Genomic DNA, 142,043 nt, shown 5'->3' on the forward strand with positions numbered 1-142,043 from the left:
TTCTTTGCAATTCCATATAAATTTTAGAATTAGCTTGTCAATTTTTACCAAAAAAAAAAAAAAAACTTGCTGGAATTTTGTTTGGGATCGCTTTGAATCAATAGATTAATATGAGGAGAATTGACATTTTAATAACATTGAATTTTCTCTTCAATGAATATGGTATATCTCTCCATTTCTTTTAGGTCTTTCAAATTTTTTCTTAGCAATGTTTGTAGTTTTTATCAGACAGGTGGTATTGAATTTATCCCTAAGTATTTCATGTTTTTGGTGCTATTGTAAAGGGTGTTTTGCCTTTCAGTTTCCATCTTTCAGTTTGTTGTTCAGTTTGTGTATTAACCTTACTTCTTGCATCCTTGCTAAACTCACTTATTGATTCTAATAGTTTCTTTTTAAAATTTTTAGGATTTTCTACATACGCAATAAATAAAAGCAGTTTTACTTCATCTTTCCCAATCTGTATGCCTCCTATTTACTTTTCTGTGCCTGTTGTAACTATTATACTGGCAAAGATCTCCTAATGTTGAATAGAAGTGATGGAAGTGTGTATCTTTGCCTTTTTTTTTTTAAATTAATTTATTTATTTTTGGCTGCGTTGGGTCCTCGTTGCTGCACGCTGGCTTTCTTTTAGTTGAGGTGCGCGGGCTTCTCATTGCGGTGGCTTCTCTCGTTGCTGAGCACAGGCTTTAGACACGCAGGCTTCAGTAGTTGTGGTGCATGGGCTCAGTAGTTGTGGCTCCACAGCATGTGGGATCTTCCCAGACCAGGGCTCGAACCCGTGTCGCCTGCATTGGCAGGCGGATTCTTAACCACTGCGCCACCAGGGAAGCCTTTGCCTTGTTCTTGATTTTAGGGGAAAACATCTTTCATCTCTACTTATTTTTCTTAATAGCATCTTGTTCTAGTTTCATGCATGGTAGAATCTTTCTCTTTATCTGAGGATATCAATTATAGGGTTGGTTGGTTAGTTGTTTGGTTGGTTGGTTTAGATTTTCCATGCTCTTTGCCTTGTCTCTGATTCTGCCAAGTTTTTTGTTTGTGTTGCTTTTGTTTTGTTTTTGTTTTGCTTAGTTGTTTTTGTTCATTTTGTTGTTCTTTTTCATGTTATGGCTTTTCTCAAATGGACTTACGTCACTTGTCTGTTCATACTTGAAAGTGAGGTACTGCAGACTGCTGGTTAGTCCCCAAATACTTTCTTCCTTGATACTTGGCTGCCCAGCTTAAAAACACATTTTCTAGCCTCTTCTGTGACTAGACGAGGTCATGCAACCAAGTTCCCACCAGTACAATGAAGTGGAATTTACATGTGCTGCTTCTGCCTCATTTGCTTACAACAAAATTGCTGCCCAGATTTTCCTGTTTTCCCTTCCTGCAAGCTGGAACACAGATGGCCCATGATTAAATGAAGACAATCTTTTGGGGGATGACAAACCAACAAAAGGAAATTAGGTCTGTGAATGACCTGTGGAACAAAGACAAACTAAGTTCTATCTTCTTTAGTCTACTGTATTCTGGGGTCTCCTTGGTACAGAAAATCAAACTTTGCTCTAACTTAAATCCCAACTAATACAAGCGCTGAAAAGCTGGCTGGAAGCTTCACTGGTGTGAGTGTCCAGTGGTGGGTTTCACTCCAAGGTAGTGGCTTTAATTTAAAAATAAATTAATTAATTAATTAAATAAATTTATGAAAGAAAAAGCAATGCCACTCTTCTCATTAAATCCTTTTATTTGGGAAATTATATTTAGTTTTTATAAAAATGTGTTAAAGCGATGAGTTTACTGTTGTTATTTCTAAATGAGTAAGTAAATATTTAAAATTTTTTTTCATTTTAACTTGACTGTATATAATCCATCTTTTTTTTTTTAATTAATTAATTTATTTTTGGCTGCATTGGGTCTTCATTGCTGCATGCAGGCTTTCTCTAGCTGTGGCAAGCAGGGGCTACTCTTTGTTGTGGTGCGCGGGCTTCTCATTGCAGTGGCTTCTCTTTGTTGCCGAGCACGGGCTCTAGGCGTGCAGGCTTCAGTAGCTGTGGCACGCGGGCTCAGTAGTTGTGGCTCATGGGTTTAGTTGCTCTGCTGCATGTGGGATCTTCCCGGACCAGGGCTTGAACCCATGTCCCCTGCATTGGCAGGCGGATTCTTAACCACTGCGCCACCAGGGAAGTTCCCATTTTTTTTAAATTGAAGTATAGTTGATTTACAATGTTGTGTTAGTTTCAGGTGTACAGGACAGTGATTAACATATACATACTACTATATTTAAAACAGATAATCAACAAGGACCTACTGTATAGCGCAGGGAACTATACTCAATATTTTGTAATAACCTATAAGGAAAAAGAATCTGAAAAAGAATATGTATATATTATACTTATATATGCTTATTTCACCATTGTAATGTTGGGTAACACTCCCAGTCCCATTCACTAGTTATGCTTCAGCCACATTTGGTTCCTTCAGTGGACCAAGGTCCAGCCTGCCTGAAGGTCTTCGCACTGTAGGGAAAAAGCTCCGCCGTGGCGCCCTGGCAACCTTACGGGTCTCAACAGAGTCCGTATCGGCAGCGCTGAAACTTCAGTGGAATTTGTCTTACAGAGCACTGTGTGATCCTCCTGGGACAGAAGGGAGGGTTGTGAGGAGCTGCTACAAGGCCATTTCTCACTCACTTCCCTGTGACGGGAAAGCTGGCAGGAGACAGTTCCTCATAGCCTCTGGGTTCTGGTGAGGTCTGAGGCTTTCTGTCTCGCCCCCCCGCCCCCCCGCCCCGTGCACCAAGGCTACAGCAGCAAACACTAATCCTGCTTAGCTGCAGCAGGGCACTGGCTCCTCAGAAACAGAGTGTCCTAACATTAGTCCCCATTTGTGTCTGTGTCGCCCTACACAAGGGCCACCAGGAGCCGGCTCCTTTGGCTACTCTTCCTTCTGGTGTCTGTGTAAGTAATAAACTGTATGAATCTAAAAAGGGCTCCTCATCTCTTTACCAGCCAAATCTATTGCACATGCTATTCCCTCTGCCTGAAGGCAACCTCCCATCCCACACAACCTTTTTTTTTTTAAATAAATTTATTTATTTTTGGCTGCATTAGGTCTTTGTTGCGGCACGCGGGCTTTCTTTAATTGCATTGAGCGGGGGCTACTCTTCGTTGCAGTGCACGGGCTCTAGGCACACGGGTTTCAGTAGTTGTGTCACACGGGCTCAGTAGTTGTGGCTCGCGGCCTCTAGAGAGCGGGCTCAGTAGTTGTGGCGCACGGGCCTAGTTGCTCCGCGGCATGTGGGATCCTCCTGGACCAGAGCGCGAACCCGTGTCCCCTGCATTGGCAGGCGGACTCCCAACCACTGCACCACCAGGGAAGCCCCCACGCAACCTTTCATGTCTAACTCCTTTACATCTTTCCCTAAATGTCATCTCCTCATGGAGGCCTCCTTGACCAGCTCACTCAAAAGAGACCCTTTGTGCCAGACACAGTTGGTTGCAATTCCAACATCCATTCTCCCTTGCATCCTGTTCCTTGCTAACAAGAACCCCCATTTTGATTCGTTAGCATATTAAGCAGTCATGTGGTTTAGGAGAAGCCAGCCCTCCCCAGTCCCAGAGGTAAACTCTTGGCTTATCAAATTCCAACATTGCAATGCCATTCCTTTGCCAATGACTGGGCTAGAAATAGGCAGATGATACAATTCTGCCTAATAACGCATAGGTGGATGTCTGGTTCGGTGCTTCTGGGAAACTTTACCTCGCTCTTATAAAGGGACCCAAAAACGTGACATGTCCTTTTCCTGCCTTCTGGCCTTTGCTTATTGTTGTGTGAGAACATTAAGCTTGGACCTTCTACAGTCATCTTGTGACCTTGTGGGGACAAGCATGAGAAAGAAAGTCAACATCTGGAGATGGCAAAGCTGAAAGATGGAAAGATTCTGCAGCATTGATGGCCTTGGTGAGCCACTAAATTAACCAACCCCAGACCTGCTCTCCCCTGGGACTTGTTATTTGATATATCTCTTTATTGTTTGTCAGTTGAGTCCACTTTTCTATTACTTGCAATCAAAGCCTTCTTTACTGGTTCACCATCTTCCTGTTGTCTGTTTGTTTCCTTCACGAAGGTAGTCAAAATTCCATATCATTTATTTCTTTGTGTACTTGTCTTTCTCTGTATACACCAGCCTCCCCTTAACCCAGAATGTAAACTCCATGAGGACAGGGGCCCTCTCCATCTTCTTCATCACTTATCCCCAGTGTCTAGCATGACACAAGAGGCCCCCAAAATATGTGTTAAATGAAGAAAAAGAGATGCTCTTCTATAATTATTTGCTTTAATTACCACCCTTCCCATGTTAGCACTGAGCCTGGAAGTAGAATCAACCTTTGTTTACATATTACTTACAGATCACACATTCCCACAGCTTGGAAAAGTACTGGCTATGATATCATACATATCTGCCATTTCCCAGCTGTGTGACTGTAAGCAAGTTACTTGACGTCTCTGAATCTCCATTTCTTCATTTCCAAAACGGTAATGTGAAAATAGGGTTAAATAAGATTATGTCTTTATGAAGCAATTGGTCCACAGGCGGTGTTCAAGATGTATTTGTTCTTATCTTCAACCTGTACACCAGTCTGGGAAGAAGAGCTGAAGGGGAAAATGCTCTGTGTAGCAACAAATTGGATCCACTCCTAAAGCTGGTGCACCAGTGCTGCTCTGTCCCTAATTTTTGCCTCAGCACAATTAAATTCTTCCCAGATATCCTCCTCATTATCCTTATACTTCATCCTCCCCATCTCTCCACCTACAACTAGCCCAGGTCCACACGATGCCCTCATGTCACGTGAGCTTTCCTGTTGCCTTTGCTTCCCAGGACACAATGTGGGGAAGTGGAAAGAATATAGGGCTTAGGACTTCCCTGGTGGTGCAGTGGTTAGGAATCCACCTGCCAATGCAGGGGACACCGGTTTGATCCCGGGTCCGGGAAGATCCCACATGTCGCAGAGCAACTAAGCCTGTGCGCCACAACTACTGAGCCTGCGCGTCTGGAGCCTGTGCTCCGCAACAAGAGAGGCCACGATAGTGAGAGGCCCGCGCACCGTGATGAAGAGTGGCCCCCGCTTGCCGCAACTGGAGAAAGCCCTCGCACAGAAACGAAGACCCAACACGGCCAAAAATAAATTAATTAATTAATTTAAAAAATAAATAAATAAAAGAGACTAAAGAGACATGAAAAATAAATATAGTACCTAATCTTAGACTGCTTCCCGTATTGGGTGGTGGGAGGGGGTGAGAAGACTGCTATAAAGTTCATTATTAGGTCAACAGAAAAAAATGGAATGCAGAGGGTAGATTAAACTTTTTCAAGTTATATAAAAGGATATGCTTATTCTTAGAAAATACAAAGAGAGAGAAGAAGGGAGGGAGGGAGAGAAGAAGGGAACAAATGGTAAGATGTGAAAAGGAATAAACAGAAACCTCATTTTAAATTGAGTCAGGAGGCCAGAAGGGGGAACTCTCACACCCTACCAACAGGTAGAAACCCGACAGGAAGATATAGCTTTGCATCTCCAACAGGAAGAAGGTTACTACTTTACTATCCAGCAGGAAGAAGGAAAATTTTCTCTTTGCCTGAATTTCTCCTTGCCCAGCAACAGCCCAGCCAATAAGAGACTGTCACAACTCAGCCAATGAAAAGCCACTACATTTTCAAATTCCCAGTTTCCTCCAACTCTTTGTTTATGACAGCCCCTCCCAACTCCCCCTTCTCCACTATAAAAGAAAGGTCCTCTCCTTTGTTCTGCAGACTTGCCTGTGGGTTGCCATAGATTACATGTCCAGAATTGCAATTCTTTGCTGTTCCCAAATAAACCCAATTTGCTGATAAAATAACCTGCTGTTTTATTGTTTTAGATCAAAAAACCAAATGGAGCAAATTGTTAGCAATAGATGAATTTGAGTAAACATGTGTTCCCTGTACTATCCTTGCAACTTCTCCAAATAAGACTTAAAAAAAAAAAAAAAGGAAATGTCACCTTGCACCAGTCAGAATGCCATCATCAAAAAATCTACAAACAATAAATGCTGGAGAGGGTGTGGAGAAAAGGGAACCCTCATACACTGTTGGTGGGACTGTAAATTGATTCAGCCACTACGAAAAACAGTATGGAGGTTCCTTAAAAACTAAAAATAGAACTACCATATGACCCAACAATCCCACTACTGGGCATATACCCAGAGAAAACCATAATTCAAAAAAACACATGCACCCCAATGTTCATAGCAGCACTATTTACAATAGCCAGAACATGGAAGCAACCTAAATGTCCATCAACAGAGGAATGGATAAAGAAGATGTGGTACATATATACAATGGGATATTACTCAGCCATAAAAAGGAATGAAATTGTAGAGACGTGGATGGACCTAGAGAGTGCCATACAGAGTGAAGTCAGAAAGAGAAAAGCAAATATTGTATAACAATGCGTATATGTGGAATCTAGAAAAACGGTAGAGATGATCTTATTTGCAAAGCAGAGACACAGAGTAGATAACAAATGTATGGATACCAAGGGGGAAAGGGGTGGGGTGGGAGGAATACGGAGACTGGGATTGACACATATACATTATTGATACTATGTATAAAATAGACAACTGATGGGAACATACTGTATAGCACAGTGAACTCTACCTAATGCGCTGTGGTAACCTAAATGGGAAGGAAGTCCAAAAGGGAGGGGATATCTGTATGTGTATGGCTGATTCATTTTGTTGTGCAGTGGAAGCTAACACACCATTGTAAAGCAACCATACTCCAATAAAAATTAATTAAAAATAAATGAATAAAATTCAATAGAAAATTAACCACCATTTTTAGACCAAAAAAAAAAAAGGGGGTCCACAGGACCCAGACTCAGCCCAACCCCTTTTTTAATTGGTGCATGACCCTGAATGACTCCCTTCCTCTCTCTGGGTCTCATTTTCTAGTCCAGGTGGTCTCTAAGGTTCTCTCTGGTCTGGCAGTCAATGTCCCACAACTCAGGTCGCTTCTAGATAGGTCTTTGGAAAGAAGCCAGCCCTTCAATCTCTCAGCCCACCAGTTACTTCACCACGACTTTCTGCAGCGTGCTCACCCGCCCTCTTTCATCAGCTCTAAACTTGCCCTTGCCCTTCTCTGCCACCAGCCAGCAGGCCCAGCCTCTCTTTCCGAGGGCCTTAGCGCCCACCTTCTGGCAGGGTCCAGATCTGTTCAGGACAGGCACGTGCATTTATCCCTCAAGAAACTACAGCACCCAAAAGGCTTTGCGGCAACCTCTGGGCCTTTAGTACCACCAAAGAGAAAGGTTTTTCAGCGCGGGCCAGCCGCTGCATGGCTTTTTGGAAATTGTAGTTCATCTGCGAAGAGCCCGGGAACTAGGGTAAGGCTGCGAGCCACCCTTCCCAGAATGCATAGCGCTCATCCCCACCAATCGAAGGCACGGATCTTGGAAGGAAGGCGGGGAAGAGGAGGAGCTGCCCGGCGCACGCGCAGTATGTTTGTCTGGGGAATTCATGTGGAGGTCAGAGTGGGAGCAGGTGAGAATGGAGGGGATCGGGTGCGGCCCGCGTCCGGGCGTCTCCGCAGTTCCCCTCTGCACTCCCATTAGCCCCAGGTTTGGGCGGGCGGGGTCCATGCGTGGGTCCGCCTCGTGTCGGAGGGGAAAGAGGGTGAGCACGGGAGGAGCCAGGGGTTGCGTAGAGTGAGGTAGGTGTGTATGGGGGCAGAGTGAGGAATAATCTAGAAGCTCTTAGGAATGGAAAAGCTGAGGGGTCGGGACTGGGCATCCTGGTCTCAGGCACGGGGAGAGATGAAGGTAGAGACGTTGAGGTCTGGGGAGGAGGGAGGGAGGCTGAAGTGGACGACGGCGATGGGGCGGAGCAAGACAAAGTTAAGTGCTGGAGTAGATTCTAGTGAGGTCAGCCGTGCTCCCGCCCACCCCGCCTCAGCCCCCCTACCCCATCCCGTTCCAGGGCTCTCCCTCGGGGTGCAGCTGTTTAGGGCCTTTCTGGCCCGATTGGTTCTCGTGATATGTTGGCCCCAGAACGTCGTGTAGCACCTGCTTCTGTAATAACAGGTCATTCTTAATACCTGATGTTGAGAAGCCGCGTGGTGAGGAGTTAAGATGAGCCTTCTAGAATTAGACCTCTAGGTTCTAATCCTGGTTGCCCCCCTCATAGCTGCGTGATCTTAGGCTCCTGGTGTAACTTAACCCCTCTGTGTGCCTCAGTTTCCTCATCTGTAGTTATCTACTTCATACGGGTTGGTGTGAGGATTAAATATGGAAATGGCTGTTAGAAGACTGCCTAGTATAAAGGTCAGCTATTATTGTTATTTTGTTGTTGGAATCACATTCTTTTCTGAACCAGAATTGCACAGAACCAGCCACGCAGCCTCTCTTCTGGGGCCTGACTGTCCAGGAAATGGGAGGGTGTTTGGTGTGGTGCTAAGTTCTCTATGGGTATCAAGCCCATGCCTCCTTCCCATTTTGAACCAAGTACCCCAGACCCCTTTTCTTAAGTAGTAGAGAAAGAAGAAAGAAGCGCAGAGGAATTGAGTACACACTTACACAAGCTGCAGAGTGTTATTTATGAAATGTCCTTCAGTCGATAATTTAGAGCTCTCAAGAGTGAGGAAAGAAATAGCCAACTTGACAGGTACATGTGATGCCTCAGAGAGGGCTTTACTCTGAGGATTTGGGGATTGAATTGTTTTGTTTGTTTTGTTTTTACCCCCTTAGGTGTGAGCAGGCCCAGCAGAAGGAGACATGGCTGCCAAAGTGTTTGAGTCCATTGGCAAGTTTGGCCTGGCCTTAGCCATTGCAGGAGGCGTGGTGAACTCTGCCTTGTATAATGGTGAGGCACTGAGGGGTGGTGGGTCACTGCCCTTTGCCAGAGGATGTCTATTGGTCTTCATAGCCTGTGTGACACTCCTGTTGGCAGCCGCTGTCCGTGAATGTGTTTGTGACCAAGAGGGCTCACCTACTGCCATCCTGCACCATAGGGTTTCATTGTTCTCAGGGCCTCTGTCCTTGTAGCCGTAGGTTCTCTCAGAGCCTTTATTCACCAAGAGCCTCCCAGACCAGTTGGACGTTTCCACCTGCTCTTGTGAATTTAAAGTGATGCTGCAGCAGAGTGCCAGGATTTCGCTGGCCAGCTGAAATGGAGAGCTTGGTTGTTCTTTTCTGCCTGTGTGTGGAATAACTCAGCAAGGGCTTTAGCCCTTTGGTGACCTTGTCCTGAGCAGGAGCTTTTGCTCTGCTGTGGTTGAGTCTTTCCAGAGAAAATATCTTTGAGATGCACTGCCCAGCTTTTAACAGTGTGCTGGGTGTTTAAGCTGGCTTTTCCACTTTTCTGTGTGACCTTAGGCAAGTCACTTTCCCCTCCCCAGGCCTCAGCTTTCTCATTGGTCAAGCCACAGGATTGAACTGGTTTATGTCTGAGACCCCCTCCACCTCTGATATTCTCCAACTTTCACTGTTGGAAAGTAGCAGTAGATTGACCCACCTCATGTGTGACCCTGACAAGAGGAGGATTACTTTCAGAGTGAAGGTGTTTGGACCAACTGTAATGTGCAAAAAGGCAGAGACAGAAAGCGGCTGGTCAGAAAAGTCTGCTCTTGGGCTTCCCTGGTGGCACAGTGGTTAAGAATCCACCTGCCAATGCAGGAGACACGGGTTCGATCCCTGGCCCAGGAAGATCCCACATGCCGCGGAGCAACTAAGCCCATGTGCCACAACTACTGAGCCTGTGCTCTAGAGCCCGTGAGCCACAGTTACTGAGCCCATGTGCCACAACTACTGAAGCCCGCGCACCTAGAGCCTGTGCTCCACAACAAGAGAAGCCACTGCAGTGAGAAGCCCATGCACCACAACGAAGAGTAGCCCCCGCTCACTGCAACTAGAGAAAGCCCGCGCGCAGCGAAGACGCAACACAGCCAAAAATAAAATGAATAAAAATAAAATAAATAAATTTATTTTAAAAAAAAGAAAGAAAGAAAAGCCTGTTCTCCTTCTATGGCACAGCTTTATACTCTGATCTTTTTGGCCACCCCTGCATAGCTAAACAGTAGTCACCATTACTAATTTCTTTCTGAATCAGCAAGACAGCTCTATAACCCCTTCAAACCTTAGAGAAACCAAGCTATCGGAAAGAAAAAGTGGGGCCTTCCAAATTTTAGGATTGCCATAGGGAGGATGCTGCTTCCGGAAACACTGGGTTAAATTGGAACCAGGATGGACTGTGGTATCAGTGAAGACCTTGGTGAGTTTTAGAAGTTTTGGGAGGTGGTTAATCAGAAAATCAGCAGCCAGTTGTTTCAAGGAGAAAGGATGCTGAGGAATAGAGCCTATTACCGAAGTCCTTGGCAGGACATGTGGGATGGGAAATGACTGCTTAGTTTTGTAGCTGTTTAGAGGCCTCTAGAGACCAGAAGTGTAGGAAGAAAGAGCAGGAGAGGGGAGACTTAATAAATGAATGGAAAGCACCAGGGATCTTTCAAAACCATGATCCTTTTGGTTAAAGGGTGAGGGGATTTTTCTGACCCATCATTATCCTTCATTCCTAGTGGATGCTGGGCACAGAGCTGTCATCTTTGACCGGTTCCGTGGAGTGCAGGACATTGTTGTAGGAGAAGGGACTCACTTCCTCATCCCTTGGGTACAGAAACCAATTATCTTTGACTGCCGCTCTCGACCGCGTAACGTGCCAGTAATCACTGGTAGCAAAGGTGAGTCTTGTCTGTGGGTCAGGTAAAGTAGAGAGTGGAAGGGCTGCTGTGGGATCCCAAACGGGTTGAACTTCTCGTAATACGAATTCCTGGCATATTTTCCATGAAGAGTTTTATGTGGTTACGGAGAAAGAAGTATACAGGCATACCTCAGAGATGTTGTGAGTTCAGTTCCAGACCACCACAACAAAGCACATATTGTGATAAAGCGAGTCACAAGAATATTTTGGTTTCCCAGTGCATATAGAAGTTTACCCCATACTGTAGCCCGTTATGGGTGCAGTAGCTTTATCTCTAAAGAAACAATATATATACAATACCTTAATTTAAAAATGCTTTATGGCTAAAAAATGATAACCATCATCAGATCACCATAACAAATATAATAATATTGGGAAAGTTTGAAATATTGCAAGAATTACCAAAATATGACAGAGACATGAAGTGAGCAGGTGCTGTTAGAAAAATGGTGCCGATAGACTTGTTTGACACAGGGCTGCCCCAAACCTTCAATTTGTAAAAAATGCAGTGTCTGTGAAGCTCAGGAAAATGAGGTATGCCTATATACTTAAAATACACACACGGTTGTACAAATTTAGAGAAATGAACAAAGATATATTTCAAGAGTTACATAACAATCCAATTTTAAAGAAATCTAAATGTGCCTTTGCTCCCTCGGTTGACCCTTCCCATCAGTTCTTGTTCCCCAGGGTGACTGTAAACCGATCTCCAGCCGTTCTGTTTGCCTTCACAGCTGACTTACCCTTTGCCTTGCTTTCCAAGGCCTCTGCTTCCAGCAGTGCGGCCCTCACATTGTTATCTCACAGGCCAAGGCCCACATCCCTGAGAGCAATCTGGTCTGACACGCCACTGGCTTCCCAGTTGGAGCCTAAAATGAATTGCTCTCATGGTTCTCCCCTCATCGTACACATAGAGGTGCACAGGCAGTAAATGGAGTGGCAGATGCTGCCTTGGCCGTGACGTTTCTGTGCAGCAGGAGGAGCGGGTTGGTGGATGTTGCTGTCCCAGCAGATGTTTGCTTTCTGTGATAGTGCCAGGCTTTGTGCTGGGTCAGAGGGTGGGGTAGCTCAAAGCTGACTAAAGCGGGAGCCTTTAGGAGCTCGATCTAGCTAAGGAGATAGCCATGTGGACAGGCATTAGAGTGGGGCGTGGTGACTACAGCGTGGAGGGGAAGCAGAGAAGAGAGCTCCTGTGAGGGATGTGCGTCTGCACTGGCACTTTAGAATGAGAAGTGCGTCGGGCAGAGGAGGGGAAAGGGTACATTGGTGTTGACTAATCTGTCCTGTCGCTCCTGGCCAAGGAGAGGAGGAGCCTCCTGTAAAGGGTCTGGCCTGCCTACTACATCAGAGGAAATCAGCGGTGGGGTGGGGTTAATCAAGAAACATCATATTTTAACTTAAAGGCCTAGTTCTGAACTTTCCACCTTTTTGGGATTTCTTTCTCTACTGTTTTGCAGTTGTTCTAAGGATACATTATACACCTATCTTCAAAACTTGATAGGAACTTGCAGAGATCAGGGACGGACGTATAACCATTTCCCACTCTGGTGCCTGGTTCAGAACTCATCTCGTGGGCGTTTGGTCCATATTGTTGATGACTGCACGCAGGCTGTGACAGTGCCTTAGCTCCAAGCAGGACTGCATTGTCAGGGGAAGTTGTACTTCCCTCCCTGGGTCCTTTGACGGCCAAGTAATGAGAAGCGGCCTCTAGATGAGTCTGATAACCCCTTACATCTGTTGCGCATTTGACAGAGTGCTTTTATATCTGTTTCCTCCTTCGGTTTCTCCCAACATGCCTGGGAGGCAGATGAAATCATCCCCGTTCTTTTTTTTTTAAATAAATTTATTTTTTATTTACTTTTGGCTATGTTGGGTCCCCACCGCTGTGTGCGGGCTCTCTCCAGCTGCGGCGAGCAGGGACCACCCCCCATCGCGGCACACGGGCCCCTCCCCGCGGCGGCCCCTCCCGTCGCGGAGCACGGGGTAGGCGCACGGGCTTCAGCAGTCATGGCACGCAGGCCCAGCAGCTGTGGCCCGTGAGCTCCAGAGCACAGGCCCAGCAGCCGTGGCACACGGGCCCAGCCGCTCCACGGCATGTGGGATCCTCCCGGACCAAGGACGGAACCCATGCCCCCTGCACTGGCAGGCGGACCCCCAACCACTGTGCCACCAGGGGAGTCCCCATCCCCATTCTTATATGTGAGGAAATAAGCTGAGATAGGCTAAGGCTTAGTGAGCCCGCGTAATTAGTAAACAGCAGAGTTGAGGCTGCAGCCAGGACTTAGACTGCTAGTCTGCTGGACCCACGGTCACCTCTCTGAGGCACACTCCTACCTTGGGCCACATCACTGGGCCTTGCAGAGGCCTTACGCTAGAATTCTTAGCATTGGCCTATCTGTTTTCTTAAAATATTCAGTGTTCCAGGCATTTCCATGGCACCTATTAGACATACAATCTGAATTTGCTTATATCAGAGGGCATTCAGGACACACTGAAAAGCTGTCATCCCCAGAATCCTTTGAGAAGTTTTTAACGCTGATGCTGTGCTGGGTTCTCTACCAAGGAGACCACGCACAGGTGCTCCTCACCCTCTGGGATCTGATAAGCAGCAACTTTACTTATAAATTATAGCAAATTTGGGGTAGGAGAGGTCATAGAAGGCCACCTTGGTTTTCATTTTTAACTCCAGCACTTCTCCCCTACCCTAAGATTTACAGAATGTCAACATCACCTTGCGCATCCTCTTCCGGCCGGTTGCTAGCCAGCTTCCCCGCATCTTCACCAGCATCGGAGAGGACTACGACGAGCGCGTGCTGCCGTCCATCACCACAGAGATCCTCAAGTCCGTGGTGGTGAGTGAACAGGGCCTCAGCCTCGAGCCTCGAGCCCAGCCCCCGAGGGGTCGCTAGGTGGCAGGAAGAGCTTGGCGGTGACTGGTTGGGACTCTGCTTCCTCATTATCCTGACCGGCTCCTCTGCCCTCCCTTGGAACCAGGCTCGCTTTGATGCTGGAGAACTGATCACCCAGAGAGAGCTGGTCTCCAGACAGGTGAGCGATGACCTCACGGAGCGAGCAGCAACCTTTGGGCTCATCCTGGACGACGTATCCTTGGTAAGGGTCTTGGGGTGCCTGCAGGGGAGGGTATCTGGGTAGACACTGTGAGGTCCTACCTTCCACCTTCCTCAGTGAAGGCTTGAAAACATGGAACCTTCTTGGTGGCATGTGGCAGTCTCCTTGGGTTTGTTTTCAGAAGAAGGTTCTTTTACCTCCCCTGTGCCACAGACATTCTTCTTTTAATTTTTGGCCCTAACCACTAGATTTTTCACCTTCCCCAAACTGAATGTTCCCCCGAGCTCCCCAGGAAGTGATGTTGTGTTAACCCTGTTTGACACAGGCAGAAATTGCCCGGTAGAGACTAGAGAACAGCTTGGATAGTCTTCCTCCCTAGCACAGACCTCCCAGCCTGACCCCCGGGGAATTTCCTAACACCTAGGGTCTAAAGCGCAGTGAAGTGAGCTCTGGGGCCTCCCCATGAAAGGTGATAGAGTGTCAGTGAATGGTTCTGTTTCCCAAAGCCTGGTATGGGAGGCAGGGGGCATCTCTGAGGCATAAGCTGTCCTCTTGAGACCGTGTGGTCTGTGTATTTATATGATACTGAATGCCGCAATGCAGACAGAAAGCAATACAGGCAGGATAGCATTTCAGATCGAGGAGGGTGAGGGGAAGGGGTCGTGTTTCTGATTCTCTGGGAAAAATCATTTGGAGTGATTTGTTCGGGTAGTGAGGTAGAGTGTTTCCCATTCCGTTCTCCTGTGCGTCGCTGGGGAAAGGCACAGCTTCCCCCTCAGCATCTGTGCAGCTGTTTAAACAGTAACACTCTACATACCCTGCGCTCATCCCAGGGCAGTGCTCCACTTGCAGCAACTGCCTTCCAGCTGTGGAAGGGCTCGTGGGCTCCCTCTACTGGCAAGACGCCAGGCTGCAGCCATTTGGCTCCTTGGACCAGAGTGGTTCCTCAGGCTCTGCCACTTAGTGTTAAACTAAACACTGTGGCCGTGAGAACACACTAAGTAAAAACCTAAGGAGAAGCTTGGCATTTTGCTAGACTTTAACCACATACTCCATTCTGGGGAAATGCAGGTTGACCACAAGAAACCATATCAAGAGGTGTGAGAAGAAAATTAGGTTTCATGGGGAATTTACTGCCCTCGGCTGCCCCTCTTAGAAAGAAATTTTATTCCTTAATTACGCATTTCATTTCCATTGCTCAGGATTGTATTTTCTTTCCCAAACTTTGAACAAGAGTCCAGAAATGGAGCAGGCGAGGTAGAACAGCTGCAGTTTAAGAGTTAGGAGTGTTAAAAATTCTGGAAGACATTGGACTGGGATTTACTCTTCAGGAGAAGTTTTGAGCTGCTTATTTTCTTTTCTTAAAGCAGAGGTTGGGAGGGTAGTGGAGGAAATGAAACAAGTAGAATTTGATAGCAAAACCAATGCTATTATCCCCTTTATTCTTCCCTTTTAATAAAAAGTATAGATAGATAAATAAACTAGACTAGGCATTAGTAGTGCTGAGATCTGTTCCCATTGTTTGCACTGTCATTACGGATAGTCACTTCAGTGAAGTCTCGGTCACTCATGTTGTCAGGGAAGACCTATGCATAATCAGAATTTTAAATCTTCACCCGAAACAATATCTTTACCTGCCTTCTCTTTCTTTTAAACCCTTTATCAGAAGCACTCACACATAGGGAATACCATGATTTGCAAAATCATGATTTGGAAATCGTCTCTCTCGTCCTCTTCCTGTTTTGTGGTGGAGATGCTGTGAGAAAGCAGTGGACTGGTTAAGTCATAAGCAGAGAGCATCACACTCTTGAATCCCTGAGAACCAGCTGCATCCCTCACTCTCAGGGGCTCAGTTTTCCATCTGGCTTCTCTGGAGGCTTCAAGCAGGCCATCAAAGGACCTTGGAAGAGCACTAGTCAGTGGTGGGGGTCCTGGAACCCACAGGTCTCCTCCCCTAGGGAGGTGGTCAATCGAGTAGATACCTTCTGGTGCCCGTGGGCTGTTTTCTACCTGAGGGTGCCAGAATGAGGTACAGGAGCACTTTGGGCAGCCGAGGATTCTGGGGTGTGAACTCAGTTTGGGCACGGATGTGGAGGTGGAAGGGCGTTCTGGCCTCACATTGTCTCCAGCTGCTAGAGCCATTCGTGGCCTCTTCCTCCAGTGGCCGTGGGGGCCCTGCAGCAGCGCTGTCTAAGCCATTACTCTGCCTCATCTCGTGCTCACCCTCTCCCCTTAGACGCATCTGACCTTTGGGAAGGAGTTCACAGAAGCGGTGGAAGCCAAACAGGTGGCTCAGCAGGAAGCAGAGAGGGCCAGATTTGTGGTGGAAAAGGTGAGCACTCAAGCAGATGGCAGGAGCCTCTCTCCCCTTTCCCCTGTGCTCAGCCTCCTTGTTTGCCGGGTGGTCTGGAAATTCATCATCTGTCATCTCTTCCGGGATCATCGGAAGGGGATTGAAGGGACTGTACTCCTGCAATTGGTTCCAGAGTCTTCGGGGTCTAGTCAGGGATATGTGAAGTTATGTTCTTAAATCACTGAAGGGTAATTTTTTTCCCACGTCCCTAAGATCATAAACAATCTCCCACAAATAAAAGTTTCTTCTGGAATATTTTCAGCTTCACTGAGAAGTCATTTTTAACCGTGGTTACACAGTGAAGGCTGACAGCAAAAGGGATCAAACGTGGCACCAGGTGCACTATCATCACTGGATTTTTTTCAAGCACTAAATCCATCCAGATGTGTCAGAGTGTGCTGGGACGCAGTATAGTTGCATAGGGCCTGGTCTTTGGGTCTTTGCAAAGGTGTATTTATTTCATGTATTCCCTTCTCCCCACCACTAATTCTCTTGGATTTTTATTCCTAATCCAAGACACCTTAGTCCTTAGAATCAGGCAAAAGAGAGGTATATGGGTAGACATTTCACTTTAGAGAATATAAACTCCATGTGGATGGAGACTTATTTTTGTTTTTCCACTTTTTTCTGCCTCTCTTCAGCACCTAGAACATGTCCAAAACCATGCCTGGGATAGATACTAGGTACCAATAAAACATTCGTTGAGTGGACAGTCCCAGAACCTCGGTTGAACAGCTGTGTGTTAATCTCAGAGAGGCTCCACACTGTGTTCTCCTCCCATACTTCTGAAGGTCACGCATTGCAGATAGACGTCATCTTTTTGATGAGGGTAGGGAAAGCCAGGAGGTCTCGTTCTGGGTGCCTCAGTTCCTGGTCGGGAACCAGTTTAGCCCAAGAGCAACTTCAGAGAGCGTCCCGTGCCTGCGGCTCCTACCTAGCTGCACTGGTTTTGATGAAAGTCACTTTGACTTGGGGCTGGAGGGAAAGATGAGGATTAATTCCATCTTTCTTTCTCTCCTGCTTTCCTTGGCCTGGGGTCCTCCTGCCTCGGAGTATGTGGCTGGACTGGGTTGCTATTAATATTATTGAGGACTTTTAAATAAGACAGCTATTTATATAGCCAGCAGAAATGTGTCCCTACAGTGGCATGACGGGAGAGAGGAGGATTGGGTGGACAGTGCTTGTTGGCCCTGGCTGGAGGGGGAGGTAAAGTCCCAGAGTTCCTTCGGGACCCGGTGAGGGTGCCTAACGTGGTCCTTTTGAGGCTGTAGCCGCCATGCAGCACCCCAAGGTGTGCTCTTGGTCTCTCTGCTTCCACTCCCGTAGGCTGAGCAGCAGAAGAAGGCAGCCATCATCTCTGCGGAGGGCGACTCCAAGGCAGCGGAGCTGATCGCCAACTCGCTCGCCACTGCAGGCGACGGCCTGATCGAGCTGCGCAAGCTGGAGGCAGCGGAGGACATCGCGTACCAGCTGTCGCGCTCCCGGAACATCACCTACCTGCCCACTGGGCAGTCGGTGCTCCTCCAGCTGCCCCAGTGAGACCCGCACCTCCTGGGGCCATCTGGACCACAGCCCCCATGATGCTCACCACCACCTTCCTTCTCCCGCCCCAGAAATCACTGTGAAACTTCGTGATTGGCTTAAAGTGAAGGAAATAAAAGTAAAATCACTTCAGATCTCTAATTACTCGATCAGGTGAAGCTCTTTCACTCTTCTCATTTCCATCCCCTTTTTTTATCCACCTCCCTACCCAGAGTTGCCAAGTGCCTACACAGACCAGCTTGGCTCCCGTCTTTGGGGCCTGCTGGCACTCCAGCCTAGGCACTGGCAGTTGGCAGAAGACAGGCAGGGCCATGTGTGTGATGAGCTCAGAGTCAGTGGGCGGCCTGAGTAAACTGGTAGCCTCCAACCTATCTTTTATTCATGATCTGAGGAAGGCGGCGTGCGCAGCTGAACAACAACGACACAGGCCTCGGTTTTTTCCAGTGCTTCCTTCACCTACCCAGCCGAAGAGAGGTGCTGGGGAGGGTCAGAGAGGAAGCGATCTGTCTCTTACCATAGGCCAGTTCTCTTTAACTGCGGGGCCAGCGGAAGCACGGATTGAAGAATCTGCCCCTGTGAAGGTGGGTGGGCTGATTTGCTGCCCTACCCCCACCCCAGGGTCCTAAAACTGGAATGGACTTGGGTAATGAGAGAGCAGGCCTGGACCAAGATGTGAGTCCTCTGGCCTTCCTCTCCACCTCCCACCTTGGTGTCTCAAATACCCGGCGGATTTCCAGCTTGAAGGATTGCATCCGGCCGAGGCTACATGGGCCTGCCAAAGACGTGTGCATCCTGCGTTCCTGGCTTCCCTTGTTCGGAGACTGCCCTTTCTAGAGGGCTCTGTGCCTGTTCCTTGAAGGAAACAACCACGGGAAGAAAACAAATGTGTGTAAACTGCTATCAATAAATGACACCCAGACCTTCCAGCTCAGTCTTACGGGGTTTGTGTGTGTGTGTGTGTGTGGGAACCGTGGGATCAGAACAGAGCATTCTAGCAGTTTTTGTGTGCACGTTTGTATCACCAGCTAGGACAGAATCTCCAGCAGGGCAGAAAATGCTTTGGTTTCAGAAAACACTTTGTGCCGTGTTCCAGATCCATCCCAGCCTGAAATGAATCAGTGGTGTCCAGTGAGGTTTGTTGTTACGTGGGTTCTTAGGAAGTGAGGGGTGGTGGAGGTTCGTTAACTTCCCCCATGGCTTTTGGGGCCAACTGGGAAGTTGTAGGCCCACCCCCTAAATGAGGGGTTGACAAAATACACGTGTGCCAAGCCCTCGGTGCACTCTGGTTAGACTTTTACATGCATGAGATGGCTTCGGGTGTCCTGCCTGTTGTGGGCTTGTATTGCTTATTCTGCTTTGCTTCGATGAAGAAAGGCCTTGGCCTTTGAAGGGGGGGCAGGTTTATGCACTTTGAATGGTGGGGAAGGAAAGCGGACCTACAATTGAGAAATGGGCCGTGCCAGTCACCCATCTCAATCCTTTTAGGAATAAAATGGAAATAACGTGCAGTGAGCACTCACACTGACTGCTTTAACCTCTGCTCTCAGTTTAATCCCCAGCTCACCACCTGGCCAAGGAGCGTGGTCTCTTAAGACGACTCTGCAGGCTGGTCTCTGACCTGGATTCTGCATTTCCTCTCCCAGAGTGATAGGGCCGGCTGTCAGCTGGGAAACGGGACGGATGCACAGATTTAGAGTGGGCTGGGGACTGAGTTCTCCCAGCGCCGCACCGTGCTCCCCTCCCAGGCCCTCTCCCCAGGGATCTCGTCCTTCCCCACCCCCTGTGAGCACACAGACAGGTGTGCGACGGGCTCCTGACCCTCGGCTGAACCTCCCACCAAAGCTTCGTTCTGTTTGATGCTGGGCGAGCCTCATCTAGCCCATCTCCTCACCACCTCCCCGGCATCAGTTATCTCAGGTTAGCTCTTCCCACTCGTGTTTTGTGCTGTAAGAGTAGTGAGACCTGCGAGCGGTGAGGTGCCTGGACTCGAAACGCATGAACGACTGGAGCAGGAAGAACATGACTGCTAAACAGGTTCCAGACCGGCTTCCTCTCAGCGGTCTTCCTCCCTTCCTGCTGTTTATTGCTCGGGACACCCTTGGGGGGCGGGGCAGGAGGCCCCTCTCTTCCCCAGGCCCTTTTTACAAGAGCAATGTTTGTTTCTTGCATATGGCAGGAGATCGGGTTTCCCACCCAGGTGTGTGAGGGGAGCCGTCCCCAGCTTCTGGGTTCCTTCTGCCTCCAGGTCAGCCCCCCAGCGTCAGGCCGGCCAGTTCCTGCTGGTTTTGCCTGTAGCCTCCCTGCCACAGACAGTGCCAGTGGCAGACCAGGGGCCTCATTCTGCCTTGACTTCCGCCAAGTAATTCTTCTCACAAATGTTCAAGGGCTGTTAACTGGCTGCTTAGCCCCAGAGTTCCCCGATGGCCTCTGGGTTTCTCCAGAAACTGCCACAATGGGCTTTTATCGGCTCGGGATTCTCTGGGCCCTGGATCAAAAGCCGTGTCCTGTCCTGGCCAGGGAGGGGGCCAAGCAGGGAGTGTCTCTCCTTTGGTCAGGCTGAATAGTTCCCTTGTTCAGGCTCCGAGGGTCGCTGACTAGGAAGGCAATGGGCCCTGGATGGAGGGCAGGGGCGGGGTGGGACCCTCGAAGGCTTGCCATGTTTCCTTACTGTTGCATTTTACACAAGTTCTGCCGGTGTGGACTGAAGGGGGAGGAGCTGTGTCATCCCCAGGTGGGTCGATTTGAAAGACGGGGAGAGACAATGGAATATTGTCAAAGTCTGACGTGTAGCAGATGCTATTCTAATCACCTGGTGGTCCAGCAATCAGCAGGGGAAGAGCAGTTAGGCCCTCCCCTCAACCTTTGCCGTCTGCCAATACTGTGGACAAAGTAGCCCACCTTGACTGAAAATAACCTGGGTGAGACGGTCGCAGGAGACTGTAATTGATGTCCCCACCTTTCCTAGGCCTCCTGTCCATCCTGCACACTGCTCCAAACTTAATTTTTCTAAAGCAGATCTCATCCCCTTCCTCCTGAAAAATCTTCAGCAGCCACTCCTCCCTTGGTTAATAAAGTGCAAATGCCTTGTCCTGGCATTCGAGACCCTCTGCTCGCTGCCTTTCTAGTTCAACTTTATACTTTACTGCTTGCCTTCACATACCTACCTGGTGGCTCCCATGGGATGGGGAGCGTTGTCTAAAAATGCAGGTGGAAAGGGGCAGCGGCTACTGGCATTAGGTGATGGGAAGCAGAGGTGGCAGGCATGTTATGAGACCTGCTTTGTGTGGGACAGGCTCATGCAACAAAAACTTGTCCCAAACGTAATGCCAGTAACACTCCTCATTGAAAACAAGCACCGAACTGAGTTCCTTGCTCTTGTCTGCATATCCCCCAGCCCCACTTTCACTGAATCCCCTCTGCTCGCACGGTCACTTCATCCCAGACAGCCCTTCCCCCACATTTCACAGGTCCAGATGCCCCCCATCCTTTGAGTGCTAGCTCCAATTCTTTCTTTAACACAAAACTTCCACTAAGCCAGGGTCCCATGAGGCATTTAGTACTCATTTGGGTTGCAGGTGTGTGTGTGTGTGTGTGTGTGTGTGTGTGTGTGTGTGTGTACATGTGTTCTCCCTCCAGCCCTACATTTATGGAGGGCAGGACCCTTATTTGATTAAACGTTTCCTCTTCCTCTTCTTCCCCCCAACCACCCCCCCTTGATCTTTTCCCCCAAGTCAAACATGCCTGGCTCTTGGTGGGAGTTACTGAATGTTTGTCAGATGAAGAGATGAAGGAATAGACATACAGGACTGAAGTTAGAAGTGAGGTGAGTGCTGGGGGTCGAGGCCCCTGATTCTCCTCCCCTGCCATTATGTTAAGTAGCCTCAAGCTGCTCCGAAGCAGGGTGCTCAGGGTTTAGCAGACGGACCCATCCATAAAGGTCCCACCCAGATCGATTTCCCAGCCTCGCCACCCTCTCGCTTCCTGTGGCCTCCACGTGCGGGCTCTCCTCTTGCTGTCCCCTGCCCACAGCTCACCCTCTCCTGCTTCTGCCTGGAACACCTCTCCTCTCTCACCTCCCTCTTTCAATCCCGGTCCCTCTCTGTCTCAAGCCCAGCTCAAAATCCTTCTTCTCCAGGAATTTGCCTGTGGCTGACCTCTTCCCACCTTTCCTTACATTTAAGGCCTCCCTTTTTTCTAAAGACATTAGCTCTGGAACTCTGGCAGCACTGGGGTTGAGAATTGAACAAAGAAAGGAGTGAAGAGGCCTGTCCCAGCCAGTAGAGGCTGGGATGTTTGACAAGGCCCAGACGCACATGGCTGGAAGAGGGAATGGAAATGTACTGGCCTGGGGAAACCAGTTTATAGTTGAAAGAAAATGACTTTGCTCAGGACGCTGGGTGGAGAGGGAGGAGGATGTATTTCCAGCTCCCTCCAATCAAGCTACTTTGGAAGAGAGAGTAAAGCTGAAAGGGCAAGGTTACTTTGAAGGAACTTAAAGCTGCTGTCATCCAGGGAAGATAGGACAAAACATCAGGATTAGCCAGAAAAGCCTTTCATCAATGACAGGCTTGGACCATCTAAATTTGGCTGAACGAGCTGCAAACACTCAGGTCAGAGGCTGGCAAACTACGGCCTGCAGGCCACGTGCAGCCCCACTGCTTGTTTTTGTATAGCTCATGAGCTAACAGTGGTTTTCACACTTTTAAATGGTTGGAAAACAATCAAAAGAATACTATTTTGTGACATGACAATGATATGAAATTCAACCTTCAGTGTTCATAAATAGAGTTTTGTTGGAACACGTCTATGCACGTTTGCACTACAGCAGCAGATTTGAATACTTGCAACGGAGATTATATGGCCTGCGAAGCCTAAAGTATTTACTATCTGTCCCTTTATAGGAAACGTTTGCTGACCTCTGACTTAAGGGCATTAGATAGCCTTGGAGAAGGGATGAACCCTGGAATATGGAAGTCTCAGGCACCAAGGAGGGGCTGAGGGCTTTAAGTCAGATACAGTGTAATTGTCGCTAAGTCCTTGACTGTGTCCGAGGCTACAGTAAACTGGGAAGCAAAGTCACATTGAGGCCCTGGCACACAGGCTTATGACACCGTCTGTCTCCGTGGCTGCAGATGGTTCTGAACTAGGCAGAGGGTGGGAATGGGAGCAGCAAACAGATGGGAATTAGGAAGGAAGGACCCAATGGTCCCCCAGAGGTCTGAGGATCCCTAGGCCTGGGGTAAAACCACTTCTTTTCCACTCCTCTGCTCTCCAGGTAGGATTTGCTGCTGGATTGTCCTTCCCAAGCCACAGCCAAGGAAGGGAGGCCACAGCCAAGGAAGGGAGCCCAGTGCAGCAATGACTCCCAGAGATGGGGACCCTGGGACCTTTAGCCTCTGGGTGGAGGAGCCTCTTGGTTAATGCCGTGTCTATCCTGAACAGTCAGAGACCCCAAAAGAACCCACAGATGCTCCTCATTGTAGATTGTGCCAACCCTAATCTCCACCAAGCATTCAAGAACAGAGGAGCTTGACGTCTCTGGCTAGCAACGACTTCTTTTCCTTGCTTGCCTTCACTACCCTCCCAATGTGAAATGCTATTTCCCTCATCCGCGTCCATAACCCTCCCGTCTCACTCACTTCCTTTGGGGATCCTTTCCTATCTAACTCCACCCCCACTGGAGTCACAACAGCACAGAACTGAGTAGCAGGCTTTCAGATCCTCAGGAACAACCCCTTCATTTGGGAGAGGAGGGGGAGGACACTTGCCCAACGTCCCACAGGATGCGGGTTGCAAGGCCAAGGGTGGAATCCAGGTGTCCACACTCTGTCTAGTACTGTTTCCATCCCATCTCCCAGCTTCCAGGATTCTATATCCGGGCCCCCTTGTCCTGTAAATCCTTTGCACTCACAGGTGGGCTTGTGCATGAGGGGTCTTCTTTCTCTTCGTAGGCACACTTCCATCCCCAGCTAGACCACAGCAGGCAGAGACAACACCTTCTCCTTCGTAAGGCCCTTCCCTCCAGGGCACTGCAGCCATCCTTGCTGACACTGTGAACCTCCGAGCTGGCCTGGACATCCCAGATTTATCACCCCAGAAGGCAACTAGGTTTGTAGAAAGAACTTGGGTTCTAGAACTAGAAAGCTTTGTGTTTGGATTCTGACTCTGCCAATTACTAGCTTGGGAGACCTTGGGTAAATTACTTAGCTACTTCAATCATCCTTTTTTTTCTTATCAAAACTAAAGATACAAATATCCACATTGCAGTGTTGCTGAGGAATAAATGAGTTGACAGATGTGAAAATGCTCAGCACAGGGCTCAGCCCACAGGAGATGCTCAAAATATTCTCGTTCCTGTCCCTATTTGTGTTCTAAAGGGCTGCCTGCCTCTCCCTAATGTCAGAGATCAGGAAACTCCTTTGGAATTCTGAGGTAGCAATAGACATCTACGTGCCCCTGATTCCATGCCTATAGCTATTGAGAAGGGGGCATAGGGACCATCATGGGTCTAACCCTGGTTTGATTCAAACAAGAGGATGTAGAAGTTGAGTTCCAGGCTTCCCCTCCCAGGAGCCCGGATGTCTTGGGGTAGGTGGCTTGATCTAGCACTCAGGAAGCTGTGTTCAGGCCTTCCTTATTTGAGGTTGAGGGTACAGGTTGGCTGCACAGATTCCGAAGTGTGCCTTGTACAAAGAATTTCCGCAAGTCCCTTTATATCTCCAGGTCTCCGTTTCCCCATCCTTACAATGAAGGGGTAAACACCCTATCAGCTGTTTGCCAACTGAGCTTGGGGGAGTGTGGAACGGGTCCAGTCTTTCCCCTGCTACAGCCAGAGCAGCGTTGAGTTCAGCAGTCTTACAGGAAGGCCTTAGTCACTGCTGTCATTTAAAGGAAGGGCTCCACAGCTACAAAAGTTTGAAATCCACTGTCATGGAAGCTGTTCTCAAAGGTTCCTTCCATCTCTCAAGTCTGTCTTCAGGCCCAGCCCGGCAAAGCTGTGGCCTCTCTTCTCCACCAGATGGCAGCAACCTGCGTGCTGCTGCAGGTGCCAGGCTGTGTTGACAAGCACAAGATGTTCAGAAAAATATCCTAGGGAAGGGACCAGGAGGACATTAGCACCAGCTCTGAGGGTAAGTAAATAGATCAAGGTGACCGTCTGCAGATGACTTCCTGATACAAAACCCCCTGGGCGTCTGTGGCTGTAAACATACCAAGTGTCCTGCCCCAACCACCAGCCAAACTGGTGCTACCCCTCTCTTTGCCAGGTGGGAGATCACCACCAGCTCAGCTTAACTCTTTCTAAAACCAGGGAGGCTCCAAGTGTGCTGGATAGTGAGGCTTTGGCAGCCTGAGGTCAGTTTGGGGAGCTCAACAGTTGTTAATGAATTAGTGAGACACAGAGGGGACATCACATTCTCCTTCGGAGGCCCCAAGAGTTTCCTTGCAGCTTCCCCAAACACTCGTGAGGAAGAGCAAAATCAAATCTGATAGGCTTAGGGGTGGTTTGACCTTCCACCTTGTGGATGCTCTATGAATGAACAGACCTGAAAAGGACAAGTGTCATGTACACAAGTTGGTCCATTTATTCATCCAACAACTATTGAGCACCTACTGTGTGCAGTCCTGGGCTAGATGCTTCAGGGAATTAGAAGATGAATCAGATACAGGTCCTTTATAAAGAAGCGAACACAAGTTAGTCCAAATGACAGGTGATCAGGTCGTGTGTATTGAAGTCATATTGTATATCTTCTTCTCCCTTCAGATTTCTGTTCCTTATTGTTTGGTTCAGGTCAAAAGTTAAATGATGAGGCCATGAAATGGAGGAAGACACAGGGAAAGGGAGTGGTTAAAAGGAAACCAGAGACAGCTCAAACATTTACCACAAGGAATCCACAAAGTGGAATGTCGAATGGCTCTGCTGTTACTGATGTGTACAGATCTTAGAGCAAAGCACTTTCCCCATCTCCTCCCATCAGTTGTCCTGGAGAATGTATGATCCTAGCTCTACCCTGTTTCATCTTGCAAATGCACACTGCCCGATTCTTTAAATTGGCTTAAAAATAATACTTATTGCTTTGATATTTTTTATTTTAAATGATATAGAGAAGTACAAAGGATTAAACAGAATGGACCATAATCCCATTGCCCACAGGTAATATTTTTAAAATATGTATATCTATCTCAATATCATATATACATCACTTTAAAATGCAAATGGTACAGGAAGATACATAATGAACACCGAATGCCTTCCCACCACTTTTCTTCCACAGTTCCTCTCCCCAAAATAACCGCTGTTAGGTTACTTAAATTTCCTTTCAGTAAAAAAAAAAAAAAAAAAAAGTCATGCATTCTGGAGCACATACATCTCTAAACCTATATGAACATGTCCTCTGCTGTTCTGATTATTTGCAGAAAAGGGATCACGCTGTGTATCTTGCTGCTTTCATTTACTGAAATATCTTGGACATCTCACCACAGTAGCACAAACAAATCCACCCCATTGTTTTTAATGGCTACAGCGTTTCCCCCGGTGTGGATCTATCATGTTTTGTTGTCACGAATCGGCTTTTGGATGACTTGCTGGTGGTTTTTCGTGTGTTTTGCTGTTGCAAACAAAACCACAATGCGTGCAGCCCCATTTTTCAAAGGGTCCAATCTCTGCACAAGGTTTTCTTACAAGGCAGGAGGGTTGTGTCCAGGGTCCTAGGAAATAATCTTTGGGCTGGGGAGTTGGCATTGTTTGAGCCCCTGGAGCTGCCCAGAGGCTTCATATTATGAATGTGTGACTCTGACTTCTCTGGGGAAGTCATTACTCCACCTCTTTACCCTGCCGACCTGGCATGGCTGCTACCAGGCTAGCCATCCAAGCGTGGCTGCCCTGGGATGGGTCTCTGCTCTGGAGTCCCAGATGGTTGAGGGCTTGCTGGGTTGGTTGGTGGGCTCCCTGGAACTCTTGGCTCAGGCTGGGGTTGTTCTGCTTAGCTGGGGTTCATGGCTGCACTGTGCTGCTCTGAGATTCACAAACAAACAGGAAGCCAGGCCACTTCCTCCTTGCTGTGGCTGGTCCCCCGTCCTTATCGCCCAGTTGGCCCAGAGGGGAAGGGGCAGCCCAGGATTCACAAGGCAGCTTCCTGGCAGAGGTGGCGGGGGAATTCTGGGTCCCACTGCCAGGATGAGCTTCCCAGCCCTGTGCACCTATTTGTTCAGCTGGGACAGCCCTACTGAGAATCAAAGTTAGGCTCCAATCTCCCCCTTTCAAGAAGACTTTTCTGATAAAGTCCACCCTGTTTGGCTCCCCCTTACCCCTTTGGTTCTGAGATGGAGCTCTTTCGAACTTGTAGTAAGCAGCTCTCTGGGTGTTTGTGGTGGGAGAGTGTTTTCTCCCGAAGGCAGCACCAACATTTTCTTGACTTTTCCCAGTACCCACGCAGCACGGCACTCTGCTCATGCGGGATGCCCAATGAATGTTGGTAGACTGAATGACTGACCAACTCCAAAAGGGGTTCCAGGGAACAAGCGAGACGGAACAGGACTGTAGTCCCGGCTCATGGTGGGGTCAGAAGGCATCGCTGCTCAGGACCGGACCATGGGGCGTCTGACCGGCGGGAGCGGTGGGGACTGTCACGAGAGTGTGAAGCACAGGTGTGGCTGGGGCTGAGGCCGGGGATGAGGGCTGCAGATACTATAGTCCACAGGTCCCGAAGGCCCACTAGACTGCCCGGAACATCAGTTCCCTGGTTTCCAATCAATAATCAGTTAGTTGCTATATATGTTACACCGGGGGGCGGGGTGGGGGGGAGGGTGCCCTTTTTTAACACATTCAAATTTATAAAGCACAGTCAACATAAAAACAATGCTGAATATACTTTTAATCCTTCATGGTGACTCAGAGGGCGCAGTAGGACACCTCGGCGCTTGGGGCTGTCCTTACGCCTATCAATTACTTTAGAGGTCCTTACGTCTATCAGTTACTTTAGAGAACATTAGCCGTGGGCCCAGCAGCCTGCAGTGACTCACTATCAGTTGCTTAAAGACAAAAATCTCGGCTATCAACTCGTTTAGTTGCCACTGTTCTCTTTTTTTTTAAGAAAGCCGAGGACAGAAACCAAACTTAAAAACAAACAATAACTAGGAAACCCTAAAAGCTCAGTTATCTTCCCTTTGCAGTTGTTTGGGCTTCAAACAAAAGTTTCTCTGTTAAGCACCCGCGGGGCAGAGAAGCCTGTGGAGGTTGGTGGCCATCCGTGAGGACTGAGCGATGGGGGGCCAGGCTGGGGCTGAAGCCGAAGGCGAAGCAGGAAGGGCTGCCTGGAGGTGGAGACCTTGGACATTACAGGAGGGCAGAGAGGGAGTCGGAGCTCCCTGAGCTGCATCTCCAAAGCTGCAAAGATGGTGCAGACCACGGACCAGCAGCCCCCCTGACGCCACCTAATGTGGGTCACACAGGTGGACGGAGAGGTGACCCTGGAGGCCTGGTGAGGTTCCAGCACTCGTGATCCTCACCTGCCTCCATATACAATCTCATAGCATCGCGGGAGGGGGGTCAGCTCCCTACGTGTCCTGCACAGTTTCCAAAGCTTTGACCAACAGCCAGTTTAGGGTGTTTCCCCCGTAAGCAGAGAAGGGAGAGCTTTATAGAGACGGCTAAGGGTGAGGGCTAAGGGTGAGGGCCAAGGCTGGGCCCAGCATGAGGCCACAAACTGTAGCCTCCAAGGCTGGCAAACCACCGGACAGTAAGAGATGAGTGGAAACCTCAGCTTAAAAATACCCAATCTTGTTGTAAAGAGAAAGAAGAACAGGAAGGAAGTGTGGGCAGGCAAGGCAGAATAGACAAAAAGCCCCAGAGAAGAATGAGATGTTATTAATGGCCAGAAGCTGATCAGGTAGAACAGGTGGGGAAAGGCCTCCAGGTGCCCGAGGGGCTGGTGGGCAGGGGAGGGGATCATGTTCGCGGTGCAGGCACACCCTTCCAGAGAAACGATTTGGACCTACTGAGACCAGGATTCAGATCTCCCCCAAAGAGCCCTTGGCCCAGGAATGGAGTGGCTGGGCACGGGGCCGCCCCAGAGGAGAGTGGGGCAGGGGTGACCAGAGGGAGACTGTCATGTCTGTCCTTCCCTCTCGGGGGAGAGAGCCACCTGAGCCACCGGACCCTCAGCTCATGCCTGGGCAGGGTGGAAGGGTGTTCAGCTGGCCTTGGAACAGCAGCCACTCTTGTGGAGGGAAGGGAGAACAGGGAGAGGGCTGAGTGAAGTGGCATGGCGCCAACTCCACGCCACCGAGGTTACAATCAGGGCTCTGGATCCAGGATGCTGAATTTCACTCCTGACTCAGCCACTTACTAGCTGCATGACCTGGAACTGATGCATAACTTCTCTGTGCTTCAGTTTCCTCATCTGTAAAATGGAGATGCCAGGAGTGGCAACGTCGTGGTGTTGTGGTGAGGATTAAGCGAGCAAATATGCCCAAGCCTTCTAGAACAGTACCTGGTACCTAGTATTGTTTTTTAAGTGTTAGCCTTTGGGGGGTGGAGTAGGGGGCAGTGCAGGTGATGGGTGGGAAGAAGTTCCCAACACCTCATGTCCATGGGACAGCGCTTCACAGAGAGCCTGCACCGCACCACGCTAGGAAGGAGGGGATAGAAATAAGATAGATGTGGTCTAAGCTCTCAGGAACCAGTGGCTTATGGAGGACACAGACAGCTAACCAATCACATTTCAGCATAATACAAGAGCGTTTCATACCAAGTGCTGGAGCGCTTGGATGATGGAGTAACTTTCCCTGCCTTCAGTGTTTGGGAGGCGCGGGGCATGCTAGTCTTAGAGGTTTAGTAACATAAGTCATCAGGCCGAGAAGGGAACATGGTATTCAAGGTGGGGCTCCTGGGCGATTGCCCGGGGGTCGAGAGCAGGGAGGGTGGCTGGGAGTGAGCAGTTTGGAAGGGTCAGCAGGGCCCGGGCTGGCAATTCTCTGCCAAGAGTTCGAACTTTAGCCTCTAGGCATGAGGCAAGTGGAGAGGCTAGGAAGGGGGGACCCAAATCAGACTCTTGTATTTGAAAGAATTCTCTGGCAGAAATGTGGAGGGGAAATGAGAGGAGACGAGAACAGTGGCAGGGAGGCCAGTTGGTTAAGCAACCCAGCAATGGTCAGGGCCAGAGACACCAAAAGGAGGGCCCTTAGAAAGTGGACTAATGGGGGGTAGGGATAAATTAGGAGCTTGGCATCAACATATACACACTACTATATCCAAAACAGATAATCAACAAGGACCTACTGTATAGCACTCAATATTCTGTAATAACGTATATGGGAAAAGAATCTGAAAAAGAATGGACATATGTATATGTATAACTGAATCACTTTGCTGTACACCTGAAACTAACACAACATTGTAAATCAACTATACTCCAATATAAAATAAAAATTAAATTAAAAAAATAAGCTACAAGCATATATAGTACAACACGGGGAATACAGCCAATATTTTATAATAACTATAAATGGAGTATAACCTTTAAAATTTGTGAATCGCTATATTGTACACCTATAACATATGATATTGTATAGTAACTATACTTCAATTAAAAAATAAAATAAAATAAAATAAAAATACTGCTCAAGAAAAAAAAAGAAAGAAAGAAAGTAGACTAATTTGGAAGGATGGCAAGCAGAAAGGAGGGGAAACTGACCCTGTGGTTTCTGGTCTGGGCAACTGAGTGTTTAGTGGTGTCCTTATTGGAGATGGGGAAGAAAGGGAGCAAAGTGGGCTTGACAAAGAAGGTTTAGAAAGGGTGAGCTTGAGGGAATTCCCCGGTGGTCCAGTGGTTAGGACTCTGCGCTTTCACTGCTAAGGGCCTGGTTAGGGAACCAAGATCCCTGCAAGCCATGCAGCGTGGCCAAAAAAGAAAAAGAAAAGGAAAGAAAGAAAGCAAGCTTGAGCTTGAGGTGGCTGAGATAGCCAGGAGGGGCTTGGAGAAAGAGGAAGTGGTAATGCAGTGATGGAAATTAGGTGGGGTTGCAGAAGACTCCCTTCAGAGTGAATCAAGGAACCTTGGACACGGAGCCGTGGGCGATGTATGACACGTGGGGTCTGCAGGGGGAAACACAGAAGCAAGGGTACCAGAGGGGCTGACAGGGCTCCCCCACTCCCTAGCTCATGGCTAGAAACCTGCAAAGTATCACAGTTTCCATTGCCTAGTTAAATGACATTACGGATTATATTACCTAAATTGAACTAAATTAACCTTCACGAAATGGACACGGGGTTTAAAAAGATTCTTGCAAAGGAACTGCCGGTTAAAGATCATCCTAACTCAGCAAGCACTAGCACACGAGAAAGTGGCACCACTGGCACTTCTCACATGAGCTCTTTGTCAGCCCCATCAGGAGGTTAACACAGGGACAATCTGATCAGGTCTAACACGATGACGGCCACAAAACTTTTTTTGTAATTTGTAATTATCAAGGTCACTATTTGATATGTGAATTACACTTTCCACCATTGTTAAAAACAAACCTCACCCAAGTATATATTGTGCCCTGAGATATAATGATAGTAGGCTGTGTGTACAATTTGTAAGTAATTGAACCTATATGAAGGGCGCATGCTCAGATTTTATAATTGGTGAGATGTAACTTCTCAGTATGAAAGTTGTCATCTCACTCAGGATTTGATTTGGGGGAAAATTCTTAAGTCATAGGTTTCGGGTCCCAGGGCATGAACTGCTTTCCTACTTTATCAGTTCCACACATCTGAAGTGCTATGTATTGTATTTACCTCTTAGAACAAAGGATGCTTGCACTCAAAGTGTGGCCACAATGGCTCACTTCTCTTTCATTGCCATGGTCCTTCTCTTCTTTCTGGGGATGAGGGAAAGATTAGTTGAGCTCCCTGGAGAAAAGCATTAAGTAAATACAAAGCATTGCCGAAGTAATTGTTACTGTTATTAACAACACTAACAGGCAGCAGCAGGGAACACTGCTCCAAGGTGTTCTCATAAGGATCCAGGTGAGAGGTTTCTAAACACATCCAACCTCTCATCTCTTAACAACACTTGAATCCAGGGGTCCTGCTGGCATATGAGTCCCATGGCGCATGGAGGCTGATGGGGCTTAGAAAAACGGAAGCCCCCAAGGGATGGGATTGCCATTCTCTGAGGAAGGAAAGAGCTCGCCTCCTGCTAGGCAGAGCCCAAGTTCAGACTGGACCAGCGACTGGTTGAGAAAAGCCTTCCGCATGTCGGCCCAACGCCAGGGAGCTAATACCTTCACCGGATACTTGGGTACCTGCATTCCACTACCCCAAGGAAACTGGGGAGAACACACATGCATACAATTTTATATTAAAATAATTACTTTTACTTTTTCAAAGCACATTTGTGTGAGGAAGTTAATAGGGTGGGGATGATTATTTGCCACAATTTATGCCCAACACTTATTTATTGAGCATGTGTCGTGTATGCAGGATGCTGTACTAGGCGCTATGAGGACACAGAGATGGAGACCTCAGCACACTGATGACCCCAGTGGGCAAGTTGAGATATGCACATAACCAGGGCAGAGGGTGGACCCAGGGGCTTGAGGTTCAGACAAAGAAGAACCAGCATTCCAAGGTGGGAAGAGAGTCAGGCAGTCATGGAAGCAATGATCTCTGGCCTGGACCTCAAAGGCTAAGAAGGTCTGGCCAGGTAGAAATGAAGAAAATGACATTCCCAAAGAAGGATGGCAACCCCAGAATGGGAAAGCATGGGATATGCATGACCAACAGCAAGGAGTCACTTTTGGCTGGCATCTGGAGGGTGAAGAAGAGTGGGGTTGGAAAGGTGAATTAGAACCAGATCTTTGGGACTTCCCTGGTGGTCCAGTGGTTAAGACTCCACCCTTCCATTGGAGGGGGCCCTGGTTCGATCCCTGGTCAGGGAACTAAGATCTTGCATGCTGCATGGCATGGCCAAAAAAAAAAAGAACCAGATCTTCAACAGCCATATGCTGGACTACGAGATTCAGAGTTTATCTTCAGTGAACAAGGGGAAACCTTGGAAGTTTTTGGGCAGGTGAGACAGTGAATCCAAAGAAGTTAAAAACAAAATGAAACTTGCCCAGGGTCCTACCGTGAGTTAATTTGTGGCCCAGCCAGGACTTGAATTCTGATTTGTATTGACACAGGCAAAGCTCCTGGACCTCAAGCTGACCAGACAAAAATGGGTCTGTGGGAAAGTGCTCCAGGCCAGGGATGGCCAGAGTGCTCCTCTGGGAAACCCAGGAGCCCGAGGCTCCAAGGAGCCTGGCGTCCTACCCTCGACCCTCTAGTCGAGCTCACTCTTCCCATGGAACCTGGGGGCTGGATGAGCCGGTCGCTGGACTGCAGTCCTTGGGAACACAAATGGATTGGGCTGGGAATGGCTAAGTGTGGGATCACTGCAATAAAATGAAGGGAAAGGAGCCCTCGGAGTGTCTTGGGGTGTGGGGAGCGCAGGGCGTGGGCCTCGCATTCCTGGATGGTTGAGACGCCACAGCTGATGATTATCATTATTATTCCTGCTCTGGCTTCTCCGAGCTTTCATGCTGCAGGACCCTGCCTTGCTGGCTGGGCTTCACCAACGAACAAGTCCTCCTGGGGTGGGGCAGGGCAGGGCGGGCGGCTCCTGGCTGCAAGGGAACACAACACCATTGTGGGTTTCTTCCCCAGTGAGACCAGGGAACTTCCTAACCCTGGAAGCAGGGGCAGACTTTCTCAAGGGGGAAACTGAGGCACAGAGCCAGGGTATGATGCGACCGAGATCCTGGGGGCTTCCCTCTCCTGCCGCTACTCACTAGACCATACTTATCTTTCCCCAACTGGAGCAGATCTTGTCGGCCTGGAGGGGAGCCAGGGAAGGCGTGGATGCTAGAAGAGATAATTGGGTCTGGGCCAGGACAGCAGAACTGAAACCTTCCTTGCCAGGCGATGTGGGCATCATGAGGTCAGGCTCCTGGTTTCTCGTCTCTCTGGAAGGTCCTTCCTTATGGGTGGATCTTCCCCAAGCCCCTGAGGGAGGCCAACGCCGCAGACGCGGATGTGCAAAATGCCTGGTTCTCTCGCATCAGACGTTACATTCAGCACCTGGAGAGGAAGAGCCCCGGTCTCATAAAGATGGGTCAGGCCAGGGGCAGAGGGCCAGACGATGGCTCCAAGACAGGGAAAGGGGCGTGTGTGCATGCACGCGCACATTTGCTTATGCCAGGCTTCCAGCAGTGACATGTCCCTGCCTGCCCAGATGAGATCAAAGAGAGAAAGACTAGGAGGAAATGTGAACACCTGATGACTGGGTGGGGGGCTGAGTGGTATCCTATCGGCAGTGGGAACCCCAAGGAGAAGGGAGGGAGTGACCTGACCAGCTGAGGCTGAGACCCAGTTGGCAGGTGCTAGAGTCACCTTCCCTACTCTTTGCTGTTCACCTAGAGAGCCGCAGTCTTTGGGAACATCTTCTGGCTTAAAGCAGAGGGAGGACAACACAGAAGAGTAGGCCGAGGAGGTTGGAGGAGAGAAGACAGTAAACAGGGCTTCAGGGGCCTCCACAAGCTCTCACATCCTCAGTGTCTCCCAGAGCCAGCCCACCAGCATTCATTTATCTAGCATTTATTAAGCAGCTACTGTGTGCAAGGCACTCACTCTGCTTGGGGCTGTGGGTGTAGATGTTTAAGACATGGCCTCCGCCCTCAGGAGAAAGAAGAATCTTCCTATTTGGTTTCACCCCCACTCCACACGGTGCAACGCCAGGATCCCAGGCTGGGTCCCAAGGCGTCTTCCTCTTTGGCCATTTTTGGCTATTACTGCACTGGCCCTTGCTTCTGTTCCCACCGTCAGCTCTGAGTTCACACAGCAGCAAGGCTCACTAGAGTTCTTACCGCATTCTTGACACTCACCCGGCTGAAACACTCACCCTTCAGCCACAAAAGTCGTCTCTGGAGCTTGCCACAGTGATTAGGTGGCTCCAAGGAGACGCACGGTTCTTCGGGTAACCCCACCCGCTTCCAGATCAAGTACAGCCTGTAAAACCCCCGCCTGCTTGCCTTCCCCTGTCGGTGACCTGAAGAACCTGCAGGGGTTCCCTGTTACTCAGCAGATACAAATGGAACTTTGGGGCTATTTTCCAGAGCCCTCCCATGCATTTCTAGCCCTTTTTATTATTACCCAGTGGTGTCCCTATGCACCCCCAGCACACCCATCTTGTAATGTAACTCAACATCTGAGCAAGAGCAAAGAGCTCTTTAAGGGAATCACTTCCACATTTATAGTTGATTTATTCAACAAATATTTAATAACAGCCGCTCTGTGCCAGGCACTGTGATACATACTGAAATGGCTCTAATGGTGTCTAGGGCGCACATGCCTCCGGTCCTGGGGGAGCCCATGAACTAGCAGTCAGGACAGACACTAATAATGAAAACAGAATGGGATGTGTGGTCAGACTGGATGACCATCCGGGGTTCCTGAGAGTCTGGGCATTTCCACTGTGGCCGCAGAGATCTCTTTTACTTCCTGCCTGGATTCTTCACAGTGCAGAGTGTGCCTTGCTGGGGAGGAGTGAAGAATGTTCCAACAGGATGTCCACATGGTAAGACCCCAAGGGCATCAGCCCCCATTCTGTTCTCCCCACGGGGGCGGGGGCACCTAGGCCCCGCCCTTCATGAATTCAGTCTCCTAGGGAAGTGGCACAGGAAGCAGGGACAGAATTAAGGGCTTAAGAATTCCACGTCCATATATGTATATGTATAGCTGATTCACTTTGTTATAAAGCAGAAACTAACACACCATTGGAAAGCAATTATACTTCAATAAAGATGTTAAAAAAAAAAAAAAAAGAATTCCACGTCCAAACAAACCATCTGGGCCATGAAACTGAGAAGGGCTGCAAAAGGCACTTCCCGATTTCACCATGCTGGGAAATACCAGGTCCTGCCACTTCTCCAGAAAGCAGCCACCTTGTTGAGGGTGAAATCCACTCTTCTCTGTTCTCTGACTACATCGCCCATGAGAGGTAGTACCCCTGTGTTTCATTTTGAAACTTGTCCATGAATGAAGGCTCTAACCTCTCATGCAGATGTTGGATGTTGAGTCAGTGTTTAACCACTGTAATTGGCAGAAAAAGTCCTCCAACTATCTAACCAAGATGAGACACTGCAAATTCCAGCTTCTTGCTCATCTGCTGCTCTCTGTGGAATGCAGAAAATAAGGAAAAGTTACAAAGCATTCCCTACTCCTAATGTTCCCAGAAAACTTCTGTAAACCTGACATACGTAAAAGGGCTTCAGATCTGATGACCCTCATTCTCTCTAAGTGTCAGCATCCCATATGGAAATTTTTTTAGAGGTAGTGATGGTGGGGGCAAGTGGGGGGGACAGAGAGCTCCCACATTCTTGAATACAAGCCTCCTGGGTGATTTCCTGGGCCCCTCTCCTGGTGGGGGTCTCTCCCTGTTTGGTGCCTCTGTCACCTGGTTGTGAAACTGGAATGGGCTCCAAGAATGCTGTGGAGGTGGCATGCGGGGCGCGGCAGGCATGTGCAATGCGGCAGTAGAGCATTCCTTCTGAGGTGTGCCTGGTAGAAGTGAAAGGGGCTTGAGCTCTAAAACAAGAAAAGCGTCAGAGAAATAAAATTTTCAAGGGCTGCTGCCCTAAGTTTGTGGGAGTTTCCTAAATCAACGGGCAAATCCCTACATTAGAAAGAGTTTCTTTCCCTCCTTCCTCCCTCCCTCCCTTCTTTTCTTCCTTTCTCTTCTCTCTCTTTTTCAATGGAAACACCTTTCTCCTCTCTTCCAGCCTCAATTCTACCATCCTTTCAGGTCAAGTTAACGGCCAACCTCTTTCATACAACTTTCCCATCTAGTCAATCTCTGGTTGTCCGCTCCTTTCTCTGAATTCCCATTGAATTCTATTAAACCTTGGGGTTTGGTATGACTACGCAGTGTCTCGTGTTCCCCAGCTGTTTTATGTACATGAGTCTTGTCTCCCCAACCAGGCTGTAGATGTCTAGAGGGCAGAGGCCATTCCTTACATTTTGGAGTCCCTCAGCCCAGGGCTGGGTATGTAATAGGCCTTTATTGAGACCTTCATTTGCCTTTTACTTCTCATTAAACATCAGATAATTCATACAGGAAAAAAAATTCAGAAGTGTAATAAATGTGAATAAGCCTTCATTTGGGTAGAGTCACTAACCGTCTTATACAACACCAGAGAATTCTTACTGGAAAGAAACCTGTATCTGATGTGTCCGTGCGAGAGCCCTCGGGTGAGTCTGGAGGCTTGGAAGGCACATCTGACTCAGTGTCCAGGAACTTAATTACATAGAACGTGATGTGCGGAAACTTTCGCTCAAGATGAGACCCAACATCGGCGTGCACATTAGAGAGAAACCATAAATCCGAAGAATGTGGAAAAACCTCCCTCAAGATCTTCACCAACCAGCATCAGAGGATTCACCTGAAAATCAAGAGCAGTGTAGATGCAGGGGATACAATAGGCTGCGATGCGGCCACAGCTCCTGTCTTTGTGCAGCTCGTCTCTAGACCCATTTCCCAGCTGAAAAAACTGAGACTTGGAGAGGAAGCATTGTCTACCGTGGGTACAGCTGGAATATTACAAAACTTTGATTAGCACTTTTTCTTTTTTAACTTGAAACACTCCCGTGTCTCACTTTCTTTGTCATTATCTCTCACTAGGGAAGGGAAGGGATGACTTCCCCCTAACGCTTGTTATCAACGGAGAAACGGGGCCGGAGGGGCTGCATCATTGGTCCAGTACACAGGTCAGGATAAGAGCTCTATTCTCTGGGGACCTTTATTTGATGTGCTGGGAACCATGCTAGGTACTAAGGGAGACCAAAGGTGAGAAGAGAGGTCCTGTGCCCTCAAATAGCTTTTAACCCAGGGAGGGAAGTGACCGGTCCTTAATATCTGCTTTAAGAGAAGTGCATATGAATTGCAGCAGAGGCATGAAATGCAGGAAAGGAGCCCTACGTTCCTCTGGGGGAAGTAGGAAAAGCCTCACAGAGGAGGTATTGTTTTAGCTGAGACATAAAGGATGAGGAGTTTGCCAGACAAACAAGTGAGGATAGGGTGTTCCAGGCAAAGGCATTGACGTAAGAAAGGGCATGGCTGTTGAGGATCTTGAAGAAGTTCAATATGTAAAGCATGTTGGGGGGGGGGGTGCATAAGCTAGCCAGGCAGTTAGACAGGGGGAAGATAGCATGAAGCCCTTGAACGCCTTGCAAAGCAGTTCAGATTTTCCTTTAAGCAATGGAAGCTGTATTAGTTTCCTACTGCTGCTGTAACAAATCACCACAAACTGAGTGGCATAAAACAACACAGATTTATTTATTTTTTTTTATAAATTTATTTTATTTATTTATTTTTGGCTGCATTGGATCTTCGTTGCTGCGCGTGGGCTTTCTCTAGTTGTGGCGAGCGGGGGCTACTCTTCGTTGCAGTGCGCGGGCTTCTCACTGCAGTGGCTTCTCTTGTTGCGGAGCACGGGCTCTAGGCGCGCGGGCTTCAGTAGTTGTAGCACGTGGGCTCAGTAGTTGTGGCTCGCGGGCTCTAGAGTGCAGGCTCGGCAGTTGTGGCGCACGGGCTTAGCTGCCCCGCAGCATGTGGGATCTTCCCGGACCAGGGCTCGAACCTGTTTCCCCTGCTTTGGCAGGCAGATTCTTAACCACTGCACCACCAGGGAAGCCCAACACAGATTTATTATCTGACAGTTCTGGAGGTCAGAAGCTTCACTTGGCCAAAATCAAGGTGGCAGCGGGCTGTGTTCCTTCTGGAGGCTTTAGGGAAGAGTCAGCCCTTTGCCTATCCCTATTTCTAGAAGCTGCCCACATTCCTTGGTGCTTGTCCCTCTCCCATCTTAAAGCCAGCAATCACACCATTCTGACCACTGCTTCCTGGTCACATCTCCTTCTCTGACTCTGATGTTCTTGCCTCTCTCTTCTAAGGACCTTTGTGATTAGATTGGACCCACTGGATAATCCAGGCTAAGGTCTGCATTTCAAGATCCTTAACTTAATCCCATCTGCAAAGTCCCTTTCACCAGTGTAAGGTAACATATTCACAGGTTCCAGGTTCAGGGAGCCATTATTCTGCTTATCGCAGGAGCCATGCAAGAATTCTGAGCAGGAGAGTGGTGTGACTGAATTGGGGTGTTGGACAAGTACAGCGTTGTGGTTCAAAGAGCAGGTTTAGGAGTCTGACTACCTGGGTTCAATCCTGAGTCTCTCACGTAAGGCTTATGTGACCTTAAATCATTTCCTACTTCATTTCTCTCTGCCTTGCTTTCCTCATCTGTGAAATGCGGATACCTACCTCAAAAGGAAGTTGGAAGGATTCTATGGGATAACAGAGGTGCAACATTTAGGACAGTGGAAAGCACTCAGTAAGTTGGGGATATCTAGGTGCTTAGTAGGTGCTAAGAACAGCAACCTGGTCAGGAAAAAGACATGCACGGTCAATGCCACGCAGAGCAGAGCCAAGCTTCCTATGGGGCCCATTTCCACAGGACCATCAACACGATAGGAAGGAGGTCTCCAAGCACCAGGGGATTCTTTGGCACAGAGGAAATATGCAGCTCCTCTGAATGGCACCACATTGCTCAGTGGAGCACTCACCTTCATCGTCTCTGTTGGCAAAATGAAATGAGGGATGTAAGTTGCCCCTGTCTGTTCCCATTCTTAGGTGAGGTTCCGTCTGTGTTGGATAATATTAGAGAGTAGGTGATGTTTTGTCTTAAGCTCTTCCCTGAGATCTCTGAAACAACTGTTTGGTTTGACACAGGGCCAGTTAAAGACCTGGTGACATCTTACCCATGCACCCAGTGTGATGGTAAGTGTGCTTCTGAGTTGATGGGCATCTGGTTTAGGGCCTCTTGCTTCCCTATCTTCTCTGTCCCCATTTTTCTGTCACCAATGAACCTGAAGCTATAAAAGAATCTCTCTTTCCTGTTGCTTTTTTCTCTAAGGAACTCCAAAGGAGTGGCTATGGATCTCCTAGAAGTTTACCTGTAAGTGGATAAAACACAGGACACCCAGTTAAATCTGAATTTTTGGATAAACAATGAATAATTTTAGTAGGTCCCAAATGTTACTATGTGTTTAGTACTACTTTAAAACCAGATTATTTGATTAACCAGAATACTCCGTTCCTTAAGTCCACCATATAACACTTTACTCTATGTTCTTTGATGTAATCTGCAAGGGAGATTGGTATTCAAGCCCTGAAAGTTCTAGTACCTTCTAGAAGGTGACTTTCTCTGTGCTAATACAGGGAAGGGAGGGAAGGCTGTGTTTCTAGAGGGATGGCAAGGGTCAGAAGAGTAAGGACTGGTCCCTCTTATTTCCCTGATATGAATGGTGATGGTGCTTCAGCTGTGACACAGTTTCTTCTTCTGCCCAACTCTGAGATTCAGAGAAGCTCAGATCCTGCTCTGTATCTCACCTGCCCTCTTCATTAATGGGGCGCATCATCCCCGCTGCTCCATGACCTAAGGATGACCAGGATACCCATTCTGTTTCGGTATACTGAGATTTTTTGTCTATATTGCTGTCTTTGATGTTGACTAGGGTAACGATGATGACTCTCACCATCTATGGCATGTAAGTGAAAGTCTGTCTTTGGATTGAGTGTGTGTAATTTGTAGTCACTGTTACGTGAAACACATAAATAAAAGAACGGTTGAAATCTGCAAGGGTAGTCACTATTGGCAGTAGGTTTGCTCAAGGTTTGGCTCCCAGGCTCCATCCCATATGACTCCGCAATCTAGAATGATCCTCCTCTTTTTACTCACCTCTAGCCCTCACTCTAAACTTCCGTCCTTGGTCTGTGGGGGGTAAACACCTGAAATCCTCCAATTTACCTTGTTTGCAGGCCAAGGCTCAGCCTTGCCACCAGTTAGGGCTTCAAGCAGATGGTCACTTCCTGGTCCCTCCCTGGTCGTCTACAGGTCACTCTCCACTGCAGCATATTGTCCAGCCTGGTGCTGTCAGGTGGGACTTGAGTTTTCACATCAAAGTTGTTTAGACATGTTGTGATGGCTGATTTCTACATTTCTATATTCACCCCATTTAAGTATCATTTCAGTAAATGCAAAAGATTATAACAGTTTACGAAATGGGAAGTGAACCCTGGATTTTACCCCTCTGGATGTGAACGAACCCACCCAGCCAATGGCAGGAGGCTGAGCCCCACAGGATTAACTGTGTCCTCTAGCACCTCCATCACTTCTAGAAAAAGGTGGCCCTGAGGGGCCAGGGGAATTAATGACTTAATGTCTACAAAGCTCTAGGAACAACTTGCTGCAGGTAAGGTCTCATTATCATTAATTGTTTTTATTATTGTTGTTATTGTTGTTCTTAACCCAACTCCTGTGAAAAGCTGCCACAGCTTTGTTAACGATCTCAGGTCAGGGGTTTAATGAATACCTCTGAATGCCAGAGGCCCCAGGCACTGTGTTCCTGCCCCCCACATCCAGGCTCCACCTCCCCTGAGCTCCGCCCTCAGGGTCCTCTCCACCCACAGATCTTCCCAGGCGCTACCTGAGGGCCTCCATCATTCTTCAGTCCTGCTAACAACTCCAGCTCCCTCTGCAGCCCCCAGTTTCAGACACCCTCATCCCCTTTGCCACCCCTCCCCCATAATCTCACACACCTCCTTTGGCCATGCCTTCCCTTTTCTGCAGTTTTCTGGCCCCCCCAACACGTTTCTTGGGGCTCCCAAACTGTTCTCCTGAGACGAGCCTTTTGAGGGTCACTAAAGCTAAGAGGGGGTACCCTGAGCCCTGTCCTTCCCCCTTGCAGCCGCCATGTCCTGCACTGCATCCCAGGTCTCCCATCCCACCTCTGTGAGAATTTCGGAATTGTTCCTCAGGTAGTGAGGCCGGTTGGGTGGATTGCCAGGTTTACGGTTACGGAGTTTGGCACTAACGCACAGCCCCATGCAGCCACCTTCTTTAATTAATTAATTCCAATTTTTAAAAACCATGTCTTCAGTTGGACCTCAGTGCATGCCTCTGGGGCATATGTCACATCAATTACAGACAACAATTAAGCATGCTGCCTAAAAGAATCCGAGAGCCTCTTTAAAGACTCAAACACAATTCGGGCCTAACTGCCTTAGATCACTCCCCTGTAGACGGACCTTGAGGCAGAACCCCCCAGGGGAGGAATTGGGCTGCAACAGTCCATTTAGAGATGGGAGATGTTCTCCTGTTGTGGGTCCCTGCCCTGGGCTGCCCACACTCCCTAACCCCAGGATTCCTCTTGGCCTTTGCTTAGATATCCAGGAAGCTAAGCTATTGCAGGTAGTGTGGTAGCCTAGCTTCTCTGGGGTAGTACCAACGTCCCTCAGATCCCAAAGCCCACCTCTCTACTGTCCTAACTGGCCATCTTGCATGGATAAAGATGAATCTCAGGCCCTCACACAACAGGGCAGACAGAGACTAAGTTAATCTGTCCTTCCATCCGTAGAGATGGTAGACGCAGGGTTAACTAATGCTTTCACAAGTGGTTTGAATCAGGAAAATGGTTAGAGAGGCTGCTTGAGGGTAGAGATGATTTCTTCATGGTCCTTGATTCCCACCTTGCATGACAGACACTTAGTAGTTATTTCAGGAAGGTTGATAGAATGTTGACGACAAGAAGGGGAAAGAGCATGCAGTGCAGCTACAAATAGTTTTTCCGTGTGCCATGCAAGTAGGCAGATGGGACTGGCCTAAAACCTTAGCCTCATTAACATTGTCCTTTCTACCCAACTGGAATTTAAAAAATCATTAATAGGCCAGGTAAACATGGCTTTCCTTATCTATTTAACTCATTTCTTTATTGGCGTATGTGAGTCGACCGTGAATCACTTTGTCCTTTTATGTTGACCAGAATCGTGGCTGGCCATCTGAGTCCAAACTTCCAGACAGCAGAGACCACATCTGTTCCATGTGCTTTGTATGGTGTCCAGCAAAGGGCTGCAGTACCGTGTCACAGACAAGTCCTGGGCTTGGACCCTGGAGACCCAGGATTTCATTCTGTCCATGTTACCCTTAAAATCCGGACCTTGTTTTTAATTTGATGTTAAAAAAAATAGCGGAAATGTTTTCTGCCCTTCCTACCTCCCAGGGTTGAGGGAAGGATTAAATGAAATACTGTAAAAGAAAGATTTGTAGAAATTGTCACATACATCTTTTTTGTTTGTTTTTTGGTTTTTTTGTTTGGTTTTGGCTTTGGGTTTTTTGGGCTGCATTGGGTCTTTGTTGCTGCGCACGGGCTTTCTCTAGTTGCAGTGAGCGGGGGCTACTCTTGGTTGCGGTGCGCGGGCTTCTCATTGCGGTGGCTGGTCTTTGCTGTGGAGCACAGGCTCTAGGCGCACAGGCTTCCATAGTTGTGGCACAGAGGCTCAGTAGTTGTGGCTCGTGGGCTCTAGAGCACAGGCTCAGTAGTTGTGGTGCACGGGCTTAGTTGCTCCGCAGCATGTGGGATCTTCCCAGACTAGGGATTGAACTTGTGTCCCCCGCATTGGCAGGCGGATTCTTAATCACTGCGCCAACAGGAAAGTCCCCATACGTGTGTTTTTTAAAAAATTATAAAATGCAATTTGATGATAAGGACACCAGAGTAATCGTGATCCAAACTCTGAGATGTTTCAAATGAAGAAGCTGATGTATAGAGACCACAGCTGCAGGGAGCTATGAACCAACTGATGGTCCCAGGCCATGCTACAGCTAAAACCAGCTGAGACTGAAGTGACAGTGGCTATCTCAATAGCCTCCCTCACCTCCATCCCCAAAGCAGAACAGCTCCACTCACACACCTGGCCTTTTGGTGCATTCTGGCATTTGTTTTAACTTTTCTCTGGAATTTTAGTGGGGGTGGTGGGAGCTGAGGGGGCACAGAATGAAAGTGCCCATGGACCACATATACACATGTCCACAAGTGCACGCACGCGTACAAGTCCCATGGCAGACAAGCCAGAAGTCCAGCTTTCTGAGCTGTCTTTAAACATTATCGCTTAGAGATCTGAGGAAAAAAAAAGTGAATACAAAAGGGGAGTCCAGGACATCTTTATCCATTCTGTAAAAGGGGCAGTTTCCTATAGGAAGGGCTTAAAGATGAGAATTGGATAGTGACTCTTAGGAAAGGAATGGAATTACAAGGTATTAACGAACACAGTCAACTTTCTAAAGTAGAATCCTAGGTATCAGATCTGGAAGGCACTAAGAGCCATATAATCCCCTCTTTTTACAAAGCCTCAAAGGTGGAGTGATTGAACAAAGGTCACAGCACTACAAGTATTAGGGCCTAGGAGACCACGACCAGGGCTCTGGCCCCAAGTCCGGTGCAGTAGGACGGGGTTACTTTAGTTAATGGGTGGGCAAGGAGCCACAGCCACTGCCCCTCTATAAGTACACGTGGAAAGAACTATTAATGACTGGGGGTACACCCCTGGAAACTTGGGGAGCAAAGAAATGCAGTGAATAGGGAGCTTGTACCAGGCTGTCCAGCTCACCTTACAGGAACAAGATAACTCTGCTGCTGTTTAAATTAAATTTGTGAAGGTTTCCAGAGCTGTCAAAATATAAAGAATTTTCACTAAAATTTTTAAATCAAAAAAAAAAAAAAATGGTGGGCCTAGTGGTTAGGATTCCAGGCTTTCACTGCCATGGCTCAGGTTCATTCCCTGGTCAGGGAACTGAGATCCCACAAGCCACGTGGCGTGGCCAAAAGAAAAAGGGGGGGCAGGGGTTTCTGTTGGTTTCTGCCCACGGCCTTAATGAGAAAGTTAGTGAAGAACTATCCAGGGCCAGGAAACCAGGATGACAGAAGCCTCATCTTCCAATAAGGCCAGATGTGGGTGCTAAATGTTGCCTATAATGACTGCCAGGACGAAGAAGGGAGGCACTGGGACTAGCAAAGTGATGACAGCCCTTCTTCCTGCAGGTTCTCAAGGGGGAAGAGTTAAGGGGGAGCAGAGGAAATGCGATCGCCTTGCCAGGCCCACGGCCTCCCAAAGTACCAGTTGCCAAGGCTTCAGATACACAGGGCAAGTGCCAGGGGCCTGGAGACAGCAAGGACGAAAAAAAACAAGAAATAAAGGAGATGCAGATGTAGAACTGAATATTAGAATTATTATCCCTCACATGGCCAGGCTACCTGTTTTCAATCCAGAGGAACATGTAGCTGTTTTTCCGAGAAGGCCTGTTAAACCCTTTAAGAGGACAGCACATTGGGAGTCCTGCTTTGCCTCCATTGTTGACTGGGCTGGGTGACTTGGGCTGAGCCAGTAAACATACCTTGGCCTGGATTTCGTTCACTGGGAATAATACCTGTTCTGCCTGCTTCATGGGGTTGTTGCAAAATCTGATAATGGACATAAACTTTCTGCAAAAACCATAAAGCATGCTTCAAATGGAAGGTGACCATATTACTATTCCAATGACTAGGAGCCCTTCAGAGGTTTGGCCTGTGGGTAGAAACTCCTAGAGACTTGGTTCTTTAGCCGTCACTCTGCATACCCCTCTTCCAAGCAGGATAGCCCTGACAGGCAGAGGGTGGGGGATGGATCAAATGTCCAAGAAGGCAAAGCTGGACACCTCAGTCAGATATTCTAGGCTCACCAGCCTCCACGGATGCCAAGTTATTTCTCACACTGAATCTAAGTCTTTTCTTTTACTACTTATGCTTGCTTCCTCCTGTTCTGCCTGAAGATTTTCTCTACTTGCTGAAATATGATATCATTTTTAGTGTTTACCCACTGAAGACACTCACTATTGAAGAACATGACCCAAAGTTGCTAAATTGCAATCCCTAGAGTATGGAGTCCAAGTGTAATAAAAACCAAGCATATGTTTTTGGAAGTAGCTAAGGACAGAGTTAACCCTCAAACCCCTTTATAAAGTTTCAATCTCTTCCCTAACCTTTTCCCAGACTCAGGTCATTTTACTCCCCACAGGAATTTTTGGGGGGCTGCTATTTTGGGGAGAAATACCTGCATCTGTCTTCAAAATGTTGAGAGCTCAGCCTTAGTACAAGAACATTTGTTAAGTGTGCTTTTAATAATGGAAGGATAATAAGGAATTCCAATTAAGATAAAATTTGGAGGGACTTCCCTGGTAGCGCAGTGGTTAAGAATGCGCCTGCCAATGCAGGGGACACGGGTTCGATACCTGGTCCGCGAAGATCCCACATGCCGCAGAGCAACTAAGCCCATGCGCCACAACTACTGAGCCTACGCTCTAGAGCCCGCAAGCCACAACTACTGAGCCCGCGCGCCTAGAGCCCGAGTTCCACAGCAAGAGAAGCCACCGCAATGAGAAGCCCATGCACCGTAACAGAGTAGCCCCTGCTCGCCGCAACTAGAGAAAAGCCCGTGCGCAGCAACGAAGACCCAACACAGACAAAAATGAAAAAATAACTTTATTAAAAAAAAAAAGATAAACTTTGGAAAACATCAAGTAAGTTTGGTTTATGGTGGGAAAGGTCATGCCTTGGTTCTACTCCATCTAAGGCCTTTACCTTGCTGGGTTCATTTCCCCTCTCTGTACTCCAAGCACTTTCAATTATGGACTACTTCTCTTGGCTATGAACTTGGATAAATGCTACCTTGTTAGCTAATAGTACCCTTAATTATATTAATGATTAATAGCTAATTAGTCATAATGCTATAATACTTAAATGGAGGCTTCCTTTCTTTTGGCAGCTCCCTTCTCAAGCACACGCACGTGTGCGCACACACGCACACACACACACACATCCCCTTCCCTATTTCTGGCCACAGAACAAGCACGGCTCTAAATTTGTTCTTCTGACCACTCTGGGTGATCTCTAAATTTCTCGTTTTTATTAGCTGTCCCATTACTCTAGCGAATGACCACTACTGCTTATATTTTGCCTCTTTTATTTCTGTCTTCTGTCACTCATACTGCTCTTCGGTAACAAGGAGGCCAGAGTCAAACTGTTTGTTTTCTTACCTTACTTCATAAACCAAAAAAGCTCTTTTACTTCTAAATCTCACTCGGGCCTACTTTTCTTCACTTCACCTTTCCCTAATCTTAACCCGCCCCCTACTTCGTGGAATCCCACCCCCCAGAACCCAAAGCTCCCTCCCACTCTACGTTTTGGCTTCCTTTCAGCAGCCACGCCCCCAGACCCAAGGAGAGCGGTGCGCACGCGCACTCCACGCCTTTACCTGGGTGCCCGGGAGTGGGCGGAGTGGGGGAGGCGGGGGTGGAGCGGGAATCGGCAGTTTTGTGGGCGGTGGAGCGCTCACAATGTGGCAGGAGGGAGAAAAGGTGCGCCGGGGCCGGCCCCGAGGGCTGCGCATGCGCGCCGCCGCGCCCAGCGCCGGGATGCCAGGGGGGCGGGCGGAGGGAGGTGTCGGGCTCCCCGTTGGGCGGGGGGGCCGGAGAGGGAAGGGGCCGCGGGCGCGCGCGCGCTCTCGCCGCCGCTCGCCCTCCCTCCCTCCCTCTCTGCCGTCCTCTCCGCACACACAAGCACACACGCACACCCCCTCCCCTGCCTCCCTCCCCGCGCGCCGCCCGCCCCGCCGGCCCCGCTCGCCCTCGCGCGCTCGGAAGGGAGTCGCGAGACGTCGGAGCGGCGGCCACGTAGCGCTGCGGCGGCGGCGGCGGCGGCGGCGGCGGCGGCGGCCGAGGCCGGGACTGCGGAGCGGCCCTGAGGACAGACGTTGGGCAGGGGGGAGGGGCCGGCCCGGCCGGTGGTTGTTACTCGAGCGCCGCGGCTACAGGCCCCCCGCCGCAGGGATGGACCGCCGAGGCGGCGGTCGGGGCGGCGGAGGCGGAGGCGGCCGGCCCGGGTGAGTAGGGGCCCCTGCCCCCAACGCACACGCCACAGTCGCGGCTGCGCCCCTGGCAGCAGTCCTTCCTCTCCGCCGCCCGCTGAGCCGACTGGGGCTCTGGGCGCCGGGTTAGCCCTTCGCCAAGGCAGCTGCGTCCAGTAGGCCGGAGCAGCCCCCATCCGGCGGGGAGGCCCGGGGCGCTGCGCTCTTCTGGCCCCGAGCCTGGGCCGGGGGCGCCCGCTTCTGCACCTTCGCCCCCTCCTTCCCGGACCCGGGCTGGACTCCAGTTTTGCAGAGTCCGCTCGCCCCGCGGCCCGCGGGGAGGCTGGTGTTGCACGGGTTAGCGGGCCGAGGGGGAGGTTTGCACCGGTCCTCCTCCGAGCATTCGCCTGCCCTGAAGCTGGTGGCTTGCACCCCCTGCCTCCCCTGCCCTGCGGCTGCGCCCAAACCCCCAACCCCCGGGAGTATTGTGCCGCCTGAGATAAAATGTATCTAGTGTACACCCGCCCCACACTCACCCGGAGGGTAATGCAGACCTTTCTCCACCCCCACCACCTCCTCCCCTCCAATCAGGCTCTGCTTGAGATTCTTAGATGGGAGCCACTAAAGGTAGTGACACCCGCGTTACATCTGCACAGAACATGTTCATTGTCGAGGAATGTCTCCTGTAGAAATGATAAATGCCCCTGCCTCACCCTCGAAGACTGTCTTCACGATTTAAGATCCCATATGCTCTTCTTGAAGAGAGCCAGTCTTTGATCACATCTAGCATATCCCTCCCCCACAAAACACACACACACACTTCCTGATTGCGGAACAGTCCCTGTCATCGCGGATCCATTGTCAGGAATGGCTTGTGCCAATCAAAGGAATGTGCTTTTGCCTTTGGAGAAGGGTGCCTTCTACAACCATGTTCTCAGGATGGTGCTGCGTGAGTCTGTCTTTGATTGTCCCGTGTTCAAGCATCATTATTACAGTGTTTCCCCTATATGCATCTCCATGGACCCTCAGTAATACCTGAGTGATGCTTTTTTCCCAGTTAATTACATACATATGGTGTATGGGAATTTCATTTTATTTTAAATTTCATTTATTTTTGTTGTAATTTTTAACGTCTGTGGTCAAGGCATAGTAAATATATAGAGTAATATTTTGGGAAGAACGTGTATTTTTTCCCAGAGATGGCCAGGTCCGTATTGTTCTGGGAATGGCAACTAGCACATGCTTTGTTGACACATGTGTATGCTTAGGGAATGAAGAGCTGCTGTGGCTGGCATGTGAGAGTGTGTGCATGTGATGTTCCCATGTAGGGCTGATTTGAGAGTGGCGAGCTGTACTGTGATAGGGCTGGCAGGCATCTTGGATGTTTGTATCAGGACGGTGCACATGTATGCAGATAGATACTACCTTTAGTATAATTTTGTTTAAAATGTTCACTGCTGAGTTTTAGGGATTCTGGAAAAGTCTACTTCAGTGGTTCTTAACCTTTCTTTGGAGTCATGGAAGCCTTTAGGACCCTCTTCTCGGTGAAATAGACACACATACTTTTGTATGCAATTACAGTCATCTTGAGCCTGGTCCTGGGACCTCAGGTTAAGATCTATATTATGCAAAAGTGAAAGGAATTTGAGTTTTGTGTTTTGCTTTGTTTTGTTTCTCTCGAGGATTGGCATTACTTTGGTCCTGAGCAATAAGCAACAAAGTAGATTAAATATGTATCCTTGTGTTCTGTTCTTTGATCACAGTGAGTTCGGTATTTGTAAGGTATCATTTCCCTGTCTTCCTGTAAAGAGATGTATGTGAGAGTTTCAGAAACAGTTAAAACTGAACTCAAAATAACTTGCCTAAATTTGACCAGTTGATAACGTATATTCCTTGCACTATCTTCTAAATGTAATATATTTCAACAACAGTCAGTGGTCTGTTTTCTGATGCCTATCTGGAATTGTTTTGTGTTCTTTGAGGTTGATCCCATCTCTTAAAAGAAGGCCTTGGGCTTCCCTGGTGGCGCAGTGGTTAAGAACCCGCCTGCCAATGCAGGGAACACGGGTTCGAGCCCTGGTCTGGGAAGATCCCACATGCCACGGAGCAACTAAGCCCGTGTGCCACAACTGCTGAGCCTGCACTCTAGAGCCCGCGAGCCACAAGTACTGAAGCCCATGCAGCTAGAGCCCGAGCTGCACAACGAAGAGTAGCCCCCGCTTGACGCAAATAGAGAAAGCCGCGTGCAGCAATAAAGACCCAATGCAGCCCCAAATAAATAATAAATAAATTAAAAAAAAAAAAGAAGGCCTTATTATTCCCGTAATAGAGCACCTGCTCTGTGAAGATTTTTCAACTTTATTAGATATGATTTCATGTCTTTTTTCAGGGTGATGTTGCCATCAGAATCATCCATTTTAAAATGTTTTAATGGAAGGATTTTCAATAAACGTGATTGAAGTGGCTTATATTACAGGTTATATATTTTTTTCATGTCATGCCTTAAGTTTTACTGTCAGAAATTATTTGCCTATCCTAAACTCAAAGTATTTCAAAGTTGCAAATATGTTGCTTTTCTTTGTCAGTGTAGTATAGTGACAAATCATTAAAATCTCAGGGGACAGTGTGCTTCCTTGATTTAATATTGCAGAACCTCTTCTAACCAGTCACTTACCTAGTTAAACACCCACACACCACAAAGCAGCTGATCATGTAACTCATATGGCTGTGAGAACAGCATTCTCTCTGCCAGATTCAGAGCTTGGAAGCTGGAAAACAATTGCATAGCAGTGCAATGAAACACTTACGGAGTAGTGGTGCCAGCAGTGAAACACTTACGGAGTAGTGGTGCCAGCAGCTCACTCTCATTAATACAAACAGCTTGCTTTAGTTTTTCCAATGCTCTTTGTCAGACACCCTTCTTCAGACACCCTTCCCTTGGGAGGTTTCAGATCAGCAGCTCCTACTCAAGGGAAACAGCACCTACTTTCTGCAACTGTGGCCTCAAGATCTGATTCGTGACACCCAGAGCTGTTTCCATTTCTGCTCTAAGTATGAGAAGTAATCTTGTAGTGTGGTAAGAAGATACTTTTCAAGTCTGTAGACAAAAGTTGATTAGTAATGCTGCTGATGTGATTTTGTTTTTGAATGTCTGAAGCCTATCAAAGAAGTAAACTGTAAAAGTGAATTGCTTAAAAAAATCACCTTTTTCTCAAGAGTTTTAGAAAATTTCACCAAAAATGTGAATACACTCTTGAGTTTCATTTCCCTTGTTCTAAAAAGTCAGTTGATTTTGAATCATAGCCTTTGGAACTAGTTATTCTAAAGGAGGTGACTGAGTTTTCTCGCTGGGAAATCCTGGGTCTTGTGCCGTGGTTTTAGGTATGATATTTTTCTCATCTACTGTCATCATTTCAGACAGTTAGCACTTGAATTTACTTTGATAAAGGAGAACTGCTGTTGGAGTTAGTGACTTTAGCTGAGGGAGGATCAGGGAGATGGCTCTTTGGACCCAGGCAGAACGAAGTTTGAATAAAGCGCCACTGGCTTTATGGCATTGGACAAGTCACTTTGACCTCTCTAGCCTCAGTTTCCTCATCAGCAGAACAGGATTTGTTATAGGTATTAGAGATAATATATGCAAACTTCTAGAACAGTTCCTGGCACGTATGCGCATTAAGGACTCAATAAATGGTAGGACACAAGTGATGTGGGAGTGAAACTACAGATCATTTTGGCTTACAGGATTTAGAGGGCTGGTTCTGCGATCTGCATACTTTCATCTGTGCTGATTTGGGATGAAAAAATTGCAAATATTTGACTTGGAGCATACCTAAGTCTTGCAGGTGCACTGTGCTTATTGGAACTTTGATTTGTTGCTCTATGGCTGGCTGAACTTGGTGGAGACAGTAAAACTTGGCTCCAAATTGTACAGTGTTACCCACAGGCTGTGCTTGTTTTAAGCCTTTACAGAGCTTATGCGGTGAAAGGGGTGTTTTAGGACATTAACGTAGCTCAGTAAGTTCTGTGTCCAGAGTTGAATCACGTGCAAAGCCTTGTGTAAATTTTCATGGTTAATGCAAGCCATAAAGTGCTTGGTAGAATCAGTGAAGACATCAGATGCTTATTTTAGTTAATCTGTTTGTTTATATAGCAGTTACCTTTGATTTTTGAAAACACTTATGAACATTTTTTCTTAAAGAATTCCTATTGCTCTTCTGAGGTTTTTAGTCAAAAAGGCAGTTTTATGGTAAAATATGACATTATCTTTTTCCTTTTTTAAATATAGTTTAAGAGACTGGTTACTTTGAAAAGTAGATTCAAGAGCATGTATACAGTTTTATTCAGTGCATAGAGCTTTTAAAATAGGATTTCTTGGGTTCTATAGAATTAAATTATTCTGTCATTTTTGCAGAATATCACTGTGATAAGTCTATGAACCCACCAAAGTTAGCTAGAGACTTTTTAGATAAGGTAGACACATCAGTAATGCATTAGGATTTACCTCAAGGAAATCTGCTAAGCCTTATTTTCTTTTATTATTGAGCCACCTAGGGACTTGCCCATCAGTGGAATCAGTCACTAGTATTGGGTTGCTGATAAAGAGGGATTGGCAAATAATGGTCTTAGACTTTCCTTAGACTTTGCAGAACACTTGAAAAAACTTAACCTCGGCCAGAATGTATAATATTAATAACACCATCATTAATGCTGTGTGAGCCCAGACTGACTAAACAAATAAAATTTAGATGATTGAGTTATATATTTTTTTCTCAAATATAATACATTTGCTAAGTAAAATTTTTCTTGGAAAGGGGTGCTCTTTTTTTAATTATTATTTTTTCTAGTTTACTAGAGTCAAATGGCTTAGCAGATAGCTAGTTGCTTTTGTCAGTTTCTTGATAGACCAATCAGTGTGTGGTGAGAAGTGTTTGTTGGAAGAGAATAAGAATGGAAATGATGCAAAGAATGGCTCTTTAGCCTGATTGTTTGGTCTTTACTATGCATGTGGCATCAGAGGGTTGTGACTCTACCTGGATTTCACCAAGATATGCAGTGATGGGTGATTCCTTTTGTCTTTAATGCTAGTGTAGAATATAGTCTTTTACACATTTATACTTTTCAGCTTTGGAATTTTGATTCAGTTTGGGGAATTCAATGGAATATAACTTCTTAATTACACTGTGTGAGCTATAAAATGAGTTTTGTAACTAGGTTCTTATGAATTGTTTTCACCCTTCTGAATGTATCATTTTAATAGATCTAGAATAGTATCAGTGGCCTAGAAACATTGAAATACATGGGAAGTGTTTCATTTTTTGAGGGGGTGGCAAGGAGTGTTTATTTTGTGCAATTTTGTGCATAAATCGCAATTTTGTGCATAAATATGTATTTTTTCCCAGTTCCTCTTAAAACTGTGACCCAGATGCCCAGGGACTTTTCCTGTATTAATATACTAGGAGCTAGAGTTTGAAGTTACCTTGCCTGAAAGATCCTGAGCCCTTCAGTTTTCTTTTTAGCATACCAAGCATACAAAGTCATTTAAATTAACTCATCAAAAGTTTGGAAAAAACCTAAATGCCCATCAGTAAGAATTGGATAAATAAAGTAACATATATTCATGCAACTGAATAAATTTTATATGGCCACAAAAACGAATGAAAAAACTGTGTATTACTATGGAAAATCTCTAAGCCGTATGTAAGTGTAATACGGTATGTACTGATTTGAGTATGGCTTATAAGATGCACCCATATCATTATATGTAACAATAATTAGTTTATTCTCATATAATATTCCGTTGTATGCATATATTATAATTTATTTCTCCATTCTACCATTAATGGACATTTGGATTGTTTCTGGTACAGCTGTCATGAGTAATGCTGCTCTATTCACTATATTCTCTTCTGTATTTAAAATTTTTGATCCATGCAAGTGTATACTACATAATTTTTTTTAATTTAAAAATTATCTTATTTCAAATGGCTAGTTTCCTCCTGTCAGGTTGTGATAAAGAAAGTATACACTTCTGCATCCATTCCAACTTGTCGGGGATTGTAACAATAACCAAAGGACAGTTTGTTCTGCCTTTCAGTATCTCCTCAACCTTTTCATCACCTCAAACGGAAAGTTAGATTTTCTTTCTTTAAAGATGACTTGTGTCTCTAAGCTCAGGTGGTACAGTGAGTACCAAAAAACATGTCCGGAGAAGCCAACTGTTGCAGGGTTGTACTGTTCTAAATCTAGAGCTGATGTTTATTTAATCCCTGTAACACTGTTCCTCGAACTTTTGGACCATGATCCACAGTAAGAAGCAGTATATGCATGCCTACATTATTCACTCACATACATGTCCCCACCCACAACTGAAACAAAAGCTTCATGAAACAGTATTTACCCTTACCATCTGTGAGGCAGTCTGTTATTTTACTCTATTTCATTTGTAAAAATTGGGTTGGGACAGACAGTTTGAAAATCACTGCCCTAAATAGAGCTTAACAAAAAGTATTTTCTTGAAGTAGATGCTAAGCAAATGCTCACTGGATTAAATGGGGGTGGGGAGTGATAAAACGAAAAGCTGGGCTTAAAGGTATGAGTTTGAAAGTAGAAAGCTAAGAAATGTGGCATGAAGAAAATCATCATATTTATGACCTTACTCCATATAGAGGGGTAATTCTTAAAGACCTGAAACTCTGGAAAGGTTAAGGTTAGATTCTCATTTTGCCCAGCATTTATACTGTGTTCTTCTGAGAGGTAGGACACCTGCTATTACTTAATACACACACATACACACACGCACACACACACACACACACACAGACGAGCACAGGCTACCTGTTTATTCATTAAGTTAGGTAGAATTGAGAGAACTAAGAAATATGTACAAACAAATATATACAAATATATACAGTGTAATCTTCTTTAACACAGAATCTGGTTTAAACAACAATTTATTTGTGTACAGTCGTTACAGAATAAAAATACATCAAGGACTCAGTAGTGAATTTTTACTTCTGTGTGAAAATCAGACTCTGGGCTTGGACTATATTTCAGAGACAGCTCTATCAGAAAAGCGATCATCAGAACCTGGTTCTCTGGAAGGACAAAACTTAAAAGTTACTTGGTTGGAGTTGTCTTCCATTTCCATACCCAAAGTTATGTATACTGTGAATATGTCTATATTTTTATTTATTTATTATCTACCATTTAATTCTCATATAACCCTTTGAGGTAGGTATTATTATCCCCATTTTGCCAACAGGGAAATTAAGACAAAATGAGGCTATGTAATTTGCCAAGTTGAATGTATTCTTTTCTTGGCATTGAGATTTTGTAGGAAAAGACCCATCAAATCATTTTATTTTGCTAATTGAAAAATTAATTTTAAAATTGAATTTAAAAATCCATAAATATTTCTGGCTTTTAGAAGCCAGAGACTGAGTAAGTAATTTGTTTTAGTGGTTTTTTTTTAGAATATTTATTTATTTATTTTATTTTTGGCTGTGTTGGGTCTTCTGTGCGAGTTGGGTTTCTGTGCGAGGGCTTTCTCTAGTTGTGGCAAGCGGGGGCCACTCTTCATCGCGGTGCGTGGGCCTCTCACTATCGTGGCCTCTCTTGTTGCGGAGCACAGGCTCCAGACGCGCAGGCTCAGTAGCTGTGGCTCACGGGCCCAGTTGCTCCGCGGCATGTGGGATCTTCCCGGACCAGGGCTCGAACCCGTTTCCCCCGCATTGGCAGGCGGATTCTCAACCACTGCGCCACCAGGGAAGCCCTGTTTTAGTTTTTTTTATTTTTTATTTTATGTATTTTTTTTTGGCCACACCGTGCAGCATACGGGATCCTAGTTCCCCGACCAGGGATCGAACCTATGCCTCCTGCAGTGGAAGCGCAGAGTCCTAACCACTCGACCACCAGGGAAGTCCCTGGGGTTTTTGTTGTTTTGGTTTTTTTTTTTGGCTGCATTGGGTCTTCGTTGCTGCGCGCGGGGTTTCTCTAGTTGCAGCGAGTGGGGGCTACTCTTCGTTGTGGTGCACGGGCTTCTCATTGCAGTGGCTTCTCTTGTTGCGGAGCACAGGCTCTAGGCGTGCAGGCTTCAGTAGTTGCAGCACGTGGGCTCAGTAGTTGCAGCACACAGACCCCTAGAGTGCACGGGCTTCAGTAGTTGCAGTGCGTTGAAGGAAGTCCCTATTTTAATTTTTAAATTAATGTACAGTAAAATTGACATTTTGGCATGTGTACAGTTCTTTAAGTATCAATACCTGTATATATTCGTGTAACCACCACCACAATCAGGATACAGAACAAGTCCATCACCCAAAGACTCCTTCTGTAATCCCTTTTCATTCATACTCTCCCCTACCCTCCACTCTGACAATCATTGATCTGTTGTCCATCTCTATAGTCTTGTCTTTTGGAGAATGCTGTGTAAGTGGGATCATTCCGTATGTAACCCTTTGAGACTGGCTTCTTTCACTCAGCATAATGCCTATGAGATTCATCCAAGTTTTTGTGTGGATCAACAGTTTGTTCCGTTTTATCGCCAAGTAGTATTCCACTGTGTGGATGTACCACAGGTTGTTTATTCATTCACCAGTTGAAGGACATTTGGATCGTTTCCAGTTTTGGGTGAATGTAAGTTCTCATTTCTCTAGAGTAAATACCTAGGAATGGGACTGCTTGATGATTGATACGGTGTGTGTATGTTTCACTTTATAAGAAACTGCCAAACTGTTTTCCAGAGAGTGTCCCCTTTTGCATCTCCACCAGTAACATATGAAAGTCCCATTTGTTCTGCATCTTTGCGACACTTGAAATTGTCAGTATTTTTAATTTTAGCCATCCTAATGGGTGTGGAGGAATAATTCATTTTGAGCCTTATGACCAGAACCTGGGTGATAGGCCCAGCTCTGCCATCAACTAGCTGTTGACCTTACAGGAACCATTTAACATTTTAAAGCTTCATCTTTCCTCATCTCTCATATAATGGAGAATATTGAATGTGTTATAAGTTCTCTTGCAGCTCCCCAGTTCATTGGTATGGAAAGATAAATCCTTGGCAAGAGGACAGATTTCTGTTGCTTGTGCAAAAAAAATCTATTGACTGATCTCAGCTAAGGTACATATTTATAAATAGAATCTTTGTGAAATAACTTGATATTTATAACTATAGTTTAGCTCTAGCTAAGCATAATAATACTGTGACGTGTCTTGTCTATAAGCTAAAATTATATAGCTAATGTTGCAGTTAAATTGACAACCTAGAGTCTTTGGCTAATGTCTGATGTTTTTATAGTAGAACTGTTTCTCAGCTTTCTAGGGTTATAGTTTACAGTAAGTTTAATAACAAATATTTTGCCATTTTCAGTCATGAACAGGGGATCACTTTTTAAAAATTACATATTTGGGTACTTAATGTCTTATTTGAGTGTGAAACAAATTGCTTCTATAGCATTATGAAGAATAGCTTTATTATTTTTCAAAAAAATTATACAGGCTTATCCAAAATTATTTAAGGATTACAGAAAATATAAAGAAAAAAATAAAATATCTCCTTCCCCATCTTTACCCCTGTCCTGAGATATCTCTCAATATGAGCATATATACGCATAGTAGTATATGCATAGTTTTACATAGTGAGATTGTGTGATTCCATTCCCACATGTTCTTTAGTCTTTTTTTTTTTCATGTGGACATATTTCTGTGTCTGTTAATATAAACCTATGTCATAATTCGGTTATGTAGTATGCCAGTGTCTGTGTATATCATTATTTATGTTTCAAACTTTTGTTATATTAAATAGTGCTATAATGAATGCCCTTGTGTACACATCTTTGTATACCTGTGGTATTATCTACTAATGAGGAATTCTCGATGGCTGGGTCCAAAAATATGCACACTTCACACTTAGGAAAATAGTGCTAAGCTGTTCTAAGGAAAGTTATTCCATATTCACATAGCATTCTGAGCTATAGTCGGCCATAGCAGCTGATGTCGGAAGTCAGTCAGGTATCTTGGCATTAGCCAGTTTGGGATTTAAGCCATAAAACATACCTATACGTGTTGGTAGGTGGATCCTGCTGAAAAAACCCAGCCCGTTTCGTAACTGATAGTCTTTACCAAGTAAACCTGAAAAAGTTTAAAAACATCAAAGTTAAAAAAACAGTTTTTTAGGGAATTCCCTGGTTGTCCAGTGGTTAAGACTCTGAAGGCCCCAGTTCAGTCCTTGGTGGGGGAACTGAAATCCTGCAAGCCTAGCGGCACGGCCCGCCCCCCCCCCCAACCCCCACCGCAAAAAAAAGTTTAAAAAAAACTCACTTTTGAGAAAAACTAATAAACCAACTTGTTTTTTTAATTCAAAGAAAATCTTTTAATTAATGTGATTATGTCAATTTATGTTATCCCAGTAAGTTCTCCTTTTTAAAATAAAAAATTTAAAATTTTGGAATAATTTTAGATTTTCAGAAAAGTTACAAAGAGAGTACCTATATACCACCTCATCCAGTTCTCTTCTTTTTTCTTCCTCAAAATGAACACATATGCATTTATTTCTTGGTTATAAAAAGAAAACCTTGGATTAAAATCTACACTTAAAAATATTATAATAACAGAGTACAACTAACTGTATATAGAAATGTTATAAATTGTGATTGATAATCTTTAATAACTGTTTGGTCTTTTTGTGGTTTATGGAATAATAGTAGAGTTTAAGGTCCAATGCTCTTAAAAGTTTATTTTCCTTCTTTCTATAACTATGCTTCCATTTCCTAACCTATTACTGATACATAGAGTTTTACCTAACAGCCATTTAAGATAAAATAATTTAGTCTTCCACATTACTCTGAAACCTAAATTGAAAACAAATATTTCTTTAAAAGCAATTACATATTTCCGTGCTTATTACTTGCTCCACATATATTATAAAAGTTGAGTGCTTTGTATTAGAGAAGTTAATCTGAAATCATTCTTAGCCAAATTCATTGTTCTCTTATAATTGTTAGAACAGGTAAAATAAAATGGTAGGAACATTAAAGTTGGAACATGTTTATTGTATGTTTGGCAAACTATGAAAATTAACATTTGAAAATTACTTCACTGTGTTGACATTTTGTTTAGTTATAATAAAGGTAGAAATATGAAAATATTGCAGATGGTTATATCTTATGAACAAAGTAGAAAACCATATAAACACAAAGCATAATAATAAGTATAACATTTGTATAGGATTTTGAGATTTTTTCACATATATTACTCTTCTTAAAATTTTTTAAATTTAATTTAATTTTTTATTGAAGTATAGTTGATTTACAATGTCATCTTAGTTTCAGGTGTACAGCAAAGTGATTCAGATATATATATATTTTTTTTTCTTTTTCAGATTCTTTCCCTTATAGGTTATTGCAACATATTGAGTGTAGTTCCCCTCATCTAGTTCTGTTATTGTTTAAAGTCTTACATACACTAAGAAACCAACACTGGTACATTACTATCAACTTAACTCCAAACTTAATTCAGATATCACTAGTTTTTCAACTAACATCATTTTTCTATTTGGAAACATCCTAAATCAAGCTTTTAAACTCTATACTTGAATAAGCTTGAATATCTGTTCATAGATTAATTTTAGTCATACGGTGTACCTATGTATATACCATATATAATGTATCTGGATGTCTATATTTGTTTAGACAAATTTAAGTTTTCGTTGACATTATTATCTTTGAAAGTTATCTTTTGATGTTCACAGTCATTCTCTCCAAGGCTATTTTAGGGTAGGTTTGAAGGTCTTTTTCCCCACCCTTCTTGTGTCCATGCAGAAAAATGGTTTATAACATGGATGAGTGTAGCTCTTGCACAGTGATAACCCTTTTCAGTCCAGTTACAGGTCCCTGTCTCCAGGAGCACATGGAAAATAGCCACCTTTTGTTTACTAGAAAATTAACTTGTGCCAGATGGTTACACTGTCTGCAGTGTCTGTCTCTGAGAGAATATAAGTATTAAGCAGTTCTTGAAGGAGAAAAAAGTGCTGGTCTTGAGGCAGAATACCATTACAGATGGGGTACTACTTGAGTATCTTTCACTCTGCACTTGCTAATGCAGAAAATCCCTCCTGAGGCACACCATGGCATCCAAACTCTATATTAATTTAAATCATTCCCTGAAACAGTTTAGTTTATGGAAGAGGAGGAAGAAATTGACAACATCACATGGATATGGATTTTTTAAAATCACTTTCCTCCCAGCTTAAACAGAACTGTTGAGTATTCTTTCCATTAGCTTACACGTCCTTTTAAAAGAAAATAAAAATCCTCCTAAGCATTCTACGAAACAAAAATGGTGGTCAAGAAAAGTTTCATGAGGAAGGTACTTTTGAGCTAGGTCTTAAAAGGTGGTTAGGATGTTATGGTCATATGGATGGCAGGGGGAATGATGTTCTAGGTAGAAGGAAAGAATGACATAGTCAAAGGCTTAGAAGTGGAAAAAGTCAAGGTGCATTTGAAAAATAGCATGAGGATGTTAGGTGGGGGGGAGGACTTTGGGAGTCAAGACTGAAAAAGTCAGTTGGGCGCAGATGGTGGAGGGCTTTTGAATGCTTTGCTAAGGAACTGAACTTTATTCCAAGGCTCTAGAAACCAGTAAAGGTTTGTAGCTAGGGAGTGACACGATCCAAATTCTTTAGGAAAATATAGCTTAAAGAATCTCTGTGTAAGGTGGTTTGAAAGAGGGAGGCAGAAAGACTGTTGTAATCTGTGTATGAGATGGTGAGGGCCTGAACTCAGAGGTTACGTTAGCAATTGGAACAGGGAGGACAAGGCAGTTTTTAAAAACAGGACTTGTTGGTTCATTAGATATTGGGGTAAGGTAGAAGGAACAAGCCCAAAATGAAGATGAGGTTTGGATCCTCAGAGACTATAGCTGCTTCATTTGGATCTTCCACAAACTTGACCATAAAATAAGAACTTAAAATCAATAACATCCTAGAACTGAGGAAAAGTACGTAGCATCCTTGTTTTAGAAACAGTAAAATGGAGCTTAGAACTGAGAATACATGATATTTGCTGACTCATGATGGAGGGAGAAAACCAGGGAAGGAAGAAGGTAGTTTTTCATTTAATGGTGAGAACCATGGCTATGGCCTGTGCTTACATCTGACTTTTATACAGTGAAATGCGTACGGCCATTGTACTTACGGTGATAGCAACACCACAACACTGACTGAATAAGAGGAGAATCCTGGTCACCTCATAGTACAGCAGGTTTAGAAAATCATCTAAAATGGTCTTCTGCACACCCACAAGTCTCTATAAACATACATGTACTTTGGATAATGGTTTCCTAGTTGGACCTGTAAATATGAAGGTGGCAGAATGTACTGTGTAGAATATCAGTTGGAGAACACATATAAAGTAGCTTTAATGCCAGTTCTTACTAAAATATTGGCTATGTACTTAAGCAATATAGATCTAAAACCTTACCTGTAGCCAGATCTACATAGTAAGTTCCACATGAAGACAGAAGTTTGTGGTTCAGTTTTATTGCCCTGTCACTGAAACATTAAAAGCTAACTTAGCATCTGGGATACAGTAATGTCTACTCTCTAAAGGCTGGATTCTGATCTTGACTGAGTGATGACCTTATTAGGCAAATTGTTTTACTTCTAACATGTTTAATTTTTCTTTTATACTTTTGATCATTCTGTGTTAGCATATTTGGGATTAAAGTTTAATTAAATCAGAAATATACCATAAGACCTGTATGCAGAAAACTGTAAGACACTGATGAAAGAAATTAAAGATGGTACAAACAGATGGAGAGGTACACCATGTTCTTGGATTGGAAGAATCAATATTGTGAAAATGACTATACTACCCAAAGCAATCTGCAGATTCAATGCAATCCCTATCAAATTACCAATGGCATTTTTTACAGAACTAGAACAAAAAAATCTTAAAATTTGTATGGAGACACAAAAGACCCTGAATAGCCAAAGTGGTCTTGAGGGGAAAAAACAGAGCTGGAAGAATCAGACTCCCTGACTTCAGACTATACTACAAAGCTACAGTAATCAAGACAATATGGTACTGGCACAAGAACAGAAATATAGATCAATGGAACAGGATAGAAAGCCCAGAGATAAACCCACGCACCTATGGTCAACTAATCTTTGACAAAGGAGGCAAGGATATACAGTGGAGAAAAGACAGTCTCTTCAATAAGTGGTGCTGGGAAAACTGGACAGCTGCATGTAAAAGAATGAAATTAGAATACTCCCTAACACCATACACAAAAATAAACTCAAAATGGATTAGAGACCTAAATGTAAGACTGGACACTATAAAACTCTTAGAGGAAAACATAGGAAGAACACTCTTTGACATAAATCACTTTGATCCACCTCCTAGAGTAATGGAAATAAAAACAAAAATAAACAAATGGGACCTAATGAAACTTCAAAGCTTTTGCAAAGCAAAGGAGACTACAAACAAGACGAAAAGACAACCCTCAGAATGGGAGAAAATATTTGCAAACGAGTCAATGGACAAAGGATTAATCTCCAAAATATATAAACAGCTCATTCAGCTCAATATTAAAAGAACAAACAACCCAGTCCAAAAATGGGCAGAAGACCTAAATAGACATTTCTCCAAAGAAGACATACAGATGGCCAAGAAGCACATGAAAAGCTGCTCAACATCACTAATTATTAGAGAAATGCAAATCAAAACTACAATGAGGTATCACCTCACACCAGTTAGAATGGACATCATCAGAAAATCTACAAACAATAAATGCTGGAGAGGGTGTGGAGAAAAGGGAATCCTCTTGCACTGTTGGTAGGAATGTAAATTGATACAGCCACTATGGAGAACAGTATGGAGGTTCCTTAAAGAACTAAAAATAGAATTACCATATGACCCAGCAATCCCACTACTGGGCATATACCCAGAGAAAACCATAATTGAGAAAGACACATGCGTCCCAATGTTCATTGCAGCACTATTTACAATAGCCAGGACATGGAAGCAACCTAAATGCCCATTGACAGACGAATAGATAAAGAAGATGTGGTACATATATACAATGCAATATTACTCAGCCATAAAAAGGAACAAAACTGAGTCATTTGTAGAGACGTGGGTGGATCTAGGGACTGTCATACAGAGTGAAGTAAGTCAGAAAGAGAAAAACAAATATCGTATATTAACGCATATATGTGGAACCTGGAAAAATGGTACAGATGAACAGGTTTGCAGGGCAGAAATAGAGACACAGATGTAGAGAACAAATGTATGGACACCAAGGGGGGAAAGTGGTGTGGGGTGAGGGTGGTGGTGTGATGAATTGGGAGATTGAAATTGACATGTATACACTGATGTGTATAAAATGGATAACTAATAAGAACCTGCTGTTTAAAAAAATAAATAAAATTAAATTAAAAAAAAAAGTACACACAAAGTACTCTACACTTAACCATAATGTATAGCTGGGTTTATTTCTATTTAATAATAAATATTTTTCTCCCACAAAAAAAAGGAAATATACCATATTGCTTACATTATAGTTTTTAGAGATATAAAATTTAAGTTGTATAAAAGAAAATCAAATGTAGTCATAATACAGAGGGATTTTCAAACTATATTTTACTTCTGTAATTCCTTAGTTATGTCAAAAGGTTAATTTAGAGTTAATTGTAGTTGTCACAAAATATTTTTTCTCCATTGTTGTCAGGTTATAGTGTCCTGTATGTTTCTAAATTATGATATTTTTGGTCTTTCAAAACCCTTTTTATATTATAGAAATTCTCAAATATATAAACGGGAAAATATAATGAACCAAAATATACCCATATCCCAGCTTCAACAATTATTAGTACATGGCTAATCTTGTTTCATATATATCCACCCTCACTATAATTCCGTCCCTCCAATGACTTTGAAGAAATTCTAAATGTCATATCATATTATTTTTATATACAAAAATTCTTTTTTTAAAAAAAGACAACTTAATACCATGATTATACTAAAAGACTTTCTGACCATCATTAAGTGTTCGGTCAGTGGTTTTTTAAGTCTTTTGTCATTTACAGACAGTTCTGGGTGTACTCTGATGCTTTTGCAAAAATGTTCCTATAAAAGGGTTTCATCTTCAAGGAATTCATGGAAAAGACTGTGACAAGTACAGGTTTCTGGTAACTGACTATACTGCTGAACTGAATGAATAAGCATGTTCAGAACTCAAATGGAAAACTGATGAATTCATAAAAGTGCTAACAAAAGATCAAGATGAAAAAAAAATTAATTACATGGGACTGAGTGAACTGATGAGGATGATTATAATTTTTGTGACTTTCTGTTTGAATTAAAAAAAAAAAAATCCCACAGGGACTCAGAGGCAAAAAATATACAAATCAATTTTCACTGCAAAGTAAAGGAGCTGTTACAGTGGAGGATTACTGGACTGAATGTCAATATTATGACATAGTATGAGTGTGTTTCTGTTTGGTAATTGCAATCATTGTTGCTTTTGTTGTGGTCATCCATTTACAATGCTTGGTGTCAGTTTATTTATCTGTTGTAAAAATAAAATACAGTGTGTGTGTGTGAAAAAAAAAAAAAGACAACTTAATACCATGATTATAGTAAAAGATTTCCTGACCATCATTAAGTGTTCAGTCAGTGTCTGTACTTCCCAATTGACTCGTAATTGTTTTTTCAGTTAGTGTTTTCAACATTTAGACACAGGCTAGAATGTTGAATTAAGGTGTAAAGAAGAGTGATTGGTTAATATGTCTGTTAAGTCTCTTTATAAGTTCTCCTTCCTATTTTTCTCTTTCTTTCCTTTTCCTTGGAATTTTTGTTGAAGAATCCCTATCATTTGTTGTATAGTCTCCCATAGTCTGGATTGTGCTGATTATATCCATGTGATATCGTTTAACATGTTCCTCGGTGCCTTTTACTTCCTGTAAATTGGCTTTTAGATCTACAGGCTTGATCAGATTAAGGTTCAGTTTTTCTTGTGGGTGCAGGACAAGACTAATAGCTGGTGATGTATAATTCTACCAGGAGATGTACAGCGCTGGTTGTTTCTTCTTTGGTACTGTTACCAGCCACTGATGATCTTTGCCTATATCTATTAATTCATTATGGGTTGCAAAATAATACCAAACACTATAACTTCTTCTTCAATTATTAGCTGGAATACTTCTATAAAAAGAAATTTCCCCTCAACAAATATTTAGTTTCCTTGAGGTACAGATCTGATAGGAATGGAGACTAAATGCTTGATTCTTGCCCTTCACTTACCAGTTTTCAGAAGAATGAGTTGGTTCTCTCAGCATCCTCTAAAGGTGACCAATGGATTTAAGCATATTTGAAATGTTTCAGTGCATTACTGTTATTCATCCTTGTGGATACTCAGTTGTCCTGTTTTTGTCCATTAGGAGCTTATCAGGCTGGCTCCTGAGTCTTTTTTTAATATATAAATTTATTTATTTATTTATTTATTACTTTTGGCCACGTTGGGTCTTCGTTGCTGTGTGCAGGCTTTCTCTAGTTGCGGCGAGCGGGGACTACCCTTCATTGCGGTGTGCGGGCTTCTTATTGTGGTGGCTTCTCTTGTTGCAGATCATAGGCTCTGGGCATGTGGGCTTCAGTAGTTGTGGCACGTGGGCTCAGTAGTTGTGGCTCGCAGGCTCTAGAGCACAGGCTCAGTAGTTGTGGCGCACGGGCTTAGTTGCTCTGGGACATGTGGGATCTTCCCGGACCAGGGCTCGATCCCGTGTCCCCTGCATGGGCAGGCGGATTCTTAACCACTGCGCCACAGAGAAGTCCCTCCTGCGTCTTTTTTTTTAATAATTTTTTTATAGATTGATTTATTTTTATTTATTTATTTTTGCTTGAGTTGGGTCTTCGTTGCTGCATGCAGGCTTTCCCTAGTTGCGGTGAGTGAGGGCTACTCTTAGTTGCAGTGCGTGGGCTTCTCATTGCAGTGGTTTCTCTTGTTGTGGAGCACGGGCTCTAGGCACACAGGCTTCAGTAGTTGTGGCACGTGGGCTCAGTAGTTGTGGCTCATGGGCTCTAGAGCACAGGCCTCAATCTGGACCTCATTATGTTCTCAGTACTGAGCTAGACACAGGCTAGAATGTTGAAGTAGTATTTTAAAAAGAACTATCTCTCCTCAAGGGGCTTATAGTCTTTAAAGTTTCTACTTTTTTATTCATTTGATTTATTTACTCTGTATACATTTTTTTTTTAATAAATTTATTTATTTATTTATTATTTTTGGCTGTGCTGGGTCTTTGTTGCTGTGCACGGCCTTCTCATTGCGTTGGCTCCTCTTGTCGCAGAGCATGGGCTCTAGGCGCACAGGCTTCAGTAGTTGTGGGCTGTAGAGCACAGGCTCAGTAGTTGTGGCTCACGGGCTTAGCTGCTCCACGGCATGTGGGATCTTCCCAGACCAGGGCTCGAACCTGTGTCCCCTGCATTGGCAGGCAGATTCTTAACCACTGCGCCACCAGGGAAGTCCCTCTGTATACATTTTGATGTGGTAAAATCAGATTTTGATTTTCTCGTATTTGATTAAAGCAAATCTTTGATTTTATTGTATGACAGGTATATATCAGAATGAGATGAAGGTCTAAAATAAGTTACTTTTTATAATTTAAGAAAATCTAATGTGTAATAAAAATGAATAAAATGAATTAAAAAAGATAAAATCTGGAAATGATACACACTTTACAAACCTATTGCCATATAGGAACAGTAGTATATTTGTTTTTTGCATAAATGGGTAACCATATAATTTATTATCCAGACTGGGAGAGATGTGTGAGAGGGGCATTATTAACAATTAATCTGGGCTTCCCTGGTGGAGCAGTGGTTGAGAATCCGCCTGCCAGTGCAGGGGACACGGGTTCAAGCCCTGGTCTGGAAGATCCCACATGCTGTGGAGCAACTAAGCCCGTGCGCCACAACTACTGAGCCTGTGATCTACAGCCCGTGAGCCACAACTACTGAGCCCGCATGCTGCAACTACTGAAGCTCGCGCGCCTAGAGCCCATGCTCTGCAGCAAGAGAAGCCACCGCAATGAGAAGCCCGCGCACCGCAACAAAGAGTAGCCCCTGCTCTCCACAACTAGAGAAAGGCTGCGTGCAGCAACAAAGACCCAACACAGCCAAAAATAAATAAATAAGTAAATTTATTAAAAAAAAAAAAAAAAAGAATACATGTCCATTGTAAAAATATTAGAAAACCTAGGTTACATTACCTCTTTACCAGCAACTCTCACCTCCACTTCCAAAAAAAGTCATCTGTCCTCTGATCGGGTTTTATTTTAAGGGAGAAAAGAGCATAGCAGTTATATACTCAACTAGTTCGTACTCTCTCAGAGCCCCTCTCACCTTTTAGTCAGCAGGCCTTAATTTCCTCTATTTATGAAAGAGACTAATACTTACTTGACAGGAACTTTGTGATCTTCGATAGATGTGGGGTTTTGGCGGGGAGGAGCTGGGGAAGGAGGGAGCAGTTGCTAGAACAATGGTTCTGTGATCAAAACTCTGATTGCTCTAGCCACATTTCTTAAAGATGTTGCCAAAAGTAGTTGGTAGAAATTTTACATTGATGTGAACCAGTGTGAAAACTCTTTGATTTTGGTGAGGGAAGTATATTTAAAGATGTTACAAGAAAAACCCACATTACTAATTAAAATATTTTCCTCAGCATAAACAGGTGAAGGGGAATTAGTCTTGGTCATATGTCCCCAGGCCTTTAACTGGGCAACCTGCTTGGTCACGTTGGCTTGATTATCTTGATCACTCATTGGATTTGGGTTATGACAAAAGTTATTTAAAAACAAAACAAGTAGGCCAACAAGTATTCAGGTTTTTAACTGATTACATCTATTTATAGCACATATATTGCTAAGAGCTGTGGTTTTCTTTAGATTAAGAAAAGCATCGTGTAAAAATCATCCTCCCCACATAAATGTTTCCTCCACCCACTCATTTGTCTGCAAGCCAGGAGTCTGTTCACTTCCTCTTGGGCTCAGTGCCTTTGCTGTTCGTAGGCTCATTTTTTAGACATTCCAGTGCAGTTAAAATATAAATTCTAAAGTGTGTATTGTTACTAATTAATTTATTTTATACCCTCAAAGTAACTTCTCTGGGGCTTATAGGGAGATAGTGTCTTGGAACAGGTTGTTCACTCAGAAATGTGGATGTTTGGGATTTCTGTCTTTCTGAAATATGCATAGTATTCACCGCTCAATATGGAGAACCATATTTTGGGAAAAAGTAATTAAGAATTCTATGTGGAAAAACCTTTGTATATTTGAACGTCTTCCACCAGCTTTCTCTGCTCAGGTTATTACCGACCAATTACTGAACCAGGGAGCAAATAGTCAAGAGTAATTTTGTGTGATGCTGGGGATTTTTGCGCCTCACAAGCAGATTGTTAAATTGCCACATGTTCTATAGGTTAGCCTTGAGTTAACATTTTAGTGTTATCTCACCAATAACTAACAGCCGCTTATCAATGTGATACATGTATATGTGTGCGTGTTTGTATGTGTATGTGTTCGTAAGTACTGTGCTTTTCTTCCCTTAAACTGAACAGTTGAGATGTGTTGTAGCATGAAGATGTATTGACTTTTTTTCCTCCTCTGCTTTACCTGTTATATGGCATTTAATGAAAAAATCTTGCTCGAAAGTTGCAGATCCCTTGAGGGCAACGAACACTACACTCAAAGTGAAACTAGGTTACTGCTTCTGCAACATGCAGTGGTTTGAATCAAAAGCTGTTTTGGTCTTAACTTTGAAATTATCCCCTTTTCTTTGAAGTGGTCATATTTTAATTTGGAGTGGTTTTAAATTTTAGAATTTCCTGAAGTGAACATTAAAATGTTTTAATATTTTCTTACGTGGTTGTGTACACAAGCTTATAGAAGGCTTATCTCCTGACAGCGTATTTCTTCAATAAGACCAAAGGGAAAAAATACTTCAGATTTGAGAATGTATTGAAGACTGATACAATGAGGTATCACCTCACACCAGTTAGAATGGGCAACATCAGAAAATCTACAAACAACAAATGCTGGAGAGGGTGTGGAGAAAAGGGAACCCTCTTGCACTGTTGGTGGGAATGTAAATTGATACAGCCACTATGGAGAACAGTATGGAGGTTCCTTAAAGAACTAAAAATAGAATTACCATATGACCCAGCAATCCCACTACTGGGCATATACCCAGAGAAAACCATAATTCAAAAAGACACATGTACCCCAGTGTTCATTGCAGCTCTGTTTACAATAGCCAGGTCATGGAAGCAACCTAAATGCCCATCGACAGACAAATGGATAAAGAAGAGGTGGTACATATATATAATGGGATATTACTCAGCCATAAAAAGGAACGAAATTGGGTCATTTGTAGAGATGTGGATGGATCTAGAGACTCATACAGAGTGAAGTAAGTCAGAGAAAAATATCATATATTAACGCATATATGTGGAACCTAGAAAAATGGTACAGGTGAACTGGTTTGCAGGGCAGAAATTGAGACACAGATGTAGAGAACAAACGTATGGACACCAAGGGGGGAAAGTGGTGGTGGGGAGGGTGATGTGATGAATTGGGAGACTGGGATTGACATGTATACACTGATGTGTATAAAATTGATGACTAATAAGAACCTGCTGTATAAAAAAAATATATATATATATAAAAGACAAAGTGTTTTAGGAGGGTATTCCAAACAGTTTTAGGTAGCTATGTTATAGATTTCCTTAGCTTTTAAAATATCTGAGCTTTTATGATTTAGTACTTTGTGTTTTAATATTGGAATCATCTTTTTAGTAAAACCAAGAGAAGATTAGGTACTTTTTATTAACTATTTACTATTACTACTTATTGTGATAAATAAGTATCGTGTATCGTTATATCGTTATATCGTATAATGTGTATCGTTTTTCTTTTCGTTGATATGTTCTGAAATGAGGTGGAGATTAAGCTTGTGGCTTTATCATACTTTTTAATCTGTATATAATTTTTTAAAGCTTAATAAACTAACCTACTCTAATAAATTCCAAAATGTTTTCTTGTAATGGGTTCCTTGTGGTAAAAGGTGTTCCTTCCCATCAGCATGTAAACACGCTCAAGTCTCTCCCATCTTTAAAAACCGAATGCAAACCTTTTGTCTATTTGGAGTCCAGTTCCAGCTGCCATTCCTCAGCTGCCATTCCCTCCTTCTCACAGGGTAGACTGGTTGATTGAGCAGGCCCCACAGCTAGGAGTGGTAGCTCCAGAACTCAGCCCAAGTCTGAGCCCTTAACCATTATACTAATTAACTCAAGACGGCTGTTTTTCCAGGGAGAAGGAGGCTGTGGAAGGACAAGGTGGCTTTTATGTTAAGGAATTATTCAGCCACTAAATTCAGTGGTCATTTTTCTCTATCTTACTCAATGTTTTAGCAGCATTTGATGCAGCTGAACAGCTCTTCTTTCTTGAAGCTTAATCTCTTGGCTTCTGCGCCTTGCAGTTTAGTGTTTTCATTTTCCCTCAGTGTTAATTTCTTCTTTCTTCCTTGTTGGCTTTTTCTCCTCTGCCCATAGGGTGCCCTAAAGCTTTCTTTTCTCTCTCTATCCGGTCTTCCCAGCCCTCAAATGTAAATTCTTTCTGTATGCTGCTGTCTCCCAAATATACGGGTCCAATCTTGACTTCTCCCCTGATCTTCTATCCAATTGACTACTTGATGTCTCTGCATAGACGTCTAATTTGCATCTCAAACATGACTGTATAAATTAAGATGCTTTGGGCTTCAAATGATAGAAAATCCAATTCAAAATAATTTGAAAATAAGGAAAATTTATCATAACAAGTAACAAGATGCCTCAGTCTAGGATTGGCTTAAATCTGTGGTTTAGTGACATCATCAAGGACCCACATTCTTTCCACCTTCTGCTCTGCCATCTTGGACTTGTCTGCTTTGTCCTTTAGCCAGTTCTCATCATGGATGCAAGATGGGTACCACAGTTCCAGGCATCATATCCAGACAAGATGACATCCAGCAGAGGGTGGTGGTTAGTGCTTTCTTATGCTCTTTTAAGAGTTTGGAAATCTTTCTCAGAAGCCTTCCAGCTGATTTCACTTAAATATCTCTGTCCAAAACTTAATAATGGACCCACCTCTAAATCAATCACTGGCAATGGGAATGTGGTCATATAAACAAATTTTATACAATACAGGATGAAATAAGTGTAATAAAGCCAGGAGTAGTAGAGTGGAAATACACACAGGAAAGTGAGAGGGGCTGGGGATTTTTAGAAAGAGTTAGTGGTGTTTGAACTGAATATTGAGAGATTAGTGAGATTCAGTTGATAGGGAGAGAAATAAGGGCATTCTCGGCTGACGGGGCAGGATTAACAAATGACTGGCATGAGAAGTTATATGGCATGCTCAGGGAACATTGAGTAGACAGACCTTAATAGAGTTTGTGGAGGGATGTGGAGGGAAATGATGTTAGAAAGGTAAAGTGAGGGGTCTAATCTTTTTTTTTTTTTTTTTGGCTGTGTTGGGTCTTCGTTGCTGCACACGGGCTTTCTCTAGTTGCGGCAAGCGGGGGCTACTCTTCGTTGCGGTGCACGGACCTCTCATTGTGGTGGCTTCTCTTCTTGTGGGGCACGAGCTCTAGGGCACGCAGGCTTCAGTAGTTGTGGTGCGTGGGGTCTAATCTTGAAGGAGGTTTGGACTTAATTTTTTGGTAGTGGTTGTCATTGTAAAGGAATGTTAGGAATATTTAGCAAAAAATTTATCTAGTCACTCTGCAAAAGATAGAACTAGATCTCTGAATTGAGGCTGATTGTCTTAACAGTAATAAAAAAGATGTGCTCTCCCACCTGTATTTTCCTGTTAGATATGGGTATGGAAATTCAAATTGTCTAAATCATCTTTGATATTTTTCTTTATCCTTCACATCTAATGAGAAAACTCTGTTGATTTTCCCTTTTTTTTTTTTTTCTGACTCTCTCTGCCACTGTTAGTGATGCCCACATCTCTCAGCTCTACAGTCAAACCCTTCCATTTTCTGTCCCTACACTGACTGCGTTTATAACCTTATCACCAGCTAACCCCTGGTAAAGTCCCTTTGACTGGGCCTAAGTATACTGTGCTTCTTCACGATAACAGCCTTACTCTCCTCATCCTGTCTTCTCATTTCCTCTCTGCTTCTTCAGATCCCTCCTTCATTCAGGACCTAGCTCAGATCTCATACTCTTCACAAGGCTTTCCATAGCCTGTCCATTCTACATCTTTCTTGCCCTTTTAAATAGTTATATGGCACCTTTTTAAAAAATACCATTTGTTTTATTTGGCAGTTGTGACTTTTTTTAATAAATTTATTTACATTTTATTTATTTTTGGCTGCGTTGGGTCTTCGTTGCTGCGCGCAGGCTTTCTCTAGTCGCAGCGAGCGGGGGCTACTCTTCGTTGCGGTGCGCATGCTTCTCATTGCGGTGGCTTCTCTAGTTGCGGAGCACAGGCTGTAGGCGCACGGGCTGTGGTAGTTGTGGCGCGTGGGCTCTAGAGCGCAGGCTCAGTAGTTGTGGCACACAGGCTTAGTTGCTCCGTGGCATGTGGGATCTCCCCAGACCAGGGTTCGAACCCGTGTCCCCTGCATTGGCAGGTGGATTCTTAACCACTGCACCACCAGGGAAGACCCAGTTGTAACTTATTTTTTGTATAGAGTTCTTGCTCCCGAAACAAATTTAAGCTTGTGAAGGTTGGGGTCAATACAATAATTATTTGAAGGAATAAATAAATAAATATCTTCTTATATTAGACTCTTGGTACTTTGCGTATAGATGATAGTTAAAGCTTGTGAATGAAGAGTAGAGTGCGGTAATTGGACAGAAGACACAGTGCATAAACCCATTTGACCTGTAAACTTTGCCTTTATAATCAGAAAAAAAAAGTTAAAAGCTGTATCTCTCTTTAGAGTAAAAAAGGAGATCTGGGCATTCACAAATAGACCCTATGTTTGAGAAGCAGCAACTTCAGTAAAGAGTCCCATCACTTCCAAGACTGTGACACACTGGATATCTCGTGAGGATTCATTAACCATAACTCAGTGTGGTTAGGGTTACAGCCCAGACCCCAGTATCAACCTCTTCTCTATGTTCAGCTGTACTTCCCAAAAGGGATGGAGGATCCATTGGCTCAGTTTGCCACCATCCAGCACAGAACACCTCTGTTGGGTAGAGTTGTGCTCTACACCACCTACAGAGTGATTGGGCACTTTTGCCTTTAATTTTGACACAGTTGTGGCATTGCTACCTGGCTTTGTTTTACTCAGCCTACAGCTTATGTTTTGAAAAAAAAAGTACTATTAACAGTAAGGTAGCAATGGGTATGGCAGGTTATCTGAGGCTTCATAGGTTGCTTCTACATCCCATTTGGCATGTTGCCTTAAACGCCTTCTGATCAAGGCAGAGGATTGAATAGAATCATCCAAGGAATGGTGTTATACGTGGTCATATCTCTCTCTACTCTGAGAAAGTGTGGTAGACCTAGTGTTGTTTTTGGAAAAAGTTACCTATACCATGGTTAAGGCTATGGGCCAGTCCCATTTAGTGTCATGCTTATTTCAAGATTGTAGATAGCATATTCCCTTAACTCAGGCATCCCCATCCTGAGATTAATAAACTAATTTTAGTGTTCAGAAAGTCAAATGGAAATTATGGTAAAAGCTGGAGAGTCTAACCAAGAAGTTATGATAGGCTACTTTTTTATATTTGGTTAGCAAAAAATAAAAAAGTATGACCTAAATGCAATTTCTTAGACACAACTTTTTTTTTTTTTTGGCTGTGCCACGCAGCATGTGGGATCCTAGTTCCCGGACCAGGGATCAAACCCGCACCCACTGCATTGTAAGTGTGGAGTGTTAACCACTGGACCACCAGGGAAGTCCCTCTTAGACACAACTTTTAAAAACAGTGCTCCATGGGAACATGGGAGGGGCATAGGAAGAGTGGTGAGGGGAGTATATGATAGCCCTTAATGTTGAAAAGGTTGGGAATATTGTGTGGCAGTAGGTGACCAGATGAGCTAGGCAAGAGAATGGAAAGAAACAGTCAGCAGAAACAGTAAGTGTCACTGGTGGGAGGTAATCCTTTAAGTGTGTAGCTGAGAAAACTGAGGGTTCGAAAGGTAAGGTAACCTGCCCAGCAGTATGGAAGAGCCCCGAATAGAGCCAGTCCAAATTCTCTGACGCTCAGCACTGTGGGTGGTTTTGAATTTTCCACTCAGTCTCATTGCATCCCTGCTGTTAGAGCCCAATTCATCACTTATGACCTATCCAGTAAGTCAATAATGTCATTTTTATATAAAATACCTAATTTTCAGATAATCTTTTATTTCAGACCATCTTTGGACTACTAGTGTCCAGATAGCCTATTTCATCTCATTTCATTTGTTTATTTATATTGAGATATAATTTATATACCATATAATTCACCATTTTAAAGTGTACAAGTCAGTGTTTTTGAGTGTATTCAGAAAGCTGTGCAACCATCACCAATATCTATTTCCAAAATATTTTCAGCACCCCAAAAGGAAACCTGGAATCCGTTAGCAGTCACTCCCTGCTCCTCCCTAACCCCAGCTCCTCTCAATCGCTAATTTACTTTCTGTCTTCATGTATTTGCTTATTCTGACCATTTCATGTAAATGCAATCATACAATGTGTTGTCTTTTGTGTCTGGCTTCTTTGCTTAGCATAATGTTTTCAGGATTCATCCATGCTGTACAGCGTCTCAATACTTCATTCCTTTTTATGACTGATAGTATTCCATTGTGTGGATATAGGTTTTATGCAGGCATTCATCATCAGTTGGTGTATAATTGGATTGTTTCCACTTTTGGGCTATTATGAACAATGCTGCTATGAACATTTACATACAAGTTTTTGTATGAACATATATTTTCAGTTCTCTTGAGTACATACGTAGGAGTGGGATGACGGGTCATGTGGTAACTCTATGTTTGACATTTTGAGGAACTGTCAAACTGTTTTCAAAAGTGACTGTACCAGTTTATATTCCCATCAGTAATGTATGAAGCTTCCAATTTCTCCACATCCTAGCCATCACTTGCTTCTTTCCAGTTTTTCATTATAGCCACCGTAGGAGGTATAAAGTGGTATCTTATTGTGGTTTTGATTTGCATTTTTTTAATGACTAAAGATATTGAGCATCTTTCCCTGTACAAATTGACCATTTGTATATCTTCTTTGGAGAAATGTCTATTCAAGTGTTTTGCCCATTTAAAAATTGGGTTATCTTTTTATTGTTGAGTTGTAAGAGTTCTTTATATGTTCTGGATACTAGACCCTTATCAGACCTATGATTTGCAAATATTTTTCCCATTCTCTGGGTTATCTCTTTACTTTTCTGATAGTGACCTTTGACACCCCAAAGGTTTCTATTTTGGTAAAGTTCGGTTTATATTCTTCCTTTGGTTGCTTATGGCCTACTTCAGTTTTTAAACTTTCCCTTCCCCATCTTTTCTTTTCTTTCATCTCCACTGCATCATGTTCACTGTGGAAAAATGCATGCAACAAACTCTAAAATGACATAAATCTCTGCTCTGCTATCCATAATCTATAACTTCTTTAGGAATGATCCTCTCAAGTAGGAAGGAGAAAGGAGCCAACACTGAAACCCCCCTTTGTACTGGGAACTTTGCCTGTGTTATCAGATTAAATAGGTGTGGGTACTATTATTCTTCTTTTACGCGGGAACACACTGAGATCAAGTGAGATTAATTGGCTTGTCTGAGGTTATACATCTGGTTAATTAGCATATTGGGGTTTATACTAAGATCTTTTATTCTACATTTAATGATGTTACTCAACACAGTTCTTTCATTCAACTGTTAATTCTTTTATGACCATAGATATGCTGGAGAGATTCAGAGAAAAAGATGTAGGAAAGAAGAGCAAAGGAGGTAGAGGAAATTTTAACTTACCAACTTAATCTAAATGTATATTACAAATATAGAAAAGTAAAAGCTGCTGTACGACAGGAGTTCCTAGACTGGGGTTTGGGGATCCTTAGGGGGATCCATGGATGGATTTCTCGAAATGGGCAGACTCCTTGAAATTGCATGTAAATGTTTATGTGTTCATTTTTGTGGGGAGAGAAGATTTGTAGTTTTCCAAAGATTCTTAAAAGTTTAAGAATTACAGCCAAGGAGAAGAAAATACAGACTTAGGAAGGAAAAGGCAAGTTGTATGTTAGCGATTCATCTTTTTCCATTGGACATGTTTTGGGTATGTCATGGTTTGGGTTAAACCTTCCCATAGGGTTTCAAATAATTTGTTTTAGATTAGTTGTTTATACCTGGTTTAAGACTAGTTCAGTTAAACTTTCTTCCAAATGTTAATTTTTGAAGTGTCAAAAATTTTTTGTTAATGAGAAAACGGTAACAATATATAAATATATAAATTAAATTCCAACATTTCCTGGTGGTGTTCACACATTGTAAAATATAACGTATGAATGTAATGAGGGCATTTCTCAGTTATTTTCATTTTCTAAATGAGTTTTTAATTCAAGTTCACAATGATCTAGTCAACTTGATGTATACATAGGCCTCTCACAATGGCTTACGTTATAGGTAACCACGATGCGAACATCTGAACCTGCTAAACAGGTCTCAGTTCTAACTTAAAGTGTTACTTTTAAGGAGTTTAAGAAAAGTAAGATTCACAAGGCCTTTTAAGTCTCTGATTTTTCTTAATAAAGCTAATAGGCAGGATATCAACTACTAATGATCAAGGTACTCACATTGATAGCCATTTTGAAAATGGACTAGTGCATTAAATGTGATAATTGCGTTCCATAAAACAACCTTTGGTCAAAGCTAGACTGAGACTTTCTAAGATTATGTATCTTGTCGATATGTTCTTCTGATTGTTTTTAAGGGTGCTGAAAGTGTTCATGTATCCAGGACTTTGTCAGATTTTAATGGGAAAGATAACAATAATACAAAACTCTTACTCTTCTTTTAAAAATAACTCCTTTGTTTAAATTACATCCTCCTGTCTGTAGATGACTTTTGTGAATTGAATTGAATAATGGAAAAATGTTGTAAAAATATGCTGTAATCATCCAGGTCCTGCAGTGTAACCTACTTAGTATTTGATTTCTTCTTTGGCCCTAGGGGGTTATTGTTGAAAGTTAAGGTTGCTTAAGCCACTGTGTGATGAGTAATGCACATTAGTTTTTATTGTCTTATATGGAAATGTGGAGACTGTTGATGCTTGAAGGTAATTAGGTAGTACCTAGGAGAAGTACCTCTCCTTTGTCCTCTCCTACTAGCTTCACTTGCATATTACTGAGTAAACACAACGACAGTCTCATTTAAATGCATATGTGGGGCTTCCCTGAGGGCGCAGTGGTTAAGAATCCCCCCCCCCCCCCCCCCCCCCCCCGCCCAATGCAGGGGACACGGGTTTGATCCCTGGTCTGGGAAGATCCCACATGCCGCAGAGCAACTAAGCCCGTGTGCCACAACTACTGAAGCCCACACGCCTAGAGCCCGTGCTCTGCAACAAGAGAAGCCACCGCAATGAGAAGCCCGCGCACCGCAAAGAAGAGTAGCTCACGCTCTCCGCAACTAGAGAGAGCCCGCGCACAGCAACGAAGACCCAACGCAGCCAAAAATAAATAAATAAATTTATAATAAATAAAAAAATGCATATGTGAAAAACTGCAGTGAAATTTTATTTTTACAAAAGGTTTGTCTAAAGTTGGACGTGACAGGCATTTCTCAATTTCATTTCTTACAGATAACGGATTAAATGGACTGCTTAAAAATAATTATTTGACATTAAATTTTGGTAGATGAGATTGCACTAAAACTAGTTATATTTTTCAACTATATAAAATATAGGCATCTGAGAACACTTTATGATGTTTATCTAAAATATGGTCCAATGATATATGTCATTTGAGATTTTGTTTATTGTAAAGTTGACTTTTACATGTTGGTGTTGGTACAAGCTTTTCTAGTGCATCCCAGGTCGATTCTGTGAGCACCTTTAGAAAGTAAGCATTTAATAAATGTTTAACAAATGTATGATAAATGTGCTTTATGTAATCTAAAGTATCATATAAATGCATATAACTGTCACCACTACCATATGTGTTTCGCAGATCAGAGGGTAGTATTTACCAAGTTTTTCAGTTTTGCAGTTTGTTTTCTTGGCTCCCGCTTTTCAGATTGGCAGACTGAAGCATAGGTTGGTAAAATTTAAGGGTTGACAGTACCAAAATTTAGGTTAAAAATGAGCCCCGGGACTTCCCTGTTGGTGCAGTGGTTAAGGATCCGCCTACCAATGCAGGGGACACGGGTTCGATCCCTGGTCTGGGAAGATCCCACATGCCTCAGAGCTGCTAAGCCCGTGCACTTTAGGGCCTGCATGCTGCAACTACTGAGCCCGCATGCTGCAACTACTGAAGCTGGCGCGCCTAGAGCCCGTGCTCCGCAACAAGAGAAGCCACCACAATGAGAAGCCCGCACACCGCAAAGAAGAGTAGTTCCCACTCCCCGCAACTAGAAAAAGCCCGCGCGCAACAACAAAGACCCAACACAGCCAAAAAAAATGAACCCTAATTATCGATCCCATCATTAAGCCCGTATGGTCACACATTCTTTACCATAATAATATGGCTTGTTTTATATAAAAGAACAAGATCTTAATCTCCCTCACCTGTTTCTCCCCTCCCCCTCCCCCCCCCCCCCCCCCCCCCCCGCTCCCCACCTCTCTGGCAACCACCTGTTTCTTCTCTGTATCTGTGACTCTGTTTCTGGTTTGTCGTTTGCTTACTTGTTTTGTTTTTTAGATTCCACATATAAGTGAAATCATACAGTATCTGACTTATTTTACTTAGCATAATACCCTCTAGATCCCTCCATATTGTCACAAATGGCAAGATCTCATTCTTTTTCATGGCTGAGTAATACTGTGTGTGTGTGTGTGTGTAAATATATACGTATGCATACACACCGTATCTTCTTTATCTATTCATCTTTTTTTTTTGGCCACACCGCATGGCATGCGGGATCTTAGTTCCCCGAGAAGGGATTGGACCTGTGCCCCCTGCCATGGAAGCGCAGAGTCTTAACCACTGGACCGCCAGGGAAGTTCCTCCATTCATCTGTTGATGGGCACTTAGGTTGCTTACATTTCTTGGCTATTGTAAATAATGCTACATTGAACATAGGAGTTTTCTTTGGATATATACCCAGGAGTGGAATTGCTGGATCGAATGGTAGTTCTATTTTTAATTATTTGAGGAATCTCCATACTGTTTTCCATAGTGCCTGCTCTTACAGATTGTTTTTAAGGAAAAGACAGGACATGGTGAGATTTCATTATATTAGGCCTACTGAAAGTAGAACCTACTGTATTATCAAAAAAAAAAAATTAAGGTTTTAGTGTGGACATGAGTCTTACACTCAGTTTAATTACTAGGTAGGGAAATTAATTATTTCATAAGGAATGCATTCTTGTAGAGAACTTTTTAGAATTACAGTTTGGATATTTTAAATTTTATTTTAGTCAGTACTAATATAGGATTTAGTGTAAAATCGTTTGTGCTTTTATTTTGTTTTTATCCTAATTCCTGGTATTATTTTCCTACTCCTATTTTTTTCTACTTCAATTTCTTTACTTATTTTAAGTTTATTCTATTTTGCTTAATTGTATATCTGTTTTATCATATATATGTCTCAAAGATATACTTAAATATAGGTCTACAGTTGTTTGCTGTCATGTAATTTGACCCCTAAAACACAACTCTAATTATATTAGTTCCTTCCTTAAAAACCTTTGATGCTCTATCTTGTCATCCATATTAACTACAAACTCTTCAGTCCAGCCTTCAAGGTTGGCCACAATATGGCAATAACTCACCTATTGGGACTTCCCTGGTGGCTCAGTGGTTGGGAGTCCGCCTGCCAATGCAGGGGACACAGGTTCGAGCCCTGGTCTGGGAAGATCCCACATGCCACGTAGCAACTAAGCCCGTGCGCCACAACTGCTGAGCCTGCGCTCTAGAGCCCATGAGCCACAGCTACTGAGCTCGCGTGCTGCATCTACTGAAGCCCATGCGCCTAGAGCCTATGCTCCGCAATAGGAGAGGCCACGGCAATGAGAAGCCCGTGCACCACAACAAAGAGTAGCCCCCGCTCGCCACAACTAGAGAAAGCCCGCACGCAGCAACGAAGATCCCAACACAGCCAAAAATAAATAAATAAATAAATTTATTTTTAAAAAATCATAATAACTCACCTATCTTGCCACCTCTCCCTTCCTCAAGCCCTATATTCTAGCAAAACTAAACAGCTTACACGGTCTCTTGTTTAAGAATATTCTTAATACTAAGAATTCTTAATATTCTTAATATTAATTTAAGAATATACCTCACTATTACCCCATTCTAATTTCACTTTACTAGAAATGACTTTTTCTGCCTTCATTTCTGCCAATCTAAAACCTGCCTGCCCTTCAAGTTTTCCTGAAATGTACTGTCCTTCACAAAACTTTTACTGATTTTCCCACCTGCATGCAGTGTCTCTTCCAAACTTTCAGATTTCTAGTTTTGTTTTGTTTTTTTTTCACTCATAGTAAGCACATAGTTAATAGTTGTTAAATAATTACCTGACCATCCAAAGACTTTGAGATTAGTTGTTATTTGACAAATGTATCACTGACATAGTTTCCTAATGAGAAAAAAATGAGTAGCGTTCGGCAAAAGCAGGAAAGCTTTGACTAAAGTATCAGACCATTGCATTGCTGTCACAGACCCAAATGTCATCCTGTCCATGCTTCCTAGTGGATCTTTTTTTCTTTTTTTTTTTTGAAAGAACTTTGCTGATAGGCATTTATCTTTCCCTCCTTGATCCTTTCCATTTCTTGGTGGTTTTAGTTTTGGCCTGATCGTCATAGGTAGTTGTATGCTTTAGAAACCTCTCCATTCAGCAGGACCAGGGTCTGGCAGTACATGGGTGGTTTGAGCTTTGGAAACAGGTCAGGGGCCATGGCTCTGAAGGAGTGGAATAAGCAGAGGTACCAGACTGATACACCTTACCAGGTTGCATTTTCAACTTGCAAAGACTCGTCCAAAATAGGGTCTTTTTAACATACAAGGAGGATGCATAGGTACATATTTTAATAGAAAAAAAATTAAATTTGTTGAAATTAACTATTAAAACTTCTCAGGGAACAAAATTGTTTTCCTTTTAAAACTAATAAACACTCTTGAAGACTGCATAAACTTATTTTTTAGTCCCCTTGGGGAAAAAATGGCATTGAAAAAAAGCACATTCTGAAAGCTGTACTTTACTATCTGTATATATGCTGTCATATTTTCTAACTTTTTTTAAAAAACTGTATTTTCTTCCCAGTAGCTGGTCCAGCTTTTACAGTACTAGGACTGACTGCTTCTCAGATGGTGAACCCCTGACATACACACCACGTTTTCCCCCAAGTTGTGTACACTAATTATAGCAAGACACTAAGGAATGACCCACTTCATTTTGGAATTTATTTTATGCCACTTCAGACAATTATCTTTAAGAACAGATGAACTTGTGTTGTTTTAATACCATAGAGAGATGAATTTAAGCAGCTTTAAATATCATTGAGGGTTATTTCTTATTTGCCTCTTCTGTCTACTTTCAGGTTCTCAGAGCTCAATATATTCACTTAAGAGAGTCTTCTAAAAAACGAAGATGATTTGTAATAAGTAAGTTAGAACTGAGGATACGCATGAAGAGTTGGATAATGGAACATGGAAGGTTCTAATTTCCCTAATGTGGTTTTGGTATTGTAAAGGTTACTCTGTTGTGCCCTTAGGAGATATTTTAAGTTTTCTGGAAAGAGAATAAAGAAAGATTATCACCCAAAACTCAGACAAGGGAAAAGGTGCCAAAACCAAATGAAGAAAGTAAAATGTGGGCAGAATGCCCGTATGTGTCTCAAAGTGAACAATTAGACTGTGTCTTCTGTTGTGACAGTGTGATTTATTGACATTTCTATGAGCCTTCCTGATTTTAATAGTGGTGAGATGTCACTTTCAGGTTCATATGGGGGGACTTCCCTGGCGGTCCAGAGTCCAGCTTAAGACTCTGCTCTTCCACTGCATGTTCATATGGTAATCCTATATATGTGTACATCATTTAAAATCATATAAAGCAAAAAAGGGCGGATTTCCAGGTGGTCCAGTGGTTAGGACTCAGCGCTCTCACAGCCGGGGCCCGGGTTCAGTCCCTGGTCGGGGAACTAAGATCCCACAAGCCACGCAGCGTGGTGCCCCCCAACCCCCGAAAAAAAAAAAAAATAGAATAAAGCACTTTAATTCCAATTTTTTAAAGAAGGAAAAGTCTTATTTTCTAACTTATTAAGTAGAGAATTCCCATGTGAATTGATCCCTTCGTCTGTCTGATTTTTAAACTTTTCACCTAGCAATTCTGTCTCTGCTGTCTAGCTTAAGACTGAGACCATTGATATATGTAATACATATACATATTCATAAAGAACTGCATTAGCTAGATTATGCTGCAGCAACAAACCACCTCCCAATCTAGGTGGCTTAAACAATGAAGGATTTGTTTCTCACTGCATGGCCATGATAGATCAGCAGGGGAGCTCTGCTCGTGTCACTCAGTGATCCAGGCAGATGGAACAACCACCTTCTCGTACACTATTGGTCACCATGCTAAGAGGGAAATGAAGTCTGAAGGGTCTCTCACTAGCTCAGAAGTGACTCACATTGCTTATTTCACAACATGATGGCCAGATCTAGTCATGTAGTCCCATGTAACTAGGCAGGGCCAGGAAGCACAACACTGCCTGTGCCAGGGAGACAGCTGAAAATATATGATAAACAACACTATTCTTTTGGTCACCAGATAGTCGATCTACTCTCTCTCACAGGCAAAATACACTCACTTCCTCCCCAAGTAGGGAACCCCAAGGTCCTATCAAATCATGGCATCAGGCTTGAAGTCCAGGATCTCTGAGTGATGCAAGGATGTGATGACTGGTGGTCTATTCGTGAGGAGATGGTGCACATAGTAGCCTCTACATCAGGCCCAGATGTTGCTCTTTTTGATCCATAGACTTATGAAAGAAGTTGACAAACGATTGGCTGCCCTCACATACAATATACAGTGGTGACCAGCGGCAGGATGATAAAAATAAACACTCCCATTTGAAAGGGGGAAGAACAGGAGACATACAGCGGTCAGTGGACTGCAGCAAACTCTGCAGTTCCTCTGAGCAGTCATTGAGAGGACCCCTCCAGGGATGGGGAATGTTCTTGAAGAGACCCTGACTTGGCTCCTTAGCTCACTTGTCTGTTCTTTCTTTGCTCCCCTAGCTCCAGCTTATTGGACCTCCTCCTCCTCCTCCTCCTCCTCCTCCTCCTCCTCCTCCTCCTTTTTTTCCTCTTATGTTCCTTGGCTGTATCCCAAATGGACAATGAGGAATATACCCCTTTAAGGGGATGAACAGCTTTCTTAGTCCACTTCCTGCCATAGATGCTTGGGAACCCAAAGATCATTTTAAGAAGGCTTGAATAGTCATAGGCTCTCAAGCCCAGGCTGGTGGTCGTTTTGGCCGTATAACTCTCAAAAACTTAGTTGGATTTTTACTTATTTGTTTCCAGTCAGCTCCATGTGCCCTAGCCACGTCCACAATTCTTTTCTAACCATACTTCATAGATTTGCTGCATAACTCTGCCTTATTGGTCTCATACTTCTTCCTTGACTTAATTTTGAATACAGGTATTTCTGCCATAATGCCGTATATGCTTTCCTGAATTCTGCAGAATTGCACACTAAAATAAACAGGGCTTATGGGAAAAACAGGATTGGGCAGACCACTCAAAAGCTGCGGAACACTGTAACCAGTGCACTAATAAAAGCAAAATTAATTAAAATAAAAACAGTAGCATATTAAATCTCCAGTGGCATATGCACTCAGCATCAGTCGGTTGGAGCTTTACAGACTAAATCCCTTGGGTGCTTGTTTCCTCCTCTGAGATTTTGGGGTCTTGAAGACATTTACGTATAATAGAGACTAATTTCATTACAGTAAAAATTTGATCTATGGTATGGTGTATGCTTCAGCAATCAAAAACTTTCTTTCTTTTTTAAACACAGGAGGAAAAACATATACCCTCAACTTCATCAGATATAAAGTGGAAAGTGCAGTGGTTCATGAAGCAGCTGAACCAGCCACAACTTGCATTAAAGGAAGGTACAGAAGTGGGATGTTTAGCTTTTTTCTTAGTGTTTTCATATATTGCTAAAGCTTTCTTTTTGATTTGGGAAAGCTTTCTCCTGATCAAACAGGAAAATTTCGTATAAACCAACATGACTTCTGTGTTATATTGACATCATTTCCCTATTTACTAATAGCATGTGAACTAATTTACATCAAAGAAACGTGCTTTGTAGCAAAACAGACTAAGAGACTGCTTTGGTGAGAGAACCTCTCTTTAGTCTCTTTTTAGAAAAGCTATTTTATTCAGCACTACCTTAATCAGTTGGGAGGTTTTATCAGTGGTTGTGAAGGCCAAAACTTTCACTTGATCCTTGCCTCAAGATTGAATTCTGATCAGCATTTGTAGCTCAGAGACCTTCTCAGTTGTGTGTTAGGCACTTGCTTCTTCTAACCCTACAAATCACTGACCTTCTGGACTCCTTTTCTCATGATTGGAAACTGACTGATTCTTTTCTGAATTCATCCTTTTCAAATAATAATGTGTCAAATACAGCCAAGAGTAACCAACACACTCTCTTAATAGTCCATTTTCCCACTAGAGCTATAAGTTTTTATGGCATATTAACTCTCTTCACCACTGTGCAATATGAGCTGCTCTCCTTTTAGCCTCTGATAACTTTTTCCTTGCCTCCTTCTACCCAGCTCCTAAGCCTTCACCATATACTTTAGGTTTTTTGGTGAGGCAGCACCACACTTCTGGATTCCACCTGTATCAGCTAGGAGAGGCCAGGTTATGCTGCAGTAGTAAACAACACAAGATCTCAGTGGCTTTGTAGTGGGAAGCAGCAGCATAGCACAGGGAGATCAGCTCAGTGCTTTTCGACCACCTAGGGGGTGGGATAGGGAGGGTGAGAGGGAGGTTCAAGAGGGAGGAGATATGGGGATATATGTATGCATATGGCTGATTCACTTTGTTGTACAACAGAAACTAACACCTAACACAGCATTGTGAAGCAATTATACTCCAGTAAAGATGTATTCAAAAAAAAAAAAAAAAAAGATCTCAGTGGCTTTGAAAACATGCTCTCCTTCAAATTAAATAAAAAACAAAAAATTTTAAAGATCCACAGCATTATGCATATCCTGTGGGTCATTTTGTTACTTAGTGTCCCAGGTTGATAGCAGTCATAGCAGTCATCACCTTAAGGATTGCTTGTCCCTGTCTCAGAGGGAAGAGAGGTCTGGAGGGTCTCATATTGCTCTTCCATGTATCACTTCTACTCAGCTGTACTGGCTGGAAATAGTCACACAGCCCCACCCAACTACAGGGGAGGGGGCAGGGTCAGAAAGTGCAGGTCTGTCATGTGCCCAGAAGGCCGAGGGTCAGGGGTATTTCGGAAGAACAAATTGACCACTACCACAGAGGATATCCTTTCATTTATTTTTCTTTGTCTTCATGATTTTGTTTTATTCCTATCTTTTTCTGGTTAATTGAATTTTACTGTCTCTCCTCCCTTGCTTAATTTGAGATAATTAATGTGAGTAAATTTATTTACTGGTACTTATAGTAGTTTACATTATTTCCACGGGTCAGAAGTTTGGGCAATACAAAATAAAGCTACTATGATTTTCCTACTTAAAATGCAAGGTACAAAACTGATGCAAAAAGGTATGTGGTTACAGGAATAATTGAGTTTTAATTATTTTGGAATGTCATTTGTCATAGTAGAAATAGACCATGAGCTTTGGAGTCAGGCAGGCCTGGAGTCAAACGTTGCTTCTGTCATTTAATAGATAGGTGATCTTAGACAAATAATTTGACCTCTCAGAGGCATAATTTCCTCTTTTATAAATACAAAAAAGTATAAATATATCTATTCAGATGTCAAGTAAAACATGGTGGCATTTATCACCATTTCTTCCTGAAATTCTACTAAAATGAAAGTAAAATAATTTTTTATGATTAATTAATTGATTGATTTGGCCACACCGTGCGGCTTGTGTGATCTTAGTTCCCCAACCAGAGATTGAAGCTAGGCCCTCAGCAGTGAAAGCACAGAGTCCTAACCATCGGACTGCCAAGGAATTCCCTAAATAATTTTTTTAAAAGAATAAATCCATAAGGAGAGAAAATGGAAGAGAGACAATAGCAGAGGAATGATAGAAATCGTTGTGAATTATGTATTATAATCATAATAGTGTAAGCAATAATACTGTAAGCAATAATGTTAAATAATAATTGATTATAATAATTTTATTATTAAAATTATTATTTTAATAATAAGACAATATTATTTATTTTAATAATAATAATATTTATATTTTATTTATATTTTAATATATTTTATATTTTATTATATATTTATATTGTATATATTATATTTTAATATATTTTATTTATAACTGATTAATAATAATATTTAATAATATTATTTATTAATAATAATAAAAGCAATAATAGTGTAAGCAATACTGACTTAACAAAAAAGTGATACAACTATATGGGGAGGATGAAGGGAGAGTTGGGAGCAATAAGGTAAGAAAACTATAGTGGGAGACAAGTGGTACTATCTAAAATTGAAAAAATAAAAAAAGTCAAGAAATAGAAATATAATCACAGGGACTTCCATGGTGGTCCAGTGGGTAAGACTCGGCATTTTCACTGCTGAGGGCCCAGGTTCAGTCCCTGGTCAGGGAACTAAGATCCCACGTGCCATGCGGCATGGCCAGAAAAATAAAGGAAATATAATCAAATTGTTTAGAAATATGAAAGTAAATACAAGGGGAAGGGGATTAGGAACCAAGATGGCGGAGTAGAAGGACGTGCTCTCACTCCCTCTTGCGAGAACACCAGAATCACAACTAGCTGCTGGACAGTCATTGACAGGAAGACACTGGAACTCACCAAAAAAGATACCCCACATCCAAAGACAAAGGAGAAGCCACAATGAGCAGGTAGGAGGGGCGCAATCACAGTTAAATCAAATCCCATAACTGCTGGGTGGGTGACTCACAGACTGGAGAATACTTATACCACAGAAGTCCACCCACTGGAGTGAAGGTTCTGAGCCCCACGTCAGAGTTCCCAACCTGGGGGTCCGGCAACGGGAGAAGGAATTCCTAGAGAATCAGACTTTGAAGGCTAGTGGGATTTGATTGCAGGACTTCGACAGGACTGGGGGAAACAGAGACTCCACTCTTGGAGGGCACACAGAAAATAGTGTGTGCATTGGGACCCAGGGGAAGGAGCAGTGACCCCAGGGGGGACTGAACCTACCTGCTAGTGTTGGAGGGTCTCCTGCAGAGGCGGGGCGGGGGGTGGCTGTGGCTCACCGTGGGGACAAGGACACTGGCAGCAGAAGTTCTGGGAAGTACTCCTTGGCGTGAGCCCTCCCAGAGTCCGCCAGTAGCCCCACCAAAGAGCCCAGGTAGGCTCCAGTGTTGGGTTGCCTCAGGCCAAACAACCAACAGGGAGGGAACCCAGCCCCACCCATCAGCAGTCAAGCGGATTAAAGTTTTACTGAGCTCTGCCCACCAGAGCAACAGTCAGCTCTACCCACCACCAGTCCCTCCCATCAGGAAACTTGCACAAGCCTCTTAGATAGCCTCATCAACCAGAGGGCAGACAGCAGAGGCAAGAAGAACTACAATCCTGCAGCCTGTGGAACAAAAACCACATTCACAGAAAGATAGACAAGATGAAAAGGCAAAGGGCTATGTACCAGATGAAGGAACAAGATAAAACCCCAGAAAAACAACTAAATGAAGTGGAGATAGGCAACCTTCCAGAAAAAGAATTCAGAATAATGATAGTGAAGATGATCCAGGACCTCGGAAAAAGAATGGAGGCAAAGATCGAGAAGATGCAAGAAACGTTTAACAAAGACCTAGAAGAATTAAAGAACAAACAAACAGAGATGAACAATACAATAACTGAAATGAAAAGTACGCTAGAAGGAATCAATAACGGAGTAACTGAGGCAGAAGAACGGATAAGTGACCTGGAAGACAGAATGGTGGAATTCACTGCTGCGGAACAGAATAAAGAAAAAAGAATGAAAAGAAATGAAGACAGCCTAAGAGACCTCTGGGACAACATTAAACGCAACAACATTTGCATTATAGGGGTCCCAGAAGGAGAAGAGAGGGAGAAAGGACCCGAGAAAATATTTGAAGAGATTATAGTCGAAAACTTCCCTAACATGGGAAAGGAAATAGCCACCCAAGTCCAGGAAGCGCAGAGAGTCCCATACAGGATAAACCCTGGGAGAAACACGCCGAGACACATAGTAATCAAAAACTGGCAAAAATTAAAGACAAAGAAAAATTATTGAAAGCAGCAAGGGAAAAACGACAAATAACATACAAGGGAACTCCCATAATGTTAGCAGCTGATTTCTCAGCAGAAACTCTACAAGCCAGAAGGGAGTGGCATGATATACTTAAAGTGATGAAAGGGAAGAACCTACAACCAAGATTACTCTACCTGGCAAGGATCTCATTCAGATTCAATGGAGAAATCAAAAGCTTTACAGACACGCAAAAGCTAAGAGAATTCAGCACCACCAAACCAGCTCTACAACAAATGCTAAAGGAACTTCTCTAAGTGGGAAACACAAGAGAAGAAAAGGACCTACAAAAACAAACGCGAAACAATTAAGAAAATGGGCATAGGAACATACATATTGATAATTACCTTAAACGTGAATGGATTAAATGCTCCAACCAAAAGACACAGGCTTGCTGAATGGATACAAAAACAAGACCCATCTATATGCTGTCTACAGGAGACCCATTTCAGACCTAGGGACACATACAGACTGAAAGTGAGGGGATGAAAAAAGATATTCCATGCAAATGGAAATCAAACCTGGAGTAGCAATACTCATATCAGATAAAATAGACTTTAAAATAAAGAATGTTACAAGAGACAAGGAAGGACACTACATAATGATCAAGGGATCAATCCAAGGAGAAGATATAAGAATTATAAATATATATGCACCCAACATAGGAGCACCTCAATACATAAGGCAACTGCTAACAGCTATAAAAGAGGAAATCGACAGTAACACAGTAATAGTGGGGGACTTTAACACCTCACTTACACCAATGGACAGATCATCCAAAATGAAAATAAATAAGGAAACAGAGGCTTTAAATGACACAATAGACCAGATAGATTTAATTGATATTTGTAGGACATTCCATCCCAAAACAGCAGATTACACGTTCTTCTCAAGTGTGCACGGAACATTCTCCAGGATAGATCACATCTGGGGTCACAAATCAAGCCACAGTAAATTTAAGAAAATTGAAATCATATCAAGCATCTTTTCTGACCACAACGCTATGAGATTAGAAATCAATTACAGGGGGAAAAAAACGTAAAAAACACAAACACATGGAGGCTAAACAATATGTTACTAAATAATCAAGAGATCACTGAAGAAATCAAAGAGGAAATCAGAAAATACCTAGAGACAAATGACAATGAAAACATGACGATCCAAAACCTATGGGATGCAGCAAAAGCAGTTCTAAGAGGGAAGTTTATAGCTATACAAGCCTACCTCAAGAAACAAGAAAAATCTCAAATAAACAATCTAACCTTACACCTAAAGGAACTAGAGAAAGAAGAACAAACAAAACCCAAAGTTAGCAGAAGGAAAGAAATCATAAAGATCAGAGCAGAAATAAATGAAATAGAAACAAAGAAAACAATAGCAAAGATCAATAAAACTAAAAGCTGGTTCTTTGAGAAGATAAACAAAATTGATAAACCATTAGCCAGACTCATCAAGAAAAAGAGGGAGAGGACTCAAATCAATAAAATTAGAAATGAAAAAGGAGAAGTTACAACAGACACCACAGAAATACAAAGCATCCTAAGAGACTACTACAAGCAACTCTATGCCAATAAAATGGACAACCTGGAAGAAGTGGACAAATTCTTAGAAAGGTATAACCTTCCCAGACTGAACCAGGAAGAAATAGAAAATATGAACAGACCAATCACAAGTAATGAAATTGAAACTGTGATTAAAAATCTTCCAACAAAAAAAAGTCCAGGACCAGATGGCTTCACAGGTGAATTCTATCAAACATTTAGAGAAGAGCTAACACCCATCCTTCTCAAACTCTTCCAAAAAATTGCAGAGGAAGGAACACTCCCAAACTCATTCTATGAGGCCACCATCACCCTGATACCAAAACCAGACAAAGATACTACAAAAAAAAAAATTACAGACCAGTATCACTGATGAATATAGATGCAGAAATCCTCAACAAAATACTAGCAAACAGAATCCAACAACACATTAAAAGGATCATACACCATGATCAAGTGGGATTTATGCCAGGGATGCAAGGATTCTTCAATATATGCAAATCAATCTGATAAACCATATTAACAAATTGAAGAATAAAAACCGTATAATCATCTCAATAGATGCAGAAAAAGCTTTTGACAAAATTCAACACCCATTTATGATAAAAACTCTCCAGAACGTGGGCATAGAGGGAACCTACCTCAACATAATAAAGGCCATATACGACAAACCCGCAGCAAGCATCATTCTCAATGGTGAAAAACTGAAAGCATTTCCTCTAAGATCAGGAACAAGACAAGGATGTCCACTCTCACCACTATTATTCAACATAGTTTTGGGGCTTCCCTGGTGGTGCAGTGGTTAAGAGTCCGCCTGCCAATGCAGGGGACACGGGTTCAAGCCCTGGTCCAGGAAGATCCCACATGCTGCGGAGCAGCTAAGCCCATGCGCCACAACTACTGAGCCTGCACTCTAGAGCCTGCGAGCCACAACTACTGAGCCCACACGCTGCAACTACTGAAGCCCGCGTGCCTAGAGCCCGTGCTCCGAAACAAGAGAAGCCACCTCAATGAGAAGCCCACGCACCGCCATGAAGAGTAGCCCCCGCTCGCCGCTACTAGAGAAAGCCCGAGCACAGCAACGAAGACCCAATGTAGCCAAAAATAAATAAATTAACACAAAACAAAACAAAACAAAACATAGTTTTGGAAGTCCTAGCCATGACAATCAGAGAAGAAAAAGAAATAAAAGGAATCCAAATTGGAAAAGAAGAAGTAAAACTGTCACTGTTTGCAGATGACATGATACTATACATAGAGAATCCTAAAGATGCCACCAGAAAACTACTAGAGCTAATCAGTGAATTTGATAAAGTTGCAGGATACAAAATTAATGCACAGAAATCTCTTGCATTCCTATACACTAATGATGAAAAATCTGAAAGAGAAATTAAGGAAACACTCCCATTTACCACTGCAACAAAAAGAATAAAATACCTAAGAATAAACCTACCTAGGGAGACAAAAGACCTGTATGCAGAAAACTATAAGATACTGATGAAAGAAATTAAAGATGATACCGGACTTCCCTGGTGGCGTAGTGGTTAAGAACCTGCCTGCCAATGCAGGGGACACGGGTTCGAGCCCTGGTCTGGGAAGATCCCACATGCCGCAGAGCAACTAAGCCCGTGCGCCACAACTACTGAGCCTGCGCTCTAGAGCCCACGAGCCACAACTACTGAGCCCACGTGCCACAACTACTGAACCCGCGTGCCTAGAGCCCGTGCTCTGCAACAAGAGAAGCCACCGCAATGAGAAGCCCGTGCACCACAACGAAGAGTAGCCCCTGCTTGCCGCAACTAGAGGAAGCCCGTGCGCAGCAACGAAGACCCAACACAGCCATTAATAAATAAATAAATTAAAAAAAAAAAAAAGATGATACCAACAGGTGGAGAGATATACCATGTTCTTGGATTGGAAGAATCAATATTGTGAAAATGACTGTACTACCCAAAGCAATCTGCAGATTCAGTGCAATCCCTATCAAATTACCAATGGCAGTTTTTACAGAACTAGAACAAAAAATCTTAAAATTTGTATGGAGACACAAAAGACCCCGAATAGCCAAAGCAGTCTTGAGGGAAAAAGACAGAGCTGGAGGAATCAGACTCCCTGACTTCAGACTATACTACAAAACTACAGTAATCAAGACAATATGGTACTGGCACAAAAACAGAAACAGAGATCAATGGAACAGGATAGAAAGCCCAGAGATAAACCCATGCACCTATGGTCAACTAATCTATGACAAAGGAGGCAAGGATATACAATGGAGAAAGGACAGTCTCTTCAATAAGTGGTGCTGGGAAAACTGGACAGCTACATGTAAAAGAATGAAATTAGAATACTCCCTAACACCATACACAAAAATAAACTCAAAATGGATTAGAGACCTAAATGTAAGACTGGACAGTATAAAACTCTTAGAGGAAAACATAGGAAGAACACTGTTTGACATAAATTACAGCAAGATCTTTTTTGACTCACCTCCTGGAGTAATGGAAATAAAAACAAAAATAAACAAATGAGACCTAATGAAGCTTCAAAGCTTTTGCACAGCAAAGGAAACCATAAACAAGACAAAAAGACAACCCTCAGAATGGGAGAAAGTGTTTGCAAACGAATCAACGGACAAAGGATTAATCTCCAAAATATATAAACAGCTCATGCAGCTCAATATTAAAAAAAAAAACAACCCAATCCAAAAATGGGCAGAAGACCTAAATAGACATTTCTCCAAAGAAGACATACAGATGGCCAAGAAGCACATGAAAAGCTGCTCAACGTCACTAATTATTAGAGAAATGCAAATCAAAACTACAGTGAGGTATCACCTCACACCAGTTAGAATAGGCGTCATCAGAAAATCTACAAACAACAAATGCCGGAGAGGGTGTGGAGAAAAGGGAACCCTCTTGCACTGTTGGTGGGAATGTAAATTGATACAGCCACTATGGAGAACAGTATGGAGGTTCCTTAAAGAATTAAAAATAGAATTACCATATGACCCAGCAATCCCACTACTGGGCATATACCCAGAGAAAACCATAATTCAAAAAGACACATGCACCCCAATGTTCATTGCAGCACTATTTACAATATCCAGGTCATGGAAACAACCTAAATGCCCATCGACAGACAAATGGATAAAGAAGAGGTGGTACATATATACAATGGAGTATTACTCAACCATAAAAAGGAACGAAATTAGGTCATTTGTAGAGACGTGGATGGATCTATAGACTGTCATACAGAGTGAAGTAAGTCAGAAAGAGAAAAACAAATATCGTATATTAACGCATATAATGTGGAACCTAGAAAAATGATACAGATGAACCGGTTTGCAGGGCAGAAATAGAGACACAGATGTAGAGAACAAATGTATGGACACCAAGGGAGGAAAGCGGCGGGGGGGTGGGGTGATGAATTGGGCGATTGGGATTGACATGTATACACTGATGTGTATAAAATTGATGACTAAGAAGGACCTGCTGTATAAAAAAATAAATAAAATAAAATTCAAGAATTAAAAAAAATAATAAATTTTAAAAAAAGAAGAAGAAGAATACAAGGGGAAGGGGAAGAGGAACAGCTAAAAGGAACACTCTTGTCTCAGGTATGGGACTCAGATGGGATGGAGCAGGCAGAGGATGGCTGCTTTTGTTATAAACCTTGCAGTATATTTGACTTGTGAAACTGTGTATGATTTTCCTGAGTGATTACTTTGATAAAAAATTTAAAATAAGTTTAAAAATCAACCCCAAAGTTTTGTAGTGAATATTAACTAAAAATAATAAATAATGAGCACCTTTACAATTCTGTGCACATAGCAGGTATTCATTAAATACTAGTTTCCTTCCTTTTGTCAATTAGATAGGGTATGTGCTTGCAGTAATATTCATATGACTCAGAGGTTAGGTGGTTGGCTAAGCAGCAATGTGAGGTATGTCACAAAGCAAATTATGTGCCTTTCTCATCTTTTTTTTTAATGGATGGTTTTATTTTTCTTGGAACCATATCAACCTTATGGTTACTGTTTCTTAGAATTTAGACTTCTGTGCAACTGACACATGAAAAATCACCTGGTTAGTGAGTGGATCTAGAGAACTATGCATAGAACACATTTAAAAATACTTAGCAACTTTGAAATTACTCTAAGAAACCTGAAAACAATAATATCTATACCTAGATTATAAATTATTTAAGGCCAGTGACATTTCTCTCTCTTCTGTAGTTGTCAGTTAGCTGCTTTATTTTCCTGGTCCACAGTACCTAGCCCACTACTCCCTTTGTTCCATGAGCTCTCACTGTGGTGGATGGTGGTGACTGATATTGAAAAGAAAACCAGCCAGCATAAGGTCCTTGCGTGTTTCATGGACAACACATATTGTGTAACTAGACTGTAAACTCCTTGGGGACACAGACCATATATTCTGCCATGTCAGTACATCCAGGATAATGAATGCTATGCAAAAACAGATATTCACTTAGTCATCAAATATACACTGAACACCTACTAAGTGCTGGTAGTCACTGTGCTAAGCTCTAAGAATACCTCAGTGGACTGGACAGGTAATGACTCCCGCTGTCTTAGAAGTTACATTCTAACAGAATGTTTGTTGAATTCATGTAACCCAGTAAAGTGATGGCCCACACTGAACCATTTAAACAGGATAAAGAATTGCATATATAAAGAGTTTAATCATTTTAAGATATGTTTGTTGTGTGATGTCAGTGCATGCTATAAGAAGGAAATAAGAGATATCTGATCTTTTTTCTCTTTGCTTTTCTTTGCAGATAAGATGCTCCACGTCATTTGCAGCTTTCTTCAAAAGAAAAATCACTAGTGCTCTGCTCTTGCCATAATACCAAACCTTTTGACTTACGCTTTGGTGCTGCAACACTGGAAGAATTGCACACAGGTTCCAGGAATACCTTTTTTTTCATTTGAGTGATTCTTTGTGGATGGAAAAAGATTTGAGTCTTAATAATTACCCTGTTTTAAAGCTATTTCTCTATAGTCTGAACTGCTTAATAAATTAGGCCACTTACCAATGAGCCACACAGTCAGTTCTTGTCAGGAGCTGGTTGAAAACTGTGCTGTGCATGTAACAGGAATGGCACAAGAAGATAGCCGTCGTGGTCAAGTGCCATCTACCTTTTATCATGGTGCCAACCAGGAACTTGACCTGTCCACCAAAGTGTACAAAAGGGAATCAGGAAGTCCTTATTCTGTGTTAGTGGACACCAAGATGAGCAAACCACATCTCCATGAAACAGAAGAACAGCCATATTTCAGGGAGACAAGAGCAGTGTCTGACGTGCATGCTGTTAAAGAAGACCGGGAGAATTCTGATGACACAGAAGAGGAGGAGGAGGAGGAAGTCTCCTACAAAAGGGAGCAGATCATAGTGGAGGTAAACCTTAATAATCAAACATTAAATGTATCTAAAGGGGAAAAGGGTGTCTCTTCTCAGTCCAAAGAGACTCCTGTTCTTAAGACAAGCAGTGAGGAGGAAGAGGAAGAGAGTGAGGAAGAGGCCACGGATGACAGTAATGACTATGGAGAAAACGAAAGGCAGAAGAAAAAGGAGAAGATAGTGGAGAAAGTCAGCGTTACACAAAGGAGAACGAGGAGAGCTGCCTCTGTTGCCGCAGCTGCCGCCTCCCCTACTCCCAGAGCTACAAGAGGTCGTAGGAAGAGTGTAGAGCCACCTAAGCGTAAGAAGCGGGCCGCAAAGGAGCCCAAAGCGCCAGTCCAGAAAGCTAAGTGTGAAGAGAAAGAGACTCTGACCTGTGAGAAGTGCCCCAGGGTGTTTAATACTCGCTGGTACCTGGAGAAGCACATGAACGTTACTCATAGGCGCATGCAGATTTGTGATAAGTGTGGCAAGAAGTTTGTCCTGGAAAGTGAGCTGTCCCTTCACCAGCAAACAGACTGTGAAAAAAATATTCAGGTAGGTTTCATCACCAAGAGGGCAAACTTTCCAGGATAGAACCTGGCTGTTCACACTCACCTGGTATCTGCCCAAGAGAATAAATACAATAGAGGCTGAAGGGACAGTTTTCACCAATTTATCTTTTCAAAAGCCCCTGCTTTGGTCTTTTCAAAACCAGGCTTAACATTTTCTTTCAAAAGCATTAAATTTAACTGACGCTGGACTAGTGGGAACCCAGGTACATTGGAAGGGGGGATCTGTTACAGGTGATTGGCAAGGAGGTAAAGTCAACACCGACTTTGCACTGAGATTTACTCTTGTAAGACATGTAATATAATTCATTCTGGCATCTTCTCTGTCAAGGTGGGAGATACCAAGTAAAGGTCAGGAGTAGAGAGAGGTCCTTTTCTGAGGTTTGAAAGGGTGCCAGATGCTAGTGCAGCTGATGGGGACAAAAAGCATAATGACTCAGACTGGTGGAAATGGAAGATCTCCAGGAGTGAGTTTGCTTTTACCAGTGGAGAGATGACAAGACTAAATTTGTCAAGAGGCTGAGCCCATGGGAATATGCAGACTTTAAACGAGGCTGAGCTGGTTGAAAATATTGCCCACGTGGCAGTAGGGTTATATAATGCTATGGTGCAGTATTGTTAAGGTAACAAAACATGGTATTCAAACAAGGCTAGTCCTTGAAAGGACTATATTGTGACAGGTTAAGAGGTGTGCTAATTATATCATGTTGAGTGAATTATATTTTGTTGAGCTATGTTGGTTTGCACATGTGAATGCCTATTAATGAATATTCATAAAAGGTAAGTCTATTGATATCTCCAAAAGATATGTAAAATAGAAATTTCTTGTACCATATTTAAGCTAAACTTCTTTTAGAAGATGAAATTGTTTTGTTTCAGTGTGTTTCTTGGAATACTCCTGATTTGGAGTGCTCCTTATTTTTCTTGTTTCTTTCTTGCTTTTAATCGACAACCAAGATCATTGCTTTACTTTAAAAATATAAATTATATTTTTATAATTTTTAAAAATTATAAAATTTTTTAAAAATATAAATTATATTTGCTAAAAATTCACTGCTTTTTGATTCGTCAGTTGTGACTTGATCTCTGACACGCTTGGTAAATAAAAGAAGACTGAATCATGGTGCCTACCCTCCAATAACTGCTGGTGCCCAGGGCCTGGTTCTGAATTGGTTGCAACAGTTCAGGCCAAAAGGAGTGCAATGCTGTGCTGCGCCCTAGGGGTCAAACTTAGTTCTGTAATGATTCATTGCTGAAAAAGGTATATCTTGATCTTGATGTTTATATAGTTGGGTTTTTTTTTACTTAAATTTGCTTCATTAAGTACAGAAAACATTTAATAAGTCCTTTTTTTGTGTGACTTTCTTCGCTATTCCTCACCATAATTTCATTTAAACTTGTGTTTAGATCTTGTGGATTCTGCTAAAGGAACTCTTTTTGCATATCTAATCCTGATGACCTGGTAACAAGTAAAAATTAAAACTGTGCCCTACAAAATAGCTTATAGGAGTTGTCTGTCCTTTTCTCGAGCAGTATCCAACCAGAGGCTTATCTTTGTGACTCTTCTCAGAGTCCTTGTTTCCTGAAGGGATAATGTGTTCAGAGATCTTTATTTACAGTGAATAACAACTTGCTCCCTTCGGTATCACAGAGTCTGATGGTTACCTAGAACTTCCTAATATTGTTTTTAACCAGAAGTATTTTATTTTGATACATGTTATGATAGCCTAGACTAGTAATGATCCATGATACAGGGAACTAGGCAGGACCGCCTGTGTCTCCTGCAGGTGCCTGTGTGAGAGATCTGGAGCGGGGCTCCCCGGGAAAAGGGAGGATGAGACCATCAGCTGAGGGGTCATATTAAATTCTGCCAGGGGGAAATGTTTAATAGAGAAAATTCGATTTGGGAAAATATAATAAAATCTCGATAATTTGTGTCAATGAAGGCTCCAAATGCATTCTCTAAGCTACAAAAACATTGTTATACTTCTACAGATATATAATCATTAATGTATGCTTTATCTTGTTTTTATTTATGTTAATTGAAAATTAGTTTGTATTCTCTGGTAAACACGTATTAACTGCATAGTAACCCATGTGTAGGAAACAGCTGCTCTTGGTAATCCATATACAAAAAAAAAAAAAAACTTGAAGGTTCTTTTCAAAGGTACAATGCTAACTCGATAAAAGCAGTCAGTTCTTTGATATTAGTGGAACTTCCTTTTTGCCTTCCTTTTTGCCATTGTCTTCATACTCCCCAAAGTGTCTCTAAAAAACTTCATCTTGGAAAATAGAACATAAGGATGTTGGTGTTGGAATCTGGGCTCCGTGGATTTGTTTGGATTCTGGCCTGTGCCACGAATCTAAAGCACACCCATTTCATGGGACTTCCCTGGTGGTCCAGTGGTTAGGACTCAGCACTTTCACTGCCGTGTCCCAGGTTCAACCAATCCCTGGTCAGGAGAACTAAGATCCTGCAAGCTGTGCAGCTTGGCCAAAAAATAATAATAATAAAGCACACCCATTTCAGCTGCCAGTCAGCAGGCGTGGCTTTCTGGAAGCTCCTATAAATAAAGATTATTTCTATTTATCCTGCTCAGTGTGTTTCCTGTAATAAATCATTCAAGAAACTCTGGTCCCTTCATGAACATATCAAGATCGTCCATGGATATGCAGAAAAGAAATTTTCCTGTGAAATTTGTGAGAAGAAATTCTATACCATGGCTCATGTACGGAAACACATGGTTGGTAAGTTTTTTCTGTTGCTTTTCTCGCACACCTATAATTTTCCATTGTTCTTTGGTGTGTTTTATGCTTTGGATTGGGCGGGATATGAGGAACTGTCTTATTTGAATCAGTTTTGACTTGCTGAAACTAAATACAACGTGTCTTCAGTAAGCATCACCAAATTGGATGGTAGAGTCTTCCACACGCAGGTTTCTTTTCAACATTGTTATTTTTTTCCTTCAGAACTTTGCTGTTAAAGCCTCACAGATTAGAGAGTAATCAATTAAGATGGCATGACCACCTTACAGTAGGACATATCTCTTTTCCCGTTTGAGCCTTTTGGTGGACTGTTTTTGAGTATAAGTGCATTCTGTGTTGCAGCACACACGAAAGACATGCCATTTACCTGTGAAACCTGTGGAAAGTCATTCAAACGCAGTATGTCACTCAAGGTGCACTCCTTGCAGCACTCTGGAGAGAAGCCCTTCAGATGCGAGGTAAGGCATGTGCTGCCCACCAGGCCCAGGCATGGGGGCTGGCTTATGTATACGTGGTGAGCAGTGGGAGAGAGGTGTGCCTCGTGCAAGGCACAAGGCTGCGTTTCCACAGAGCCGTCAGACCCGTGCTCTGAGCGTTGTGTTATGTCACTGCTGGGTAGAGAGCGGTCATTTTTAACACAGAGTTAGCTCTCTTAGATTAGGTTAAATTTGGGAATAACACGTGACGAGTCATTTTACTTTTCTCAGTAATTCAGAGAAGTTAGATATACTTCAGTGATAATTATTTGAGAAATTTTCACTTTTATTATAACTCAGCTACAGAAATATAGCAGAGCCAAATAGTTGACACAAGCAGGTTCTATTTTGAGTATGAAAAATATACCTAATCTCAGGCTAGGTAGGGTGGGCGCAGGTAAAGCTGCTATGCTTGGCACTCAAAAATCTCCACTGTGTCCAATGCAGAACTGTGACGAAAGGTTTCAGTACAAGTACCAGCTACGCTCCCACATGAGCATCCACATTGGGCACAAACAGTTCATGTGCCAGTGGTGTGGCAAGGATTTCAACATGAAGCAGTACTTCGACGAACACATGAAAACACACACTGGTAAGAATTTCTTGGGAAAGGTACAGATATGTCTCAAGCACTTGTTAATGATCACCTGTGAGTCTGTTTACTTAAAATTCTAAACCACGCGTCTGCATTCTAAGTGCAAACTCCGCTTTAAATAAACCTGATATATAAAAATACAAATTTATAATACCGAAAAATTAGGTTTTCATAATTTTATTTATTTAAAAAAGAATTGTTAGTGCCTTTTAACTGTGGGTTCCTTCAAGATGACGGACTCTTTATTTGGGACACGGGATCTCCTGAAATTGTATGAAACTTGTTTTGCATATGTGTGTATGTTATTTTTCTAAGGAGAGGGTTCTGGGTCTTTAAAAAATGGAGGACATTGTTTTTTTGGTTTTTAAAATTTATTTATTTATTTATTTATTTTATTTTGGGCTGCATTAGGTCTTCATTGCTGCATGCGGGCTTTCTCTAGTTGCCGTGAGTGGGGGCTACTCTTTTGCGGTGTGCGGGCTTCTCATTGCAGTGGCTTCTCTTGTTGCGGAGCACGGGCTCTAGGCGCACGGGCTTCAGTAGTGTGGCACGCGGGCTCAGTAGTTGTGGCTTGTGGGCTCTAGAGCGCAGGCTCAGTAGTTGCGGCGCACGGGCTGAGTTGCCCCGTGGCATGTGGGATCTTCCTGGACCAGGGCTCGAACCTGTGTTCCCTGCATTGGCAGATGGATTCTTATCCTCTGCGCCACCAGGGAAGTCCCTGAGGACATTGTTTTTAATAGGATACCCTCTCAATATTCTTAAAGTTTGATTGGATTTTATTTACCAAAATTCACTACTTTTCACGAACACATCCATCAAATGAGTTTAAGTAGTATTTTAACTACGTTGTGTTTTCAGAGGTATATGCTTCATAGCATAGATTTGAGTCTTGTAAGCATTGGATCACACAGCCTCCAGGAAGCTGGTTAGAATAATAGCCGCCTGTAAACACTGGGGCATTGTACATCTGTCTCATCTTGACACTCCGGAATTAGCTGTCTTCGCACAAATTTAACAGTGTGAAACATATTTCAAGTTTCTAAATAAAATCTAATCACAGGATTCTAGGTTCTATTAGTCTACAGAGTAGCAGAGATAGAAAGAACCACAAGAGATTATCTTGCTTAGCCTGCTTAACTAGTGGTGAGGAAATTCTGCCCATGGCTGGGCCTCTGTAGTTCCCATCTCTATTAAGTCCAAAGAAAAATACCTGCCTGGTGAGCTTCTTTCCCATTCAGAGCAGCACCTCTGATTTCAAGGAATAAGCTAGAGGAAGAGCCATGAGAGGAGTTTAGTAAATTACATCTCAAAAGGTAGTGATAACTTTGAAGCCTAAGTGGATAGCAGGATATATCAGAGTATTTTAACAAATTCTCCTCTTAAAATCTGGTGGCTCTTGGACAGGCTCTTAGTTCTGAGTCGCTTTTAGGGTGCAGTTTTTTGTTAATTCAGCAGGAAACTATGGAACTAGACAGAAAATAAGTTGTTTTGAAGGCAGAAGCTGTATCACATTCACACACGGTGCTTGGCACATAGTAGATGCCCAGTAAATGTTTGTCGCAAGATTGGAAGGAACCTCCAACCACTTAAGCCTCTGCGCTCACCTCCTCTTTCCTGCCCGTCTTCCTGCGCTTCTTCCTCCCGGGTCCTCCCTCTCTCCTTCTCCTTCTGCGTTTCTTACTCTTTCTTCTTTCCCCTTTGTCCTTTTTCTTTCTTCAGGCCCTTAAATGTCCATAATATGAAACTGAAGTGTACATTTTGTGATTAATGTATAAGTTGAATAAAACTTTATGTTAAGTATTCTTCTTTGACCAAATAGGCAAGCTGAACGTTCCCTGTTTCTTCTAAAGGAATACAGCCACCTAAATTCACTTAAGTTTTTATTTTTCTCATTAAAAGTAGTAGTACATACTTATTAAAGTATATTAGAAAATATGAAAATTGAAATGATCTATAATCTTATCAATGAGAGATGACTACTGTTAACATTTTAGCACATATTTTTTTAATTCTATAGTTTCTTAATATACATATAGATACTATGCATAAGTGTTTATACGTTCATGTATATAGTAATAAAACAAAAGTTGGGTCTTTATGCTCTGTTATAACCTGCTTTTTATTTTACTGTATTATGTCATTAACAGTAATATCATTTTAATGGTTGTATAATAGTCCTTCTTATAAATTTGCTGTAATAATAGCCATCATTTATTATGCACATATATGCTGAGTACTATCTTAAATACTTTACATACATCATCTCATTTAATCGGTATAACCTTTACAGTGGTCCTATTAAGGATGTTATCTCCATTTTATTTAGCCAGTTCCCTATTGGACATTTAGATTATTTCTATTTCCAATTTTTCTACTGTTATAAATAATACTGTGACAAACAACTTTGTGGCTAACACATCCGTGATTATTTACTTAGGATAAATTCCTAGAACTGGGATTATTAGGGCAAAGGGATGTGTATAGTTTTAAGACTTGGTGATATGTATTGCAAAATAGCCATCCACATATACTCTTACCAGCTATGCATGAAAATACCCATTTTCCCAACCCTATCCAATGCTAAATAAAATCAATGTTGAATTAATAGGTGAAAAATGGTTTCTTACTGTGTTAATTTGCACTTAATTGCTAAATAAGATTGAGCATTTTTTTTCATATGCTTGTTGGGTATCGGTATATTTTCTTTTCTGGATTGCTTGTGCCTTTTCTGTATTCATCTTGCCATTGCAGTGTTTGGCTTTTTCTTATTGTTTATGATAGCTCTTTATATAATAGCTCTTTGTATATATTTATATATATGGGACCTTGTTTAACACCGATATTAAAATTCTTTTCCCTGGTTTGCATCTGCCTCTTAGTATTGTTTGTAATGCTCACACTGGGAAAGCGCTGGATGGTGGAGTTGGACAAACCTGGCTCTGCCACTCACTAGCAGTGTGACCTTAAGTGAACTATGCAACCCCTGTAGGCCTCTGGTTCCTTGGTACTAAATAAGGATGACAGTAGTACCTGAAAGGATCCAAAAAGGGTTAGCTTTTAAAGAAGAAAAGGGATAGCTCTTTTAAGGCTGGATGAAACCACATTTAGAGTATGTTTTGGTGGGGGTTAAGGCCATTGCAGGAACTGACATTGATTGGGCTGTTTCTTTGCAGTTAAAGAGAAGTGAGGTAGATCTTATCTAGGGAAGCCGACCAGCCCTCAGGCAGGGTTTCCTGGGATGGTGTGGACATGGCGTGAGTTCAACATAGAATAATTGTTGATTCTCTTTGTACCAGGCACAGTGCTAAGTGCCGAGGGATACAGGATGAATTAAGACCTGTTTTTTGCCCTCAAGGAGCTTACGGTCCAGTGATAGTGATGATGATGATGATGATGATATAATAATAGCAGCACTAAAATGCACTGAATGTCTACCATGTACCAAATAGTGTTCTAAGCTCAGTGTACCCAAGCAGATGAGGGTCAGAGGGATTGATCTGTGCTAAATAATCTTAATAATATATAAATAAAGTTGCTAATTTACAGTGAAAAGCCTGAGTGACAAGTGGTTCCGAACTCTTATGTTCTTTGGTCTGAATATTCTTTGCCTAAAATAAATTTATATTAGAAGCTAAATTATAATCACAAGATCATCAGGGACAGGAAATTACAGCAAAGGAAGGTAATTGAATGATTTTAATTGTGAGTACCATCCTTCATGGGATCCAAGAAGCCATCAGTTTTAAGACAAACCTCATTTATATATCGCTAAGAAAATGCTGTAAATTAAAGAATGACACAACACCGATTGTTATGGTATATGTCAGTTTCACAGATGTAAATATTTGGGGGGAAATGCATGTCTTAGAATTAACTAATATTTATTTATAAATATTAATTAAGAATCTACTAAACGGGGCTACTGTAGCGAACAAGACTGAAATAGTCCCTAGATTCACAGAGCTTATAGTCACTTTGGGGTGATAGACAGGCAAGGCATAACAGTGGTTTGGTGATGAGAGCACAGTAAGTACAACTAAATGAGGTTGGTTAGAGTTTGATGGATTCGGGGAGGAGGGGAGGCAGGGAGTATAATAAGACATGATACTGGAGAGCAGTAAGCAAGTACCACATCACAGAATAAGCCATGTAGAAAAGTTTGAGCTTTATTCTAAGGACAGTGGGACGTTCTTCAGTGGTTTTAAGCAGAACGTGACACATCTGAAAGTTCGCTCTGGCTACAGTGTGGAGAGTGGATTGGAGGGTGGGAAGCAAGAATAGAGATGGTGAAACCAGTCAGGTGGATATTGCAGTAATCCAGGTGAACGATTGTAATGTTATGATAGGCCAGATATATAGATACACAGATTTCTGATGCTGCTCAAGGATATTCATAAGCAGATTGGGATGCTTGTGTTCATGGGCCAGATCACTTTTTCCTTTGAAAGTTCAAAAGACAGCTAACTAGCCAAATTCTTGCTCTTTCTATCTTCCCTGCAGATTCTGTCTTCATTTATTATGTGCATTCTTCAGACTCATTACAATACTGTTTCTCATAATTAGGTTAGCTTTATCTGTATGTAACAATCAGGTTACATCATAAGATGTATTGACATATGTGCTTTCTAGTTACCTTGATGGACTTAGCTGTTAGTACCTCCTCCAGCCACCCATTTACTAGCACTTCCTTAAAGTGGGACATTGTGCAGATGGTTGATTTCAAATGTTACATTTTGATTTTTCCTTGTTTCAGCCTCATTGTAATCTTACCTTGAGGTTTTAGGGAAACCTTATCATCAGTCATTAGCATAGTTAGGAGATGGGGCCTAATGAATAATGAGAGAGTTGGGTGGGATTGTGGGTTTATGTCTGGAATAACAAATGTGGGAAATTTGGTAGGACATCAAGAAATGGATAAAAGATTATTAAGTAGTTAAAAGGACCCATTTAAATTTGAATACATGGATTTATGGTAGGCCTGTTCTAATAGTTTTTAGTCTTTCTACGGCAAATCATTATAGCCTAGAAGACTACAAATGAGAGATAGATGATGAGAGAGATCCAGGACTGGATCCAGGTTTGAGCACATAACAGAAAGTTACATGTCCATATATTAAGTAAACTGTCAATGAATAAATTGTCTAGTGAACCTAAAAAGTGATTAGTGAATTAAGTGGAGAATGTTTGCTTGTATTAGACTAATAATTCAAAGATTAGGTCCTTTGGCTCTGGTTCCGCATGGCTGTTAGGAATGAAGACTGTTAACTCTGGAGAGTCAAGGAGGAAGGGGTCGAGGGGATTGATAGGTTATCAAACAGGTGTGCTTTTAAAACATTTTATTATACAAGTAAATCATGTTTATTTTAGAAAATAGGAAGTACATATAAGCATAAAAAATAAAGTAAAATGTCACTCATAATCCCATTATCTAGAGATGATCACTGGTAACATTTGTTGTATTTCTTACCATATTTTCCTACACATATTTTTCATTAAAAATGGATAAAACCATGCATACGTGTTCATAACTTGCTTGTTTTACTTAATAGGCTATAGATAATGGATTATAGATTTTCATGTTAATAACTACATTTCTATACTTTTATAATATTGTTTTTAATGGCACTCTCCATTAGATGGGTATACCACAACTGATTTAATCAATTCCATTTAACATAGAACTTGAAGGGGTTTTTTTTCTTTTTTTTTATTATTATTTATTATTTATGGCTGTGTTGGGTCTTCATTTCTGTGCGAGGGCTTTCTCTAGTTGTGGCAAGTGGGGGCCACTCTTCATCGCGGTGCGCGGGCCTCTCATTATCGCGGCCTCTCTTGTTGCGGAGCACAGGCTCCAGACGCGCAGGCTCAGTAATTGTGGCTCACGGGCCTAGTTGCTCCGCGGCCTGCGGGATCTTCCCAGACCAGGGCTCGAACCCGTGTCCCCTGCATTGGGAGGCAGATTCTCAACCACTGCGCCACCAGGGAAGCCCGAATTTGAAGTTTTTAATTGGAGGAAATGGATTAAAAAGAAGGAACAGAAGCCAGTAGAGAATTTATCTAGAAAGATGAATATGAATCACAGTGAAGATCCTAGCAGTGGCAGTGATTGAATAATGAAAGGTAGGAAGATAAAAGAAATATTATAGTGAGCAAATAGTACTGGTATCTATGGAGAAAACTGATCCCTCCTGACGGTTCGATTCAGTCTCTCATGGGAAGTGAGGAAAAGTCTGGCTTCCATGGAAGGAGGCAACAGGAGATGTCAGTTTTCAAAGGCAGAGAGAAGAAATAAGGACTACAATATGGATAAAGAGGAGTTTGCTCGTAGTGTTAGAAGGAGTCCCAAAGTGGAGGAAAACAGTAAGAAAATAACATTCCTTTGTGTGTTCAGGAATGCACAAAACGTTGAGGTGTAACGCGCCATTGTTTTACGTGTCTGGCACCAGACTGCAGAGTATTAAATCCTGCCTCTCCACTGGCTGTAGAACCTCCAGCAAGTTTCTTAATTTCCTCATCAGTAAAATAGGGATAATAGCGTACCTACCTCATAAGGCTGTGAGGATCACCAAAGGTTAATAAGGTGTCAAGTGATTAGAACGGTGCCAAGCACACAGTAAGACTCCATACACAATAGCTCTTATTTATACAGAGTAGAATAAGGACACCTGTTAGAAACAAAGGGAGTAATAATTGAAGTGAGAGCAAACTCTTGTAGCAGGAGCTACGGTAGAGATACAAGCTACATACACTGAGCATTGGTGAAGGAAATGATAAATACAAGCACATGGTCACTGAAGCGCATGTAGACAGGTATTCCACACCGCGCCACAGCATTCTGGATGAAGTGATCATGGACATGTGTGTTCAAACATCATTTTGTTTCTCCCTATGGCCTGGGGAGAGAGGCAGGCAGACATAGCATAGAACTAAGCAGTAAGTCCAAAGGAAAGTTAGGAAGTTTAAAAATTAAGCCCTTAGAACCCAAACCTAATTTCCTCCCTAAGTGCCCTTAGAACGAAGGGGTTTTGTTTCCTTTTTGGCTCATCGTCCCAGTGGTTCTCCACCAAGAATGGTAGCCTGCCGCTCAACCCTCCCCACACCCATGGGCATTTGGAAATGGTGTGGGGACATTCTTGATGGTCAGAATTTCTTGGGGGCGTATAGTCGTCTGGCGCCAGGACCACTGAGCGCTCTTCAGGTGTGCAGACAGTCCCACGTAATGGAGAACCGCCTGCAGAGAAACACTGTGGTGCAAAATCTGTGTGGTAGGGTGAATCAGTCCAGAATTTCCCCAAATAGCAAAAGTGTAAGCCGCATTCTAAGGATTATGTTCGAGTAGACGTGCGGAGACTTATTTACTCCACAAGACATTTTCAGCAAAGTCCTACTCTGGGTTGGAATGTCAGAAATTGCTCACAGATCAGCTCGCCTATGCGTAGAGGCAGAGATTCATCTGTGGGCTTGGTTCCCTGGAACACAGGAAAGCCGTTTGAACACTCCTTCCTGTAGGATGTGGAAGATCACTACTGTAGAAGCCTTTTTTTTTCTTTTAACCAAGCCCAGATGGTAGGCTGTAAGTAAGTTTTAGTTGTATCTGCTCTTTTTTTGTTAAGTCCCAACTTTGGGGAACTCTTTTATGACTATTAGAATATAATATGCCATAAGGGAGAGGAGTGGTAACCTCCTTTTTTAATATGAGGAATAGCCGGAGCGCATACTTGCCGCCTAGTGTGTTAATCCTGTTTTTGTGTCTGTGTTCGTCTCAGGAGAGAAACCCTTTATCTGTGAAATCTGTGGCAAAAGCTTCACCAGCCGCCCCAACATGAAGAGGCACCGCAGAACTCATACAGGCGAGAAGCCCTATCCGTGTGATGTGTGCGGCCAGCGGTTCCGCTTCTCCAACATGCTTAAGGCCCACAAGGAGAAGTGCTTTCGGGTGACCAGCCCCGTGAACGTGCCGCCTGCTGTCCAGATCCCACTCACAACCTCCCCGGCCACCCCGGTTCCTTCTGTGGGGAGCACCCCCACGACCCCCGCCCCTCCCATCAGTATGAACCCCGTCAGCACGCTAACCCCTCGGCCCATGCCCCACCCCTTCTCGCACCTTCACATCCACGCGCACCCTCACCACCCGCACCACCTTCCTATCCCCCCAGTCCCTCACCTCCCCCCACCTCCAGCTCTCTTTAAGAGCGAGCCTTTAAATAACAGGGGCCAGGGTGAGGACACCTTCCTGCGGCACCTGGCAGAGAAGAACAGTTCAGCCCAGCATCACTAACATCCATCTCCTTAAATGTGTTCTCCACGAGTTCCGTGCCCCGGTGTGAGTTTGCAGAGAGGGGGTTGGTGAGCATTTCTGTAGCTGTCAGACTCTCCTCAGCCTCCACCAAGAGCTTTGTCATGGTCTTGGTGAATCAGCACATCCGAGGGAGTGGACAAGAAGACCTTGAGCTCACGGAGGGAACTGTCGAACCAGGGAACCACCGAACTAAAGCCCAATTTGCTTGCATTTTCTGGTGACTTTTATAAATTTCAAATACTCAGACTTGTGGAATTTTATAATTTCATATCAGCTGATGAGGTATGCTTGCTTTTATATCCTGGACTTCTCCTCAAAGAGGGGACAGGCCTGGTTTCCTTTGTACTAATCGGGAAGGCTGTGACATTAATCCAGAGCATTAATTGTATCACTGTGTATCGTAACAAATTCTTTTCAGCTTTTGGTGCTGGCTTCAGAGTTGAGCTAGCCATGTTTCACAGTATATCAAGCATTATAGAGAAAGACGGAAATTTTCTTCTTTGTGTAGCTCTCCTAATGCACTCTTTATTTTACTACAGAAATTATTTTAGAGTTTTTGTATAGACTTCTTTAGTAGTCTGTTTCTAAAATGAAATGTATTTCAATAAGCAGTGTAATTTTTTCAGTGTAGCTGGACCTATGTTGTAAAATAGAAAAAATTTTTATAATCATCAAAATGTGATTCTTAAAGATGCATATAACTTCTATAGCTCAAAGTTATTCTTACATCCGTACAACTCAAAGGTGCTTCAGAGACTAGATGTATCTGAAAGGGTCTCCAGACCAGGTTATTGCAAAAACGAGGTTTTGCTTTCGGAATTTGGCATAAGTACTTGGTAGTTTTTTAATCTCTGCTTAACACTCGGGGGCCTGTTAGGCTCGTGGACATGCTGTGTCCTCCATGTTTCGTTTGGTTCAGTTAGTACGTTGAATGGAATGATTTGCAGAGGGTTGAGCTTTTTCCAGGGAGGTCACCTGAAGCTGGCCTGTTTTGAAAATCTGAGTAAAGCTGTTCACCGTCAAGAGGAGGAGGTGACGGAGGCTGTTTCCTCTCGGTCACGTCTCGCTTCCCCCAGAAACGTGTTCAGGTTCAGCCTCTGTGGGACGACAAATGGAAGTTTCCTAATACACTGCTCACTTTAAGGTTGCTTTATTTTTCTAGAATTGTTACAAAAAGATAAAATAGTACACTAAAATCACAAACATGATGTTGCTGATAGTGGCTGAGAAATTTGGATAAGAACACAAATTGGCTATGACTTTTAAAATGTCTCTTCTATCCATGGATGTAGTCACAACTTCGAGCTATTCTAACACAGTTTAAATTGTGGTGAGAGAGAGAAGACGACGTTTTGCTGCCCTGTCCTCTGCAAGCGATGATGTGATAGCAGCCTTCTTGGATAAGGAGAGCCGCAAATGGGGCAGGTTTGAAAGAGTTTGGGTAACTTCTAAAGAGCATGGTCAATCAGGAGCTCATTATAAGAAAGGCTGAACAGAAGGGCTAACAGATGATTGGTTATATTTAACTGATCACATTTATCCGGACTCAGTGTAGCTAAAAATTTTGTAATTTTTCATCTCAGCGAACTGAGTTTCAAAGCGAGGTCTACTTTCTTTCTTTCTCTCTCTCTCTCTCTCATTTTTTTTAATCTTGAAATGTCTTCATTTTTCTTTCCTCAAGGTTTTAAATCTTTGCCTGAATCAGAACCCTGACTTTTATTTATTTTTTATTTTTAATATTAAGTGTGCAGATAGACTTACAGCACTTTTCTGGCTGATTAGGTCCGTGGTAGGAAAACTGGAACTCTTTCCATTGAGGTTAAGTCCCTATTTTTAAAATATCGCATTCTCTGTTAGCTTTTTGGTTTACTATTTCCAGATTTTTTCCTTCTGATTACTGCCTTTGTCTTCTATAATGAGCATAGGAAAATTTGGGAATGAGACGGAAAAGTATCTCAAGACATACTTTTCCTGTTTTTGGTTTTAACTTCTAAGGAATGTGGTTTTAAATATTTGTGTACATTCTTTGAACACTCAAGTACCCAAACCAATAAGAAAAGTTAATTCCTTATTTATGACTGTTATGTCTTTAATGGCTGCCTCCCCTTATTTACACAGTCTCCTTGGCATTCCATGACAAGGTTGTGGATATACACCTTTGTGTGGACATACCATTATTTCATGTCCAAGCTTGTAATATTAAAATGATGTTTAAGATGTAAATTACAGCTTAGTTAATTGGTTATACCTTATTTTGTTCTAAATAAATTTACAATATTGGGCAGCAGTTCTGAATTCTAGACTTGAGACCATTGACTCCACCATTTTATGAGGTGTACTATAATTACACACTGGAAAATTCAGGTAGTCATATTTGATTTTTCATTCAAGTGAATATAGCCATAAGAAAATATCTACATAGGAAAAAACAATATCTACATAGGAAAACCAATATTAAGCAAATAATCACCACCACCCTTAACAGAAGCAAAGAAAGGATTATCTCTTTAAAATATCAGCATTGTCACACAATACAGTTCTTAGTGAAATGTACTGTGGAACAGTCTGGAAACTTCCAATTTTTTTTCCCTAGATAAGCATACCTTCCCTGATTTGGGGTTTGTGGTCTTCGGGAAAACTGCTCGGAATATAATGACTCCTCATCAGTGTCATGTTACATATGCCTAATGAAATGCATTAAGAATATTCATAACATTAATGCTTCTGAATAGAAGAACTGCAGAATTAAGCCTTAAACATATATGCGCATCAGGTTTAACACGCTTAAGACTCAAACTCAGGGTTAAAATTTTGATTGGGGTCCTCTACTAAAATAAAAGTTGCATTGTATGGTGTGTTCCCTCCCACCTATAGTACAGCACCCTGTGACTTCTTCAAAACTTATTACCTACTTGTTATCTGTTTATGAAAAAAAGAACTATGGAGGAGTTTGAGTTCTCAGCCCTTATCTGTACTTAAATTTTAAAGACAACAAAGGCCACATTTCAGCATTATATAGATACCAAATTGAGGCTGTTTCTCATGACTTAATTTTACTGTCTTCAAAGGCTTGTATCGTTGCTAGAGTTAAGACTTACTTGAAAATTCCCAGCTTGAGTTGCTATTGCTTTTTAAATTTTTTTTGCACTTTTTTATTCTTTTCTCATAGATTTATCATTCAAATATAAACTCTTCCTTAGCCTTAATGAAAGACTGCTTGTTGCTTTCTCAAATTGAGTGGGGCAGGCTCATACTGAGTCAGATTTTACATTTGAGTGAAGAAACTAAGATGAACAGTTTAAAAGCATGTGGCTTCCTTTCCATGTATATTTGTGATTTGATTCTTATTTTTAGCAAGCAGGGAAGTCTCCACATAAAACTTTACTACAGTAGTTCAAAGTAACCTTTGCAAATCAGTTACGTATACTTTTACAGTCTACCATTTTTACATTAACTGTTCTAAATTAATGACTGAGCATGGACATTACCATAGTTGTACCATCTTTTTTAAAACTACATTGGTTGGAAGTACCTTTTCATTGTGGTTAGAATGCTCCCTCCCTATGATTTGATTGCCCCTTGTATACTAACTGGTGGCAAAATACTCTGAAGAGATACTTGTAAACTTTTAATTTTCTACTTCTTGAAATTTTTTTCACTTTTTATGTTTTTTTGAATGGATATGCTTGTTTAGCTTAATTTTTATTTCACTGGAAGTTTTAAATTTTAAGAAAATCAAGCAGAAATAGAAATCCATTGCAGATGTGTATATATATTTACCACATCTTGAAGATTTCCGTTAGTGAAACACAGAATGGTAGGTGGGGTTTTAATGTTTAAAAAAAAAAGAGAGAGAGAGAAAAGAAAACTAAAGTTAGAGAAACCCATCTGTTTGAGCTACTGCATAGAAGAGACAACTTTTATTACATCGCTGATCCACATGATGAACATTTCGATGCTGTTCCAGACTGTATGGGAAGTATTTGATGGAAAAGGGATAAGTTACATTTAAGAATTTTATCAACTATCTCCCATTACAAAAATCAACTCACTTGGAATTCTTCAGGCTATAAAATTGAGCACGTAAATATTGGGTTTTAATTTTCCTTTGCCTAAACCAAGATAGGAAATTTCCCAAAAGATCATTTTTTTTCAGGAATGAAAGGTCATTAGCCACTAGAGATACTGGCATTATTATGTACTAGCAACACCCTAGCTAACCTGCTTTTGTCATCTGTAGTGTTTATAACAAATAACAATGACCTTCCAACCCTGGACACTACCTCGATAAAGCAAACCAGAGATCCTCTCTACACTTTCTATGGAAGCCATAAAAGTTGCCATCAATATATTTACTTTCATAGTTCTGTACTTTTATACTCTCTAGACTTTTTATAGACTTTGTGATCAGATCTTTTTGTCTTAGAGGATAGGTTTTGCAAGATTCAAAGGAAAATCAAACTCCTTGGTTGTCCCAGCTTTGAAGCTTTAGCCTCAGTAAATTTGTTTAAAGAACTAGATAATGTACCACTTATCAAATTTTTCATTAAACTATTTTGCAGAATTGCATATCGGGAAAACAAACTTCTCTTTCTCATTCCCTAAGTAGAAGCTATATTGTTGTAAGAAACTACTTACAAAGTGGATTTCTACCTTGTTAGACTCTGTGTATAACTTGATAATATATGTATTGTCATAATGTTCCTGGAGTGGTTTTTATTTCCTTATGACAGATTAGTGAGCGTACCGCTCTCACTAATCCTGTATTATCTCACTGCAGCTTCAGTCTCTCTCACTCTGTTCTTGAGTGCCTTCAAAAAGCCAGCATCATGGAACATTCTTTTCCTGATCTAAATCCTACCTCTGATTATTCATCCTCCATGAGTATTGGAACTCACTCTTATTCCAATTGATTTGTCTCTACAAACTAGCTCTAAAACCTTGGATGTGAATTTTTTATGTATTTCTGTTTTGTTCCCCCATGTCGCCTTTAGATTACATTTTAAACTTTTATTTATATCTTATTTCGTCACGTATTACATCTCTAGTGATGAAAGGTTTTATCCTTATCCGAACTCCTCATGTTCCTTTCTTTCACCAGGAAGTAGATGTTTCTTTCAAATTAAAGGTCATTGAGTATCTCTTTTGCACATCTTTTTCTCACCTTAGTCTTCCCGAATGCCTCCCCTTTCTGGTTAAGGGATCTTGAATGCTGCTCGTGCTATGCCCTATTCTGATATGCTCTCTCTCTTCCAGAAACATTGTGCCAGGTTGTACCCATAATGTTATTTTAGTCAAATTAATTTAAAATTGCTCTCTGGGTTTATCAGAAGTCCTTTACTGATGTTTGATCTGCCTCTCTCATCCTTCTGTCCCTCAAAAACTTCCAGTTACTTTCTCTTCTACTTGTTCACATCTAATTAATCTTTAAAATATTGTTGATACGTAGTATATGAAGGATGTAATAAAAAGGAGGTTTCAGTGTGTTCTCCATGTGACATGAGCACCTTATTGATGAAACATTGTAGCAATTGGCTCATCTTTCACAGTCAGAACTGCAGCTTGTGCTGTGTACAGGTCTCTTGCTCCCTTTCAGTTCTCCTCCAAAACTGAAAACAAGTAGAACTCATTAAAATGAGGAAATTAGATTGCTTTTTTTTTTAAGTGAATGAAAGCTATTGAGTTGAGCCCTTTGGCCTTAGTCGAAATTTTTCCTTTCTGACTTAAAACGTCATGCCTCTTTCCTTAAAGTTAATAATACTAATACTCAGGTTTTCAAGGCTAACTAACAACCACATGAAGTGGGAGTCTAAGAAGGCAGCTGTTAATAAATTCTTGTTCCTTTTATCTGGCGACAGTATGTTATTGGTGGGACAGTGTAATATTGTGAGAATGCTTATGTTTGATAATGAATAAATTCAAGACATTTGAAGATGTCACTGGCTGTTTGGAATGGGAATACTCGTTTACAAAATGCAAAAAGTAGATTTCTACAGAAATAAGTAACAAGAGTTTCTCGTTGTTTGAAATCTTTTTGCTTTAGTATGCCTTGACAGCCCCCAAACCTAGAAGTTTGCCTCTTTTAGGTAGTAACTGGCTACCTAAAGTAACCACTTTGAATCTGTGGCTTTTCTCCTGGGAATCTCAGGCAGTACAGCAGTGGGAGCCGTGCGGGGAGTTGGGGAGGAGGGGGGGGTGCTCACACCTGAGGAGCCGCATCCCTGAGACAGACTGTTGGCTTGTTTCATGTCTTTGTATGTAGGAGACGTTTGGCACAAGTATCAAAGGGCCTTTGCCCCTAAGAAGTGTCTCCTCCACTTTCTAGTTTCACACTATTTGAGCTTCCCTGGTGAGATCAGGGATGTTACAGATTACTTGAAAATGATTTTGGGGATGGGGCAAGAAGGGGTAGGAGCTGAATTTTGCTTAACTTTGGAAGGAAATCTGGAACTTGCGTTGTTGGTTTTGATCAACCAAAGAGCCTGTCTCTATAGCGGATGTGCCAAAGAATCAAGTTGTTTCTAAATATCCAGCTCCTCTGAACAAACGCGGCTTCCTTCTTACCTGCCTTTAACAGGTGAAAAGGGACCGTGTGCTCACAAGGCCGGAGACACCAACTCACATTCTGCATAGGTCTTGAGGCTGCGTTTAATTGCATTCAAAAGTTGGTGGGAAATATTTTGTTCTTTTAGAATCTCTAGCCTATCCTAGAAATATCTTTTCTATGCTTCATTATTCAACTCATTAGACTTGTTCCAAAAGTAAAAAAGAAAGAAACTGTGTGGCATAGTTTTGGTGTTTACTGCTGAAGTTGTATCCCCAACCATATATATGCAGCCTCTGAAAATCAGATGAATTCTTCTCAATCTTCCATAAGTTTGAATATGCATCTTCCTCTTGACATGGGCAGTGTGATTCTGCTCCACCAGCAGTACTGGCTTTGTCCACAAGGGAGCAACAAAATACTTTAGCTTCATTATTCTCACCTTCTAAAGAAAGATCCCGCTTTTAAGTCTCTTATAGAATATTCTCTCTAGGCTCAATATTTATTTATAGATCTTGGTTTTTAAGACATTTTCCCCTATTACTAAGTGCTCAGCCTCATGATGGAAACAAAGGTTGATATGTGGGTCAGAGGTCCTTGTGGGTCAGGCATCTGAATTAGCCTTTTTACATATTGGTGCCAGAGATTGAAAGCCAGAACCTTCCCATGGGGGATCCGTTGTGTGCTAAATGCAGAGCAGGAAGGCCACCCTCCTTACTTCTTTTCTCCCAAATCCCACCACCAGCGCAGGGCCATTACATCTCTGAGAAGGACAAGAGCGGCAGGGGTAACTCTGGAGTATGAATGAGGAAGTGCTTCTTACCTTCTCTGCTCCAAGCAGATGTCTGTTACAGCAGGGACCAAGTCAGCGGGGTCAGCCCTGTGTCCTGACCCGTAGGGAGTCCCCTGCAGCAGTCACTCCTCCCGGTTAGAATTCAGTTTGTGTTCCCTCTGTGTCAGTTTCTTGTCTTAGGGCTCCTGACCCTCACCAGCTCTCTGACCGCAAGTTTTGTTTGTGCTCATAGCAGCACCTTCCTCACAAGAAGCAGGTCAGTAGTCAACTAAGAGGAAACACCAGACCCAAACTATTTAGCCCGTAGAGCCAGGAGGCATTTGCACCTGGAATGGCCTTGCGAACAGATAACCTCCTTGGCCCTTTTTCCCCAGCCAAGTCTGACCCTGAGCGATACAGACAGATAGAGGCATCCACTTGTAACCCCAGCACTTGGCGAAAAACAAAACTGAAGCTGTGATTGGTTTAGGTAACAGGGGGCCAGGTGTAACTTGTTTATCTTTATTTTTGTTTTCCCCAACAGTACTGAAATCACTTGCACTTTTCCTCATTTCTTAAAGAAAAAATCCAGTTTGCTTGCCAGGAATTGTTCAGCGTTAGGTTTACAAAGCTTGTTGTTGAATGTTGAACATTTGTCCAAAGGAGTTTGACAAAACAGAAGCTGCTTGGTCCCTGTTCTACCTGCTAGGTCATAAGGATTAAGGCCATGTAGCTGGGGTACTTGTGTCAAGTCCAGAAGAGGGCAGTGTCCCTCTCCTACCTCTGTGAGGACACAATTGAAGGTGAAGTTGGACTCATGTAGGACAGGTACCTCTCGTGCTGCAAAGAAGTTTAGAGGAGTCTTTCAGTTGGGGAGGTGACAGGTAATAGGACAGGGTCTCGTAAGACGGGAAAGATACTGGGGAGAGGAGAGCTGCTTGGCCCCAGGGAACCGTAGTGAGGGGGAACCAAGCTTCCCTCCTGAGTCTCCAAACTTGCCCAGCTTCCCTGAGTCCCTCTGTATTCCAGCATCCTGTCAGATCCCTCAATGTACTGATTTTCCCCCCTTGTGTTAACTATACCAATATTATTTTTTTAGCAATTGAAATGCACTTTTTAATTTCAACTCAATCATGATTTTAAGTATAAAAAAATTTATAGACTGTTAAAACTACTTTTTTGTGTATTTTTAACCACTTGATGTAGCATTGTTTATTTTATTCTTATGAGACTCTGGTACAAGGTGTGCCACTTCATGATATTTCTGAGATGCTGGGCCTTTGGATGTGTACGGTAACCAACTTAATGCTAATGTTCACAGTAAAAAAAAAAAAAAAAAGAAAGTAGTCATATCCATTGTGTGTATTTCTTCACTTCATTTCTTCCTTATCCTCGGGTGACAGTCCTCATAATAGGCTGCCCAGCCCACAAATCCTGCTGACCTCTTTATGAAGGGTAACATGTTTTCAGGGCTGCTGGCCAAAGTTAGAGTGATTAGTTCTCTTTTATTCTCTGCTGCCTGACTCAGTGCTAATTGGTTTCAGTAACACTACTCTGTCTAGCTGAACGATAATCTGAACATATCCTAGAAAACAGTGTTTGAAAAAAAGGATCACAATTGGGTTCTGAATCAGTTTGAAGAAAAAGAAGACAGATGGAAAGCGCTTACAGAGTACACTCAGTGCAAAGCAATGATTATAAAATGTGGTACTTGGATGAGGCTCCTTTTCCTTCCCCTATGCCCATTAATTCGTGCACTCATTTGTTTACTCCACAAATGTTTATGGAGTGCCTAACATGTATTGGGCCCTGACCTGGCCACCGGGGGTTCAGCCGTGAACAAGACACAGTCCCTGCTCTCATGGAGCCCGTGTTCCAGTGGAGGAAACCTGACAACAAACAAGTAAATAATTCTCCAACAGTGAGGCTTGCCCTCAGAGCTATTACTGTAGCCACTGGAGGATCAACTATTTTCTATCGAGCCTTTCAAGCGCAGGATCCACCCTGTTCCTTTCTGTCTAAGGATTCCAGTGAGGGAGTTAAGCACATAGAAAGGAAATCTTGTTCAAGGTTCCTTTTGTTTAAAACCTCTTAGAACGGAACAAAACTGCCCAAATCATAGAATTACCATTCTTATTCTCTATCGTCTTGTAATTCTGACTAGATGCTGTTGTTAACACACTTCTTTCATGAATACAAAGTAGATATTCCCCCTACCCCAGTGTATACTAAATCAGTGGCTTTCAAACTTTGGCTGTGACCCATAGTAAGAAATGTATTTTCTCATTACTTGGCTGTCCAATATACATATCTATGAGTTTATTTATACAAGTGAATTAAAAATCCAAGAAAAATATCTGTGTGCTGCACTTTGATATTTTCTATTCTATTTTTTAAATGCTCATCGTGAACTACTAAATTAATTTTAAGACCCACTAAGCCCTACCTGCAGTTTGAAGAATCTTTTTCTAAAGCAGTGTATATGTGTATTATTTTATTCCAGCAGCAGCCTGAATTCAATTTCATACAGAATCGGGTTGTTTTAACTGGATCTTCTAACATTTTAAGTCTTACGTGTTTCTATTTCTGACTGGGTCCAAACTCTGAAGCTCCCTGCACAGATTAGCCATCTCTCATTCCGGTGCCCTGCAGTGGAGACAGGTCAAATCTTGGGCACACTGCAGTCAGTCCTATCTCATGGGGCCTCTAACCCACTGTGGGTACAATGATCCTCGATGAGTCACGCCTCCTTGTGTCCACACTCTTTTGTAGTCTGTCCTTGCCCCTCCTTCCATTAAACTCCCAGTAAGAAGTGTGGCCATTCTCAGCTCCCTTGAATCTGGGCCGGTCTTAGGAATTCTTTGACCAATAGAATGTGGGGAAATGATGTTGCAAGTCCTGGAGCCTTGTGCAGCTTCTGCCTTTAATTCTCTTGGAACATGACTGAGGAAGCTCAGGTGAGACCACTGACTGATGAGAAACTGCGTGGAGAGAGAGGTCCCAGCTGTCCCTGTCAAGGTTTCAGGCACGTGGTTGGGGCCATCGCAGACCCTTCAGTTCAGCTGACACTCCAACTAAATGCATGCTTAAGAGCCCAGGTAATACCAGCAGAATAACTGCCCAACCAACCCAAAGAATCACCAGAAATAAATTACTTTTGTTAGAAACCACTAAGATTTGGGGTGGTTTGTTACACAGCAATAAGATAACTTGGAAACGCCCTCAGATTTAGGTCTAACAGTTACTAAGAGCTTATAACTTTGCAAAGTCCATTATGCAAGAACTTTGGGGGGGGGGCATAACGAAGTAACAGTTTTAGCTCATGTGTAACCCTGCTACTTCTATTTCCAATCCCTATTCAGCAGCTATGAACTTGGAGAGGAAGGAGGGTTTCCTCATGTCCACAGCTGATTTCATCAAGAACACCACCATTTCAGAATTCCCCTCCACCCAGACTTCTGGCCTGCTCTTCTGTGTTCCCAGCCTTATTCCTGAACTTCCTGGGTTAGGTACTGCCTGGGTTTAGAGCCCTCTGACTGGTACATCTCACCCCCAGTCCCTGCACCTAAAGCATGGTAGCCCCTTACTTAGCTTCAATCTTTGCAACGACATTGACCTTCCCAAGATGTTATCAGGGGAGACAGTATAAGAGTTAGAAACACACAGGCTTGTTCACAGACAAACTTGGGCTCGATCTTTTCTCCCCTAACCGTCATTTCTGTGGCTGCGAGTAAGTTATCTAACCACTCTGCGCCTGTTTCCACATCTGCAAGGGAGGATATTAATAGCAACTCCCTTAAGGTCACTGTGAGGATTGAATAAAGCCGTGCAGGTAAAATGCTCAGCTTGGTGTTTGCCAGGTAGTATTTGTGACAGGCAGCTCTAGGGTGGTCCCCACCTCCTGGTAGTCACACCCTGTGCAATCCTCTCGCCTTTAGTTGGGCTGGTTTCGCAACTTGCTTCTCAGGAATGAAATATGACGGAAGTGATGCAGTGTCACTTCCAAGATTAGTTACAAAAAGACTCTTGGCCGTGGTCTCTACCTCTCCAATCACCAGCTGCCATGTCATGAAAATACTTAAGGCAGCCTATGGAGGACTTGTGCAAGAATGGAAGCCTGCCAGTAACCCCATGAGTGAGCTTGGAAGTGGGCTCTCCAGCACAGTAGAGTCTAGAAGTGACTTAGCCCAAGCCAGTAGCTTGGTGACCCTGAGCCAGAGACACCTGTCTAAGCTGAGCTCAGATTCATGACCAACAAACTATGGAATAATACGTGTTTGTTGTTTTAAGCTACTAAGTTTGGGGGTAATTTGTGCAGCAATAGAAAATTAATACGAAGTACAAGTGTTATCTATTAGCAGATTGCAGTGGATGCTGTGGTGTGCTTCCCAGATTCTCCCATCTTCAGGGTCGAGGCACTCATTCTCCCAGCTGCTCCAGAGCGTTTGTGCTGACAGCTCTCAGCTGAGTCTGTCTCCAGGAATTGCTCTCAGCTGAAGACAGCCACCTCCCTCAAAGTCACACCTCCTCCCCTCCCCAAGGGCAGCCCACATCCAATGACTAGTTGGCACAGAGGTATAATGACCCAGACCTGTTGCCTCAAGGGGGGAAATTTTGAAGAGCTGCCTTCTCCTGAGCTCCTGTGAGATCAGCCGAGGACTTTATTGTGAATTCATGACAGTTCCACTCTGCCCAACTTGACCTCTGTCCAATCCTTCTTCTTTGAAGACTTTCCAAGTTTTCATTCTTGGGAGCTTGACCTAATACAGTTGGTACCAGGACTGGCTAGGGGAAGCAGAGTCAAAAACGGGATTTTGTACCCTTGGTAGGCAGCTGGTGATGGAGACACCATCACTAGTGATAGGTGGGACAACTGTTCAAACTGTCATCAGTGGTGACCCTGTAAAAGGGAATGCACTTCAGGGGTGGCAGGGGGTGGGGGGCGGCGATATCACAGGCTTTTGAGAGGCGGGGGAGGTACTAATTCTAAAGACAGTGGAATCTGAAGGCTGTCAGTGAGCACCATTGACGCATTAGGGAAAGATAATGAATGGCCAAGGGTGTTTAACCACCAAATGAAGGCAAGTGTGAAAGCCGGAGGGCCTTGTGTTGTTGAAAGTCCCCCTCATTTGTGATATTTGTTATGTAGCAATAGAAAACTAAAACACGTGTGGGTACCTGGAAGCAGGGTGCCATAACAAATACCTAAAAAGGTAGATTGCCTTGAACTGACTTTTAGTAGAAATATGTACATTAAAGACAGTGCAGGTCAAAAGAATATGAGGAAAATTTAGAGATCCTAAATCGCCTTAGAGAAAGCCTCAATCTCCATGAACAAATCGTTAATAGAAAGATGAACTTAAGACACTGACAGTAAGGGCTCAGATGGAAGTGAGAAATATGTTATTGGAACTGAAAGGAAGGTAACTCTTGTTAACGTAGTGGCAGAAAGCTTAGCAGAATTGTGTCTAGCAGTTATGTGGAAAACAGAACTTATAAGCAAGGAATGTGGATATTTAGCAGAGATTTTCTAGGTTTCTGGTTTCTATATTTTCTGGTTTCTTTTTGCTGCTGATAGTAAAATACAAGAGGAGAGAAATAAATCAAGGGAAGAACTGTTAAAAGGAATGGGGACTTGATGATTTGAGAAATTCTCAGCCTATCCAGATTGCAAAGGATACTAAAATTCAGAAATGGCTGCCAAAAACTGGCACAGAGAAAAGCCCTGGTATGTGGCTATACAACCTTTTGCCGAGGCTTCAGAAAGATCCAGAAGCCAGTCACAAGAGATCAAGATTAGTTTGCTAGGGCTGCCACAATGAAGTACCACAAACTTGGTGGCTTAAACAACAAAAATGTATTGTCTCGCAGTTCCCGAGGCTACAAAACCAAGATCAAGGTGTCAACAGGGCTGGTTCCTTCTGAAGACTGATCATCTGTTCCATGCCTCTCTCCTAGCTTCTGGAGGGTTACTGGCAATCTCTGGAGTTCCGTGGCTTGTAGAAGCATCACCCTGATCTCTACCTCCATCTTCTCATGGCATCTCCGTGTGTGTGTGTGTGTGTGTGTGTTTGTGTGTGTTTCCCCTTGTTATAAGGACACCAGTCATACTGGATTAAGGGTCCACCCTATTCGAGGTTGACTTCATCTTAATTGCCTCTGCAACAACCCTATTTCCAAATAAGATCACATTCTGAGGTACTGGGGGTTAGGATTTCAAGGTATGAATTTTGAGAGGACACGATTGAATCTATATCAAGGTATTTGACATAGATCTCAATCAAACCAGGGGTCCTCTAGGAAGCTTAGGGGTTATTGCCCCTTAGCCTTCTCAGCAGAAGCCAAATATAGAAGAGGGATTATTTCAGAAAGACATGTGGGAGAGACTTTTGTCTAATGGAGTGATTCCCTGTGCCATCAATGCAAAGCCCACAAGGTTCTTGAGAAATTTATACCCACAGGAAAAGAAAGACACAGAGTAGAAGATGAAAGAAGGCTTTTGGGTCCCCCAAATTTCACTGGCAGGAAGCAGTTTGCTAAAAAGATCTCAGCGGGCTTCCCTGGTGGCGCAGTGGTTGAGAATCCGCCTGCCAATGCAGAGGACGCGGGTTCGAGCCCTGGTTTGGGAAGATCCCACATGCCGCAGAGCAACTGGGCCCGTGAGCCACAACTACTGAGCCTGCGCGTCTGGAGCCTGTGCTCCGCAACAAGAGAGGCCGAGATAATGAGAGGCCCACGCACCGCGATGAAGAGTGGCCCCCGCTCGCCGCAACTAGAGAAAGCCCTCGCACAGAAACGAAGACTCAACACAGCCAAAAATAAATAAATAAATAAATAAATGTATTAAAAAAAAAAAGGTCTCAGCTACAAACATGTCCTGTCTTCCATGAAAAACGAAGAGGGGGGATCCAAGAGCCCAGAGGGCAGAGTCAAGAGCCGTGAAGAGTTATTCCCAGGCCTTGAAACCTAATAGAGTTTGCTTGACTAGATTTAACAGCTGCTTTGGACTGGTGACATTTCCTGCTTTCTGAACCAGAATATAACCATTGTCCTAAGCCTGTCCCACCACTGTGTGTTGGGAGCATATAACTTATTTCTTTTTTTTTTTTAATATATTTATTTATTTTATTTATTATTTTTGGCTGTGTTGGGTCTTCGTTGCTGCGTGTGGGCTTTCTCTAGTTGCAGCGAGCGGGAGCTACTCTTCGTTGCAGTGCGCGGGCTTCTCATTGCGGTGGCTTCTCATTGTGGTGGCTTCTCTTGTTGCGGAGCATGGGCTCTGGGCGCGCGGGCTTCAGTAGTTGTGGCTTGCGGGCTCTAGAACGCAGGCTCAGTAGCTGTGGCGCACGGGCTTAAGTGCTCCGCGGCATGTGGGATCTTCCCGGACCAGGGCTCGAACCCGTGTCCCCTGCATTGGCAGGCGGATTCTTAACCACTGTGCCACCAGGGAAGCCCTAACTTATTTCTTTAGTTTCACAGGTCCCTAGACGGAGAGGAACTGTGCCCAGGAGCTGTACTTAGTGGCTGATACTCAGCAGATTCATCTGCACCTGATTTACATGATGAAACTTTATACTTTTGAGCTGATGATATTTAGATGAGATTTTGGATTTTGAATTGATGCTATAATAGGATGAGACCCTTGGGAACATTGGAAGGGGATGAGTGTAATTTGCGTTTAGGAGGGATGCGAATCTTTGGGGGCCACAGGGTAGACTGTAGAAGGCAGGATTCTAAAAATGGCCCTCCAAGATTCTATGCCCTAATCCATGGAACCTGTTAATTCGATGGGACTCTACTCCTATGATTATGTTATGATATGGCACAGCGGACCTGACACCCTGAGCAGAAACCAGTCCAGCCTGCCCAGACTCCTAACCTACATAATTGCATGATACTAAGTGGATGTTGTTTAGAACAGCTGTTTGTGGTCACCTGTTACGCAGCAATAGAAAACTAACTGTCTTGGCAGCATATAAGGAGAAACTCTCATCTCCTCCAGTCAGAAAGCAGAAAAGCTGAAGATCAGGTCCAGGACTTAAATATAAGCGTAGCACAGCTCCAGATAAAGTTGAATTCTCGTCCACTGCAAGTCTACTATGACAAGTTCAGGGGCCTGGTTGGGAAGGGGTGGAACCCTGAGATCTGTAATGGGGACATCTGAGTCCAAGGAGTCCCAGGTCTCCCTGAACCCTCTGGTACTGCAGAAGTGGTTCACTCCTTCTTGGAAGAGACTAATATCCCCCTCTTGCTTAAAGAGGATGCAGAGACCTCTGCCTTGCACACCTTGCTGAGTCTACTCCATCTCTCCTCCTGGCTACCAAACCAATAACTAGGGCCAAGCCACAACTTCACCTAGCCAGGGAAGTGCTGGCCTTGCCAAAGGAAGAAAAGGACTGTGCCGTTGTCAATTTTTGCCTCTTCGCCCCAAATATACCCTTCACTGCCTGATCTGTAAGAATGGCTCTGAGCCCTTTAAATATTTCTCCTTTGCCAGTTGGCAAAATGCTAAGCTTCATCACTAGAGGGCCATGGAGGACCTTTGCAGGAGAAAGGGGTTTTCCTTCCTAATTCTAGTGTGTCACTCCTGGCAGGCTCCTGCAGCTTCTCCAGCTCCTGGCTTCTGCAGCGTGGGCAGCTTCCCAACTGTCCAGTTCTGGTGCATGACAGTCAGCAGCACCTAGCGGCCAGCAGCATTTCCCAGCACTCCCCTCAGTAAGTTTCATAGTGGACTGTCTCCAGTGACACACCTCCCCATGCATGGCTTCCCCAGGCATCCTGGAAGGCAGATTTTGGTGAGTTTGCAGGGCAAACTTGCAGCAAGTCCACCTGCTCATCACCACAGTGACTCTTCTGCCGTCCTTCGAGCCATGACCATATCCTCTCAGCAAGATCCGGATCTCAGCCCAGGGATGGATGGCCTCTTCCTCGGGTGCTCCATCCCAGCATTAGGTAGGGGTAGTGGCTGTTCCTTAGATCTGCTACTCCTACACTCTTCTGAGTTCTCTTTGTTTTTTACTAGCCAATCCTTTATTACTCCAATTCCCTATTATACTTCATTATTCTACATATTGAACTTTTCCTGTGCAAATTACAGTGTGGTTTCTGTCTCCTCCTTGGACTCTGACTGATTCAGCCTCCATGGTCTGAAGTTGCAGGACCTAGCCAGCGTGTACTAACAGAAGCCAGGACAGTATTATGGGACTAGATCAAGGGATATAGGGTGGTATAAGGTTGGATAGGTGACGGTTTATTGATATGGGAGCATTCTGATAATGGACCCTAGCAAAGATCCCAGGAGATGGTGCTAATACACTGCTAAGATGGCTGTTGGAAATTGGGAGAAAAAAAATGGCCTGCACTAAGAGAAGTAGAAAAGTTAAAATGGCTATGGAAGGCTCAGAGAAGTGAGAGTGCTGGAGTGGATACACTATGAAGAGCTAGAAAATTCAACAGCTGACTATATTCCACAGGAGGGCCTGAAGGACACCCCTCTTACCAAAAGGATTAGAAATCTCTGGTAAGGGACACCATCATCACTGAGAAGCTCCATGTGTCTGTCCTCTGCATACCACAGCCGATGGTACAGAGCTAGACTCCCTAATAGCAATAAGGATGGTGGCATCCGTACATAATGGAGGCAGATGGTAGCACTTAAACATCAGAGGCAAGGTGGATTCAAGTATAATGAGTGGCTGTGTCAGATTTTGGGGGCGTGGTGTAGCTGATCTACAGAGAGCTACAGAGGTGATTAATAGAACATGGCAGGAATGACAGTCTCCATTATATCCTTGCTAAATTCACCAGTCTGGCCTTTGCAAAAAACAGACAGGGCCTAGGGGATTAAAATGGACCACTGGGGACTTCCCTGGAGGTCCAGCGGTTAAGACTCCACGCTCCCAGTGCAGGGGGCTCGGTTCGATCCCTGGTCGGGGCAGATCCCACATGCCGCGTGGCACAGTGGAAAAGGAAAAAAAAAAAACGGACCACTGCAAACTCAACAAATGGTAGCCCCATTGAAACTGCTGTGCCAGATGTAGTATCTTTGCTAAAGGTAATTAACCCAGCCTCAGGTACGTGTTTTACAGCCATTGATCTAGTGAATACTTTCTTTTCCATCCCTGTCAAGGAGAAGCAGAAAAAATTTACATTCATTTTAGATGGATAAAAGTATATACTATGGCCTTATTCCCGCTACCCTCCACCTGTGTTCTCTCTCCTGCCCTCTGATATAATATAGTCCAAAGAGACCTGACTGTCTGACATCCTGAATAGCATCACATTGATACACTACACTGATGACATTATATTAATCAGACTGGAGGGGCAAGAAGTGGCAAGTATTTTGGAGGCTTTGCTAAGACATGTTTACTCTAGAGGGTAGAAAATAATCCCTAAGAAGATTCTAGGGCCTGTCACATCAGTGAAATGTTTAGGGGTCCAGTGATCTAGGGCATCCATAAGAAAGGACAAATGATTTCATCCTGCACCTCCCAACTCAAAGAAAAAAGTACAATGCCTTGTGGGCCTCTATGGGTTCTGGAGACATCTTTCCATACTTGGCAATGCTGCTTCAACTCATGTAAATGATGGCACAAAGGGATGCCAACTTTGAGCAGGGTCCAGAGTTGAAAAGAGTTCTTCAGCAGGTCCAGGCCATGGTGCAAGCCGGACTACCACTTCGCAGATAAGGGCCGTACAACTGTGGCATTAGAGGCATCCGTGAGGAAATTATGTGGAGTTTATAGCAAGCCCAAATAGGAGAATTATGTAGACACATGGGGTCTGGAGCAGGTCTATTCTATTTGCATAAGATCATTATAAACTTTTTGCAGAACGGCTTCTGGAATGCCACTGAACCCTGGTATTAAACAGAACATCTGACCACGGCCATCAGTGTTCATGCAGCCAGAACTTCCTATCATGAGCTCGATTCTGTCAGACTCATCAGTTGAACTTGAGCAAAGACAGAGGGCACAAGTAGGACGTACAAGTAAGCTACACAAGCACATGGCCCAGACCCCCATGTCTCCCACCACACAGGTACCTCTCCACTGGTTATCCATGTTTCGTGGATATGTGGGAGTGGTGGGGGGGGCACTTTATGATCATCTGAAGGAAGAGGGGAAAAAAAGGAGAGCTTGGTTCACAGATGGGTTGGCTTGCTGGACGCACGCTGGGAACAGACTCGTGCTGCACTGCAACCCTCTCTGGGTCGTCGCAAGGAACAGCAGTGAGGGAGGATCCTCCCGCGGGCAGAGCTTCGGCGGCGCACCCAGACATCCACTGCATGTGGAAAGAGAAGCAGCCTGAGGTAAGAGCATACCAGAAACACGCACAGGGGCAAATGGTCTGACTAGCTGTCCAGGGGCTTGAGAAATAAAGTTTGGAAGATCAGGGACAAGGAAGCATGGTAAAGAGATATGCAGAATGACCTATGGGAATGGGCATGAAGTGTGAAGATTTTCGCAATACACGTTAAAGGCCATCTGAGACATCTACCATGTCTACACTACACATGCCAAGTAGACCAAATAACTGGGCCAGTTGACATTAGCCAGTCTCCGTCATTGGTCACCCCAGCGCTCACTCAATGGGTACACGAATGGAGATCCATGAGAGCAGGGAATGAAAGTTATAACTGGTCCAACTAGCACGGACTCCCACTCACCAAGATTCACCTAGCTACTGCCAACCAACCTGCCACTAAGAGGCCAATGCCATGGCCCTGATATGGCACCACCATTCCTCAAAGAAATCAACTAGCCACTTGGTAACAAGTTGGCCACATTGGATCCCTTCCACTCTGGATGAAGCAAGACTTGACTGGAATCAACCCATACTTTCCTGCCACAGGGACGGTGATAGTTAGTTCTCTGTGTCAACTTGACTAGGCTATAACACCCTTATTCAATCAAACACCAATTCAATCTAGGTTTTGCTGTGATGGCAGTTAACATCTACAGTCTGTCGACTTTAAGTAAAGGAGATTATCCACGATAATTTGGGTGGGCCTCATCTAATCAGTTGAAAGGCCTTAAACTCAACGGTGAGATTTCCCTGAGGAGGAAGAAATTCCACTGTGGACTGCAGTATCAGCCCCTGCCTGAGAGTTTCAGCCTGCTGGCCTGCCTAATAAGTTTTGGACATGTCTAGCTGCCCCCCTCAATTGTATAAGCCAGTTCCTTGCAATAAGTCTCTATAGCTATAGATAGATACAGATATATCTCCTACTGGTTCTGTCTCTCTGATAGAGCCCTGGCTGATATAGGGCCTGTTGCAGCATCACTATCTGAGGGCTTACTTTTAAGAAAAACAGGGCTTCCCTGGTGGCGCAGTGGTTGAGAATCTGCCTGCCAATGCAGGGGACACGGGTTCGAGCCCTGGTCTGGGAAGATCCCACATGCTGCGGAGCAACTAGACCCGTGAGCCACAACTACTGAGCCTGCGCGTCTGGAGCCTGTGCTCCGCAACAAGAGAGGCCGCGATAGTGAGAGGCCCGTGCACTGCGATGAAGAGTGGCCCCCACTCGCCGCAACTAGAGAAAGCCCTCGCACAGAAACGAAGACCCAACACAGCCATAAATAAATAAATAAATAAATAATTAAAAAAAAAAAAAAGAAAAACAGAAGCATGGGAGTGGACAGAAAGCCTCCGGCTCCCAAATCACCAGTTTCCAGGGAGCCCAACTTAAGGCCACAGCTCACCTGTCCCAAGCACCTGTTGTGTGGTAGCCATTAATGTGGACTTGATGTTAAATACACGACCAGGGAGGAAGAAAACTATTCAGGATCACAACTCTCCAGGCTAATAATCATAGATGGTGGCAAATCACATTTTGTAATGTTGTCAATGGATGATAGGAATGGTAACCAGGGAGTGTGGCCAGCCTGAGTGGGTGGGCACAGATTCATCCAAAGAAGACTTTCATCGAAAAGTCTCCCCCTTGAGAAATGGGCAGGTGCTGATGTTGGGGTGAAGTCAGGGGTCTCTGCAGGATGAATGCAGCACAGCCCCCTGCAGTCCCTCACGTGTGAAGTGACCGGATCAAGCCCTGAAAGGGGTCAGAAGCAGAGGAATGAGAGGTTGACCAGTCAGAGTAACGAGAGGTGCTCCGCTGGAGTCAGGAATACTGAACTGAAAAATGAGAACAGTCAGCATTCAGCGTTTGGAAATTACTTTTCTTGCTTTCTGGTTGTGACTTTGTAAAACTCAGTTTAGGAAGCCACTGAGCTGCCTTGACTGATAAACTGATTTCACAGCTGGGTTTGTCTTCGTCTCATGCTGGGCCCGGGTGAGAGGACATTCATTTCCATAGGCCAGCCCAGCGGAGGATTAAAATCAGGGAACTCATTGGGGAAATGCCAGCCCAACGCGGTCCTGGAGCCACAGAACTTTTAAAAAACAGGAATGCAGGCAGGCCGAGGTAAATGACAGTGGCTTCGGTTAGCAAATAATGTCCCAGACAATCTCAGACCACAAAATAGTGTTCACCCTGGAAACCTATAAAATTAGAACTTCAAACATTAGCTAGTTACCAAATTAAGACTCTTTTATTTGCCTTCCTCACCCTCAGGGAGCCACACCTTTCTGCCCGGGTCGGCACCACAAGGAGAATGAATAGAATGATGTACTGGGGGATGATGTGACATGTTTGGGTTGGGTCCATGAAGACCCACACCCGCTGTCTAGAGTGAAAGAACAGGGCCCTTTTCAAAGGATTTGGTTTTTTCCACCTCTTTGTGATCCAAGTTACCAGACCGTACGGAAGGGTCAAAGAGAGAGCTGGGGACTTCAGCTCCGGAGACCGACGGTGGAGCATCTGAAACCTCCACTGTACTCGGGTACCCATTCTAGTGAATCCAGAGAGCGGCCCCATCAGTTGACTCACAGCTTGTGGGCCTGACAGGAGAGCAGGATCCATCAAGGCCGCCTGACCAGCAAATGGCAGAACTGTCTACAGCCCCTCTGCCTCTTCCACCGTCCTCCAGACCAGCCCTCTCACCGCCACACGGCCCCTCTGCCTGGCCCTGACCTCACCCTCCACATGCTCACGCAGGCCTGGGCCCCAGGCGCAGGCTCTCCTCCTCCACTTTCACTCCTGTGTTCTAGACTGATGGGCAGGACAGTCACCAGGAGACACTGTTTTCCACGTGACAGGGGATAAAGTTAGCCAGGTGGGCTTCAGTTTCAAGAGTCTGAGTTCCCTAGGTCTAAACTCCATGTTTCACAGTGCTTAGAGTCTCAGCCTTCATTTTACAGGTGAGGAAACTGACTCCTGGAGAGAAGTGACCAATCAAGGCCACACTGCAAGCTCACGGCAGAGCTGAGGCTGCATCCTTCGGAAAGTCAGTCCCAGGACCTCCTTGTAGCACTCCTTTCTCATCCTTACACTTGCATGTTGGTATTTCTCTTATTTCAGTCTTCCAAAATAATATAAAAATTCTAATTCATTCATATTTTAAAGGAGGGGGAGCAATATAGAGATCAATCCAAAAAACAGCAGTAGGTTCCAGCTTCATTTTTACTGGATATTCACTCTATAATCGCGTGTTTAAAGCAGCACTTTGCCATTCTGAGTTGGCTTTGTCTTGTGCTGAGACATTTGCATCCTCTGAGCACCCCATGCCAGATAGCAGGGACCACGGAGTCTGGGAAATAGTTTCTTCACTAGTGGATAAGCCACACTCAGATAATCAAGAATCAAATGCTCAGATTCACCAGGCTATCCTTGTGGTGTCTACGAGTAGAGAGAGAAACGGAAACTACCTCTCCTCTCCTGGACTAGGATAAATGGAACACTAGACCCTGGTTTCCGTCCAGGCGATGCCAAGATTTTAAAGGGTTCAAATCCCCACTGCTGCTGCCAGCTCGGTCTGTCTGTCTGCGAGGCTGTCTCTCGTTTCCTCCCCCAATGCCCCAGGCAGCTGTGGTCTTGCTGATGGATGCTGGGTCAAGGCTGAACATAATAATGGCCTTTTCCAGACTGCTGCATCGGTGCCCCATTTCAGGCAGCTGGGAATTCAGGTCTCCAGCTTCCCCAGCAAGTCATCTCAAGATGACAGAAACACTGACCATGTATGCAAAGAGCACCAGCCTAGAAAACAGGCTCTATCACAACCCACCTTTCTGGGCCAACCATTCACCCTTCAAAACCCAGCTCAAGTACCACTTCCTCTGTGTATGGTCCTACTGTGAGCTCCTGAGGGAGGAGAACTGTCTTGATCATCTCATCTTTCAAGATACTCAATATACAAACAAGTAATTATGGAATTTCTCCAGAATGAGAGGGTGGTCTTGAAGATGGGTTCCTTATTTAAGAGTCTGTGATGACCCCAATCTGACTTCCAGGATTGGGCCCTAATGCCTGAGAGGCACAGAGAGGTGAAAGACCTAGGAGTCCTAAACCCTCAGACCAAGTGTGCACGATCCAAGTGTTCCAACCTAGTCAGTCTCTGAGAAGTTACATGGATACACCATGTACACAGGCATGACAAAGATCTGGGGGTTAGACGTGCCTCTCTTATTTCTGTGGGCATAGATCAGTGATCTGTGGGCATGGGGTCTGTCATCACAGTGTGAGACGACATGGTGTTTCTCTAATAGGTGAGAAAATGGAGTGGTTCCCCAAGGGAATGGGGATGGAAAGAGAAATATCTAGAGGGGTTGAGTGATTTGCTGAACCACACACGTGCTGAGGGGTGATTCAGATTCTCCGCTGACATTCTCAGTTTCCCCTCTGGGTTTTCCTGACCAAAGAAAGTCTTGACCAGGCTAAAGTTTGCAATCAACGCAGCAGACACAGCTGGCCATTTCCTCTCTGAACTGTTTGAGGGCAGGGCAGGGATCTAGAAAGAGCTACTTTTGAAGTGGGACTTATATGCCAAGGGTCCTCCTTGATGTGGTTTGAAACACTGCCATGGTATGTTTGGATAATGGCTAAATTAGCCCTCCATAAAGACTGAGAATGAAGGGATGTCTAAATATTACTCTGGGACACAGTTTGAGAATCGCCTGTGGGTAGAATGGAAGAACCCCATCAAGAGGTACAAGACAGCAGAAAAATCAAATCCACCTCCCATCCCCACTTTCCCAGTTCTGGGCATTTTTTAAAGGTAGAGAAAAAACAGGCAGTCAGAGGTCAAATCAGGTCTCTGGGCATCTCCGCCCCTTCCAGGTGCCAGAGAAGAAAATGCCATTGTGTGTGTGTGCTGGGGGGAGAGGCAGCCTGGGGGGGTTGGAAGGCCCACTGCTGCCAGGCTGCAAACGGCCAGCAAGGTTGTGCAGGTGATTTGTGGAGCCAGTGGGTGAGACCTTATAACACTCTGGGCCCCTGGAGGCAGGCTTTTATTAGAAACCTTCCATTTTCTGGCATTTCACTAATTTAGCCAAACCACTCCTGGCAAAAAGTCTGACTGTCCTTAGCCCCAGGGTGGGTTTGATTTAATTTAATGTAGGTAGGAGAGTGTTGGAGAAAGGGCCCTGGGCTGGGCGACGAAAACGTAGGCCCCAATCCCGGCTGGGCAGTAACTTACCTTGGGACCTTGACCTTGAACAAATCAACCCCCTTCTCTGGGACTCTGTTTCCCCAGCAGTAAACCGCACAGGGTTAACCTTAGGCTCGCTCCACCCTGCTCCACCATGGGATGCCATCCTACAGTTAGTTCTACGATTGATTGGCTCGTTCGAGCAGGGGTAACGTTACCCAAGCGCAGAGGAACGGCTCGCGCTCTTAGGACTCGACTCCGGGCATCGGAGGCGGGGGCCCAGCGTAAGTTGTTTGAGCCCCCAAGTTGCCAACTCAAGTTGAGCAAGTGTCCTGAGGTGACCAAGGGGGCCAGCGAGAGGCCGTGCGCCCTGCAACCGCGAGCTGCCGCCCCGCGCCCCGGGAGCGCCACGTGTGGCCGGGAAGGGCGTGGGCTCCCCGGCCCGAGAAGCGTCGCTCCTGGCGGCCGCACCCGTCCCGGAACGTGGCGCCAACGGAGGCGTGGCGGGGGCCAGGGGGCCGCTGCCCGCCCGAGCCCGACGCCGGCCCCGCCGCCGGCCCTGCCGCGGGCCAAGTCGTCCTTCCTGGACGTGACACACTCCGCACTCCCGCGACCGCGAACCAGGAAGCGCAGGGGACGCCCGGCAGGCGCGGGGCGGGGCGGGGTGGGGGGAGGAGCGGGGAGCAGGAGGGGGCGGCCATGGCAACGGGTGGGGGCCGGGAGGGGACGTGTGTGCAAAGCTGCTCTCTCCAAGTGTCGCTGCGCGGCCTCCGCTCACCGCCCCCGCCGTCTGAATAGCTGTTCTGTCTCCGAGGATCCCCTCGTCGGCAGCTGATTGTTTAACTCCCAGACTGGCTGGCTCTGTTGAATTTCCAGACGCCTCTTTGGGACAGGTCCTGGAGGAGGGGGGGCGGAATTTTTTTTCGGGAAAAGCCGAGCACAAATATCTTGCCTCTGCTCGCCTCTCTTTTGATCCTCATGCCATCTGGGCCTGCGACTCGGCGGGGCCAGTAACCCCCTTTTACAGATGGCAAAACTGAGGGGCGAAGCCACGTAGCCAAAAGCGCATCGCGAGATACAACTAACGGAAACAAGAGAATTCCTATTCCTCATTGTCAGCGCCCACAGTGAAGTTCTGGAAAACCCCTCCGTTGCAAGGGCTCAGAATTGGACAGGCCAATCTCCCTCTTTTTCTGCCTGCAATCCCCTGGCGAGGGAATAGGCAGGCTTCAAGGATGTAAGCCAGAAGGGAGGCAGGACCTAGGTCCTGGACCCTGTTTTGGGCTCCTGGCTTCCTTTTACTGGATGGCTCCACTTTCTCCCTCCCGTCTCCACCTTTCCTGGCTTCACTTCATCAGGGTGGAGGCTAAGGACCACTCCTATTTTCTCATTAATAAATCTGATTAAAGACCACTTGAGTGTTCTAACTTGGTGGAACTTGAGCAAGCTCCTTCCCATTATGGGCCTCAGTTTTCCAATCTATATAAGGACTCTATTAACCCCTAAGAAATTTTCCAGCACTAATATTCCAGGATTCTAATTCAGATACTTTCTCTGCAGGCAATAGCCTGCTGTAAGGAGTTAACTTTTCTTCCTTTTCTCCATATCATAATTATACTTATCTCCCCAGCACCTGTGCACATAGTAGCCCTCAATAAAAGGCTATTAAGTATAAAGGTATATCTTTGCCTGTCCCCTCTCTCCTAACAAATTCCTAATGATGACCAAAGAAAAAAATAAGTGAGTTTATCAACTCTTTCCAAATATCTCTGCATCACCTTGCATGATGAGATGCTGACAGCCACCTCCTGAGGCTGGTGGGGCAGCAGAAATATTTCAGTTCAGAAGCTGGGTTTGAATTTGATCTCTGCCCCTCCCTTACTGCCTCTAGCACATAGCCTTTCTGAACCCTTGGAGTCTTAGGTGTTCCCTGGCCTGTGGGTATATCAGAAACAACGGCTCCCATTTTAGAGGTGACAAAACCAAATAAGTGAAGTGACTTGGCCAAGAGCATACCACAAAATACAAGATGGCAGATACAAGATCATTTCCTCATTTGTTCAGTGAGGAAAATAATGATTCCTGTTTTACAGGATTGAAGGAAGCTCAGCTGGACTAGAAGGGAAGCCTGTGTATAAGCCATAAACTGCTAGCTGTTGGACGCTGCGGTGGTAGCAGTAACACTGTGGCCTAGCGCGGGGCTATGAGAAGCTTTCTTACCTTAGACATTTGCATCTGATCCATAAATAGGGCTGGGCATAGGCACTGGACTCAGAGGATGAACAAGACAAGTGCTGGAGGTAGAAGACAGCCAAGTACGAGCACAGCACCTCAAGGTGGTTTTCAAGAAGTACACACGGGGCATGTAAGCAACACCTCCCCTCCCGGTGTATTGGGTTGGCTTGTTCTGTTTTGTTTGTTTGTTTTGTTTTACCATCTCTGCCATCATGAGCAGCTCCCTTAAGGGAAATATGCACAGTTCAGGACCTGCCACCCTTCACCCAGCTTGGGTGCCACACCTAAGGGAGAGGTCAGTTGGGTGACTCCCCTGTCACCTTTTCTTGAGGTCTCCAAAAACCTTTTCTCAAAAACCTCAGGAACAAGTTTGCTGGCTTTCCTTGTGGTTCAGCTTCAACCTGCAGTGGAAACACAGCAGGTGGTCATATTTGGGATGTTTGGTTTTTTACCTTGTACCTGAACAATGCTCTAAATATTTTACATTTATTTTTCAGATAAGTTTACATTTACTCATGCATGTATATGGTTCAAATACTCATGCATGTGGTAAAAAATTCAAAAGGTACAAAAGAGAATATAGTAAAATGTAAGTCTTCCTCACTCCCCTGCCCTCAAGCCTTGAGTTCCCCTCCCCAGAGATAACCACTCTTATTAATTTCTTTTATGTCCTTCCAGAAATCAAGTATTCTCTTTTAGGAAATTTTGGGGGGGGGAGGAGGATTGTTGTTTGCTTTATTTTATGGTACTTTTTTTTTTTGGCCGCACCTCACGGCATGTGGGATCTTCCCCAACCAAGGATCGAACCCATGCCCCCTGCAGTGGAAGCACGGTGTCTTAACTGGACCCCAGGGAAGTCCTATGGTACATTTTAGATAGATGATTTTAATTGTTAAAGTGAAAACATTCACTTTGAAATGAAATTTAAAGGAACTTTAAAGTGAAAAATGAATTTAATCTTTTTTGTCTTTTTCTTGATCTTTTTTTAAACTTATTTATTTATTTTCATTGAAGTGTAGTTGATTTACAATGTTGTGTTAGTTTCAGGTGTACAGCAAAGTGATTCAGTTATACATACATATATATCTATTTTTTTTCAGATTCTTTTCCCTTATAGGTAATAACAAAATATTGAGTATAGTTCCCTGTGCTGTACAGTAGGTACTTGTTGGTTAGATAATTTTATATGTAGTAGTGTGTATATGTTAATCCCAAGCTCCTAATTTATCCCTCCCCTCTCTTTTAGCAATATTTTTAAAGCCATGTTTGTCAAGACATGCTCTATAGACCACCTGAGTCAGAATCACCAGAGTGTCTGCTCCCTGAGTTGCAGTCATTAGAGTTGGAGAACACTTGATTTGAAGAATTTGACAGCTTATCATCCTGTGGTTGGAAAGATATTTCCATATGTTCCTACTTCTAGATGAGGAGACTGTGGCCACACCTGGTCAGCTTCATGCCAGATCTAGAACCGGAGTTTCCAACACTTTCAGCTACCCCAGTGTCTTACAGACTCTGTGTGTGTGTGATTAGTAGCAAATCTTTTTTACGAAAGGAAATTGTACCTGTACACATGTAAAATAAAAGCAGAGCTCCTCCTCCTGTTGAAGTGGGTTGGGGCAGGGTAGGGGGCACTCAGCAAGCCTCCTCTGCCTTATGGCAACCCCTGTGGCACCTGCTTGGAATCCAGAGGTTGAAAGACCACAGTCTCAGCTGACATCCTCGAGGTGACAGGAACTTTGTATTCAGATGGTCCAATCCAAGGTGGGAGAATCCTAGATACCCCCGGTGCCTGGTAAACTCCACCAGCCTTCCTTGAATCCCTCAAGCCCATGAAGGCAGTTTACAGGGAAAGCTGCTCGAAGCCCAACGGTCCCAAGAAGAGAGGTGGCCTCCTTTGAGCATCTACATCCCGATCAATTCAAGTACATTTATGGAGACCTCCGATGTGCCCAGTGCAATAAACTCCAAGCAGTTTAAAATAAGTCCCTGCCCTCCCATTGCCCTCAATGTACCTGGAGAGAGAAGACATAAATAGAAGTGATGACATTAGGCAGGTGTGTTCTGGGTGAGGGGTGAAGGCGGGCAAGCAGGCAGGTAAGTCATCTTCTCTCTGGATTTGGGGGAGCTGGAGAAGGCCTTGGGTGGAAAGGCAGGAGGAACAGCAGGACACCCTTCCTGCGGGAGGAAGCTGGGCCACTGTCCTTCCAGACACGGTCAGAGTCGAAGAAGCAGCAAATCGGGACCTGAAACCTTAACCCCAGCTGAATTAAACTAACTGGCTTGAGGGACTTGGGTTTAGATCTTCACAGCCAAAACGTCCATCCTTCAAACCTGCTTCTCCATAAATAGCAACTCTATCCTTCCCGTGGCCCCTTCTGGCTCACTCGACTCTCTCACAAGCACTGGCCTCCTGCTGCTTGTTCCCTCTGCCGGAAGCCTCTTCCCCAAACATCTGCACAGCTGGATCCCTCACTGCGTCCCACACCTTATCAGCTGGGCTTCGTCCAGCTGTCTTTGAATAAATATCACCCTTCCCCCCACTCTCAATACCCTTCCCTGCCTTATGTTCTCCATAGCACATATAGCTGTCTGGCATTCTAAACATTTACTTATTGGTTGCCTCTCCCATTAGATGTGAGCTCCATGAGGGCAAAAAGGTCTGTGCCCCTGGTGCCTGGAATAGCACCAGACACATAGTAGGTATGTAATAAGCATTCGTTGAACGAATGACTGCGTGAATGACTTCCCCTTAAGGATTCTCCGTAGAATCCTCCCTAGAGTGGAGAGGGCTGCTCATGGTGGCAGGAGCTCTGATTTGGGGACAGCGGTAGGAGCCAGCTACGTCCTGGGGCAATTTCACTGCGAGCAGTCATAAGAGCAGGTCGTAAGTCTCACCAGAAGGTGCAGGTGCAAGTTGAACCAGCTTCTCACAGTGAATGATGAGGATCCTGGGGGGAGGAGGAAGACCCGGCCTTGGGAAGGACCACCACAGGGCTTGGGAGGAGCAGGTAGAAGGCGTGGTTCCCTGTTCCCTGCACTGCTCAGTCGTCACAGAGCCTGAGCCAGGGACGAGAGAGAGGAGCCCATCGTGTGTGATGGGAGTGGCTGAGGCTGTGGCCAGGTGTCCCCTCCTATCCCCTGACTCAGTGCCCTTAACCTGACCTTGGCTCCCCGGATGAATCAGCAAGTTCCAGCCTCTGGGGTTTGTTGCCGCACTTCCCTCCGGGCCGGACTGGAGGATCTTGCGTGACATTAAGTAATACACCTGGGTGGGCAGGAGGCTCAGGAAGCCAGCAGCAGCCTGGGGACAAGGGTCATCCAGGGCCAAGGCTGTGTCTCCGTATAGAGACCCCAGCCCAAAAAACAGCTGATGCTGGGACCTTGGGGGTGGGGAGGGGTTCCCAGCCTCAGCTGAAAATCAGCACCTGGGGTACAAGTAGTTGAAGAAATACAGTTTCGAGGCAGCACATCCTCACAGAAAGTGAATATGAGTGTGCCTTGCTTTAAGCCACCACTTACAGGAAAACTGCATAGCTCCTGAGGATAAACCAAGGAGCAAGTCCATATTTTAAAGAAGGACTCTCTTTGGGGATAGTGGGCATGGGTGAGCTCCCCTAGTGAACTGGAAATTGTTGCCTTTATGAATATTCCGCTTCCACATAATAATCATTTGGAATGTGGCACTCTCTGATTTATAAAATGCCTTCAAAGATGTAAATACTTTTCCACATATGTATTCTCATCAGATTATCAAAGGGTCCTATGAATCCCCATTTTACAGATGAGAAAACAGAGGCCTAGAGTGGGTAAGTCATACAGTTCAGCCAGGTTTTTGGACTTGAAGATCTTCCCAGCCCAGCATGCTGTCCCCATGTGATTCCTACAACATCTCTACAGAGCAGGAGACTATGACCCCTGTGACAGAAGAGAAAACCGAAACCCAGTGGGTAAAGGCTCCAACCAGATTCTCAACTCTGAGCCCAGACTTTGGAGTCAGACAAAGTTTACCACTCACTAGCTTTACTTAGCACTTATTTGACCTCTATGGGCCTCGGTTTCCTCATCTATAAAATGGGGGTAATAATACCCATGTCACACAAGCTGTGAGGGTGAACTGATGTATGTTATTGCTTAGAGCAGTGACTGACACATAGCTGCTATTTTTATGCCTGTCATTCTTGTTATTTTTACAGTATCTCACACTGGTTATGTGAAATATCCACAGAGACATGTTATGGAGTCTCCTCCAGGGGTGAGCAAGATGTCAGCCCCTCCCTCATCCCAGGCTTTCACTCCCTTCCTGCTCTCGCCCCTTCCAGAAGGTCACACCAGGCTGCTTCTCTCCCAACCCCCAGGAGCTGCCCTGCCACCGGCCCTGGCCCCACCTCACAGCTGCCTTGGCCAAGGATGAAGGGCAATCCCCACAGCCCCTGCCAGCATGTGGTCACCCCGCCTCTGCCTGCAGCAGGGCCTGGAGCCCGGACGGGCCTGGCAGGCTACCAGTGCTTCCTTGGTAGGATGCCCCACCGCTCCCTCCGGGTCCCTCTATTCTGGAAGCTGTAATTTAGACGGCCTTCCCCGCCCCAATTGCTATCTGTGGCAGAAGTCACCCTTCCCTCTGGCCCTGCCCACCCCCACTAGGCTGCCTTTTCATAAACAGCTCCTAGGCTGCCCTGTTATCTTAGGCGCCGTGGCTCTGGGGAGGAGGCCCTGCCACCCTGGAGATACAAATGACCCCTCAATCCCAGGGGAAGCCAGACCAAGGCAGGCAAAGGAAGGATGGAACCCTCACCCACCAGAGCCCAATATAGCAGCCCTCAGAACCTGACCCTGCAGTCTGCCAGGGCGGGTGGGGTGCAGAAAAGAGGAGAGCCTGTCATTATGCCCCCAACACCCTAGGGACTGGGTCAGCTTAGGCTGTGGTCTCCCCCGCGGCCCCTGCCTCAGCTCGGCATGCTCAGCCACAGGGCCATGGGGTGGGGTGGGGGGCATGGGGGGGCGTGTGGCAGTCAATAACAGCAGCAAAAGTGATGTTTCTAAAATGCAAATGTGACTGTGTCAATCCCTAGCTCCACACCTTCAGCGGCTCCCCATGGCCCTTAGGGATGAGCCTCATAACACCCTCTGCCCTCTGCCCTTTCTACCACCTCTCTCACTTTCGGACCTTGGCACAAGCTCTTCGCCTGTCTAGACACAGTTCTTCTCTTCATCTAGCTCCTACTCATACTGCAGGTCTTAGCTTAGGAGTCACTTCTCATGGACCCTTCCCCTGACACCACCACCCATCACACTCCTCCCAGGTCCTCCCTTAGACTGGAATGTGTGTCCATCCCACGTTCACCTGAAGCACCAGGCCCTTGCCTATACACTTGTCTCTCTCCCTTGCTGGCTGTAAGTGCTCCCAGGGCAGGAACTCTGTCTGGCTCAGATTGTTTCTAACACCTAGCCCAGTCCTGGTATACAGTAGGTGTTCAAGAAAAGTTTGTTGAAAGGGAATTTCCTGGCGGTCCTGTGCTTAGAACTCTGCGCTTCCACTGCAGGGGGCCCGGGTTCAATCCCTGCTCAGGGAACTAGGATCCCACAAGCTGCACAGCACGGCCAAAAAAAAAAAAAAGTTTGTTGAAAGAACTCATTGATGAATAAAGGGACGGCTCCTCTGCCCTCCAGGATGAGTGGGTCTCTTGGGGGCAGGGGTATTTGCTGCTTTGGGCCCTTCATTTTCCCAGAAAGCCCCATCTTCAGTGTTCTGTCCCTTTGTCCTCTAAGTATAACTTCAGGCTTGCTGCACTGTCTGTCCGTTCTGATCTGGAATCTACAGTTGCTATCGTCATGGGCCTGCCACTGGGGAGCCCTGAGGGGCTCTGAGGACGCGCTGTAGGACAAGGCAGACATCCCTGTGTTGAGAGGGAGGAAGGCACAGAAAGAGGGAGTCCCCAGGCCATGGGTCACTTACAAGCAACAATTCTGTTACTAGGAGGCAGATGCGGGTTCTTATTTCTGCACTTTTTGCTGTGATACCCCCGTATCACACACTTTGTATTCTGCTTGCTCCAAAGACAGACATTGCAAAGAAGAACCTACAACCACAGCAATGAAGCTGGAGTTAGATTGTTCTACCTGTTATCCCCCTAAATTATTGGAGGATCTCTGAAATTTGACCTCTGCATCCAAATTGCATTTCCTCCATCGTTTCTCTCATCCTGAAGTTTCACTTGAGCTTCTCCCAGACCACCTGCCTGGGAGACCGGGAAAATATGGGCACTGCAGCTGCTTCTACCTCCCGAGAGCCTGAGACCCACTCCCAGGAATACAGCCACGGAGCCAAGGTCTAGGGCCCAGGCCTTTTAGGGGTAGAAGAGTGGGGGCTCAGCACACCACCTCCCTGCTCCTGGAGGCTGCCTGATGATGTGGCCAAAACCAGGCCTGGTGAGGACAATCAATCTAGCGGCAAAATATATTACAAAGTGAGAGCTCTGGTAGGTCCCATAATCCAGACATGCTCCCACCTCAGGGCCTTTGCACTTGCTGTTCCCTCTGCCTGACGCTCTTCCCCTCAGGTTTCTCTAGGGCTCACACACATGGGTCTTTGTTTAACTGACCCTTTCGCAGTCAGACCTTCCCTGGTCGCCCTATTTAAATGGAACCTCCCTCACTCCCACCCCATTTCCCTGCTTTATTTTTCTCCATAGCACTTACTGCTTATCTAACATATAGGGTTCCTTTTCTCCCTCCCTCCCTCCATCCTTTCCTTCCTTCCACTGTCTCCTTTCTACAGAATGTAAGAAACATGTGTACAGATGTATCACTCCTTTAGTTCTCTATGGCTGTGTAACAGATGACCTTAAATTTTTAGCAGCTTAAAACTAGCATTTATTATCTCCCACAGTTTTTGAGAGCCAGGAATCCTGGAATCCACAGTTTTTGAGAGCCAGAGGTGAAGTTGCAGTCACCTCAAGGCCTGACCCAGGCTGAGGGTCTGCATCCACAGACTTGTGTGGTTGCTGACAGGCCTCAGGTCTGTGCTGGCTGCTGGCCGGAGGCTTCAGTTCCTTGCCTTGTGGGCCTCCCTATAAGACTATTCATGACATGGCACCTTGCTGCCACGAGAGCAAGTAATCCAAAAAGAGGAAGAGCAAGAGAGTGAGAGAGCCCCCAGGAGGGAAGCCACAGTCTTATAACCTATATTGGAAGAGACGTCCCTTTGTTTTTGCCCAATGCCACAGGTCAGACTAACCCTGGGTGTGGCCACCAGGAGGCAGGCATCACTGAGGCCATCTTGGAAGCTGGCTACCAATCTCCAACACATCTTCCACACAGAGAAGATGCTCAAGAAACAGTTGTAGAATGAAAGAAGGAAGGTAGGAATGATTTCAGCAGTAATCAGTTCTCATGGGGAGCTAATAGCTGTGACCACTGCCCCATCCCTGAAGGATCTGGACCACATTCAGCTTCCCTCACCCTCCCCCCCACCTCTGTCCCTGCGATGCTGTCTTATAATTCAACTCCACCTCTTCCTAGCCATGTGACCTCGGACAAGCTGCTAAACTCACGGGCCTGTTGTGGGGATGAAAAGAGATGAGGGTGTAAACATCATAGTGTCTGACTCACACAGCCCTCAAGAAATGTAGCCATCATGGGCCGTACTGTGTGTTACTAATACCAGAGGGAAAAACCAAAGTATCTCCCTGGCGTCAGGAGCAGTTTTAGAGCTGCGTGTGGCGTGTGTGTGTTTCTACATGTTGACTCCTCCAGGAGAAGTGGCTGAGAGGAGCTGTCCAGGGTCTCAGTGCCGAGGGCGGGTCATGTGGGCCAGAGATGGTCACGTGCTGGGGCCTTAGTCACCCAAACAAGCAGGACAGACTGTTGAGCACATGGGCCGCTGTCCATTTACAATAAGTAGCATGTGTTACCCCAGTGGTGCTTAACCTTTTTGCAGGAAGGGGAGAGGAGGGCAGGTGGTGTCACAAAACTTTTTGAAAGTTTCCATAAAAAATGCACATTGGTACATAAACACACAAAAATGTATGTAATAAACTCAGGCCATTCCCAGATGGACCACAGATTCAAAATGCTAGCACTGGACTGTGACCTTCTTGAAGGCAATGAGGAGCTTGTGTCTCTTGAACAAATGAATGCATGAATGAATAAAAAAAGAACAAAAGAGTCAACTGCCAAAAAGGCCAGAATCT

General features: G+C 43.9%; 2 protein-coding genes across 5 annotated transcripts; both read left to right on the forward strand.

The window, feature by feature from the left end:
* The first annotated feature begins 7,482 nt into the window (after positions 1 to 7,482).
* PHB (prohibitin) lies at positions 7,483 to 18,660 on the forward strand. Of its 2 annotated transcripts, none has more exons than XM_036837800.1 (7): positions 7,483 to 7,560; positions 8,763 to 8,877; positions 10,589 to 10,750; positions 13,480 to 13,622; positions 13,765 to 13,881; positions 16,076 to 16,171; positions 17,519 to 18,660. In XM_036837800.1, exons 2-7 carry the CDS (start codon positions 8,790 to 8,792, stop codon positions 17,729 to 17,731), a joined length of 819 nt encoding a protein of 272 aa, XP_036693695.1. In that variant the 5' UTR covers positions 7,483 to 7,560; positions 8,763 to 8,789; the 3' UTR covers positions 17,732 to 18,660. The 2 variants fall into 2 exon arrangements, with proteins under 2 accessions (XP_036693695.1, XP_036693696.1); XM_036837801.1 differs by lacking the exon at positions 7,483 to 7,560 and adding an exon at positions 8,319 to 8,339 and having other exon boundaries at positions 17,519 to 18,658.
* Positions 18,661 to 47,450: 28,790 nt separating this feature from the next.
* Positions 47,451 to 116,468, forward strand: ZNF652 (zinc finger protein 652). 3 transcript variants are annotated; one of them, XM_036836216.1, is made up of 7 exons: positions 47,451 to 47,565; positions 83,753 to 83,849; positions 94,504 to 95,663; positions 98,278 to 98,425; positions 98,786 to 98,901; positions 99,367 to 99,511; positions 107,281 to 107,792. In XM_036836216.1, exons 3-7 carry the CDS (start codon positions 94,761 to 94,763, stop codon positions 107,790 to 107,792), a joined length of 1,824 nt encoding a protein of 607 aa, XP_036692111.1. In that variant the 5' UTR covers positions 47,451 to 47,565; positions 83,753 to 83,849; positions 94,504 to 94,760. The 3 variants fall into 3 exon arrangements, with proteins under 3 accessions (XP_036692111.1, XP_036692112.1, XP_036692113.1); XM_036836217.1 differs by lacking the exon at positions 47,451 to 47,565 and adding an exon at positions 81,309 to 81,333; XM_036836218.1 differs by lacking the exons at positions 47,451 to 47,565; positions 83,753 to 83,849 and having other exon boundaries at positions 94,651 to 95,663; positions 107,281 to 116,468.
* Positions 116,469 to 142,043: the final 25,575 nt, after the last annotated feature.

The sequence above is a fragment of the Balaenoptera musculus genome, chromosome 20 (genome assembly GCF_009873245.2).
Source record: "Balaenoptera musculus isolate JJ_BM4_2016_0621 chromosome 20, mBalMus1.pri.v3, whole genome shotgun sequence".
NCBI classification, from domain to species: Eukaryota; Metazoa; Chordata; class Mammalia; order Artiodactyla; family Balaenopteridae; genus Balaenoptera; species Balaenoptera musculus.

Bases quoted from the DNA above. Each gene is read 5' to 3' on its own strand.
- PHB (XM_036837800.1), top strand. From the start codon at position 8,790: ATGGCTGCCAAAGTGTTTGAGTCCATTGGCAAGTTTGGCCTGGCCTTA. The intron at 10,751-13,479 runs GTGAGTCTTGTC...CCCTACCCTAAG, and splicing joins AGTAATCACTGGTAGCAAAG to ATTTACAGAATGTCAACATC. The intron at 16,172-17,518 runs GTGAGCACTCAA...CCACTCCCGTAG, and splicing joins CCAGATTTGTGGTGGAAAAG to GCTGAGCAGCAGAAGAAGGC.
- ZNF652 (XM_036836216.1), top strand. From the start codon at position 94,761: ATGAGCCACACAGTCAGTTCTTGTCAGGAGCTGGTTGAAAACTGTGCT. The intron at 98,426-98,785 runs GTAAGTTTTTTC...TCTGTGTTGCAG, and splicing joins TGTACGGAAACACATGGTTG to CACACACGAAAGACATGCCA. The intron at 98,902-99,366 runs GTAAGGCATGTG...TGTCCAATGCAG, and splicing joins AGAAGCCCTTCAGATGCGAG to AACTGTGACGAAAGGTTTCA.